General features: G+C 36.4%; 2 protein-coding genes and 1 long non-coding RNA gene across 3 annotated transcripts; all 3 read right to left on the reverse strand.

Annotated features, from left to right (window-relative positions):
- Positions 1-4,807: 4,807 nt before the first annotated feature.
- On the reverse strand, positions 4,808-68,666 carry LOC125649241 (uncharacterized). The gene is made up of 22 exons (XM_056167191.1): positions 68,313-68,666; positions 57,523-57,701; positions 50,552-50,666; positions 50,337-50,450; positions 50,047-50,160; positions 37,371-37,508; positions 20,103-20,225; positions 18,949-19,203; positions 18,706-18,850; positions 17,334-18,483; positions 16,025-17,234; positions 14,569-15,926; positions 13,693-14,404; positions 13,462-13,578; positions 13,070-13,386; positions 11,717-11,821; positions 11,464-11,620; positions 11,183-11,366; positions 9,454-11,030; positions 8,000-9,319; positions 7,392-7,922; positions 4,808-6,600 (listed from the first exon to the last, which is right to left on the reverse strand). The coding sequence occupies exons 1-22, from the start codon at positions 68,629-68,631 to the stop codon at positions 6,332-6,334; spliced, it is 10,509 nt and encodes a 3,502-aa protein (XP_056023166.1). The 5' UTR covers positions 68,632-68,666; the 3' UTR covers positions 4,808-6,331.
- LOC125649245 (uncharacterized) lies at positions 23,658-30,803 on the reverse strand. Its single transcript, XR_008803531.1, has 2 exons — positions 26,125-30,803; positions 23,658-25,245 (listed from the first exon to the last, which is right to left on the reverse strand). It is a non-coding gene; the product is annotated as an uncharacterized LOC125649245 (long non-coding RNA).
- Positions 68,667-97,732: 29,066 nt separating the features above from the next.
- LOC125651344 (uncharacterized) lies at positions 97,733-129,801 on the reverse strand. The gene is made up of 20 exons (XM_056167201.1): positions 129,456-129,801; positions 119,589-119,767; positions 114,821-114,935; positions 114,616-114,729; positions 112,391-112,513; positions 111,945-112,199; positions 111,671-111,815; positions 110,297-111,446; positions 108,988-110,197; positions 107,531-108,888; positions 106,674-107,385; positions 106,443-106,559; positions 106,051-106,367; positions 104,681-104,785; positions 104,428-104,584; positions 104,147-104,330; positions 102,418-103,994; positions 100,960-102,279; positions 100,352-100,882; positions 97,733-99,528 (listed from the first exon to the last, which is right to left on the reverse strand). The coding sequence occupies exons 1-20, from the start codon at positions 129,772-129,774 to the stop codon at positions 99,260-99,262; spliced, it is 10,257 nt and encodes a 3,418-aa protein (XP_056023176.1). The 5' UTR covers positions 129,775-129,801; the 3' UTR covers positions 97,733-99,259.
- Positions 129,802-144,179: the final 14,378 nt, after the last annotated feature.

The raw sequence follows: 144,179 nt of genomic DNA on the forward strand, positions 1-144,179 counted from the left end.
ACATCCATTAAGGTCATATACGAAAAACATGTGACTTTCACTTCTACAAGCTCATGATTTCCTCTCGTCCTGAGATTTATTAAGCCTACATTCAATATGGCTCCAGCGAAAAGAGATTGTGCTTCTGAATACTTGGTACCGCAGCATGTAGAGGTACTTTCGATTATGCTTGTCCAGTAGGCGGTTGATTCCTTGTCGATGACATATTTTTGTTTTCTTATCGTTTGATTGATTGATTGGGGTTTTACGCCGTTTTGGCAATATTTCAGCCATTTTACGGCGGTTAACTAATTCAAATATGTTTGGTTATGAGTGTTTGAGTTTCCCTGACGGCCCCCAGTGAGCCTCTTTTTCGAACATCAGGGAAACGATCTTTTGCGTGCCAAGAGGGTTGTGATCCTTGACACGGGACACCCTTTAACGTCCCACCCGACGGACATAAAAGTTAAAAATAAATGTATATAAACAGGTTAAAAAACAAAAAATAATTCGGGTATATAAACAGTTGTATTATATAAAGTTTTCAAATTTTTCTGTAAAAGTCGCATTCTTGTAAATATTGTATAATATAATGATTGTCGATATTTGTAAACAGTTCTTTTATTGGTTGCACACTATTAAAAAGTCTATTTCGTATGGGCGTCAACTCACTACATTCTAAAAGAATGTGGTGTATAGTTAAAGAACAGTTACAAGATATGCATTCAGGCTGCGGTTCTCTGTTTAGTAGGTAAGAATGGGTCAATTTTGAATGTCCAATGCGTATTCTTGAAATAATCACTTCGTCTTGGCATTTCATTACGATGTTACACGATTTGTTTACTTTGTTTTGAATAGAATAAAGTTTACTTGTATCACAGAAATCCCAATGGATTTGCCAAGCAGAATTTACATATAGTTTTATGAAATATTTAAAATCAGTGTATGGAATTTTGAAGTTTTCTGACCGTAATTTTTGAGTAGTTACTGATCGAATTAATTCATTTTAAAGGCCGGTAACTTCCGTTATACATGTATGTCAGTGGGAGCAACATCAATTTAATTTTGCTATAAAAGAAATATAAATAAATACACAATAGCAAGTTAGTATACTTTTTATTTCATGCGTCGATATGCATAAACACAGAAAATATGTCATCCAAGCGAGGACAGTGTCAAAAGTAGTTCGGACCGGAAGTGCTTTATCAAACGGGTGTGTGATAAAGCTAATGCTTTATCTCACTTTGAATATATACCACACATATGAGATAAATCTTACATATCTAAGGTATTCTACCACTATCATTTTCCACTTTATGTTTATGTATTAGAGTGAATAAGGCGTTAATAATACCAAACCTGAATTTGTGGTGAAAATCTAAATAATGCGTTATACAGGGATTCGGTTTTGGCCTTTTAACCCCATCCACAGTCGCGCTTTTGGCGAAGAAATGCGCCGATCCACGTCCGAGTCTTCTTACCGGTTATGGAAAAGGACGAGCGCGTGATCCGAAATATATATACCATGAGTTAAGGTCATCATCCAGCCTCAGGTAATCATTATTCACCAGGTTGTCATAATGTTGTTGAAACGTAATAGTGCAAAACGGAATCAGCGTGTCTGGTTACAGTCCCTGTAACCAAGACAAAGACTTATGGAGAGAGGAGGTTTGACATGGCGGCAGCGACACTCTGGAACGGTCCGTCATATGGACTTAGAAATATACAGAAACTTGACTGTTTTAAAAGAAATTTAAAGACCCACCTATTTCATTTTGTTTTTAATGTGTGATCTATGTGTATTTAATATTTTCCCCTAGAACATTTATGCTTTAGCTTTTATTTTATTTTTTCACGCTGTTTTAGAAATCTGGTATTTTAAGTGGGTTTATTGTTCGGAGAGTTTGATCTTTGTATTTTTAGCGAACCGTCGTAAAACATTTTAGAGTACTTTGTTTTTTAGATTCTTTGCATAGTGCCAAAAAAAATTAATAATAATAATAAATAAAAAAAACTGTAGCGATCAATCTTAATAATAATGTTTTATTTTGATAATTTTACAGATGTAAGATTTTATGTCATACTGTCATTTAATTGTGTTTTATTGTTGCACTCCTCATATTTACCCTTGTAAAGCGAATTAAAGTAATTTGTTTTATACATGTATGAGGTGCTATATAAATTTCATTATATATTTTTTTGTTAGTTATTAATTTTTTTTATAACTACTTCTTACAATAAAATATATAATGTAATTTACCCTGACTGGAGATTCAGTTATCATGAAAACCTAATCTACTCCTTCATACAACTGTGGAGCAATACCGGGTGCAGGATAAACGTGCACTCCCCAAGTAAGACTGGACATCGCTTTATATACCAACTCGTTATTCCAACCAAATCAACCCTGACCATGAAATGGAGGTACTTCAAAGGATAATAGAAATGAGGGTCAATACGGGTTATTGCATCGAAACAAAATAACCTCAAAAGATTCGACCCCGGCCTTCCGCATGCGGGGCGAACGCTCTAACCTCTAGGCCACCGCGGCGGTTAAGCTGTACGTAAAATTGTAGTAATGAAATATCTTATCTTAGAACATTTATTTTTATAGAACACCTATGATTTTTTATTTATCCCCAATCGAGTTAAGTTTCCTTTTTGCTGAAATTTCAATTGCCACAAGTTTAGATCATTTCAAATACAACCTGTCACTAGTTCAAATGCTGTCTGACATGTTTCATACCAATTGTATACTAATTTTGTCTAAGGATTACTCTGTTTACTTCATCAAGTTATAGGGGTCACGGCGGATGTAGTATGCTTACTCCTCCTAAACACCTGATCCCACCCCAAGTGTTTACTCTACTCTTAATTTGATATTCTTTGCAGGAATTATGAAATTGGGTACTGCTCGTTATCTTGTTTTCATCATTGTAAATATACGTAGATTACCAATATTACGCCCCCCCCCCCCTTCAAAGAAGAGGGACATATTGCTTTGCACCTGTCGGTCGGTCAGTGTGTCGGTCGGTTGACCACAAGTGGTCCGCTCAATATCTTTAGAACCATTCACTTGATCATAATGATGATTATTTCATATGTTGGTTGATTCAATCGGATCACGCGCTCGTCTTTTTCCGTAACAGGTAAGAAGAATCGGACGTGGATCGGCGCAAGAATTGCATCAAATCGATTCATTTATTCGCCTGAATTGCGCCTGTGGATGAGGTTTAAAAAGGAAGAACCGAATCCCTATATATTAGTGTATTGTTTATATTTTCGCCACAGATTCAGTTTTGGTATCATTAACGTCATATTCGCTCTAATACATAAACATGTAAGTGGAAAATGATAGTGGTAGAATACCTTAGATGTGTATGATATCTTAGATGCATTTGAAAGCTCGCGTTTCATATTGTAACGTACGACAGTGACGCCATAGCTGCATTTGTGTACACATGGCAACATACTGATGGCATCGATCAACATACGAGGTTCATTTGCGGTTACGGAAATAGCTGAGTCAAACACCCCCATCGATTTTCAGCTCAAAGGTCGAAGGTCAATCCACTCTGGACACAGGAAGACGCTGTCCGCTCATTAACTTGAGAACCCTTTGCTTGACAAACATCAAAGTAGTACACTGGTACATCCTAAAACGTAGATGACCCCTGTTGATATTGAGGTCAAAGGTCAAGGGTCAAACTGGATATAGGAATATACTGACCGATAAATGTATTGAGAACCATTTGCTTGACAGACATCCAACTTGATGCACTGGTACATCTTCAGGAGAAGATTAACCCTATTGATGTTAAGTTGACATGGTCAAAGGTCACACTGGACACAGGTACGTACTATCCACTAAATATCTTGAGAACCCTTTCCTTGTACATATTCAGGAGAAGATGACCCTATTCATTTTGAAGTCACATGGTCAAGGGTCAAACTAGACATAGGAATATACTGTCCGCTCAATGTCTTGAGAACCATTTGCTTGACAGACATCAAACTTGATGCACTGGTACATCCTTAAAAGTAGATGATCCCTATTTATTTTGAGGTTACATGATCAAGGCCAAACTGGAGATAGGAATAAACTGTCCGCTAAATATCTTGAGAACCCTTTGGTTGACAGACATCAAACATGGTGCACTGGTACATCTTCAGGAGAAGATTAACCCTATTGATGTTAAGTTGACATGGTCAAAGGTCACACTGGTCACAGGTATGTACTCTCCACTAAATATCTTGAGAACCCTTTCCTTGACAGACATCAAACTTGGTACACTGATACATCTTCAGACAATGATGACCCCTATTTATTTTGAGGTCACATGGTCAAAGGTATACCGTCCGCTCAATATCTTGAGAACCCTTTGTTTGACAGACACCAAACTTGGTACATTGGTACATTGTAAGGGGTAGATGACCCTATTGATTTTGAAGTCACCTGCTCAAAGGTCAATGTTTAAACTGGACATAGAAGTATATTGTCTCCTATATTTTAAGAATCAGTTGCTTGATTAACACCAAAAGTGGTACACTGGTACAACATAAGGACTATGTGACCACTATTGATTTTTAGGTCACATTGTAAATCCACTCTGAACATAGGAAGATATTATTTGTTCAATATTTTGAAATGGTTTGGCACTACTAACAATTACATGATGCATGTGTATCACCCTTTTAAATTTTGCACCATGGGGGCATCATGTTTTACAAACATTTCTTGTTAATGTTTTCTTTCTATCAATCATAAACAGTGGTACTATTCATCTACATAATAACTGATATATGATAAAATGATGGAAATCATGTCTTCTTCATCACCAATTTTATTTACAAATAATTAATAAACCAATGAGAGAAATTAATATAAATGGAAATATTGAATACATTCCGAGTACAAATTTGAATATATGAATGAGGATATAGTGTGAATAAAGCTTTGTTATGTGCACAAAAGCAATGCACTTGGGCTACAATGCTCACCCGAGCCGCCTTATGGACTAGCAATGACCCAAGACCTTCCATACAACAGCATTATACATGCCTCGGGAAGTTTTACCAAAACAATAATCATTTTGTTTCTATTGAAAGTATTCTGGAAAAAAAGACGACAGGACATATTTGAATAACAAGACCATTCTGCTCCGACAAGGTCTTACAAACTTCAAAATTGTATGACCATTGACATTTAATGCATATATTGACTTATTTGTGACCCCATTCTTTATCTGGATTCGGAGGATCATCTGCTGAAAGAAACGACTGCATGAGGACAAAAAGTAAACGTTGCATTTTGATCTTAAAAACATTTTTTTCAGAATGGTTCTTGATTTCTGCATAATCTTACCTGGGAGTTTGGTTTACCCATCCAGACGGTCAGTAATTTATACACTGCGATTTTGACAAATGTCGTGATACTCTTTGAACCCTATTGTGGCCCCATCCAACCCCCGAGGGCCATGATTTAAACAAATTGAATCTGCACTATGTCAGGAAGCTTTCATGTAAATTTCAGCTTTTCTGGCCCAGTAATTCTTGAGAAGATTTTTAAATGACCCAACCCTATTTTGCCTTTTGTGATTATCTCCCCTTTGAAAGGGACATGCCCCTTCATGAATAAACGTGAAAGCCCTTCACCCAAGGATGTTGTGTAGCAAGAGTGGTTGAAATTGGCCTAGCGGTTCTTGAGAAGAAGTCGAAAATGTGAAAAGTTTACGACGACGACGACAGACAACGGAGAAATTTTGATCAGAAAAGCTCACTTGAGCCTTTGGCTCAGGTGAGCTAAAACGTGATCCTACATTTCTACAAACTTGAGTTCTGTTTTCAAGGACACTTTTTCGATTAATGAAGTAAACTTTGATTATATGATTCTGGAGTAAAAAGGAAAATGTAGATAAATTAGCAAGGGGTATTTATGTACAAACATGCAGACATTTTGATCAGGAAAGTGCTTTCCACTGCATGACTCAAATGAACTAAATGTAACTTCTAAGTAACAAAGAAAGACTACAAGCTTCAGAACATAAGTAATATAATGGCTTCAAAAACCAAGTAAAAAAGCGTATCTTTTTAAAGTCATTTAGACGCAATCATTTTGCTGGACGGATATTTGAAAGATCACAATTCAATTAAATTTTATTTTATATTATCTACACTTTTTCAGTTATTCAGTAATCAATGTCCATTTGAATATTGAGAAGAGACGTCGCCATCCTTCGTTTCTAAATTTCACATTAGATTTAATATTTACACATTCCCTCACGCCAATTCTGACCTGTAAGTGCATTTTTAATTTTCCTTACACAGTGTGGTAGCAAAAGCAAACTTGTAACTACTTTGTGTTGTACACTCCGTGATATGCACGTGATTCTCCGGTCGGACAAACAGCATTGATATCTATATATATAACCGCGGCATTGTTTATGTCGATGGGGATGGAATGATCAAGTGTGTAGAATGGAGACAGTATGTCCGAATATCCTCTGTTGCTGCCAATGGACACGACAAATGCTGTGGGTCCCTTCATGGTGTCTTGGAACACATTCGACCAGTCAATCATATATTCGCCTGTAGAGGATTTCTTCACTCTCAAGCTATTACCTATGAAAAAGAAGACGAAATATAAAATAGAGTTGGACAAACATCGATCCCTGGATATACAAGAGGTGGGATCAGGTGCCTAGGAGATGTAAGCATCCGCCCTATATCTTGATCAGGTTGAAATGTGAACTTATTATGTAATTGTCTGAGAAAGAGGTTTTAGACAAAATTTCAGGGCAATACCCGTATTAATTACGAATAAAAATCTGGAAAACTGTTTAACCTACTTTTACCGCAAAAGTAGGCCATGATCTCCAATCCAGCTGAAATACAAACTAAACTCATGTATTCCCCAGAGAGAAACCTTATGACTAAATATCGGCAATATATGTATCCATAACGAAAACAAGGGTTATTTTTCCTATTAAGTGATATTATACATGACGTTGACTTTTGACCTTAAGAATCAATAGGCATCAGGTGCATGTGTACCTAACGGCGCGGTCTATATCATGTCTACAAGGTTTTCTTACTCAGTGATACTACTAACTTTTACCACCGTCTTTGAAGGGCAAAAGCGCCCTCCACTTAACATGAGGGATGTGTGTACCAAGTTTGACTGTGATGCCATTAGAGACCGATTGAAATTGAAAATCTTATTTGATGTCCAAAAATGTAATAATTTGTTCAGTAATATCTGTAGAGAAACTTGAGAAAATGTTTCAAAAGTTCTCAAGAATACATCACGAACATTGCATAATGACGGACGAGAATGGAACGCAAAAGATCTGATGAATTTATTCTGCAACAAATCATTTAACACGGTTTGCTAGTTAAAACAGCAAATTTACCTGTTAGTTGTGGACTTCTAGCATCTGTCATTATGCTGCTATTTGTTGGTTCGCTCGAAACTCCGCCATCATTTATTGCTTTTACCTCCACTGTGTAAATATCGCCGTCTGAGCCGTGTATGTCGATAGATGCGTATGTCTTTAGTCCGACTTTTCTCCAAGGTGAAATTACTTTATCTTCCCTCCACAATCGTGTTTCATATTCATGGATACCAGAACTGTCCGTAAACCCATTCCACGAAAAGGTCAAACGTGATTTATTGGACTGGGTTGTAATAATAGGAGAACTATGTTTGACAGAAATTGCATTGCTTGGTAAAAAATCTATTTTTGTTGCCCGAGTTTCTGGAGATTTGAATGATATAGTAATGGGACCGTGCGATTTCGTTCCTCGAAGTTCAACACCATTTGTGCATCGTACAGAGATGTATAATTTTGTTCCGTGCTGGAGATGGGTATTAGAAAAGAAACAGGACGTGGTCGTCATACTCTTTCCCCAAGGGACTAGGGATGTTGAGAGTGGAAAAGGTCCTGAAAGAAAACAGATGATTATCGTAAATGTGAAAAAATGATTTAATCAATAATAAAATTTTACTCGGTAAACTTACCAGCTCCACATTCACATTCGCGTATTCCACTTTCGTTATCCATGATTTTCCATGTTACTGTAAATGTTGTGAGGATTTTATTTCCTGTCACTTCCGATGTGTTATCATGTTGACCACTACTATTCTTGTTTGATATTGAAAGATCTTCATATATAATGTTAACATTCACATTAGAAATATCTGGTTCTGTATTGTCAATTACCATCGCTGAGGAATGATACGTGGATTTCAAACCTGCATTATTTGTAGCAACAACAGTGACGTAAACACTACTGTTATGTGGAACTTCTATATTCATAATCTCCTGGAATCCAGTAGTGAAAGGAAGCAGTGACCTTACTTGGTACCCACTTTTCGTTGTTCCAGCTCCGACGTGTATAGACTTTATTCCACTTTCAATGTCTTGAATGTGCATGCAGACCCTTATAGAACTCGGCGATAGCTGGGAAAGCGTGATAGGTTCCGTTGCTGTTTCATACGTAAGGCATTGATAAAGTTTTATGGTAAACAAATCTGGTAAACCTCTGGACGTGAAAGTTATTGTAATGTTAGCAAAACCAGAATGTTTAGATACAAACATGTGCTCAGTTTGAGCTGATCCATTTGCAAGATGAAACAGATAAAGTGTTGTTTTCATGTTTCCAATATGCACATGAACATCACGTGATGGTATTTGGGCATCTGACATGATAGCCAATCGATAAAACTTTTCAGCTTTTAAATGTGTAGATCCTTGATATTCAACCCGTGTCTTCTTGTGTAAAACAGAATGGGTTTTCTTCACTATGTCTATTGGGGTAACCCCCAGCTGTGTACACCGTAAACCATTAGGTGGTGTGGTATCGATTTGTATATCTTTTGCATATATTGGACCAACCCAATGTCCAGCAGCGTCAAAGGCAACCAGGGCGACTCTGTATGTCCTATCATGTTTTAAAGATAGCCCGTGATATTTGTATGTATTCCTTATCTTCGCATCGATATAGATATCTATGGTATCATTGCTGTCTTTTTCTGTCAGAATTACTTTATAATCCTTAATGAAGGAATGGTGATCGTCAAATCCATGCCATGATAAAGCTACTTCATTTGTTGACGATTGGTATATAGCGTTTCTGTGGAATTCAGTATTGTAAACGACCCCTCCAACTGGATTATCTAAGTCAAGAAGAATTCCATCAGAAGCAAAAGACGACTTCATTCCCATAGTGTTTGTAGCTGTAATTGTGAAGTAAAATCTGACACCTGGTGCTATTATATTGCCTTCCACGGGAAACGAGGTTGAGAGTCCAACGTTGAGAGAATCAAACAGGTCGTTTCCTGAAGAAGAAGAAGAAGAAGAAGAAGAAGAAGAAAATATAAATCAGATACATTTACACCCTCACAAAGAATAATATAGATTCAAAAGAACGTTTATTTGAAATGGTAAAACTTATGAAAATCATTTGGCATACCAAACGGAGACGAGCCTGCAGATATTGCATATTTCTCAATTTGTCCTCCACTTTCTGAAAACACGCCATCCCAACACACAAGAAAATCGGATGTTGAATTAAGAATATCAATATCATTTTCACTGCATTTGAAAGCTGTCTCTTTAATAGATTTTCCTCTTCGAATAGTTGGCGCTGTTGTGTCGATAAGTAGGGGACTTGATTGTTTGTCTATATACGTATTTACTGATAGCCAACCTCGTACATAAAATACGTAGGATTCCCCATGCAAAAATTGTTTCCCATTTTTCGTGCAAAATGTTGTGTTTGTTAGATGTCCGTTTTCTTTCCAAACATTTTCTGTCTTTCTGTCAAACACACCGGCTCCTGGATATTCATGATAAACACCGATGCTCCATTCAAAACGTTGAATCTTCGTCATATCCCTCACCGTCCACTGAGCAAACACGCATGCTGATGATAAGCTCACGCTTCCTGGAGATTTCGCATATCCAAAGCTAACAGAAGTTATTTCGGTTTCATTTTCTCTTTTTGTACACGCATTAGACCTCAAAGCAGAATTACATTTGTGTCCTATTACAGAACATGTGCAATCGTTATTACATGTATGTGTTCGACATAAATATCGTTGAATCTTTAGAAACCCCCTATCATGCGTGATATCATCCGCAACTATTGAAACAGTAGTTTTCGAAATTTTACTTCTTAAGCCCGCTTTGTTCAGCGCAAAGACCGACAGAATTATTTCTTCTGTTTCTGATAATTTACGAGTTAGATTTAAAGATAATGTTTGGGTTTCGCTGTCAACATGGTCTGTGTATACTATTCCATCGGATAATTCCGAACCAGTATAAGAATTGCTGACAGAAATTCCATACTTCTCTATTCCAGTATGGATATCCGTAAACCCATACCAAAGCAGCGCAAGTTCTGTAGTCTTATCAAATGTTCTCCATTTCATCGTGTTTTTGAAACCGCCAAGCTGTGGAGGAGAAGAGTCAATGAGGACTGAATTCGATATTCCATGTGTACATAACCCAGCTGCATTGCAACTCGATACATGCACCGAATACGAGTCACCACTTTTGAAAACATCTTTATCTTCAAGTTTAATTGTTATATTATTTTCATTCCCCTGGGTGTAAATATCTTTTATAGTTTTTCCATTATTGTGCGACTTCAGAATAACTTCATTGGATATGATGAAGCTTTGCTTTTCTGTAAATTTCCATCTCGCAATCAATACGGAATTGTCATATTGTGTGCCTAGTCGATGTGAAAACTGAGAAGAATCAATGAATGGTACAATCTCTTCTGCTGGTGGTGTTGTATCTACCCGGAATTTTTCCGATGATCGTTGACTGTATAGTCCTACTTGGTTGTACGCCCTCACTATAACGTATAAATTTCTATTTTCTGGCAAATTTACTGCTGTTTTAGTCATTCGCTCCGTAAGAAGAACATTTTCAAAGACGGTGATATCACATATGCCATTGCTCGTGCTTATACACCATTCAAAATGGTCGAGGTCCGAATGAGGATCTTGAAATCCTATCCACTGTGCCGTCAGGGAATTTCTGTTTTAACAAGAAAGTATTTAAGGTTACAGAAAAATAAACTTTCTATCATTTATTTTAAAAATCATCTCTTTTCAATTGTTTTCCATTTGATACGGAAACAATTACCAATTGCGTAAATGCGTGTGATAGCCGGATCGGTGTATACGTACTTGTGACTGATGTAATGTTGATGACGATCACTCATTCCAACATGAACAAGTCCAGCTATTGGTGGAGAGTTATCCAGTATAATACCATCAGAGGATTTGGAGGTACACAATCTCGCTTGGTTGCAAGCCTTTACATTGGTGTAGTACTTCGTTCCAGGAATAAACTCGCTTGTCCAGCAGTACTCTGTTCATAGACAAAGAGGGAAAGTACCACTATAGTATTATCAACCGTTTTAATCTTTTTAACTATTTAACAACATTATGTGGGAAATTCCCTTCACCTTTGATTAATCCAGCAGGCGTAGCTGGGAATACGTCAGAGGCCTCCCTCATTGTGCCGATGCCTATTTCATAATATGCTAACTCTGTATGTGGATCATGGAATCCATACCATCTTGAACATATGTGGGTTATATTGCGCTGGAAATCCACCTCAATCTAACAAATATTGTAATGTGTTACGTATTTTTGAACTATTTGAAGGAATAACATGTTTAAGAAACTCCCACATTAAAAATATACATGATGTTATACCCCATTTTCATTTCCGTCCAAGACGAAACCTGTAATCGGCGGACTGCTGTCAATGATAAAGGGTTCAGAGTTTTCCAAGATCGTTAAACCAGCGTTGTTAATGACCTGAAATCAATTAAACAGAAATGTTTGTTTTCCTGCACAAACCGTTACATCATCAAAACGTACACATCTCGCCTCTACTACTATTATGTGCATGTGGGACAAAATACTACAGCACGATTAATTTGCTATTTTTCGGCTTATCATATATATTAGATAGTGAAAAGCCAGCATTAAAACATATAAATAATGATAATTTCAAATTCTTCATGTAAAAACTTATACGGTACCAATGATGCGCATTTCGACAAATAATATCCGAAAACCAGATGCCACATGTAATATCCCAAATATCATTGAACACATAACCCCGTAATTCATCATTTTGGTAAAGTTGCTTCAAAGATGTACTTGATTCAACTAAAATTCCTCTTTCGATTTAGGTAGATATCATTCAGATATTGATTGGGTCCGAAGACAAGTGCTGTGTTTGACCCGAGAACGCATGCCCGAAGCTGTAAGCAGAGTGTAACACATCCTTTCGAGGCTCAAACAAAACAGCTGTTGTCCGACGACACATTCTACAACTCTTTTGTTATACACCTTCATTTTTAGGTTGTTTTTACTAAATGCCCATTACTTGTCGACTATGAAACTTTAACAGGGCATTGTGATTGCGCATATTTATCAACGTATCTACTAGTTTTTAAAAAAGTACCAAATATCCTATCAATAATTACATGTTTCGTGTTCCTGTTCTGCGTTTCGTCTAATAATAGTATGTATTCATCATCATTCAAATCAGTAAACCTCGCCACTACGTAAACAAGCAGCCAACAGTATGTGTGGCGGCTCAACAGGGGATGCTTACTCCTCCTACACACCTGATGTCATTTCTGGTATATCCAAGGGTCCGTGTTTGCCTAACTCTTAATTTTGTATTCTAAAATATGAGTTACGAGATTGATCACTGTTCGCTATATTCACCTTTCCATACAAGTTATTCAAACATTATGATTTGATAGAGAACTATTTATTGAAATTATCAATTTGGAATATTTTTTCAAATCTTCAAGTATTTTCAATATCCGGGAAATTACATAATCAGCACATGTACATGTAACACTGCCGATAAAATGTGGTTACTAGATTCTTTTACATTTTTTAATCAGGAAATGCACATTCGTATACGGGATCTATGCTGAGACGACGACATGCAATGACAGAACGAATATGAAATAATATTATGCGTATTTATATGAGGTGAAAAAAGGTGTTTATAAAATAGAAAAAGCTGACACTTCTGCTTACCAGTAATAATACATAATATTCGTAACCATCAACGAATTTTCCATTAGCGTCTTCCAGTTTCCATGAAGTTCCTTCGACTTCAGTCATTGGAAATACATCAGCAGAGACAGCGGATGAACCAATTCCGATTTCGAATGACTTTATCCCACTTTCTGGGTCGTTAAAATCGTACCAATTGACAAAAATGTCTTTGTAACTTGATACGTATTTATCGAATCCTGTTCCGCCAAATACTATACTGCCAGGTAGTGGTGGAGTATTGTCGAACATGACTCCATCTGATGATACTTCAGTGAATAGTCCAACTCGGTCAATAGCTTAAATAATACAAAGACATTTTAAACACACGTGACTACATTTTATAGTTGGGTGAAACGGAAATTTCAACATACCTCTAACTGTTGCATAGTACACTATGTCGGGTTTTAACAATACATTGCTGATAGTTGCATATGTTAATTTTCCTGCGTCAGTAAATGACGCCACGTCCTCTCCTCCAGGGTATGTTCCTGGTAGAAAGAAATGTGAATACTTAGACTAAATCAGTTACATGCATGTACACACAGTACAGTATATACGTAAGAGGTATATGAATTGATTAAACGATTAGAATAAGTGATTACCAATGCTGTAGGAATATTTTTCTATTCCAGATGGGTATTCTATCACCATTTCCTTTTCTATATCCGTAAAGTCTTCCCATGCAAGTGATAATGATCTGTTGCTGTTCACAAAATATCCAAAGTCAGCTGTAATCTGTACTCTCCCGGGAAAAGGTGGTGTATCATCAACAACAAATCCATTACCACATAAAGCAATCTGACTTTTCTCTTCAAAAGTTTTTTCATACTTGATTATTGTTTCATTGGCAAAAGCACAAACATAATATTTTTGGTTTTTTGTAAACCGTATTCGTTTGAAATATCCAATCCCTCCTTCTGAGAAAGTATCTTGTATACAGGCAGAATCATCAGCGCATGTCTTTTGTGGAAGACGTTTCTCTTTCATGATGTACCAATTGATCTTACGACCAAATGTGTCCAATACGACGCCATTTATTTTCCAATCTGGTCTGATAAAATTGATCTCATAATTATGTAACACATTTATTTTCTCTCCCAGGTAACGACTGTGAACAAAAGCTTTTATTCCTGTAATATCTAGAGTATTGGCGTTAACTTCATAGACGATGTTTAATTCAGAGTTACCCGTACTTTCCTTTTCGTTAATCAGTTGACACGATATTGTCGATTTTCCTGACAAGCAAAATCCTCTTACACATACCGACAGTTTGTGTTGAGAATACTCAGGCAGGGATATATTTCGTTGATGAATCTGAAGGAAGAAATATGAATTTCTTGCAATTGATACCAGACCATTTAGTCTACATGTGTAAAAAAAAACAAAAACAAAACAAAAAACAACCTAATTTCATTTCATAAACTGTTACATAAAAATTATAATATAAGCACTAATGTGTTCAACATTCAAATACTTACTGAAACAATAGAGGTGTTCACGGTAATGAAATTGGCCGTCATCCACTCAGTTATTTCAGCTGCATTTTTGTCATGCATTGCTAGTGTGTACCTAACCGCGTTGGATGAGTCGCTGCATTCAAATCCCTTGAAGTTTAACCATAGATCAAAACAGTCGGATGTGGACTTCTTTAGTAAAGACTGGACTTTGTTTGGTGAAGGTACTTTGTATTCTATTCTAGATCCAATTGATTTCAATGACTTTGTACATATTTTTTCAAAGCATGGTTGTACAACAGCCTTATAGTGTAAACCATCTAATAAATGTATATCTATGAAAGTTATGTTTTCACGGTTATGCACTATTCTTAGTGGAACTATTTGGTTTTCTGTCATTCCTCTTTGCAGAAGTAACCCAGCTCTATAATGTGTTACCAAATGTTTGTAGGGACTTCTAATTGTCCAGTACGCCATGTAGGATTTGGGATCAGTTTGGTAATGCAAGTTTTCATCGCAAGCGATAATTTCAAAACTAAAACTTGTGTTAAACAACTTCATAGTATTGATGTAAAACTTTGGATTTTCTATTATAGGTAGGAAGGATTTTCTCATAACATTCCCCAATATTGATGGGCGCCCTGTCCAAATAATATCTTCAGATGTGATAGAGTACAAATCTGGTCCTATTCCAGAAATCTGAAGAGTGAAGGACTTCTCAGTTGTTAAGCTTTTATTTGTTACCATGATCTCTACATTTTGACTGGTTAGCACGACCGTACTCCGGAATTTGGGACTAAGAGAGTCACATGGTATTCCATCGTATACATTAACTGAGTCCGCTGCTTTTGATTTGTCAATAACAAAGAACCCATCAGAAGTTGATAAACTACTTCCTCCTGAAGAAGTTGCTCTAATCAGAGTGTATATTCTGGTATTCTCGGGTAAACTAATGTTATTAAAGCATTTATTGCTTGGAAGAGAACGAAAGTTCATCAAATCATCCGTGTTATTTGAACCGAATGCAACTTCAAAAGTAACAGTTTCATGGTGCTTAAATCCAGATATAGCCACACAGACAGTGTCATCGCTTGCAATATAATCCAAATCCTCTGACTGGGAGAACTGCTTGCTAATGTCAAGAACCGTTCCAGTTGTCGGAGGATATCTAGAAGGTACGCTAAACTCCTCCGTCCGAACAGTTGTGGCATGACCGACAATATTGTAGAAATACAATTCGAAATAAAATGGCGTACCGTCTTCGTTTAAGTTCTGCACTCTGTCTACGGGATACTTAAGGCAAGTATGTTTTCTATCAAACATGGGGCAGTAGTTGGATGGGTAACCTTGTAGTATTGGGGTTGTAAAGGTAGATCCATGACCTGTCACAAAAAATGAATAATTAATGATTAACTATTAGCGACACATTACAAAACCTAACTGCAAACTTAAAGGCATCAAAATCGAATGTGCAACTTACCTATTTTGAATAAAACCGTGGACACCGGCTGACTTTGTTCTTCATCAACAAATGTATCATTATTCCATACAATGAATACGAGCTTTTGGTCAACAATAACCTTGATACTGCCTTTATACAGAGGAGGTGTGTCGTCAATTACCACGGGTCCAATCATAACAGATGTTTCTAAGCCCGCTTTACTTGTTGCTTTTATCATTATGAAGAAAGGGATTCCTGAGTCAAGGGTAGAATGGAATCGTTTATCGCTCTGCATCCGTTTTGTTGGTCTATACGGCAAAATATCTGGGGCTATAAATTGAGATTTAGTCGATGCTAATCCGATCTGCAAATCATGAATTTGCGATTCTGGGTCTGTCACATTCCAAGAGAGAGAAATTGTGTCAGACGGAATATACGTAACTTCATTTTTATGATACGCCTCCACTTTTTGACAAATCGAATCTGCATAAGATGAATCGTTAAATTTCTCTTCATTCAGGTGAAAGAGATTACCCACAAGTGTAAATTCATTGTCAGTACTGTTGCATATATGCGCACAAGCCTTGGTCCAATGCAAGTTAATCGCTGACAAATTTTGAAGTATAAGCCATGCGGAATTATTGTAGCAGCCAACGAATTCTCTTGTTTTGGCTTGTTCTAATACTACGTTGTGTAATTTTGGCGGAGAAACGTCGTATACGATACCATTAGAACACGCTACGTCTGAGGGTTGGAGAGCATAATTGTAAGCAATCACGCTGGTAAAATAGAGGCCTGGGGATGGAATTTTTACTCTGGTATACTCATCAACTGTTTCGTAAATATAGCCTGGCAGCGCATTATGATTTGTATGCAATAACTCTTCTTTTGACAAGCATTTTTCACTGAACCCGATGCGATATTTTTTAATCCCACTCTCGTGATCGATGAAACCGTTCCACCTCAAAAACGTTTCGTTTGTGGATGTATAGTCAACTTCAGAGGACCCTATCTCTCCTTCCATCGCAAACCCAGTTTCAGGAGGAGAATCATCTGCTAGTATTTCCGTCCTAGAAATGCTTACCAGCTTGGCATTGTTCATTACTTTCACCGTGAAGAAATATTCCCTGTTGTGGTGTCCATTCTGTGTATTATTTTTAATCAAGCTATTAAACTTAACTTCATACAAAGAGTTTTCACAAACGCCGACTTTTGGACAGTAACATTGATCTGTATGATTGCACGATTCCTAGGGAAGAATAAATGAAATTAATTGAAAATATAAACAAAATAATATTAAAATTATATTTTTCTTCTACATTTGTATGTACATAAATGTCATACTTACTCCAACCTGAAGACGATTCACAGCAAGGTTACCTATACCTAACTTTTGTCCACCTAAGGATGTACCAAGCATCCATTCAATGGAATAGAGACCGCTGTGTTCATCTAAAGCTTCAAATGAAATCGTCATTTTTGATAGATCAGTAGAGTTATGAACGAACAGCTGACGAACCCCGTCTTTAATCAGATACATGCCATTGATGTCCGGAACACTTGCATCTATATGTATTGCTATTGTTTCTTTCATGGTATTGTTCATTATATCTTCAGGAATAATGGAAACCATATATGTTTCTCCGTCCCTTATATTGTAACGTCTGCAAATCGATTGGTTCATAAAATTTGGAACCGGTTTATTTTCTAATTCAATATCGTTCAACGTCACTGCGTATCGAAAGTCAACGATACCATCCACATTCAGAGTTCCGCTGACAGGAAGTTGACCAGTGTGTTGTTCATAAACTCCGTTGTAAAGATTGTGATAATCAGCCTGGATTTTCCTCAACAAATTGTAGTTAACATTGAAAGAATTATAGTATCGTTTTATCCAGTTAACACAAATGTTCCCATGATTTGTCTGCCACGTGTAGTTAGTAGCTGGATTTCCTGTACTAACTTTAAGTTTTTTTGTAGGATTGATCAGGATTTCTGACGAATTATCGAACAAAACGAACCGTCTTGCTTGTTTGAAATTACCAGCATTGTCAAGAATGCCCAGCGAAACTCCATACAATGCTGGTTGCTTCTCAGGTAATTTGATTGACTGGGTGTCACTAGTAACGTTCAGAGTTAACAAGGAGCTTTCATCCATCGTTAGTGTCGATGCGTCTTTCTCTTTCGTATCATGAATGGTTATTGTATAACTTTTTATTCCAGATGCCTGATCAGGGTTGTGAGGATAGGGGTCAATCCAACCTCGTAGTGTTACACCAATATCGACTGTTTTTGTTAATCGATTTTCAAACAGAATATGTTCATTGTTTCTGCATGAATTGTCTTCTAGACAATGTTTTGGTGCAGAGGAGTCTCGTTTCATACATACTTCATGAGACGATTTTGTAGAACGGTAAATATGTGGGAATGATAATTGTCTTTTGAAATCTGAAGTTTTTAAGTATCCTCCTGCATACGCTATGAACTCCAAACAAAGGCTATCAAATGAATATTAGAAAAAGTGAACTACATTTAGTAGCACTACTGATATGCGGATATGAAAGTTATTTTGAAACCCAACTTCTACGATAAATCATTTTCAAACGATTTCAAGTAAAGTATCAGAAATTTTACAAATGTTGTGAACTGAGTGGTTGTATAACTACTCTGAGTACACAAATGCGTTATGTAATGTACATTTAATTGTATTCTACACTTACTGTTCGCCATCTTGTAAACTCCAGTTGGCCCCTATTGACATTTTGCACGTAATTAAGGTGGAAATAGGGCTTAGGTCTGTATAGTTGTTTAATGTACAACTTTGTGACTGTTTAGGATCCAATGACTCCAGATTTTCTTGATACCCTTGACACAATGACAAATGTATTATTTACAGGATCATCAGATTTCATCCCGATACTTATATATACAGAACAATTATTTTAACATGCAACAATAGTTACCTAAAACATTTCTCTTTGATAGACGTATGGATGAATTGACAATTCCAAATCGATATTCTGCAATGTGCCCTTGCTGAGGAGTTGAAACGTTTACTGTGCTTGAAAATGTAAACTCAAAAGATAATTCAGCTGGCTGAAACTTCATATAATTCGACTTTTCTTGAAAACAATGCCCGATGGTAGTTGAATTTCGGACTTCACCACCGCTGTTTTGCACTCCAAGTCGACATGTATCTAAATCTGGTACAGCTTTTACTATAATGAAATATTGAATGTTAAATTGTAAATAAACAAGCATTCTGAGAGTATTGAATGGTAATAGAGTCCCCTACCGCTCGCAAAAAATACTGGACCACAACAATATTCAAAGTTCATTATGTAGGTTATGGTAAAGGGGGAAATTGGGGAACCAGGATAGGAATGGTTGGAAATCAAGTACTATTCAGGTACAAAGACCAGACCAGGAAAAAAACCAAATTTATAATTAAGTTTAAATCTTTAGCCCAGTAAATGAACTGCGAAATGTAGGTGATCCTGCGAAATGTAGCTATATTGTTGTATTACTATGCTATACGTTTTAATGAGTGTAGTACTCTTATCTACAGACGAAGAAACTTGGATGTAGACTAATAATTCGTGCTATTTTTCTAAGTCCAGGGGCCATAACTAAGTGAAAAATCAACGGACTGAAACCAAATTCGAACTTGATTTGTAACCTGTTATGGCAAAGTAAAATATCTGCAAGCATTACCAAAACAAAACAAAGTCTGGAAAACTGATAATTTATGCTATTTTTCTAAGTCCAAGGGCCATAAATAAGTGAAAAATCAACGCACTGAAACCAAATTCAAACTTGATCTGTAACTTGCTATGGCAAAGCAATGTACCAAATATGAAAAAAAAAATATCTGCAAGAACAGACAAAAAAAGTGCGAATAACTGATCTGACAGACAGACGGACGGAGTGCAAACCTAATGTCCCCTTCGACTTCGTCGGTAGAGACTAATTATGCTTTAATTGTTACGAACAAATTAGTACATGTACTGAAATATTGCCCGATGATGAGTCAACAAAAAGTATTTTGTATTACTTCTTAAATATATGTATCTTGTATATACATTTAAGGAAACATTACACAGTACAAAATACATACAATTACAAACTGTGTGGGAGTCGCTGGATGAACGAGTGAATTCACCACTGCAGACACAGTTCTTGGCGAGATGACCACCACACGTACCCGGCCAACACCAGTTTTGTTTCCATGAACACGTCGCTATTTTAAAAAGACAATTAAAATAGACATCACATCATCTTTTGAGAACAACTGTGCATGATGCCATAACTTTGTATGTACTGATTCAATATTTATCCAATTGGTCCAAATTAACCGTATCCAGTTGAAGAAAAAACATGTCTCAATTCAAATATTGAAAGAGTTTGGCAGGGATTACATTTTTTGGCGGAAGCATTACTTAATCAAAAAGTTATAAATCTGCATGATTGTACAGTTTCTGTTTATCCAACACATCGTCAATTTTTACTTGTATTGCAGTTTTATGATACATTGATTGGTTGATTTGATATTTGTTTGCCGTCCCTCTCGAGAATTTTTCATTCATATGGAGACGTCACCATTGCCGGTGAAGGGCTGCAAAATTTAGGCCCTTTGAGCTGGGAGGAATCTTTATCGTGCCACACATACTGTGGCACGGGGCCTCGATTTTTTTGCGGTCTCATCCGAAGGACCGCCCAATTTAGTCGCCTCTTACAATAAGAAAGTGGTACCGAGGACCTAACCCGGACCTCGACGGGAATTTATGATACAAGTAGTAGAGGAATTAATTAAAATGTTATACTTCATGAATTTGTTTGATATTTTTTTTTCCAAAACAGAACACCGATTCCTTAAAAAGTCTAAATTAATTTACCCAAAATTCTGTATAAAATTGAGTATTTTGGCCATTAATTAAAAAATTTGATTGATAGCTCTCACTTTTTTAGGTCCATTTTAAATGTTAAGTCAAGACTTTGTAATTTATGGGCAAATTTATTATAATGATAAGAAGAAGAAATCTTGAGTAAATTTTACGTTGAAAAGATCAAATACAAGCACTATGTTACCAATTTTTCTTTTTAATTTCATAAGTCTCCTTCAATGTAGAAATAACAAATACACTTCCAAAACAACATTGACACAACAAAAGTCATGTTGGTTTATTGTATATTGTCTAACGTCCCACTTGAAAAAAATTTCATTGATATGGATACGTCACCATTGCCGGTGAAGAGCTGTCAAATCTAGGCCTATGCTCGGCGCTTACGGTCTTTGAGCAGGAAGGGATCTTTATCGTGCCACACCTGCTGTTACACGTGGCCTTGGTTTTGACCGAAGGACCCTTGAAAATCTCTAGAACCGTTTGCTTTTAAAATCCAACGAAATCTGAATAATGTTATGTCAATGAAATGATATATTTTACAATTACCTTTTGCAGGTATATCGTATATACTTTTTATTCCTTATATCTTATATGCATAGAATTACCTTTAATATGTGATTATCTATAATACATATTTCAAAATCTTATTTCTCTATGCATAATCAAATAAGGACCAAAATATGTTTAAATAATCTGCCTGATAGTATTCATAAAAGAGTGTTATTGTATATGTACAGTGGCATGTCTCGTGGGGTAAGGGGTTACAGCGTTTTTTAACAAATATATATCATGCAAATATAAACGCAGCAAAATAGCACAGATCTCATCAACTGCACGTATTTCCAACTGGTTCGAAACTTTCGAATACTATTATTCAAGTATTGATATAGTTCTGGCGCTCCTTAAACACGTTCAAAATTAACAATAAAGTTTAAAGTTTGGTTTTCCTCAAGCACATCGTGTTGAATTCGCTGCTCCAATGAACGCAGATCGCCGTCACAAATTTATAAAACCACAACCTAACTCCAACCCCCACAATTTCTCAGCAAAAGTATTATTAATTTGCTATTTCTATAAAAGCGTGGCATGTAAATTAAAACATATCGATTAAACTTTGCTTTGCTTCATAATGTCTCATCAGATTAAAGACGAAAAGAACAAATATAGTTTATGGAAATCTAAATAGACTCGAACCCACTTTATCCCTCCTCCCTAATGTCGAATACTTTCCGAAGTCCCTGGTAGGCACTGCCGGAGACACCATAGGATAAATTCGTATGAAAATTGAATTACACAATAGGTTTGTATATTCATGTTGCAATATAGAGAATAATAATTACTGTAATGTGTATACATATACTAGGTTTTCACGACATTCTGTTGGCTGTTATTATAACGAGAAGCAGTTCCGTTGTAAGTTCACTTAAATACAACATCCGTTTTTAGACATTTTGTTGAAGCTCTAGCACATTCAAAGCCTAAAACTTTGATATGATCTTATTTTTCTTCCACTTAGAAGGTCCTTGTGATAAACGGAAAATCCATAAAGCTATCAAAAGCAGAGGCGTGCAGATGCAGAACTTCGTTTTTAAAGTAAGGGGGATGGGCAGCCGAAAAAGAAATTGAAACCTACCTTTCTTAATGACCCTGTCACACGACCATCACGACCTCACTACGTTCTAACATTTTTTTAGAACGTGGTGAGATCGTAGTGCGAACGGCATGGATTTGTAATTTTGTCTGTCTTCACGATGTTACTGTGTTCTCACTACGCTCTTATCACGACTCCACTACGATTAAACTACGGTCTTGTTACGATTTCACCACGTTCTCACAACGTTCATTAAGTTCTTACTACGCTCCCACTACGTCCATCACGTTCTAACTACGCTCTCACCACGACTCCCACGACTGCAACACGAGTTTTCTACGCTTCTGCCACGATTGTACCACGATCTTACTACGATTCTACCACGATCTTACTACGGTTATACCACGTTTCCGCGCCGCTGTCGCCACGCTTTGCAGCAGCTGAATCAGATCCAGATTCAGTATAAAAACAGCTCAGAACCTTGTCATCCATTTGTACCAATATTTCCATTGTAAAAGCATGCCGCCAAGGTCGTACCCAGCAAGATCTACGCTGCCTTACGATTCTCCTCCTCCTCCTTCGCCTAAGTAACAATATAGCAGCTTGGTCGTTAAGTGTCATATACTGAATATGCATCAACATCTCCATCAATATTTCTTGATCTGGCCTTTCCATGATTCCAAAGAAGCAATGGTCATATGCAACCTTTGTTCAGTTTTATACCAGTGTATGGGGGAGAATAGCTGCAATAATGTAGCCCTCTCTGATTTTTTTTTTTTTTTTTTTTTTTTTTTTTTTTTTTTAGGGAGAGGGCTACAACTCCTTAGGATCTCCGTAATGGTGCAAATGCGGGAGTGATTCACTCCCGCAACATTTGCGCTCATTCTAAACATTTCCTGACTTTCTTTACGTAAATAAAATGATATTCTATGTTTCTTAGTCAATATATAAATTTACAACCTGCAACTTAAGGTAGCTATTGATAGCTAGCCCAAAAAAAACCGCTCATTGAATTTTTTTCAATTTTATTTATTATAACATTTTGACTTTATCCTAAAACATATCAAAAAATCAACAAAAGTAATCAGGTTAATTTTCGAGGAAAGCGAGATTGAAATCCCCTCTTTTGCAGCCCCAAAAGGCAAAAAATGCCAAAATTGAGCAAATTAACACAAAAGCCAATAAAAATTTTATTGACACCAGAAATATTGTTTGTCATATATAGTTATGTAAATTAAACACAAACAGATAAAAAATCAACATGGATTAGAAATTCAAAATGCATCTAAGGAAAACATTGGCATGATTCGACTTGGCAATTGGCCAAATTTGCCCTAAATATGGCGTTTCTCAAATACTATCAGGCATACATTTTCTGACAACAACAAAATTCTGCTCATAAAATTTCTGATTTTATTTCATTTTTACAATAAGTCAAGTAGTATCTAAAATATTGAATAGAAAAAAATATACCAAATGAGGTTTAATCTGAAACTATGTCAGATTTTGTAACCCTACCCCCTCCCTTCTAGAAATGAATTTTAAGAGATACAGTCAGCAGAGATAAACTATTGACCTTAAGTGATTAAGCATTCCCAAATTACCATATTGAGCATTCAAACTCACAATACTAGAAGTTTCTATGAGCCATTTAAGAATGATATATAGTGTGTGCTATTGCAGTTGACCTTTTCGCACTCACAATGATTGCCTAAATATTTAGTTATTTTTTATACAATTTCTTGTAATAACTGGACCAAATCTATTACCTATACATATTTTTTGATAGAAATTTATAACACTATACAGTATAATACACCAAATATGTTTAAATAACCATTTCATATTTCAATAAATAATTAATATCAATGGAAAGAGACCCATGGACTGCCCATGGATCACTACATGTAAGTCCATCTGAGTCATCTTACCCTCACAGATAGGTGTGTCTTTCATAAGTTTAAGATTTCTAATTGTAGTTTCACATGGAACCAAAAACTCACTATTGGATAACTGAGAATGCATGTACATGTATATTGCATTAACTAACTGAAGTTTTCCCCAGGTGAAGGTCTATGTTCACTGTATGTATAAGGGGGGGGGGGGGTGGTGAATTAGTTCCATTATGAAACTTTTCTAAAAATTTGATATACATTAATGTATCTATGATGTATGTTTCAACTAAATTTTGAATTACAAGGAAAATTCAAACACATTGATTGAAGTTATAAAATTGATATTCTATCATGTGCACATTTTTTACTAATATATCTAAGAAAGAATAATCAACATTGAAATTTCCTTTACATCTATGCAATATTATTGTCTTTCAAAAGGCATGTACTTGTAATATACGAGTACATGATCTTGTTTTCCCTTAAATTCACAATTTAGTTTAAAGTATGTTGTATAACATCCACTGCTCTGAGCTCAAATAAGTGAATTAATGTTTTTCATCCAGTCCCAAATTTTGCAGTAGTTCTTTAATCTTCGGAACTTGATCAAACATTTTTAAGTTTGTGGAGTTGTGGGGGTCCAGGGGATATGTCATCATCACTGTAAATGGAGTACCTGTTCAAAATATAGATAAATATATTTAAATATAGCAAAAAGGATGAATATCTGATATACTCAGAATTGTCTTTACAAATGTTTATCAAAAAAAAAAAAAAATAGTACCTCTCTTGCTGTTATACTTGTTGGCTCGAAATCCACTTCAACCTGCACTGGTCCTATCTAACCTCCCTCGGTCTTCAGGCTGATGCCTAGAAAAAAGATCATCATAATTGATATTTGCACAGTTAGGTCTATATTATACCATTGAGTAATTAGATTGCGTCAGACAATGTGAATTTTAAAACTGTGTCTCAACACATATTCAGTTAAAATTTAAATACTGATGTTTCAAAATTATAAATTGCAATGAGATGACATGTATATATGTTTTCATAAACTGCCATAGACTTATCATATCTGTTTTATTTACAAAATGTGGGTCAAGAGAAGGGCATACGTGTAGTATACATATCTTACTTATACATACAGTGCATACATTTGCCTATGAGAGGGCATATGCAGACTTGTGATTAATTTACATTATTTAAAAAGGTTTTGCCAACCTACATGTTTGTGTGAAACACGAAACTTCAGGTTTGATATATTTCTTAGGTCAATGAAATTTCAAAGTAATAGTATATGTATACTATAGTCTAGGGAATTATAATTCAACACATGCCCCCCCCCCCCCCCTTTCCACTTTTTATCCGGTTCCCTCATACCCCTAGATAGTAGGTCTATACAGATATTTGTTTTTCATTACTTTTATACATGTAGTTCAAGGTATGTTATTTTCGTAACGGTTATTTTCATAACGATATTATTATTTTCTTAATAAAAGAGTTGTGAGAGCCCATGTTTACAAATGTGGTATACATTTACATGACATCCGTTCGTTTACAATCACATGCACAGGTGGGAGTTATATTTTATGCACATATGGAATACATATATACATACAAAATAATACATCTACTGTATGTCGTGTGTTTAAACTTACAGATGTTATTATAAATCGCGTTGTGAAATAGCAGAGGAAATGTGAGTTGAACTTTTGAATACAAATTTATGGCATTTTTTTCACTCACCAAACGAAACTATGATTTCGTTGTCCAAGTTGAATGCATCCACCAACTTCCTCTTCTTGCAAGAAACTTTGTTTAGCCTCTCAATGACTGTATAAACAGTATTTAATCTCTCAGCATGCAGCACTCGGACATTACGATGCATCAATCAACAACTTTGTTTACGTAGCGCATCTATGTACATGGATTGGTGGTTGGTTTAACATTTCGATTAGCAAAAAGTTTCACACAGATGAAACATTTGATCTACCATTATTACAGACATTGACGTATACTTATGTGGTATGTGCATATTTTCTGTAGGCGAGTCAGTCACAGCAACAAAACACTTTCGGAACCCCTTTTTGTTTTTCGACTATTCTATGACGGAGTAAGGAATTCCGGAAAATGAATTCACGTGAAAATACACAATTTTTACTGATCACGTGGTTGCTATCCGTCGCTACCTTAAGATTTGCGAGGCTCTATTCTACCGTTTTCAACAATTTCGATAAATTCCAATTTCTCGATTCATATTTGTGCGCCATGTTTGATGTACTGAAGTTTCAACTTCCGATTGTCAAGTCATTTGCATATGCCATATAAGGTAGTATTTACATCAATGGACAAGTATGGAGGCGAAAGCTATTTCGTCGGTATTGAAAAGGTTTGAATTTAATATCAAGTTAAAAACCGAACAGCAGAGTGTAAATTCTTTTTGCAACAATATGATTTTCCTTTCTTTGTCGAAGTGGCTCGAGTAACTACATTTTCGCGCTGATTGTCAATGTTTAGGTTTTTCATTAGATCCACCTACGAGATCTCGCGATAACAAGCATGGCGAAGCAGACGAAGGATTTTGCATGTTGTACATTGTATTTAATAAAAAACACCTTTATTAGACATGTCCGAGCACAAAGTTGGTACTCCTTTTGGTGTAAACAACATTTGGGACTAATACACAGAGTTTATTATCGGTTATTCATAAAATTATTTTGCACCATTACGGAGATCCTATGGAATTGTAGCCCTATCCCGAAAACGTCAGAATTAAAAAAAAAATTGAATAGGGCTACATTATTGCAGCTAGGGGGAGAACAGAACGTGATTCGGTCGTGGCTTGCGCGCAGTGAAATCGCAGTGAGGACGTATTAAAGACGGGATTAGCTTGTTAGAAACGTACTACAGTCTTCAACAACATAGTATGGACGTGCCGTGATCGTAGCGGAAGCGTGAAGAAAACGTAGTGCAAACGGGATGATCGTAATGAGAACGTAGTGAAAACGGGATGGTCGTATAGAGAGCGTAGTGGAATCGCAGTGGTGTCGTTTTCTTCTGCATCACGATCCCATTACGATGCTACTACGACCATGCCTATCTAAATACGACCTTAGTACGTCCTTGCTACGCTTCCACTACGATCAAATTTGACCACGACCTTACTACGTTTGTTTTGAGCATGTTCAAAGTTGCTCCACGACCATAAAGACCTTACTACGTTCTTACTACGACCTTACTACGACGTACCCGATCGCACTACGATGATCAATTTTTACATGGTCGTAGTGCGAACGTGGCCTAGTATGATGGGGGTATAAAGAATGATGACAAGGAAAAAATTAATTTGTTATTTTTATAAGGTTTCCCCGATCTTCAAACTCCTAAATCGGGGGGTGGTAGTTTTGCGGGTTGGAATTCGAGTTTCTACTTGTCTGTCTCAAAAATCGTTTCTCCTTGAAATGCATTTTTTTGTATCAAGGGGCATTGGGGGTTTGGGCTCATTCTACAGTGAATGGTTTCATTTCAAACTTCTAACCTTACATTCATCTCATTCACTACTACTATCAGAAATAGTGGAAAGCCAGGCAACCAATGTATTTTTATTTGCAAATAAAAATAAGTATTTATCATTGTGAAAACGTTGAGGACACCCCATCCCACCCCTACAGGTTCTACGTACCTGGCGTGTATAAAATTCGGTTAAAACGATTTCCCGGCAGTGATTTAAAGTTGTGCTATTTTTGGTACCTCACTTAGAGGTGATGATATGACGTCTCAATATGAGTGAATAATTCTCAACATGACGTAAAAGGAACACATTGCAGAAGTTTCTTCTAAGAAATGTATATTTGATTTGCCGATTATATTTTATTTACATAATGTTAATTACATGAAATCATTACGCTACATCTGGGTTTGCAGAAAATAACATGATTTTATAGAGTACAGAATGTACCATTGCAAATGTTACATGTACATATTGCGCTCAAAATTATCAACAAAACTTATGCATTACACACATTGAAAGTCAGCTGTGAACGATATTGGGAAAGAAATACATGTACTTATAAACATATGTGTAATGAAGTTTTTTTGGATTTTGTGCAGGCAACAAAAGTAATGATAAATCACAGAATAAACAAAAACATTTATTTAACAAAATCAATAAAGAAAAACACAAAGTAATCAAACTTTATCATGACATAATAAACCACGCAATATTAAGAATGAATTAAGAAATAACTTTCGAATTTAAATACAATTCTTTAGTTAATATATAACAAATGATATTAACCCAAGCTGAACATGTAACTGTTAATACCATATTACAAAATTATTTTTGTTGACAACAGGAAAGGTTCAAACAGTAGTAAATAACTTTTACAATGACAATTTTAATTTTATTTAACAGTTAATAAAAGCCACATCACACTTGGCACAACTGGGCCTCCATACATGTACATAATATACAGCGCTGACAGCTTCGCCTACTGGACAACTACACTGTATCACGCCAAATTCAAAACATATACGTACAGTGGGCCCCAAAAAGTCGCTGAATCCACCACGCTGAACGCCCATGTATACCGCGATCTCACACGTGCTATGACTTGACGGACTATTAAAAACATGCTGAACAGCTCCCTAATGGTGGGAGTACTACATGATATGACCCAGGTATTTAGGACATAGGAGACGGTTTTAAACAATACGTATTCTCTCTATAATTATCAACTTTGTTTCATAGGCTCCTCATAAAAATACTCTTAAAAAGATTAACAACGATATTAGCTCGAAGAAATTGAAGTGCAAAGGTAGTCGAAATAGAAAATCGTTACCCGATTATCGTTCCTGATTTCCTGAATTTGTGACGTCATAAGATACCACACTCAAATTTGCGAATCAAAACAAAAGCACACCCATAGACGATGTATTCGCAACTGGAGGGGTTTTTGAATGGGGAACCATAGTTTGTTATACAAGGATATCACTTTGAACTCATAATTAATGCAAATGCCAGCCACATCTACGATTTTTCATCGGAGGACGAACAATAAGATCGATCAAGATCCTATATATTCCGAATCGGTTGAAACATACCGACTGGTTAATGATAAATGTATGATAATTGCAGAGTACATTCTCTGATGACAATAAGAGAAATATAGTTATTACTTGCGCTATTGCTAACGCCATGCAGACACAGTGACGCAGCATCGTTTTTTCCCCAAGGGGTGGTGGTGGTCAAATTGAAGGTTGACTGACAAAAAATGTGGGCACCCCCTCATCCCCCTTTGGTTTTATGTGCCCAAGTCCCACCCTGACTTGGATATATTTTATAGCCAGATCGAAATTTCTTTTACACACATCGTGAGCGCCGTATTTTCATAGGACAACATTAACAATAACATTTGCGACATTAGGGCCTATATGAAGAATAATGTACCATCACATTAGCCGCTATAAGGGCTCTTTCTTGCGTATAATGGTTGGAACTGGAAGCCAGAGGAAGAACGAATTTTTCGTCTGGACCAGTTATAGACGGAACTGTCAAAAAATCCGAATGTCCTGGCTGTTGTTGTAGGCCATGCGTTATGGACGAGTCACACAGGCAACTTTAGGTAGCCAAAGAATTATGGTGTGCAGTCCAGAAAAACTAATTCAAAGAGAATAAAACTTTCTAAACAATTTTGGAATATGTTGAGTCATCGTGGGGTGTGGGACGATGATCGGTTCATAAGCTGTACATAGCCAGAAAATCTGCACAGTACGCAGGAACTCCCGTCGGAAATTGTATGTTTGGCTGTCATACATCGTCGGATACAAGAAAACTTAGAAAAAAGAATAATCTGCCTAATTTATCAATGGCTAACGTTCTCATTTATACAAAATAAATTTATCGAGCTTTAATCATACCACAGGCACCTGAAGTATGGACATTACTACCCCCCCCCCCCTTTTTGGTGGCAATAATTTCTCTGAAATGTATGAATTCCCAGTCTATCTCACCCCTCTTTCGATTCATGTAATCGTTTCACGCTTTTTGTAAGCTTTAGAGATTGGCCTTCTACCGGTATAATAAAATACACAAGGTAAGAAACAAAAATTTGTAAACAAACAGGGGGTCCTCGTTTCGGGGCACATTTTCCAAGTAATTACAGCGTTACCTAAGGAATTTTGGGGAGTGGCAGGTCGGGGAGATGTCATACTACAAGTCTCTTAAACTCAAAACCCATCTCATCTCTTTTATTTGACACAATCTTGCGTGCATTGATCGGACAGGGCTTCATCTCCTCCAATGGCAGCCAAAAAGGAGGTCACAGAGTACGAATTTGCTGTACGCGCCGTGTGATTGGTTCGCAAAGACATTGCTTAGTCTCGGGATCATCCGAAAGGTATCGGGATTATACGCGGACCAATCACACGAAACGTTATAAATTCGTACTCTGTGACCTCCTTTTGCTTTGAACATTCTTTTTCAAACAGAAAAGAGGGGGGGGGGTCTGATAATGCAACTTTCAACACATAAAGTTAGACCTATTCATCTTCAATTTACTTACTTATGTATTCAGAGAAAATAATTCTGACCAGAAGAGCTTCATATAACTATTTCATAGTCAAATTTCATTTCTTAACAAATCAGATCATGTTTATACTAAATTATGAATATATGTACTGCATGCACCGTCATTATATACAGTCAACGTTTTGCAGGATTTTCTCGTCTTCGCCGTGCTTGCCGTTGGTCTGTAGTCGAAAATAGTTAGAACTGCATCTGATCGAAGATTTAATTTCATAACCCCATTAGTTTTTGCCAAAGTAGAGCACAGGTGCTTGAGGACAGGACCCCCCACCCCACCCCCACCCCCCGATATAGACCCCCGGGCCTTTTCGACTTTTTTTTTCATAAATCATCTTTTTATAACATATTTGTAATCTAACCTATACCATCGATCCGAAAAATTACCTAAAATAAACGTTTTATAAAAATTCGTAACCCACTCTATATATAAAAACAACAAGGTTGCCAACTTCGTCTGTCAACTGAGAGGCACTACCAAGGAATTCTTTTTGAAATGCCCTATAATACTGTACCTACCAGTAAAAACTGTGACATCACGCCGTAGCCCGAATATTTCCCTCACTAAAAATATGTATGTCATTCTAATATAAGTTCGTTCATTGGGTAAAATTATACGATTTTCACCGACAAGTTATCGTTTTTTGAACTGATCAAAGCTTGGTCAACGGAAGTGGAGGCTTTACGTCACCTATCGCAAGAAGGATAACTCCGCTGGTAAACCGAGAAGTTCCGAGTGCCAATGGAAACTATGTAAAGGTAAGAGAATTACGAAATTGCTTATTTTGGCGCATATTTACAAAATCGAAAAACGTCAAATTAAAGAAATGATAATTAAAGCTGACATGAATTAATAAATACGTACACCTTTCTCATCTTATCCGCCATATTTCTTTCAGGTAGCCTAATTTACTCTACCCGTATATACCCCAAATGTGATTGTCACACCTGAGTGATTTTTCTAGGTGGACTCGACCAGTGCACATCTCCGATAGTAATATATAGGGAATGAGAAACAAATAAAATAACATTTTAAAACATTATGCTTTGCTCAAAATTACAAAATATTGATTGTATACTAATGCAACGTTCTGTTAGATAAGTTAGACAAAAATGCAAAAAAAAAAAAAAAAAAAAAAAAAAAAAAGAAGCTTTTCTTGCATACTTGTAAGTGCATGCAAGTATTTGCATTTTCTAATAAAATAAATGCGGATAAATCATTTGCCAATTACATGCTGATAGAATGGAATAGGCGAAGAGCATAAAACATATTTATATCAATTCTTGCAAAATAAAGGTGCATGCCATATGCATAATATGCAATGCACAAGGTATAATCGCCAAAAAAAGTATCAAATACGGGCGTCTATTCAACAGGTATCGGAGATGTGCACTTACCGAAAATATTAGATTCTCTTTATTCTGATAAATCCACGAAACAAAATGATAAACTCCATTTGTATCTCGTTAAAACTTTACAACACGTTCTCATTCCATTATACAGACTGCGACACACTTCACCCGTGCCAAACAGTGTGTCTTCCATCAGGGGATATGTCAGAGTCGAAAATTTTTCCTGTATTGAATGCTTGTCTGGTCGAGGTTTTGCAGTTCATAGAAATGGGGAATCTAATATCTGGTTGGATATATTGCGTGCACAATTCAAAATTTCTCGATGATCATATACAAACTTGGATATACAAATAAGGGAATAATGATCGAAAATATACATCTGTGTGCAAATGCGTGTATTACATTTGCAATCCACAATAAACAGTTCATTACACAAAGACACATATGAAAGGAAATTTATAAACGAAAATATAGTTTTGTTGTCTCTTTTGGAACCACATAATTATTTACGTTCTCTGTATGTCCATATTCATTGAGAGAGAGAGAGAGAGAGAGAGAGAGAGAGAGAGAGAGAGAGAGCGACCGTCCTACTTCGATTTATTATATACCATTTCACACAGAAGGAAAGAAAATTGATCACTTATATAAATGTAAGCTTTCAAGCATTAAAAATTTCCAGCTATTTAAAAATTTGTGATTGACAATATATTGGAAACTTACAGGAGTTGATGCAAATAATTGAATTCATTACAAATTTTTAAAAAAAATATTAGTTTGAACTGTGCATGTAGAAAATACTGACTTTGTATGTTAGAATAACGGGAAAAAAGAAAATTGTCAAAAAAAGTGGGGAAAGCAGACCAGCCTTCCTGCCCACCCCAATCCCCTGTTTTCGTGCCTGAAACAACATATCAATTCGTGTTGAAAGAAAGGTGCATATCTACATTTCATTCAATTCCAAAGGAGCTCGAATTTATGTGTTCCCCTATTAATTATTTTGTATGCAAGATTCGTTCCCAAATTTAGAATCATGCTTTCAGTCAGAGCAGAAATGAATTAATGTTGAAGCATATCTAGTTTGAATGCAAATGTTGGGTTCCTTCTTTTAATTTCATCAGACTCATTAGAAACCCCTCTCCCAAACTATGCAGCTTTGTTTCTATTGATATCTAAATCGGTATATGAATCCGGATATGAATTATATAATGTTTTTTCGTGATCATATAGCTATTGATACTGATAATGTTTATACTCTTGCCTTCTGCATATCCTACTAATGCATTACAGTATATTGACATTGTATCATATCAAATAAAAGTTCAACACGAATTTTACTGATTTATGCATACTAACATCTTATCGAATACATTTGAATTTGAAATTTCTACGTACAGCGGTATGGCCATTGCGCCAGATCTACGAAATGAAAATATTTATGAATAAATTACACTCAAGCCTCAAAGTAATCATTATGGCATGTTACAGAAACGTTAAAACACACAAATGCTATAGTCCTGCAATGCATGCATGCGATTTTTCTGAATGCAAGGTAAAGATAACGAACAGTGATCAATCTCATAACTCCTACAAGCAATACAAAATAGATAGTTGGGCAAACACGTATTTATGTATTCATGTATTTATGTATTCATGAATGAAGTTCCTACGCTTGAAAATATCTTGGTCTTTATGCATTTTGTTTTGTGATTTTGGTTTACCATTCCTTACACTGTGTAAATGAAGGAAAACTTGGTAAGGGTGCAATTCTACATGCACCATACAATTAGTATACATGCATGTGTTGCAAAACAAAATGTACATGTAATAATCAGACATGTATCGTCATTTTTCGGGGGGGGGGGGGGGGGTACAACAGGGGGAAAAATGGAAAATTGGATTCTTCAAAATTTCTTGCCATTCAAAATAATTATTAAAAAAGATGAACGAAAACAGCAATAAAATAAAACAAAACACCCAAACAAACCAAGATGTTTTGTCCGATGTTCAAAGTCCTAATATGGGGTGAAGGGTTAAAGAGTCTTTTACTTTGACTACCTCAATAATTTCCCCCTACACTTCATTTTCTTCAATCGTTGGGGGTCGGATGGGGTGGTTAGAGTCCTCTACTATGGGTGTCTCATATCTTCAGTTTCTTAATTGGTGGTGTGTGTCTTCTACTATTATATCAGAACTTTCAAGCTGGGGTAAGTAGGGGTTGGGGTTGGGTTGTCACTCAATGTATCTTTTATTTGCATTACAAACTAACAAAAAATGGTTATTGTTATTAAAGGTGGGTGACAGACACTCTTGCCCTCTCCCCTTGATGTTTGATAACGACGCATAATATGATAAACTCGATTATTACATTTTGCATTAGTACAATTTGCGTCGAGTTCGACGCAGAATGTAATAACGCAAAATGGCATAGATATATAAGATCTATTGAGCGCCAAATTAGCATAAAATGAAGTAATTGAAAATAGCATTATCTAAAAATATGTTTAATTTTTAATTAATGCGTGCTTTAAATGAATCAAATAAATCTGTATTATCAATTAATGAGAGCAATATTGAGTTACTGTTACTGTTCTCTTTTCATTGAATTAACGATATCATTTGTCTTAATAAGAGCACGATTATTACAAGATCATCGGTTCTCCCTCTCTCTCTCTCTCTCTCTCTCTCTCTCTCTCTCTCTCTCTCATATCCCATACACTTGTACAGTGTTGTATATGCAAATTTATGTACCTAAATGATTTCCTGATTTATAAATCTGCAATACTCTGACCAGTAAATCATATGGTATAAGGATTCATGCAAAATACAGGGTAAATATTATACTCTGATACTTCCCCTGATTGAAGATAGCTGATCGGCACGGGCTAAGTGTGTCGCAGTCTGTACAATGGACAATGTTGTTTACTGTTGGAATGCAAATGGAGTTTATCGTTTTGTTTCATGGATTATGCAAATAAAGGGAGTTTTACTACTACTTAGAGTATTTTCGACAAGTGTACACGTACATCTGTGGTCCTTTACAAATATTACGAGTAGGCCCAGGTAAATAGTCGTCCGCATTCGATGCGTTTTCATGGCGAGCATACATGCCATTTTATAAGTACAGTAGTATTTATGTCTTTGCCTTTTACTTGAAGTAATTGTGAATGGTATAGATTGTATACCCTTTGCTTATTCCATTTTATCAGATAAAAGATGAAATATTTCTCCGCATTTTTGTATAGTTTTGACATATTTACTGCAAATGTACGCACGTTCACGTAAAGAAAAGGCATTCTATATATATTTATCCAAATATATATATTTAGAATGATTTACTACTGTACGATATGTTTATTATAATTTTGAGCACTGCGTGGTGTTCCAAAACGTGATTTCATTTCTTCTTGATGTCCTATAAATTAGTAGTGGAGATGTACGTGTTACCTGTCGAAGCTACCCGCACAGGTAAATCGAAGACACTGATGAGAAGTGAAGCGTAGCAAAGCTCGTCCCCTTATATACCATGCGAACCCCGATACATATACCAATAGAAATTCCAACTAATATGGCGGATTAGCAGAGAAATATGGCGGACATGTAGAATTATACTATATTTATTAATTCATGTCAGCTTTAAAATCGAGCAGCGATGAATTGCAACCAATCTATATCATCTTGGGTGCTGGAAAATTTGGCAGAAGGCAGTCAAAGCGAATATATTGACATTGAGGACATCAAAAACAAATATGAATCAGCGGAGTTATCCTTCTTGCGATAGGTGACGTAAAGCCTCCACTTCCGTTGACCAAGCTTTGATCAGTTCAAAAAACGATAACTTGTCGGTGAAAATCGTATAATTTTACCCAATGAACGAACTTATATTAGAGTGACATACAGATTTTTAGTGAGGGAAATATTCGGGCTACGGCGTGATGTCACCGTTTTTACTGGTAGGTACAGTTTTATAGGGCATTTCAAAAAGAATTCCTTAGTAGTGCCTCTCAGTTGACAGACGAAGTTGGCAACCTTGTTGTTTTTATATATAGAGTGGGTTACGAATTTTTATAAAACGTTTATTTTAGGTAATTTTTCGGATCGGTGGTATAGGTTAGATTACAAATATGTTATAAAAAGATGATTTATGAAAAAAAAGTCGAAAAGGCCCGGGGGTCTATATCGGGGGGGGGGGGGGAGGGGAGGGGGGGGGGTCCTGTCCTCAAGCACCTGTGAAGTAGAGTGTATACAATAACGAAACTGATCCTCATCAACCCCCGTAATCGCGTAAAATGATTGTCAAACAACTTTGAGTTCTGTGTTCTCGGTGTAGATCTTTCTGAACGTTGGATCATTTAGACAAAAGTATATAGAAATACCTGACTTGCTACATTACAGTTGAATGTAAACACATTGAACATTTTGACGACTAAAACCCGCAGTTGTTAACTATAAACAAATACACATTTGCGTCAGGCTGGTATCTTTTGACGTCACCAAGCAAGGGAGAGAAGTCATCTTACTATTTTGATACTTCACACCACAGCAACATTTGACGGTCTGTGGCGTCTGTTACCTTACGATTTTTTCTGAATTACTTCTTTACATATATTAAGTAATTAATTAAAGAAGAACACATTTTCGTGCAAAACATTTTTTTTTTTGAAAATCGTCTCCTATGACCATTAAACCCCTCGCACGGCTGGAGCAATTCAATGCCCACCCAGTGAAATACTAGAGTCCCTGTTTACTCCTTTACCAGGTTAACTTCTGGAATTTGTTATTGAGCTCGCCTGCTGGACAACATGAAAACATGACCGCAGGTTTGACAAACAGCCATGACTCTGTCTGACGAAACCGATTATACTTGAAAAATCGGTTTATTATTTAAACATTTATACAGTTCACCAGTATCACCACTTTTACATAATTTTGAATATTAATGACAATTACGTATATGAATGATAATGAGTGACTATTGACTACTATAGGCTGATATTGGGTGTACATATGTTGTCCAAAATGATTACTGGGATACCTTTTGTTTACTGATAAACCATACCTTCACATTGCTTTTTATTTGGAGACGCATAATATATGGAAGTTTTGGGGTCAGACCCTTCGTCGTTGCACTCGGTACACACATAATTATCTCGAGTGGTACATCGCTGATGATGACAATTAGCTGGCTTTGTACATGCTGAAATTTAGAATTGTGTTGGAATTATCAGTTCTATTGCCTTAACATCAATAAAAACATGTTTGTAAAACAAATATGCCCCCAATTGTGCAAAATTGAAAAGGGTTATACACATGCAGAGAGTTCTCAAAATACTGAACAGACAATATCTTCCTAGGTCCAGACTGGATTGGCCATGTGACCTAAAAATCAATAGGGGTTATCTACTCCTTATGCTATACCAGTGTACCAAGTTTGATGTTAATCAAGCAAATAATTCTTAAACTATAGGAGACAATATATTACTATGTCCAGTTTAACCCTTGACCTTTGGCCAGGTGACTTCAAAATCAATAGGGGACATCTATTCCTTAAGATGTACCAGAGCACCAAGTTTGATGTCTGTCAAGCAAATGGTTTTCCAGAACAGACACTAAATTCCAATGTCCAGTTTGACCCTCGACCATTGAGCAGGTGATCTCAAAATCAAAAGGGGCCATCTTCTCCTGAAGATGTACCAGTGTACCAAGTTTGATGTCTGTCAAGCAAGGGTTCTTAAGATATCGAGTGGACAGTATATTCCAATGTCCAGTTTGAGCCCTGACCTTTGATCATGTGACCTCAAATTCAGTAGGGGTCATCTTCTGAAGATGTACCAGTGTACCAAGTTTGATGTCTGTCAAGCAAAAGGTTCTCTAAACATTGAGCGGACAGTATATTCGTATGTCCAGTTTGACCCTTGACCATGTGACCTCAAAATCAGTAGGGTCACCTGTGTACCAAGTTTGATATCTATTAAGCAAAGGGTTCTCAAGATATTGAGTAGACAGTGCCTTTCTATGTCCAGAGTAGATTGGCCCTTGCCCTTTTGACCTGAAAAACAATCGGGGTCCTCTTCTACTCAACAAACCCACATATGAAATATCATTACGATGAAGTGAATGGTTCTCAAGATATTGAGCAGACAACATTTGGTCTACAGACCGACAGGTGCAAAGCAATATGCCCCTCCTTCTTTAAGGGTGGGGGGGGGGGGGGGCTTAATAAAATCATTATTGTTATCATTAACAAATATTCAAATCTTACCAATTAGAATACAGTAAAATATCTGTATCTCGAATATGGTTTATCTCGAATACCCCGCTTGGGTCGAAGTCGACTAAGTTTACTAATGTCTAGGCTCGATTGGGGTGTAGCTATTGCGTTCTAGTGAAAGAACCTATCACGTAAGAAACAAAAAAGACGGATTTAAAAAATAATAATTTTTAAATGCTAATTAAATAAAATTTCGTGTTTTTTTTCTGTCCTAGTTTTAATGACGAAGCGTGTATTATTAAATGCAATATCGGTATTATAAACATTACCTTCAAGTACACTTCGACAATTTTGTGCGTTTATCTAATCCACATGTTAATGATATAGAGTGTGTCCTTCAAAACACCCTCCCTGGAATCGGGCGTGTTAGTTCATAATTGGCGGTGGATTTAATCCGTAATGTTGGAAGGCTTCACTAATCACCCAAGCTGTTGAACTATTTATGGTGACCTGGGTCTACTCGGAAAAGGCGAACATGGATTAGCGATCATTAATTATAATTGGTGTAGCCGCAGGTGTGAATTTGTGACTTACGACGCCAGGTATGGTAAGCAGAGCGGAAAATTGACTGCACGTCGAGATAAACCAGGTGAATTTAGGGAATTTCAAGGGACCTTGAAAATACTTCGACATAAGCGGGGTATTCGAGATTACCGTGTTCGAAATATCAGAAGTTTTTTAAATCATTTATATAGGGAAAACGACCGGGACCGGCGGTCGACTTCGACTCAAGCGGGGTATTCGAGATAAACCATATTCGAGATACAGATATTTTACTGTATTTTGTGACCAATCAAGTACACCGGTCCTGAATGAAAGGTGAAGATAATAAACAGTGATCAACCTGACAACTCCTATAAGCAATACAAAATAGAGAGTTGGGCAAACACGGATCTTTGGACACACCGGAGGTGGGATCAGGTGCCTTGGAGGAGTAAGCATCCCCTGTCGACCGGTCACACCCCCCGTGAGCCCTATATCTTGATCAGGTAAACGGAGTTATACGTAATCAAAATCAGAGTGCCAAGAACGGCCTAACAATCGGTATTTGACCCAATGATAGGTTGTATTGGCAAACTAGACCGTTATATCGACTATAAAATTTGCGAAATGCAAAAATCTAATGATGAAAAACATTTCAAGCAACTAAATGCTTACAAATGTACTTATGGTTACAAATTTGCAGTTTAATTAATACCTTACATGTAAAATAACTAATATTTTTAATATGTTTTATGACATGATTCACGATGAATATGTATGTCAATGATTTTCAAAGTCACTGTTTCAAAGCATGAAAATTTGTTTTAAATACTAGGACATTTTTATTGATAAAAGGTGAAGATAATGAAGAGTGATCAATCTCATAACTCCGATAAGCAATGCAAAATAGATAGTTGAGCAAACACGGACCCCTGGACACACCAGAGGTGGGATCAGATGTCTAGGAGAAGTAAGCATCCCCTGTTTAGGTAGTACATTTCAACCAGTTCGCTAATTCAAAATATCTAAGGTGTATAAATTAAGAGAAAAACTCTCAAAATTCAAAATGAAATATACTGTACGTTAACAAAAATGTCCAAAAACAACAGTCTTGACACACAAATTCTTCAAATGATGGTAATAAATCAGTGTGGTAAAGATTTTTGTAAGGTTTTCGAGTCAGATGTTTCCCTCTAAAACTTCATTGTTATTTCGGATTTCAAACATTTCGGTTGAGCATCACTGAAGAGACATTATTTGTCGAAATGCGCACCTGGTGCATCAAAATTGGTACCGTATAAGTTTTACATTATGACCCCTGGGTCGAGGCCTCTACTGGTGGACTGTTAGTCCTCGAGGGTCTCTACAGCCCAGTAGCTAAGTACTTCGCTTGGAGTAGAAAGCTACTAATCGAAAGGACGAATGTTTCGTCTTTTATTACTGCTCATTGTTTTTAAACAATGATTCATCTAGTAGAAAATAACATGAACAAGAATGAAATGTTTCGTATTCAATAAAAGAATGACGTAATTTTTCTTCTACATGCTGTAGCCCTGTTTCTGACTCTCTACAACATGTCAGTATCAAATGTTATACATGTATCTGTATGTGTTTGTCTACATTTAAAAATGGAAAACATCTGTTCATTGTTTAGACGATATAATACAATATGTTAAGAATTTGGTTACGTAAGGTTTACGATACAATGTTTGCTACCACTATTTATGTGAAGCTTAGGACCGCAACGAAAAACATCCCCCCCCCCCCATTTCTATGAAAGTGTAGTAACTGCTAAATTATAGGTTGAATCAAGATAACAAGAGGCCCATCGGCCACTTCGCTCACATGAACCACCTTAGCCCTGCCGTTGTAAAAGGTCAACACCAAAGTATAACGAGGTCTTGCCATAAAGAATGTATACACAAAATATGAAAGCTCTACCTTAAATAGTTCATGAGATATGAAATAGGTTAGTTATTTAAAAGTAGGTTATACTCCAAGGTCAAAAGATAAAAGACCAATGTGTCACAATATCCTACTATAAAGAATCTCTACACAAAATATGAAAGCCCAACTTAAGTTCCCGATATACTTACATGTAATAGTTATATTTTCTTTTCTTTTTTTAATTATTTTTCAACATACATTCTGTATATATTTCATAGTATATCTTTATAATATGATGCAGAATTACAGAAGTGTTTAGTTATTTCAGAGAGAGAGAGAGAGAGAGAGAAAGCGAAAGAAAGAGAGAGAGCTATGAAAAAAATTCGTGCCATCTGTTCCAAAGGGCATCAAATTATTCAGTATTATCATTTTTGTAAGAAATAAATTTTTGTGTTTAATAGAAGAATTTTAAAAATAATATTGCAAAACACCCACTCAAATTTTTCTCTGTAAATATGATATTTTAACCAGCGGATGATAATATTTTGTATACCCTTGTTTTTCTCAAGGATGCCTATTATAAAAGACTTTTTGTGAATACGAGTTGACAATTTGTTCTCTGTTGTAAATAAACTTCAAAATCATCTAGAAATGATTGAATGCAATTACATTCCCACAGTATATGTTGTATTGTTTCCTCCTCATTGTGACATTTGTTAGTTCATTTTTTTTATTTTAAATAAAAATGAGTTTGTTGCTAACATTTTATTAAGTATTCGATATTGGAACCATTCAAGGTTAATTGTTTTGTTATTATGAAAGGTATTTTGTGGATTATTTTCCACTCAGTGTTATATATATTTCTAAGAGCTCACTTCATCTTTGTTTTGTCTGTTGTCACAGAGGGGTTTTGTCTAGATGTTCATAAAAGCACTTGGATATGTTTTTTTTTTTTTACATTTCAGGAATGTTTGACATAATGCAAGGTGAAGATAACGAACAGCGATCAATCTCATAACTCATAAAAAAATTTAATCCAAGTCTTTCTTGGATGAATGATGCTTGCATATTCTAAGAAATTGATTTTCACATTTGGACAAGTATCTCAAAAAGTTTCATAACTGAACAAACTACCATCTTCTTCAATAATATGCAAGGTGAAGATAACGAACAGTGATCAATCTCATAACTCCTATAAGCAATACAAAATAGATAGTTGGGCAAACACGGACCCCTGGACACACCAGATGTGGGATCAGGTGCCTAGGAGGAGTAAGCATCCTCTGTTGACCGGTCACACCCGCCGTGAGCCCCATATCCTGATCAAGTAAACGGAGTTATCCGCAGTCATAATCAGTGTGCCAAGAACGTCTTAACAATCGGTATGAAACACGTCCGACAGCATTTGACCCAATGCGAGGTTGTATTGACGAACTAGATCGTTATAACGACCATAGAATTTGCGAAATGCTGACTTCAATCGAGACTGTTGAAATCCCTGTACCATCAACTTGTTTGTCAGTAGCTTACCTCGATTTAAAAACTGATTATCCCCAGAACAAGCTCTTGCATATCGAATCAGTTGAGATATATAAACACCATATACAGGTGATAATGGAATATTGCTACATAAATATGGGAAGTTGACGATGGAGAAGCTGAAATCATCCCGTTTGTCATACAGTTGAGTTGTCAGTTTGTCGTTAATGTCTACTTTCAATAAAATATCTAAGTATGAAGCAGAAGTGGACGACTCTGTGGTGTCCTTTATTTCGAGCTCACAGAGATATATCAAATCGACATATGAATGAAAGCTATCATTGTTAATAGACAAAACGTCATCGATATATCTAAAAGTCGAATTGAAGGTCACAGTGAGAGATTTTTTGTTCTCACGTAGAAGTTTTTGAATAAATTCTGCTTCATATGCTGCTGTCTGACGTGTTTCATACCGATTGTTAAGCCGTTCTTGGCACACTGATTTTGACTGCGGATAACTCCGTTTACCTGATCAGGATATGGGGCTCACGGCGGGTGTGACCGGTCAACAGGGGATGCTTACTCCTCCTAGGCACCTGATCCCACCTCTGGTGTGTCCAAAGGTTAGTGTTTGCCCAACTATCTATTTTGTACTGCTTGTAGGAGTTATGAGATTGATCACTGTTCGTTATCTTCACCTTGCATGAATATCTTTATGTGTCTGATGTTACTGTCAAAGAGGTGTTTACTAAATAAAGTTTTCCCACCCATATGAATCATTTTATTATAAAATAAAGGTGTATCTGCCGTAGCATTTCATTCTGAACAAGCGTTTTGTAGTTCAACCCAGAATTTGAATACATCTATCCAAACGTTACTTTTTAAGGATTTCAAGAGTAACTTGACATAATCAATCCCATAAGATATGAACCTAGTTAGTTCAAAGCCAGCTATTAAGTTATTCAAACCCCTGACTGTAGAAATAAGATGTATCCATAACAAGCATTTTGAGAGTATTGGATGACAATACATAGTCCCCTACCTGATGAAAAAATTACTGTAGCACAACGATATTCAGTTCATTGTGTAGGTTATGGTAAAAGGGAAAATTGGGGAACCAGGATAGGAATGGTTGGAAATCAACTACTATTCGAGTAGAGACTAGATCAAGAAAAAAGACAAATTTATAATTAGGTTTAGGTCCTTAACCAAGTCAATAAACTGTGAAATGTAGGTGATCAAAAATAACTTAGCTACATTATTGTATTACTATGATATAAATTTTAATGAGTGTAGTACTCTTATCTACAGAAATAAGAAAATTGGATTTAAACTAACAAATCATGAAATTTTGCTACGTCAACAGACAATTAGGTCCACATATTCGTACAAAACGTTACTCTGTTCCATTGAGAGTTTTACATACGTTATTTCAAGAAGCCACAGCTAGTCTTGGATTTTTCAACACCTGAATATAGATTGAACTCTATGATTATGGATGTTGCCAATCACAGGCTCTTTAAAACATTACGGGTCATCGATGATATACCTTCCAAATCATGCCGCCAATTCCTTAAGCTCAAATTTACAAACAAAGGAATGGATGCCGTCAACATAAGCAACATTATTCGTCATAAGAGAGTTCAGTTGTGTATTCCAACTTACTTCAAGTTCAAGTCTACACCCTGTATTCCTTCAAATATACTTCTACTATTACACCCTTACTTTTTAATTATAAACAAATTTGCAGAGCCTAGACCATCTTGTACTTAATCCACCTACGTGTTCTTGTTCTTAATCCTCTTTCAACTATAGTCCAGCTGGACATGTCATTACTGGTGATGTTGATATAGTTGAAAATGATGACGTCAAATCACTTATTCTAAAAGGTCCTAAATGCAGAGAACCTCAGTCTTTCAATTGGCTACAGAACTTCATCTCTATTATGAATTCTGTCGAAGATTATGCCAGACGATGGGATAAATATGAAAAAGAACTTGATACATTGTCAGAATGGATTAAAAGTATAAGAGGAATATTAAAATCTCGCATTAGACATATTAAAACAAAAGTACGTACCATATATCCCTCTGTGCTTAGTAAACCAGAAGTGATAAAAGAATTAGATAGGTTACATAAACCAGAAGTGATAAAAGAATTAGATACACGACACGAGTTTTATGTGTTCCACGCAACGCGGTGGAACAAATTTGCCCCAAACACGGTGGACCTTTAAAATTGTCGGCACCTTTGAAGTCCTATTTCATACGCGCGAGCTAGATATTGAAGTCCACGGAGGATCTCCGTGTATGCCACCGCCCATCTCCGTGGATGTCACCTGTACCTCTGTCGATGCCACCGTGTACCTCCGTGTGATAAAACAAAGAAATAATATCCGAAATGATTCACCCAAAAAATCTTTTCTCTTGGCCAGCATGCATGCCCCCCCCCCTACCCCATTCATTATTTAATAAATCTATAAATCATTCAATTCTTGTAATTGTTGTTTAATGATACGTTGGTATTTTGGGTACATATCCGTATGTAGACTTTTTTGGGTATATATCCGTATGTAGACTTTTTTGGGTACATATCCGTATGTAGACTTCCCTGCAGACGTTCTCACCTTTATAGGAAACGCCCAAATTCTCGACATCCTGTATATAAACACCTGTTATTCCCACCACTTGTCGGTACATTGTTTCACGGCACGTGCAGCACAATTTCACGAAATAAAAGAAGGGTCATGAACAACGACAATCACATGCCAGTAATTTCAATTTGATAAATAGCAGCTCAAAGAAATGTGTACCATAAGCAGTGGTTTATTTTTAACTTAAGGTTTTCATTGTAATTAGGAATGAATTTCATTATGTACTCAACTGTCATGCAATGTGAGCAAAGAATAAAATTTTTATCACCTAAACAAAACAAAAAAATTAAAAATATCTTTACTTTTAAACAAACCTTTAGAAAACTCCGTACTTTCATTAAGAAAATAATAAAATAAAATGTGCTCCCCTACCTACTAGAATCCCCATACTTCACATTAATAATAGCACGTGTTTTTTTTCCTAACTTAATAAATACTTCATTACACGCATGCATTATTTACTAAATGTATATATAACAACTTTTTGTCTTTATAGTTTTGTATACCATTGCATAATGGTGATGAGATCCAATAAATTGAATTGAGTACATGTAGTCTTGAAATATCACAAAGTATACAGTTGACAACGATTGAAATAAAAATGCAGATGTTTTCTCGTTTATTCAGTGACTCACAAACTTACGCGTTTTCTGAATGAAAGTTGTAAAACAAAAGTACTAGGTTTTGGTCAGTTTATAACATCATACGGGGGTGACATTCATCTCATCTCCGCTAGTAATGGGTTTTGGGTCATATGTGCCTTCGTGGACGAATAATCTTGGCTAGCGAAGATGGAAAAAAAATGCCTAGACAGTCCGCTTGCATTAACATGTATTATGAAGGTGAAATCGAAGAATTATATAGTAAATCCAATGATGTTGTAGTATATATATATAGCATGTATTTATTTTATTTTTGATTGAGAGGGAGATAGACAGCTAAGCATGTAACATCGTTTTAGAAGGGGGGTGGGGGGGACTCATTCATTAGTCCTAACCCGGACCAGCCGAAAAAATTAACATGTAAAGAAATAAAAAAAAAAATATATCAGAATGAAAGTGGATGGATAATTAATCAGAAAGAAATTGTACTTTCAAGATTTATACTGAACGTATTAAACTTCCCGTATCTGCATACATTCATGAATATTATAATCAATGATTACCAATGCTCTCTCTCTCTCTCTTTCTCTCTCTCTGTGTCTGTGTGTTGCTTTCATTATATATTGCATCTAAATTTTAATTGATTTCATATAGCAATTAAAGATTTTAATAATCGATAGCGTATATGAATAAAAGCAAATAATCGTTAAGTCATTTCTGTTTATATTGATATTAGTCTTTTTTTCATGAACTAGTTGCATTTGACACCGAGGATTACAAACACGTAGAATCGGAGAGGCACAGGGGCTAAGCCCGTTTTGGGCCCGAACTCTGTGATACCATAAATATCTATATTTATGGTATCACAGAGTTCGGGCCCAAAACGGGCTTAGCCCCTGTGCGGAGAGGGTGTAATTTGAAAACTTGAAAGTTAAGGATTTAGCCTTTAACTTTTTGTTCTGTGACTTTCCGTGCTACATTCGTAACGATCTACCCACTGCACGATTTAAGAAATTGAAGTCGGAAGGGGGAATTGAGACAGTTTCAGACTACTACACCCCCCCCTAAGGTTTTCATAATCGGACAATTTAAGCACCATTTGTTATCTTATTGCGTGTCAAGAATTTTACACAACTTAACGGCAACATACCCCTTCTAATACATTGAAAAATATAAGTAATGCTAGCACGGGGCTCTATAAAGTTCAATCTGCAGTTTGGTCATACTTCATCATTCGATAACTTATCTAAAATTAAAAAAAATGTTTGTCGGTTTAGCGGTACTATGATGTATGACTATAACAATGACCTGTTTATAATTTGTACATCCCATGCAAATTCGAAGGGGTTTTCGCCTTAGTAGAACAATTGGGGGTCAGCTAATCCGTGTATTTGAAATCAATAGAAGTGCTTGTCTTCTTGCGGAAAGTGTGAAATATATTGGGTCGGCGCAAGATACCCGTGATCTTAGACTAGATCTGATAGCTCGCCGATCCAATATATTTCACACTTTTCATAAGAAGTCAAAACCCAAACTAGCTAACCGTAATTTAGTTATACTGGGACAAAGACCCTAGGAATTTGCATGGTATATACTTATTATACAAAAATCATTACATTATCCAGACACTCCCGATGGAATTTTTTTTTAATGAAAACATCTATCAATTTGAAAATACATTGAACATAAGTCTCCGTCAAATGTAATTAACTCGGGATTTTAAAAATAAACAATTCGATGGTTTGTATTTTTGCTTCTATTAATTAAGTAATAAATTAATTCCAATTTGTTAATCATCGACAATGCTCTAATTTCTATATTGGATCAAGTTATATTTGTCAAGATGCATATTAACACAATATGATGAAAGTAATTATGTTAAACAGCGCATTTATCAGAGAGAGAGAGAGAGACAGAGAGAGAGAGAGAGCGCACATCGGTAATTATTAAATATCCCTATTACATATTGTACATGTATGCTTTTCATTTACTGAATATACTAATTCGCATTCAAAACAGAATTGCCTGCAAGTACGCATTATTATAGAATTTAAGAATATTTTAATGAAGAACAAAAGACTAAAAGAAAAAAATTCAAAACCAGGTTTTCTCAAAAACATAATATATAGTGTTTGGTATCGTTGGAATTGGCTCAAAACGCTGAAAAACAATATAAGTATTAGGAGGGAAAATATTGACATTTTTCCTTTTCTTAAAATTTCACCCTTATCATGAGTATTTGGCCTGCGGCACATTTTCACATCTCCCGCAAGGCACCGGTGGCCAGAACAAAGCTCTTAGCAGCTGTGTGTATTCGCAAATAACACACACCGTGGAACACGGAGGACACGGTGTATCTCCGTGCATTTTCCACCGTGGTCTTTCCACGGTGGGGTGTATAAAATTCGTGTCGTGTACTGTAGGTTACATGAGGCATATGTTTTGGTTCCAGTTGACAAAGCTTGTAACAACATTGTCTTTGTTTGTAAGGATCATTATCACAGCTATATTTTAAAAGATCTAGGCATTAATTCCACTTTTGGTAATCGTACTTATACTCCAACTGACCTTTCAAAAGATGAATTTCTTCAAAACCATGTTTCAGTTTTAGACACATTTGATATCCCAATAATGGGTTGAATGAAAATGAGTTACCATACCTATACTGGATTCCTAAACTGCATAAAAACCCTTACAAAAATACATTGCTGGATCCAGCAAATGCTTTACCAAGTTCCTATCTTTGTTCCTCACGAAAATATCAACAGCTATGAAGTAAACACTGCAAACTTACTTTGCAACTACATATGCTAGAAGTGGTGTAAATCAAATGTGGATTTTAAAAAAATTCTAAAGAACTTAGTAAACTTGATATCGCAAAACTTTTCTCAAATCAACAACATCAAAACGTATGACTTTTCAACACTTTACACGACCATTCCTCACGATAAATTAAAGACTAGATTTTTTGACATCATAGACAGTTCCTTCTTCAACAAAAAGGGAAAACGGAAATATTCATATCTAGTGATCAATAATCGGGAAAAAATTCATTTGTTAAACACCACTCTGATTCCACGCACAAGTATTCTATAGTTGAAATGAAAAATATGCTAGAGTTCCTCATTGACAATATGTTCGTGGTCTTTGCTGATGACGTCTTCCAACAGTCTGTCGAAATTCCTATGGGCAAGAATTGTGCTCCTTTGTTAGCTGACCTGTTTTGTGTTCATATGAAGCAGAATTTATTTAGAAATATCTACGTGAGAAGAAAAAACCTTTTGCTGTGGCCTTCAAATCGACATTTAGATATATCGACGAAGTTTTATATATTAACAATAATAACTTTCATTCATGTGGTGATTCGATGTATACCTGTGAGCTCGAGGTGAAAGACAACACAGAGTATTCCACTCCTACTTAATGCTTATATATTTTACTGAAAGTAGATATTAACGGCAAACTAACAACTCGACTTTAGGACAACCGGAGTTATTTCAGCTTTTCCATCGTCAACTTCCCATATTTATGTAGCAATATTCCATTATTACCTGCATATGGTGTTTATATCTCTCAACTGATTCGATACGCAAGAGGTCTGCATGTGGTCGGTTTTTAAATCGAGACAGGCTACTGACAAACAAGTTGATGGTAAAGGTGTTTCAACAGTCTCGTTTAAAGTCAGCATTTCGCAAATTATATGTTCTAATAATTTGCCAATACAACCTATAATTGGGTCAAATGCTGTCTAACGTGTTTCATACCGATTGTTAGGTCGTTCTTGACACACTGATTTTGTTCGCGGATGGTTCCGTTTGCCTGATCAAGATATAGGGCTCACGGCGGGTGTGACAGGTTGACAGGATCCTCCTCCTAAGAACATGATCCCACCTCTGGTATATCAAGGGTCCGTGTTTGCCCAACTCTCTATCTTGTATTGCTTATAGGAGTTAAAAGATTGATCACTGTTCATTTTCTTCACCTTTCATATTTATCTTTCCAATGTATTGCCTTTGATATATTTACAAATTGTAATGATATTAACTTCCTCATGAGCGTGCTGCAAATGTAATCAAGCGCGGATATGGTACATCTATTTTAACAGCTCGGAAATTCCAAAGAAATGAAAAAGAATGCAAATATACGCGTTCCATGAAGGATACCGGTGTAAAGAGTCACAGTTGATACCTTAATGCATTTCTGAAATATATGCACAATGTGTACAACCACAAACACTACATAACGTATCACAACTATTCGTAATTGCTTTAAAAAAGTATTTTACTCGTTTAGTAAATAAATGATCTATAAATATATTAAAACACCCATTTCTGCAATGAAATCAATCACGCATATTTACCGTATTCGCAATGTGTTCCATAATACTCATCCGGGCAAGAACACGTGAACCTATTTACTAAATTGTGGCATGTTCCTCCGTGCATACATGGGTTACTGTTACATTCGTTTATATCTATAACAATGTAATAAATAGTACAGTAAATCATTTTTGTAATGTAATACAAATAAATATCATGAATTATAAAAATTAATATATAAATTAGAATTGTAAACATAAATATTAGATTATATACCCATACAAATATCAAAGCGCAAATCTTTGCAATTAAATCGATCGCGCAGATTTACCATATTCACATTGTCTTCCATTATACCCATCCGGGCAAGAACACGTGAACCTATTCACTAAATTGTGGCATCTTCCTCCGTGCATGCATGGGTTACTGTCACATTCGTTTATATCTACATAAAGGTAGTATAATCTGTATATTGAAATTCTTTTCACTTGTGATTGATATACATGTAACAATGTATGTTGTATCTTATAATCTGTTTGTTCTTACCTGAACACCCCACGTGGTATTGGCTATACCTGGAGCAATCATCATTGGTCGTATAACAGCGGTATCCTGGTCCACATCTTTTTTCCCCGCATCGCCTGTCTTTCATCCACTTGCACTGTTAAGTTTAATGGAGTTTTTAATTATTCCCACACTGTTCATCTGATTAAGCCATTTGTTTTTCCAGAAAGTATTTATAATGGAAGTAAACCAATATAAAACACATTTTAAAAGATGTCGACTTGTTCTTCCAGAGTTAGTACATTATATTTATAGAGCAGTGAGATTTTAATTCTAAAAGATATCAGAGCATATGCAGTTTGGTATTACTTCTTTGACCCTGACCTATGCGATCATTATCTTAACCATCCCAGAGATACCCTGAATGCGTATATGTAACGAAGATCTTTCCCAATACCATCTAATACTTATTGTAACGGGACCGTTACAGAAGTTCCCCAAACATTCCCCCATTTAGCAATTTGTGTCATTTGTTTCAGTACAAGTGCTTTTGACCATATCAATCTGTGAAGTGTCTGAATATATAATTATTTTATAACGTTCATTCCATGTCATGCTAAAACAAATCTGTTTTAGACATGAGAATTATGTGCACGTACGTACATGCACGTGCTGGTGAGTAATTTGACCATGTCGATACATTACAAGTCTAATTATATGACTACAAAAGAAGTTTCACAACAGTTCAATGAAAAACGAGAAATTAACAGCAACTCGAAACTACGACGACCAAAAGCAATTCACGTGCATACACGCGCGAGCGTGAGTACGACACAACATTCTTGTTGCTGCTATGCAATAAACATTTGAACGCTATATTCCCTATGAATTTGATATCGATTGCTTCATTTATAAGAAAGTTATGGTGATTTCAAAATCGTCCAATCAGGTTTAGCGCACGTGCGTAAAAGTGATTTTGACACCATCAATAATTGGAGAAGCCCAAAACATATCTGCAACCTAAATTTCAAAACTATTCACTGCAATCTAAAAAATATTATAGACCAATACCTGAATTTAGACCTTAAAACTTACCATGCACGCGCATTGGATTTTGATAATGGAATGTTTGTTGACACCATTCAAATCATAGATTTACAGGATAAATTTTGAATTCATTTGCGTCTTTAATTAAAAAGTTATGGCAATTTTAGTACCCATAAAATGAAAGAAAAACTATGCACGTGTATACACGTGCACGTGAGTATGACTCAGCATCGATATTGATGTCATTCAATAGACATTTGATAGATATGCTTAGAGTATACATTTGAATTCATAATTATTGTTTTCATCATTTATAAGAAAGTTATGACGATTTCAATCAGAAGTTAGCACACGTGCATGTACGTGCTGGAAATTTATTTTGACTATAGATTTGAGTTAAGAATATCAAGATACATTTATAAACTAAGTTTTAAAACATTCTGTGGAAAAACAAAAAAGTTATGGTCATTTAAAGAATTGAACCTTCAAAAGACAATGCACGTGCGTGCGCATGCACGTTTGCAATTTTTATTACATCGATATCGATCTGTATATATTTGGCATTTATACCTATCCTGTAAATATCATTATATTTCCTTGTTAGTATTATCCAATCAAATTGAAGCACAAATTGTAATTTTGACCATGCTAAACGGTTAAAGGTCTCAAGTTATATCAACGATATAAATATCAAACGATTTCATTGAAAAATAAACTATCAAACGATTTCATTCAAAAATAAACAAGAGGCCCACAAGCATTATGGGTCACCTAGTATCACTACTCCCAAGGGCTATCAAATTTAGAAGAAAAAATCCTGTTCTGAATATCTAAGCCAAATTTTAATGTTCAGCAACAGTATGAAACGAGATGTGTAAAATTACCTTTTTTTCGTACATCCTTTTCTGCTATTCCTATATATGTAAGTATGCATTTGGAATTTATACAGTATCAGCAAACTTACAGATAAATACAATATACTAAGTTTGGTCCCAACCTGGGGTCAAAAACCCTACTCCAGGGATCATCAAATTTACAATTTTGATAAAGGACTACCTGCTCTTTCTAAATATTCATTTAGTTTCAATTTAGTATCAATAACACTAAATTACAAATAAACACTATATAGTAAGTTTGGCCCCGCCCTGGGGTCAGAACCAATACCCCGTGGATCATGAAATTTACTATTTTGGTGGAGGCTGTCCTGCTATACATCACTAGGCATTTAGTTTTTCTTAAACATGTACGGTTGTAGAGACGACGATTTTTGAAAATTGGTCAATTTTGAGCAGTTGTTGCCCCGCCCCTAAGGCCTCAGGGGTGAAGGAATCCTGAAATTCATAATTTATGTCCTCCTTCTCCCAAAAATGCTTCATATCAAATTTGAAAAGAATTGCGATGATAGTTATCAAGAAGTTAAAATGTCTATTGTTCACACATTTAAGAACTGATCAATTTGGCCCCACCGATACCAAAACCCCTACTCCTGGGATCATCAAATTTACTATTTTGGTAAAGGACTACCTGTTTTTTTTCTAAATATCCATTGAGTTTCAATCAATAGCTCTAAAGATTTACACATAAACACTATATACCAAGTTTGGCCCCGCCCTGGGGTCAGAAGCACTACCCCGGTGATCATGAAAGTTACAATTTTGGTAGAGGCCTTCCTGCTCTACATTACTATGCATTTAGCTTTTCTTACACGTGTGCGGTTCTTGAGAAGATTTGTCAATTTGGGGGAGTTTTTGCCACGCCCCTAATGCCCCAGGGGTGATGGGGTCATGAAATTAACAATTTGTGTCCCCCTTGTCCCAAAGATGTTTCATGCCAAATATGAAAAGAATTGGACTGATAGTTATCAAGAAGTTAAAAATGTTCAATTGTTAACGCACATCGAACGACGACGGACGACAGTCAATTGCAATAGGTCACCTGAGTACACTCAGGTGACCGAAAAAGTTAGACGCATTTACAAAGTTTGTAATAAAAAAATTCCAATGCAAGTGCATGTACATGCATGCATTTTCAGACAAAATGCCATTCGTTCCGTACATCTACATATTCTATACTATCATCCTAAACAGGTTTCATCTTGATCCCTTGAGTAGTTTCTGAGAACACTCGTGGACAAAAAAGTCTCAAGAAGGAAGAATATTAATAGTAAGAAACAGAGTAAAACCAATATGTTCCCAAACTCCGTTTGGGGAACATAATAATTGTACCATCATCCCAACTACTGGATATATATGAATATGAATTAACACTATCATTAGGAGGATGCTAACAGTTTAGATGGATCTTTGCAAGAACTTTCAATGATGGTGGACACGTCTTCTGGGAGTAATGCTTTTATATTTTGATATTGAATATGGAAACTATTCTTTATTTAAAGTTGCCAATTAACATATGGACCTTCCTAATGCAAGTATAAAATTGTTGTCTGTGTTAGCAGTGGCGGATTTGAGGGAGGGGCGCAGCCGGCGCCCCTTCCCCCTTCCATTTTCCAAATTTACGGTTAATCGTAGTCTTTTGTTTTACAAAATGTAAACGATAAAAGAAGCAATATTTTTTTCTATCCTCGGAGAAATAAATGGCAAAATCTTTTGATTTATTGAATTACTTTTATTGGGAGATTTTCTTCCCCAAAACTCTTAAAATTTGCGTCATTTAATTAATTTCACTTTGTTAAAAATGACAGAAAATAGTAGAATTGACTACATAGGAGACATATTTCAATCCCTATAAAATCTGTAAACTCTTAAAGGTTCCGGGGACTTCACCCCTTGGGAGGCCTCAAGGCGGACCTCAAACCCCTTGTCTCATAAAGTTGCGCCCCCCCCCCTCCCTCCGCGATTTCTGGATCCGCCCCTGGTTAGGTACTACTATCCCTCTTCACAAAACCCATGTTAATTTTAACTTCATATGACAACTCAAGATCACGAAAACTTTGATTTTCAAAAATCCAGTTTTCCTTTATAAACTTGGTGTCACTTGACCTTGATCCTAGTTTGTGAGATCCCGTGTCTCTATCAGTCCCCGTTCTAAAGTTATATAAGTTTTTATGACCAAGGTCTAGGTCACTGGAGATACTAGTTTGTAGGTCATTACATCCTTTTATCATTTCTGAAGATTCCATGACTCTATCAGTCCAGGTTCTAAAGTTATACCAGAATTATGTTCAAGTTCAGAGGTTAAGGTCACTGGAGTCACTTGACCTTGATACCAATTTGTAGATCATTTATCATTTCTGAAGATCCCATATCTTTATCAGACCTATTCCTTAATACCAAGTCTATGATCTCAGGTCAATGGCTAAGGTCACTTGACCTTGATACTAGTTAGTATTGTATTGCATCTTGCTTAACATTCCTCTTCAGAATTTTCACTCATATGGAGACGTCACCAATACCGGTGAAGGACTTCAAATTTAGGCCTCTACTCGGCGCTGGGTGTCACACCTACTGTGTTTAGGTCATCCCAGAGGACCCGTGACATTCACACATGATGCCGAGCGTTTGGCGATAAAACTATCATTACCTGATTTAACGACTTAGGTCTCTCGCGGCCGGGATTCGAACTCGCGACATGATAAGATTTTATCCTCTTATCATTTTTGAAGATCCAATGTCTCTATTAATTGCGGTTCTAAAATTATATGTTCAAGGTCAGATGTCAAGGTCACTAAAGTTATTTGATCTCGATACTAATTTGTAAATCTCATCATTCTTTCATCATTTTCGAAGATCCCATACCTCCATCAGATTTGCTTCTTAAGTAATACCAATTCTATGTTCTAATGTATTTCACCTTGATACTAACTTGTATATCCCATAATCCTTTTTGACGACCCTATGTCTCTATCAGACTTGGTTTTTAATTAATACAAATTTCATGTTCTAAGGTCAAGGTCAGTGGAGTCACTTGACCTTGACATTAGTTTCTAGATCTTATCATCCTCTTGACTTTTCTGAATGTCCCATGTCTCTATCAATTCCAGTTCTGAAGTTACATGAGTTTATATGTTCAAGATTAGAGGTCAAGGTCAATAATTAAAGTCACTTAACCTCGATACTAATTTGTAGGCCCTGTCATTGTATTTTCACTTCCGAAGACCCCGGGACTCTACCTATCACATCTGTTAACGAAGTTCCACCCTCCTGTGACGTCATAAGATTTCGCAAAGTCATTGATTTAAAACGATTTATGCATGACAGGAACATGAATTTTGTTGGGGTCTTTTACCAAAGTTATTGTAAAAAAAATCTTGTAAACCATAAAATATTTCAAAAGTCTACATAACATATGCATAATCAATTATATGTTTCCCATGGGGATCCAGGTTAGAATAGGTCCTCAGTACCCCGTTGCTTGTCGTAAGAGGCAACTAAATGGGGCGGTCCTTCGGATGAGACCGCCAAAACCGAGGTCCCGTGTCACAGCAGGTGTGGCCCGATAAAGATCCCTCCCTGCTCAATGGCCATAAGCGCCGAGCATAGGCCGAAATTTTGCAGCCCCTCACCGGCAGTGGTGACCACTCTATATGAGTGAAATATTCTCGAGCGGGACGTTAAACAATATTCAATCAATCAATCAAAATATTTAATGTTAAGACAATAACTCTGTTTTCAATAAATTAAAGCTGTATGGTCCGAATTACAATATGTTTTTCCATCTCGTAAAAACGCTATCAAATCATCGCACTTATGTAGTTATGAAGCTGTATGATATATACATTATTTCACCTGTTTTAACTAAAATTATTTGATTTTAGATCGATGTTTACAAATAACCGTGTCACTCTGCCATTTCAAGTGCCAGCCACGTGACCAATTCAAACTTTCAGATCATCGGTGGTCTTATTTGTGTAAAGCTGTGTATTTTGTTACAACAGTACCGTGCCATAAGTTTAATAGAAATAAACATATAAAATACTTCTTAATAATTCGTTATTTTACGCTCTCTCAGCCTTAAAACTAGACAGTTGCGTATGAGTTAATGATTCCCCGGACGCGCGTGGGTCTATTTATAGACGTCTAAAACTGTATAATTTATGGGATGATTTATATATGTACCACACTATATTTACTTTCTAAATAATATTCTCACTGTTTTCTTTTACATGCAGATGTTTTCAAGCATGTAATTAAGGGAAAGTTAATAACTTTATAAAGTAATTAATCTGCTTTAATGTAATTATGTACAAAAATAATACATGAACATCGGGTCATACAGCTTTAATTATCAAGTCCAATATGCGATAGATTTCCTTTATTTTTCACACACATTTTGTATGTTTTTAAAGAAACACTTTCATGAAATTGTTATGAATACTTTTATATAGTTTTAACTAGTTTTTGTGAAATGTTGATAATGCTGTTTTAGGAAAATTGCAATTTTTTGACATTGATAACGGATATATATATATGCTAATGGATGAAAAATTTATTGTTATCGCAGCATACGTATTTTATCATTTTAATTTGTTACTAAGATATATATATTATTTGAAGAATCAACAATCAAATATAAGATTGGATCTATAATTCTAGAGAGGTGGAATTACCTTAAATTTTGGAATTATTTTCCCCATAGAGTTCTATGTTAAACCCCACCCCCATTTGAACACCCACCCACCCCCCCCACCCCCCAATGTACTCAAACCCCTTTCAATCTAAGATTAAAAAAAATACCCACATTTCTGCACATCTAGATACTAGTATATTGGCCTATCATATCCTTGAATATCCATTAATTTCATCGACTGGTTACAGAGAACAGTGTCGGACAGCTTTAGACGCGAGAGAGAAGCGGCAGAAGAAGAACCCAGCAAAAACAAGAAGTTTCCAAACTTCGTTTGGGAGACTTAATAATCAACCCAGCGATGTACGTCCTAACACGGTCAACACCGAATAACTAATAATGATGAGTGCTACAGATTAAGCATATGTCAAATCTCAACGTACCACACTTTTCTGGATGTGACGGTCATGGATCCATTCGTCCACTTCTTCGTGATCACAAGACCCCGATTCACTACATTCCTCGTCAATGTAGTCATCCCTCTTTGATCGACTTCCAATTTCCCTGAGGAATGAAGACGCCCTTTCTTTCGATGTTGTGAGGCTATCCAACGAAGTTAAGTCTTAAATACAAAAGATCATGTCACGATTTACCATTACAGCAGTCAAATCTAATGATCGATGATAACAAAAATGATACCAAGATCCATATTCATTGGTCAAATTGAAAAAAAAAGATTCATAAGTTTGATGAGATGGATCACTGTTTGTTATCATCAAAAGTATAACGGTACAAGGATCAGCGTACAATCATTGTCTGAAGTTTTAAGTCAGAAAGAATGTAATATAGCGATTATATAAAGTGCATGTATAGCACTGTGTTTAAATCTGTCGTGAATGTGTACCCATTTGTTATTTCCTACTATCATCTTTACTGTTAAAATTATGCTTTTTGATGGGATCAGAAAACCATTCAAAATGCGAATCGCTGTCTGACGTTTTTCAGACCAATCGTTGGACCGTTCTTACTATACTAATTTTGACTAAAGATTACTCCGTTTAACTAATCAAGATGTAGAGCTAAATAAGGAATGTTTACTCATCCTTGACACCTGACCCAAAAGTTTCCCTATAAAACAATCTCACATGTACCCTACATAATAATGGTATAATTTCAATCTAAAAATTTGAACTATTGTCACACAGTGGTTCTTGAGAAGATTTTAATATCATATCCATGTTTTGATTTTTTGTGGGATCAAATCCGGGCCTCCCGATTGCAAAGCGATCCCCCAGGCTACCGCAGTCGGTTCATCTATTTCTGTATACAAGTCCCGTAGGGATCCAAGTCAAAATACGTCTTCAATACCCTTTCCTTGTCGTAAAGGGCAATGAAATAGGAGAGATCCTTCGGATTACACCGCAAAAACCGAGGCCCGGAGTCTCATCAGGTGTTGAACGATAAAGATCCATTCCTGCTCAAAGGCCGTAAGCGACGAGCATAGGTCTAACTTTTGTAGCGCTACGACGACAATGGTGACGTCTCCATATCGGTGAAAAATTCTCGAGAGGGACGGTAAACAATATAAACCAACCATCCTACATGTACATTCTATATACAACTTTGGATTATCTTGTGGTTCCATTTTGACTGATGGATTGAATAAATATGAATCTCCGTTATGTATAGTATTTTCCTAATACAGGTATTTCAATTTATACATTTAGGCCCCAATCGTAGCCAAATACAAAATCCACAACTTTGTCAAGGGTGATGGCGTGACGAAATATGAATTTGCTCTACATGAGGTTGCTTGGATATTGATTTGACCAACTGTATCCTTGTGCTTGAGATTTTTTTTTTAAATTGAATTTTCTTCATGTGCTCAAATTTGAAAATAAGAATCCCTATAGAGGCTCTGACACCAAGGGGCATGATGTGAACACATTTCAGATAACACTACTGGAGTCCAATATCTGGCGTGTTTCATTCCAATTGATAGGCCGTACTTTGCATATTGCTTTTGACTACGGATTACTCCGTTTACCAGATGATCCCGTGGTTATCCAGGTTAGAATAGGTCCTCAGTACCCCGTTGCTTGTCGTAAGAGGCGACTAAATGGGGGCGGTCCTTCCGATGAGACCGCAAAATCCGAGGCCCCGTGTCACAAAAGTTGTGGCACGATAAAGATCCCTCTCTGCTCGAAGGCCGTAAGCGCCAAGCATAGGCCTAAATTTTGCAGCCCTTCACTGGCAATGGTGGCGTCTCCATATGACCGAAATATTCTCAAGTGGGACGTTAAAGTAATTCCACCCTCCTGTGATGTCATCAGATTTTGCAAAATCAATGATTTATTTACATTTATGCGTGATAGGAACTTCCATCAATTTGGTTGGAGTCTTTTCCGATAGTTATTGTAAAAAATCTTGTTAAAAATAAACTATTTTAAAAGTCTAAGTTATAGATGAATAATCAATTATACGTTTTAAAATATTGAATCCAAGGGCAATAACTCTGTTTCTATTGATTTTTTTTATCAAGTCTATTATGCGATAGATTTCCTTTAATTTTACGGACATTTTGTATATTTTTGTGAAGATACAGTTTCATGAAATTGTTATGATTGCTACTATATCGTCATAACCATGCAGTTTCTATGAAATTTTGATAACGCTGTTTAAGGAAAATTGCAATTTTCTGACTGTGATATATGATTCTGTTTATGTACGTCTCGTATCTTAAAAGTGTGATGACATATGTATTTTATTTGATAATTTGTTAGTTTTAACTCTAATGAATGGAAATAAATACATTTTTCAAACTTGTATCAGATAAAACTGAGAGTATGGAGTTACCTTAAACAATATAAAACCAACCATCCAACCGTTTACATGATGAAGATAGAGGGCTTGGGGCGGAAGTGACCGGCACCTGATTCTACTACTTGGGGTGTTGCTAAAACGCGGAACGGAAACGGAATGGAATTTAAGAATTAGAATGATTAGTGTAGCTAATACAACACAAAAAATCGGGGGGTGGGGGGGGGAGGGGGGAGTGGATGCTTAAGTTTGATTAAAATAAAAATTCTGGTACACAATTTTATCTTAAAATCCTGCATCATGAAAGGTGAAGATAACGAACAGTGATCAGTCTCCTATAAGCAATACAAAATAGAGAGTTGGGCAAATGACAAAGCCAGGAAAAACGATGGTACCCACAAGCCCTTGCTTAATATTTTCCTTGGTAAGTTAATGGTTTTAAAATACTGACGCATTAGTATGAAGTATATTAAACGGAGGATTCTGTGGATTACTTCGCGTTCTCTCTGTAATTTCTGCTTTCCTTGTTCGTAATAAGCCTTTTGATTTTACAAAATGCTGACCTCCTCATAACATAATTGCATAAAATATTTTCCGTTCCGTTCCGCGTTTTAGTAACGCCCCACTTCTGGTGTGTCTAGCGGTCCGTGTTTGCCCTAATCAATTTTATATTCTTTATAGGTTTTATGAGATTGATTATTTTTTCATGAGGATGATTGCATATAAATTCAATGTGTTGTACCATTGCGATTCTTGATATGTATAAAAAATGTATCTAGGTTTTAATTCTCTTAAAGCACTAAAGGCGGTCTGAACACATAGAGCTGTGGACCTCACAAACTTAATATGTGTCCAATCCTGACTCTAGGGATCATGAATTAAACTGAAATTATCGTCATATAGTAAAGCTTCTATGTTCATAGACTATTGGTTCTTGTAAAGATTTTTAAATCATTACACTTATATTTTTTTTTCAAATCATGTCCCTTTCGAATGAAACATCGTCCTTCATTTAAACAAACTAAGAATTCCCTTTACATATACATGCTTTGCACCAGTTTTGTTGAAATTAGTTCAGTAGTTCCTGAGAAGAAATAGAAAATGTGAAATGTTTATAGACGCCAGACAGACGGACGACAAACACATTTTGAATTTAAAAGCTCACTCAAGTTTTCAGCCGAGGAGAAAAAAAAAACTGTTTCAATCTGAATTTAAAAAAAAAAAAACTTTCGTATCGGTTATCTTGTTTATTTATCCTGAGTCATTATATAATTCCGTTTTGATCCTGTGAGAATTCTAAATTATTTAGACATTCGGTTGTCATTGCATAAGAAAAAGATAACGAACAGTGATCAATCTCAAATGCAAAACTGGGAGCAGAGTAAACACGGACCCCTGGCAATTTTAACGGTGAGATCAGGAAGAGCTTAAAGAAATTAGATAATCATTACGATTTATTTGATTTGATCGAATAACGTATTCTGCAGCAAAACATAGTTTTCCTTGTCAACAGCAATATGATGCGTGTTGCTAAAACGCGGAACGGAAAACGGAACAGAAAATATTGTATGCAATAATGTTATGAGGATGTCAGCATTTGGTAAATTCAAAAAGGCTTGTCCTGAACAAGGTAATGGCGGATCCAGGATTTCGGCTTACATGTGATTTGAATGTTTTCAACCTTATCATCTATATATACCATCATTTATTCTCAGAATACACTGTTTAATATACTACATATTAATGCATAGGAATTTTAACGATTATAAATATTATGCAAGGGCCTGTGGGTACACCTCCTTTCCCTGCTTTGTCATTTTCTTACACCCCCCCCCCCCCCATTGTGACAGTATGTGGATTCACCAATAAAATAAATATACTGAAGAAATATTTGAATTATAATTTAACCCCTTTAAAATGTTTTTACTTTATTATGGCTGCCACCTTAAAGGGAACGGTTCACGATTTAAAAAAAAAATCATTTTTAAGCCAAATATTAAAAATATAACTCACTTAATATTGATATCCAAAATTTTGACCTTCATAATGCAAAAATAAAAGCAATATGTTAGCTTTAAATCTGTGTTATATGTAAACAAAGACTCGAGTCTTTTTATGTTAACAAATAAACCAGTGAGTTGTTAATTTTGTACGGTCACAAATTTAACTGCTAGATGACACATTTTACCTAAAGAATACTTGAAATGTGATAGATATAATGCACTTAAATCGAAATCCATTTCTTTTAAAAACTCCATAAACAATAACACACCTCAAACTTTGTTTTCACAACAAATAACAAACTCTCTAAAATGAGCTTCTGTGATTATTTATAACCTTAATTTTTATGTGAAATCTTTCAAACACATTAGACAGTAGATTTTGATCATTAATATTGCAAACAAAATTTTAGGGAAAATTGTGAGTCAGTCCCTTTAAGAAAGGATTTTATGAGTCTATCCAATGATAAGAAAAAATCGTGTAGTTTTGCCTTCTCATAGCTAAGTAATGTTAACCTCAGTTTTAATATTTTTTTGTGGTTTTTTTCTATGTATGTATTGTTTTTTGAGTTTGCTTTTATTGTTTTACACGTAAAACGCTTTAGGGCGGTTGTCTTGATTAGATAAAGCGCTATATACATGTAAATGTACAACAATAATAATGAAAAAAGAGGTTTTTACCAACCCACCCACCCCAAAACAACATTGAAAAAGATGAATATTGTTTTCAACAATTTCCCCCCAAATTAGCCTTTTTAAATCGAAATTGTTTTAATTGAACTAGATATTTTAAAGATAATTGAGCTTGAATTTGATATCATTTCTACACCTCGAATAATCGAGATTATGTGAGTTTATATCAAGTAGTCCGTATTAATTGTGATACACCCTGTAGGTCGGGTCTACGTGACTTTACCGGCTAGATGGTACAAGTTAATTTGTATGCACTACGTCACACTCGGTACTCCCTGTGATCGAACCCATTCATTACACTTTTTCCAACCGAAGCAGCAACGTGGTTCTTGTATTTGAGGCGGAAACCAAGCACGTGGCCGAGTTCCCCCCCCCCCCCTTTTTTTTGATTTATTCCCTACACGTAGCTTCTTGACAATTTTTCCTGCATTAGGAATGCCACCTAAAATCGAGCAGCGACCCAGAGATCCCCGGCCAGGGGGGTCGGGATGAAACGTAATCGTCGGACAACAGCTCAACTCCGGGAACGAAGTCCAAAGCACACGGCCACACCTTGGACGGATCGACTAGCCCCTGCAGAGGGGCAGCCACAGCCCCCTGAGGAGGTCCCTCGATTCCCAATCGAAAATACACCGGATAACCCGGGTGAGTTTTTCAATTTTTTGTTGGACCAAGCGGCCTATTTACCCTTATCTTGTCAAATTACATCTACATGCGATGATATCGACAGTCATGTCCCGCTTGAACTCAAGCAAAAAATATGGGAGGGGGATTTATTGATCTGTCTGTCCTACTCCAATCGGCTCCGGAATTGGAGCAATTTGAGTCCCACGGGGATGTACAACTTGTCAATGGCAAGCTATGCGTAGTCAAGCGCCAACTTAACTCCTTTTTGAGCATAGAAAAGTGGACATCAGCCTTCATGATGTACACGAGCATCGTACTTCAACATAGTCAAACGGCCCAAGCAATGCTTAAGTACATGCGAGATATAAATAAGGCTTGCAGCTAATCGTTCACAAAATTGGCAAACGTATGACGAGCAATTCCGACTCCGTAAGGCCTCCAACCCTGCTATGTCTTGGGGCAAAATTCACAGCGAATTCTGGTTGATGTACATAAACAACCAATCAAATTTCTCCCATCCCTAGAAGGTGTCAAGCGGTCTATAGGCGTCTCAATATATCAGACTTCCTATATCGTACCAATTATTTGTTGAAATCTTTCATGCTTCAACATCAGTATGTCGCTCGCCTTTTTTTTTTTTTAAATCATGTCTTATTTTTTCAGCAGCCTTTTCATTGGCATTTTTACGGTTTGCTCAGTCAGTAATTTTTTGTCATTGTCAACTCCACAAGTTTCTCAAAACCAACTAGGTCAAGTTTTAGTATTTACACATTTAGGTCCAAGACCAACCAAACCGGCAAACCCCTAGTTTGTCAAATTATCCGCCCAACACTACCAATTAAGGCATAGTTATACCCCCCCCCCCCCATTACTTATATATTGCTCTTTTCATGCGGATGGCACTCCTACGACACGTTTTCAGTACCTAGAAGATATTGGCATTTTGCCCATAGTTGCATGATAAAAATTCATGGCTAACCAGGTTAGAGGTTTGTACATTGGACACGACCATGTCATCAAGGCTACTGAGATTGAGTTGTTCCGAACAGATGGCTTTCAGCTGTATGTCGGTCCTGGGAAATCAATTATTTCTCAACAATATTCAAGCGGCCTTGGAATATTTTCTTTTTTTCTTTTCTTCAAACGTCAAGGTTTTTCTTACCCGCCGCACAAGTAATTTAACATTTCGTACTTGCTGCTGTTTGTCAATTGTGCGTTTACTGTAATTTTTGTGCAACTCCAGGTTCAAGTACTGTGGTTTAGTCAAATGACTTATTCTTATCCATGTAAATCTTTATTGTATTTTGAGTTTCACTCATTTTTAATCCTTCAAGTTTTTTGTGGGGGACATTGTTCCAATGTCTGTGGCCGAACTGGGGAGTCGGTAATGGTATGTGATGACTGTTTCTGCTCCAAAACCTGATTGTTTCCCCCACCTGCTTCTAAAGCAGGGGGCAATTTACAGTACTAAAAGTCGTACAAGTTAAAACAAGTAAACTAATAGTGGGGCCACCACCGGGGACGGTTGGGGCCATGTCCATATCACTTCAGTGAGGGGATGCTACAGTCTGATGCATGTTCGGGGCTTATGTCCATGATAATGTACATACCAGGTAGCACTGCAGGAGACAAGGTGAGAAGGGCGGGTCTCGCTTACCTCCTTAGAATGCTGGTGTCCGTTCAGGTCTGGGCACTGAATGTTTTACTCGGGGCCCCCCAGTGTACCCCTTACAAGTTAAGTTAAACTGGCTCACTGGGCGACTCCCCAGTTACCCTACAAAATTTTCACATGCGTCCGATATTGTCCATTTCAGTATATCCCGAATGTGTCATTGCTGTTATATGAATAAATTGGTAATCGTTGCTAGTGTCAGTTATTCACTGCAATGAGTCATGGAGTGTTATTACAGCCAGTTTTTTGTTTTTGTTTTTATATATCAGGCGGATTCTTTAATTAATATACATTTATGAACATCAAATTTTAAATCGAACGAGTCCAATGTATATAAAAGGTTTGCCTCATTTGGAATCAATTTATGTAAAGTGAAAGTTCGTAGATATACCGGTATTCCGATTGCGGATTAGTGTTGAACACGAAGAGATACATCGGTAAAAAAGATTGAAACAAAACCATTGTTTTGTTTTTGTTTGTTTTGAACATATTTTATTGATGAAATCAAAAGGATTGGGAACAAGTTCTAACAACTTACAAGTCCCTCTCCTACAAAACCATTGAAAACGAAGGTGATGTCTATGACCCTAGTAAGAGGAATTTACTGCCAGAAGTCCTAATAATTCAAACACATAATGTAAAAATTCGTTGACTTAATAAAATCACGAATTATCGTTGTTTTATACATGTACATCACTTCCTGTTGGAAGTACACACATGCATCTATACACTGTATTATGCGTTAAATACGTTTCGTTAAGAGTGGGGATATAAACTCTGTGCGTTCTTCCCATTCGTTCGCTTATCGCTAACACTTCTGTCAATGCCGAAATTTCAAGATTCTCGTAAAACGCTTTAAACATAACCTAACTTAATCAATGTATGGTGCAGAATTTTAAGATAAAATTGTTTTACGGCTTGTAAACAAATTCCTAAAATGTTGATTTTTATAAAGATAAAGCATATTTTCCCGAGTTTTGGTGTTATCCGAATAATTTTGTAATCATTCGATGCAGGGAAATTAAAAGTTAAATTTCAATGGAAATGGGACGTCTCCATATGAATGAAAAATTCTGGAGCGGAACGTTAAACAATATTCAATCAACCAACCATCAATGGAAATGGTAGAGCGTTCGCTTCATAACCGGGAGATTGCAAGTTCTAGTCCCGCTCGTGCCATGCAAATAGCTGCGTTGAACCTAAGACATAAACAGAGGTAGTGATTGCTCCTTCACCAAACGATCGGCATTTAGAAGTGAGAAGCACTGGTCCTTCGGATATGACCTAAAAAATGGAGAAGCCATGTCGCGGTGGGCGGTGTCACGACAAAGAACCCTCACTGCTACGGCCGTAAGCGCTAATCATATATGTACATGTATGTCTAAATTTGTGGTACCTCACCTACATTTGGTGACGTCTCAATATAGGCGAAAATATTTCGACGGGACATAACACAAATGAAACCAACCATCATTAGAAATGGGGAGTTTGCACGTGATATTTTCCTGCAAGGAAGAACTGTGCACATTAACTCTGGATTCCCGCCTACATTTTCAACTCGTATATCTTAAAAGCTTTGCAATTTTGCTAATGATTTTTTTAAAATGCAAAGTAGAATCCATTAGTTATTGATTAGTAACATTAATATCAGTGTTAATTAATCAATCGCTTTTAATTTCAGCTCCTTTTGATTAGGGGTAGAAAAATGTTCTTCGAAACCGGGCTTTAAAACGTCTTCAATTTCAAAATGCTTATTGATATCAATGAATAACCATATAATTTGCCAAATTACTATTACATTTATATATGGAGTAAAAATGCTTAATCTTCATTTTTCACACTTTAGCCCTATTTGAAATTGATCAAAGAGTGAATACTTTCACTGTGTTTTGTTCAAGAACCATATCCCCCTCCCGGAAACAATAAAAGTGTTGGTATTAATTTGCTAAATGACAATTCATAACACCTTTAAAAAGGAATCTGTGTTTCACCGGGGGGGGGATATGTTTTAAAAAATAATTTTCCGTTTTCCATTGATTCCTCTAGTAAACTACTGATTTTAACCCAAATTATAGTTATCTCTCTGAAGTTTGTTTTGTCAAATATATCAATTTTTATGAAAATTCATATAGATACGTGTATTTACATAAAAATCATTTAATACTATAACTTTTAAAAATTAACTAGAAGGTAGGCGGCGAAATAGTTCTTTCCTCGTGTGTATTTTAAATGTTATAGGCGTTGCACGGACTATCATTTTCGCATACCTCAGTTTCGGTTAAAGTTTTCTCTTCGCCAATCTCCTTATGCAAGGTGAAGATAACGAACAGTGATCAATCTCATAACTCCTATAAGCAATGCAAAATAGGTAGTTGGGCAAACACGGACCCCTGGACACACCAGAGGTGGGATCAGGTACCTATGAGGAGTAAGCATCCCCTGTTGACCGGTCACACCCGCCGTGAGCCCCATATCCGGATCAGGTAAACGGAGTTATGCATTGGCCAATATTCTAGCACAACAAATTTACTTGTGGTGGTTTTCAAGCACTAATTAGTGTCTCGTGTTCATTTACGAAACGTTTTAGAGTCTAATATTAATTTTCATGCAATGACGACTTGGCAGAGTAGTGTAATGGTGCATGTCTTTATACTATATGTTATTACACGTATTGGTATGCACACACTAAATTCTGATCTAAAATAGTTGCAGATTGACGTTCTTTTAGTTGTCTTGCTTTGTTTTTTCTATGTACATGTACAAATGTATGTGTTTTTCTGTAAATATTATTCAGACATAACTTTCCTCAAAGAATCCCATATACAATGACGTTTGTTTCTTCGTCCAATACGCCCTTTCCGAAATCTTGCACTCTAAAACCTATGCAACTGCGACATATTTGCGAAAATAAAGTACACCAACAAATACATCCACATTAAAAAAAGAACTTAAAGAAATTCTACAACAAGGTTTTTTTTATAAGCACACCTAGGGTCGCTAACAAATGAAGAAACTTTATTTATAACTGTAACATTTGTAAAGACTGATCGTTGAAATATACATGTAAATTCTAATTTTTTCTGCAATCTTAATCAAAACTTGAGTCCAATATTCAAAAAAGCAAACAAAATATTTTTGATTTCTTACTAAATATAGGAATACTAGTATACATCTCTGAAACGAAACATTTTTTGGCCATTATATTTTATGTTAAATGATTTAGTTCACAATCGTTGAATAATCGAAATTGACGTCAGTTGTGCTTGTTGTGGTTAGAGCATTCGTTTCAGAACCAGATGTATGTTGTGAAGTGAGTGCCCTAACCATAAGACCACCGCGACCAAACGTACGCAGGAGTCTTTTTTCTACATTTGTAAAAATTCTTTTAATGTTTTTGGAAAAGTTTTGCTTTTATGCTTACCGTGTTCACAGCATATACCGGTCTTTCCAGGTTTACAAATGCAAATATCATCAACAAACATTCCGTCGTTTAGACACTCCGCATTGCAAACTCTGTGTTCTATCCGCAGTGGTTTCCCGCAATGTTCCTCTACTTCCTCCTCATTCCATTCTGGTAAACCACATATCTCTCGCTTCCTGATTTGAGAACCACCGCCACAGGACTGGCTGCATGTAGTCCAGTCTGACCACGGCAACTGACCACATATTGTAACATTTCTGCAGCCTTCGGGTAAAAGGACTGCACCGGTAACAGCTATAAAAATCAAAATCACCCACATCACATATCTGGAATGCACTGTCTTCCTATCAGTTTCAACTTGGATATTTATACGTTTTCAGGATAGCCTCTGCTCTCTAATTGTTTTCATGGTTGCTGTCAAGGGAATTTTATCTACACATACCTGAGAAACGAATCAAAATTTGGCGGATGATAAGAGTATTGATTGTATGGATATGGAGCTTAAAAAGCAGTTATCTTTATTTTCCTATAGACTTTCAGTTACAAAACAATTTATTTTTTGTTGTTGTTTTTTTAATTCCTTTTTTTTACCACCTGAGTCCTAAACGACCTGATATTTCAATATTGATGTTGGGTTATATTGTTTATGATTGATTGTTTAACGTCCCACTCGAGAATTTTCCACTCATATGGAGACGTCTGATATATTGTTTAAATACTAACTTTAACCAAGTTTGATACACATGTGCAAATGAGTAGTAATCCTGTGGGGATCCAGGTTAGAATGGGTCCTCAGTGCCCCTTGTTTATCGCAAGAGGCAACTATATGGGACGGTCCTTTGGATAGACCGCTAAAACCAAGGCTCCGTGTCACAGCAGGTGTGGCACGATAAAAATTCCTCCTTGCTTAATGACGTAAGGGTAGAGGATAGACTTACATTTGCAGCCCCTCACCAACAAAGATGACGTCTCCATATGAGTGAAAAAATTCCCGAGCGGGACGTTAAACTATATACCATTACCATTACAAACATGTAGTTAAAAAACTTTGGTAACTCACTTATCACGTGACAGACTGATTTATTGATTTTTTTTACGCCATTTTGGCAATATTTCAGCCATTTTACGGCGGTTAACTAATTGAATTATGTTTGGTTGTGAGTGTTGAAAACTTTTTATAATACAACTGTTTATATACACAAATTAATTTTTTTTAACCTGTTTATGTATTTTTAACTTTTATGTCCGTCGGGTGGGACGTTAAAGGGTGTCCCGTGTCAAGGATCACAATCCCCTTGGCATGCACACAAAAGATCGTTTCCCTGATGTTCGATAAAGAGTAGGCCCACTGGGGGTCGTCAGGGAAACTCAAACAAAACAATCACGTGACTGTATAACACGTGTAATTGTATTTTAATATTCATTCCTTCAGTTTTGATATTTCTGAACATTCTCTCAAAGAAAGATAAAATCCGTCTATTAGACACGGAAGTTGTTGGCTCGGGTTATTTGGGCAATGTTTGGTCGTCATGAAGATCATGCTCTTAATGGTGTCAAAGCTTGTCATGTTTATTTAAAAAAAAAAAACTTTGTTAAGTAAACATTAAGCTCCCACAAGCTTTTTCTATCTGAAATTAGCCACCAATTTCACTTGTGAACAAGGCCAGTAATATGGATTTATTAATCTGCTATCAACTTTGCTGACGAGATTGTCAATTTTCTCTTTGTGTGTCCATTCGTCTGTCACCACTTCCTTTTCCGGACTTCTCACGTGCGTAAACGAATTGTAAACTTAAGATGTAATTCAAAAGTTAGACGGACCGACATCTTCGGTTTCCCCGTTAGTGGAAAGGCAACCATAATAATGTGCGAAGTTGCCGATGAAATACAACAAACCATTTGGTATGCATTCTACTCTGTATTCTGATACAAGAGGTCCACAGGCTTTATCGGTCACATGAGTATTAGTTATATGTATATCTAGTCCCAAGGGCAATGGAATCTAGAAAAAAAAAATCCTGTTTTGAATACTTCTATTTAAAAAAGCACATATATAAGTTCTGAGAACACATCTTTCTTTTAAACACCCTTAAAAGTGTCTATAGTGATAAAAGGCTCGGTTATACAATCTTATGTCATATATGTGACATTGCATTAAACACAATATGACTAATTTGAACCCATCCTATAGTCAATACCCTGGGGTTGTGAAATTCACACGTTTGGTACATCCTTTTCTGCTTTTCCTAAATACGCATTTAGTTGTTTTTTTTTTTTTTACCATATCAGCAAATTTCAATAAACAATGAAAAGAAAATATAATCACTATAATAATTTGGCTCCACCCTGGAACCAAACCCTTACCCCTACTAGGATCATGAAATTCACAATTTTTAAAATGGACTATCTTCTCCTTCTAAATATCTGTTTAGTATCAATAACATTAAAAAGGTATTATCTAAATGTTTTATACATTATATATACCAAATTTGGCCCCTCCCTGGAGTCAAAACCTCTACCCCTGGAATCATGAAGTTCAAAAATTTGGTAGAGGTCATCCTGATCTACGTGATACCACTATGCATTTAGTTTTTCCTACACATGTGCGGTTGTAGAGGTGAAATATTTGGAAAAAAATGATCATTTTTTTGCCGCCAGCACGGCCCCAGAAATCCTGAAATTTACAATTTAGGTGCCTTTTGTCCCAAAGATGCTCCATACAAAATTTGAAAAGAATTGGAATGGTAGTTACATGCATCAAGAAGTTCAAATTGTTCTATTTTTCACACACTTAATAACTGACAATTTTGGCCCCACCCCGATACCAAACCCCTACTCCTGGGATCATAAAATTTATAATGTTAGTTTTACGTCCCATCGATGTTTCACTCATGTTAAGATGTCACCAGCTATAGAGGAAACAACGTCATATTTAGATATATGTTTAGTACTCAGGGCCGAAGGGTTCTTTAACTGCAAACACCTGACGCGATATGGGACAATGTTTTTTTTTTTTTTTTTTTTTTTTTTTTTTTTTTTAGAATTCATTCAGGTGACCTATTGCTATCTGTTTTTGTCCGTCGTCGTGCGTCGTGCGTTAACATTTGAACATTTTCAGCTTCTTCTCTGAAACCCCTGAACCAATTTCAACCAATTTTGGCATATAGCATCTGTGGGTGGAGGGGAACAAAAATTGTGAAATTCGTGGTCCTTGCCCCCCTGGGGCCTGAGGGGTGGGGCAAAAACCATCAAAATGAGTGTAATTTTAAAAAATCTTCTTCTTTACTCCTGGACACCAAGAAGCCAAACTGTGGACATAATTATAATGAGCGTTGAGCCCTCTACCAAAATTGTGAAATTCATGGCCCCTGGGGCAGGGGTTCTTGTGTTAAGGTGGGGCTCTATTGGTCATATAGTGAAAGTGTAGAAATTCTTTGAAAATCTTCTTCTCTGTCTCTGGGTATTAAGTAGACAAACTAATAGCATGGTAATGATGAGCAAGGATGCCTCTTTATACCCCCTGCAACAAGTTGTGGGGTGGGGTATACTGGAATCGGGTTGTCCGTCTGTCCGTCCGTCCGTCTGTAGACGCAATGGTTTCCGGGCTCTAAAGCATTATCCTTTCCACCTACCGTCACCATATCATATATATGGACTACCCATGGGATGAAGATGTTCCCTATCGATTTTGGGGTGAAAAGGTCAAAGGTCAAGCGCACTGGACATTGAAGTAGCAATATGGTTTCCGGGCTCTAAAGCGTTATCCTTTCCACCTACAGTCACCATATCAAACATATGGCCTACCCATGGGATGAAGATGTTCCCTATTGATTTTGGGGTCAAAAGGTCAAAGGTCAAGCGCACTGGACATTGAAGTAGCAATATGGTTTCCGGGCTCTAAAGCGTTATCCTTTCCACCTACAGTCACCATATCATATATATGGACTACCCATGGGATGAAGATATGTTCCCTATCAATTTTGGGGTCAAAAGGTCAAAGGTCACGTGCACTGGACATTGAAGTAGCAATATGGTTTCCGGGCTCTAAAGCGTTATCCTTTCCACCTACAGTCACCATATCATATATATGGACTACCCATGGGATGAAGATATGTTCCCTATCAATTTTGGGGTCAAAAGGTCAAAGGTCACGTGCACTGGACATTGAAGTAGCAATATGGTTTCCGGGCTCTAAAGCGTTATCCTTTCCACCTACAGTCACCATATCTTATATATGGACTACCCATGGGATGAAGATGTTCCCTATTGATTTTGGGGTCAAAAGGTCAAAGGTCATGCGCACTGGACATCGAAGTAGCAACACTCAGAAAAGAGGTAGTTTATACCTATTACCAACACCCTTTGGGAGATTGGGGTAAGCGGGGAGTATTCTTAGTGAGCATTGCTCACAGTACCTCTTGTTAAAAATTGTGAAATTCATGGCCCCTAGAGCAGGGGTTCTGTTGCTAGGGTGGGGCTCTATAAGTCATATAGTGAAAATGCATTATTTCTTTGAAAATCTTCTTCTCTGTCCTTGGGTATTAAGTAGACAAACCAATAGCATGGTTATGATGAGCAAGGATGCCTCTTTCAAAATTGTGAAATTCATGGCCCCTGGGTCAGGGGTTCTGGTATTAGGGTGGGGCCCTATTGATCATATAGTGAAAATGCATTTTATTTCTTTGAAAATCTTCTCCTCTCCTGCTGGGTATTAAGTAGACAAACTAATAGTATGATAATGATGATCAAGGATGCTTCTTTCAAAACTGAAATTTATGGCCCCTGGGTCAGGGGTTCTGGTGCAAAGGCGGGGCTGACCACATAGCTATTCAATGTTTCTTCCATCCAAAAGTAAAATTCTTATATTTAAACATAAACCTAATTCAAACATTGGAAGGTTGTTACATGATACTCAGGTGACCTATAAGGCCCCTGGGCCTCTTGTTTTTTTTTTTTTTTAAGATCTCATCCAAAAGACCCGTGACTCGCTTTGAAATGCCGAGTGTAATCACTACCCATATTTTACGTCTTAGGTATGACACGAGCGGGGCTCGGACCCACGATCTCCCGATTACGAAAATAACGCTCTACCACCGAGTTCCCGCGACCGGTAAAGATCAGTATAGGCACAGATTCTAATGCGTACTACTACACCATTTGAACCGTAACGTTACCATTCCCGATAAGAACCGTTTCGTTCCCACATCAGTGTTCCGTTCAAACTATTCAACGTTCTGTTCTTAGCCCAAAGCGTTCTGTTCTCATCTAAAACCGTTCGTTCTCTCAAAACGTTCGTTCCCGCATGGTCATTCGGAACTAGCGCGTCAGTATGTTATTGTAGGTCAATATGGCGCTTGGTCGAGATGGAAGAAAACTATTTCTCTTGATTCAACACAATATTTGAAATAGTACAAGGTTGGAAAGTTCTAAATTTCAAATCTGTAAAAGTTTACATACAAATAAGGATTCTGAGAGTATTGCATGGCAATACATAGTCCCCTACCGGTTACAAAAATTACTGTACCACAACAATATTAAAAGTTCAATATGTAGGTTATGGTAAAAGGGGAAATTGGGGAACCAGGATAGGAATGGTTGGAAATCAACTACTATTCGAGTAGAGACTAGACCAGGAAAAAGGACAAATTCATAATTAGGTTTAGGTCTTTAACTAAGTTAATAAACTGTCACATGTAGGTGATCATGAATAATTCAGCTATATTGTTGTATTACTATGCTAGAAGTTTTAATGAGTGTAGTACTCTTATCTACAGAGATAAGAAACTTGGATGTACACTAACAATTCATGCTATTTTTCTATGTCCAAGGGCAATAACTTAATTTTAAAACAGATAACGGACCGAGACAAAATTCGAACTTGATCTGTAACTTATTATGGCAAAGCAATGTACCAAATATCGAATGAATATCTGCAAGCACAAACAAAACAAGAGACACACAGGCCTTTTCGGTCACCTGAGTACTAGTGAAAAATTATCACTACTCCCAAGGGATATGAAATCTAAAAAAAAAATTCCTGTATAAAACAAGATGTGTTCTTACAACTTCAATGCCCTCATAAGTGAATACACTGATGAAAGGCTTCACATAATATAATCGGTGTATTAACATTAAAAGATATGACTAATTTGGACCCATCCTAGAGTCAAAACCATAGGTTGTGAAATTCACCTTTTTTGTACATCTTTTTCTGCTATTCCTTAGTATGCATTTAGATTTTATACAGTATCAGCAAACTTACACATAAACACTGTATAGTAAGTTTGGAACCAGCCTGGGACCAGAACCCCTACCACGGGGATCATGAAATGTACAATTTTGATAGAGACCTTCCCGCTCTACATCACCATGCATTTATTTTTTCTTATACATGTGCGGTTCTTGAGAAGATTTTTGAAAATTGGTCAATTTTGGCAGTTTTTGCTCCGCTTCCAAGGCCCCAGGGGTGCTGGAGTCCTGAAGTTTACATTTTATGTCCCCCTTGTCCCAAAGATGTGAAAAGAATTGTATTAGTAGTTATCAAGACGAAGTTAACAAGAGTACCGCAAACGGTACAATATTCGCCTGTCAGACAGTGAAATTCAACCTGGAAGCATATTGTGCACTCTGAATTGATACAAAACACATTCTGAATAGAAAAGCCTTAAAGTGGGTCATGGTGCACCAATCCATCTGACATGTAAACTGATTATGTATTAATTTTCACTGAGATTGAGGTTTTGACAAAATGTTGGTGCAATATCTATTTATGATGATAAAAAGTCCAGGAAACCATTTGATCTACTATAAGCCCTAAAGTAGGTCATGGTACACCAATTAAGTTGAAATGTGAACTGATTATGTATTTCTCTGAAAGGGAGGTTGTGACTAAATTTCAGAGCAATGCCTGTGACCATACCAAAAAAAAATCTGGAAAACTGTTTGACCTACTTCTACCCCTAAGGTACTGTAGGTCGTAGTGCACAAACCAACTGAAATGTTAACTGCACTTGTCTTCCTCCGAGAGGAAGCTTTTGATTAAATATCAGAGCAGTATCTGTATCTGTAATGAAAAAAGCTCATAAAACTGTCTGACCTATTTCTAGTCCAAAAGTAGGTCAAGGATGGACCAATCCTGCTGAAATGCAAACTGAACTTGTATTCCTATGCGAGGAAGCCTTTGACTAACTATCAGGGCAGTATCTGTATCCGTAATGGGGAAAAAGCCCGGAAAACTGTTTGTCCTATTTTTTCTCCAAAAAGTAGGTCAAGGATGAACCAATCCAGCTGAAATGCAAACTGAACTTGTATTCCTCTGAGACTAAGCCTTTGACAAAATATCAGGGCAATATTTGTATCCGTAATGAACAAAAGCCCGGAAAACTGTTTGACATATATTTTCCAAAAAGTAGGTCAAGGATGGAATAATCCAGATGAAATGCATACTCACTCTTACAATTCTTGAGGGAGATATTGTGACCAAATTTCAAAGTTGTACATGTATCCGTTACGGAAAAAAGTCCGGAAAACCTGACCCGGGACGGACGGACGATCAGCTAGCCAGCTAGCCGGACAGACGCACGGACAGCGCCATAACATAATACGTCCTGTCTAATGACGGGCGTATAAAAATGTTCAATTGTTAACGCACGACGCACGCCGCACCATGACGGACGACAACCAATTGCAAAAGTCTGGAAAACTGATAATTCATCCTATTTTTCTAAGTCCAAGGGCCATAACTAAATGAAAAATCAACGGACCAAGACGAAATTCAAATTTGATCTGTAAGTTGTTATGACAAAGCAATGTACCAAATATCAAATAAATATCTGTAAGAATAGAGAAAAAAAAAGTGCAGAAAATTGGACTGACCGACAGACGGACGGACGGAGTGAAACCTAAAGTCCCCTTCGACTTCGTCGGTAGGGGACTAATTACATGTACCAGTTCATCACGACACAACGACGACAGAGCATATTTTTATTTTGGGGTAAAAGGCAATTTTATTTTCATCAAGATTTTGAACGGATATCAACTTGCTGAAGACGAAAATATTTGAAAATGGATTATACATCATGAAACCAATCAATCAATAAATAAGTAACGATAATGCTACCGTTGAAGTAAAGAAAAAGTACGTGCAGTGGGCCTTTTTTGGTCGATAGGAGATTTCGAAACAAACAAAATGTCAAAAGACTTTAAGTACGAATAACTCTTAGGCTATTATGCATTTGACATGTTTCAAAATGTTAAAAATTGTGGGAAATTAAAATGAATTACGCGTTAGAATTTCAACTGGTGTGGTGTCACATGCAAAAGAAAGTATGAAGTGATCGAGACAATAAGAGTTGCTAGAGTAACGGTGTGCATGTACTAGTCTACGAGAGAGTGGTATAGTTGCTAATTTAACCCGATTTTGTCGGGTTACACCCTATTTTTCGACTTGTAGCCCGATTGTTTTTTATGACCCGGCGGGTTATATTTTTCACCCGATTTCCGGGTTTGGTTTTGTAAATTAGTTCGCACATGCAATATCCAGTTTGCAACACAAGCTTGGATCTTCGTAAACAATGCCGATGGTCCTGTACATTATAGATAACCTATCAAAGCAGTTGTTAATAATTATCTGCAAGTTGGTTTGACAAATTGGGGATTGAAGTCATTATGTAAAATGGCTTCCAACAAGAAGTGATCCCTATCAGGGTCCGCAGACACGCAAACAAAAAGAAAACGATACTTATGTTACCTACCAACAAATCTGGGAACATTTCTTTCCATGGATAAAGAAAGTTATTGATTGAGGACAGCATGAAGCTTATTGTCCATTGTGTAACTCGCACTTGTCTATTTGGTCTGGATCTAAATATAATCTGACAACACGTGTCAAACGCAAAATCATGTAAAAAATACTTAAACACAAAAGTCATCTAATTACTGTCGTAATTCTTGCCATCATCTTCGAATGTTAATATTGTAAAGAAAATACACACTGAATTCGGATCTGAACCAAACAATGAAACTTATCATGTAAATTTGATAAATCTATGTCCTGTTTTGTATATGTCTTAAAAAAATTAAAATGTGCCACTATCAGTTACAATGCTTCTCTTCAATAAAATACTACACATTACACACATTTTTGATGCAAATATTTTTGAAATATAAACTGTTATAACGCATATAATCCTAATAAATGTCATGAACGCCGTTACGCATCATTACCAGAATCTTTGCCTTCCAAAGAGGGTTACAACCCTCTTTTTGCATGTTAGAGATTGGCAACGATGGAGAGTGGACACAGAGTTCACACTATACATTGTAAGTCCCCGTCTCAGGTGACTGGCTTCCTTTCTATCCCTGTTCATATTTTGGCAGGTGTCTTCAACGCGATTGTATGTTCGTTCGCCCTAAAACGCGTTTGCCCAAGGTCTGTTCGCACTATTTTCATGATGAATATATAAAGGGTACTACTAAACAAAGTACCTTAGAGTACTCTGCTAAAATTTCATAATTTAATGCAATTAAATTGTTTATCCATATGCTTATCGCTTAAAAATATAAACACTTTAATAAAATAATATTGCAATATTTGTCAACAGTTTTTGTTTTTAGCGATATTTGGATCAAATATTAAAGATTTATGCCACTCCGATTCCGATTATCATGGTTTTGTTGTGAGAAAGTATTGAGCGACATATTACATCAGTAATTAATTTCATCAGAATATAAAATTTTCTTTAATTTTCTTGTTATCTCTCCTTATAATATGTTTGATTTTTTTAATCATTTCTTTATATATATATATATATTTTTTGTTATTTATTCATTTATGTTTTATTTAACATTTGGATTTTAAAAATAAAATCATGATCTTGGAATTTTATATATAATGCGCTAGTATTTTTTATCTATGGTCTATGGTCCTAATGGCTCGCCTGTAGAGTCGATTTTTTGTCAATATCGGTCGATCTCAATAACTTTTTACAGGTAAATATTTTGTAAAGACATATAGAACTAAAGTTGTTGAGTCTATAGAGGGCTAACAAATGACATCAAGAAATAGGCCCGCGGGCCTTATGGCTCGCCTGGAGAGTCGAATTTCAAACGAATTTCACCGCAACTTTGCTTCAGAAGCTGATGATATGAAAAATTGATTATATCTAAAGTGTCTTAAAGTCGGAAACTAAATTGGGACTCATTTGTCTTTTTTCTTTTTTTTTTTTTAACTCCGAGTGCATCAACAAATCGGACGGAAGACCTACTCGTTGCTCGCAACGAGATCGTGTCTAGTTATTATTATTATTCTTTTTCTCCGGTACTTTTTTGTCCGGTAGTGTTCTCAGAAACTACAAAAGGGATCAATATGAAACTTTCCAGGATGATAGTATAGCGTTTGTAGATGTGCATAGTGATAGTCATTTTGTCTGCACGTGCATGCACGCGCGCGCACGTGCATGCACGCGCGCGCACGTGCATTCCAATTTTGGTACAAAAAATGGAAAATCAGAATATTGAAGGAAGCGATATAAAACCTAAATAGGATGATAGCATATCATTTGTACATATGAAAAATAATAGTTATTTTGTCAGCACGCGCACGCATGCGCGTGCACGTGCATTACAAAATTTGTACTCTAACTTTGGAATCAGTCTAACTTTTTTTTTCTTCATTGAAATGGCTTGATATTCATATCATAAGTAGATATTGAGACCCTTGACTGATTTGCATGGTCAAAATTACCAATTTGCACGTGCATGCACGTTCGCTTCATTTTGATTGGATAGTACTAAAACGTCTGTAACTATCTTATTTATGAAGCGAATGAGATGATATTTACAGCATACGTAGACAATATGTGTATCTATATTTTGGTATAACAAAAAATGCCCACGCGCATGCGCGTGCAACGTTTTTCAAGTGTTCAATATTTAAAGAACGATAACGTTTTTGTTTTTCATCAAATTCTATTGATATTAGGGGTTTAGATGTGTTTTGGTACTCCTTACAAATTGCTGTGGTTAGAATTACTGCTCAGCACCTGCATGCACGTGTGCTGAATTCTGATTGGACGATTTTGAAATCGCTATAACTTCCTTATATGTGGTGGAAAGGTTATGAAATTCATACTGTGGGTATATGATACAAATGCCTGTTGAACGACATAAACAAAAATTCGGAATCGTACACCCGCGCGCGTGTATGCACGTGCAACGCTTTCTTTCATTTCTTGGTACTGAAATGACCATATTGAACGTACTACATGTAATTAAAGGCTAAAATAAAATGATTTTTTCCTATAGATTCACAAGGACATCACTTTTTAATTGGGGGGGGGTTTGGGGAACATCTGTAACGGTCCCCGTTACAATTAGAACTATTTAAGGTCTTCCGTTTCCAACGGAAGACCTTCTAGTGATTCTACTGTTTATTATTATTATTATTATTATTTTTCCCTTTCGTCTCCTAGACCGTTGGATGGATTTTCCTGAAACTTTCACAAGTTATAGGGAACGATGGTACCTCGAGGCATTTTTTTCATTTTTGCAAAATTCACTTCCGTTCGTCAGATACGTCCGATTTTCCGGTTTTTGAAAGAAACTTTGTCCGGGGGTAAACTTGAAAACCACTAAAGATAATCGAATGAAACTTTCAGGGATGATAGATCTATATTCTCTATGGTGCATGCACGTAATATTTTTTGTCGCCGTCACTTCCGGTCGTCACCGGAAGTGATTAAATAAATCATCAATTTCAAACTTTTTTCTTTTAAATTGAAACCTACTTTGGTTTACTATATCTCGTTCTAAATCTCAAAAAATGTTGACCCCACCGGAAATTGAATCTCCAACTTCCGGTTATATCAAAGAAAGACTATTCATTCTGTCATTTTTCAGTGCCATAAATCTCGCTCATGAAACTAGTTAATGAGTTGAGTTTTACATATATTATAGTCACTATAAATGTCTAAAGTAACGTCAAATATTTTTGTAAAATTTACTTCCGGTCGGCAAATACGGCTTATGAGCTGTTTTCGTTGTCAAGCGTTTTTCTCAGAAACGGTAAAAGATAGAGTCACCAAATTTTCAGATTTAATAGATCTCACTTTGTAGGCGTGTAGTAGGGGGGTAAGAATGTCGGCCGTCACTTCCGGTCGTCACCGGAAGTGATTAATAAATCATCAATTTCAAACTTTTTTCTTTGAAAATGAAACCTATATCGGTTTATTAGGTCTCGTTCTAATTCTCAAAAACTATTGACCCCACCGGAAGTTGAATCTCCAACTTCCGGTTATATCAAAGAAAGCCTGTTCATTCTCTCATTTTTCAGTGCCATAAATCTCGGTCATAAAACAAGTTAATGATTTGAATTTTACATATGTTATAGACACTATAAATGTGTACAGCAAATTTAAATATTTTTGTAAAATTCACTTCCGGTCGTGAGATATGGGGTGGACATATTCAAACCTTGTTTTTTCAGTTTCTCAATAATGAATATAGATACACGTTTGAAACTTGTAGAGTTGATCAACTAACATTAGTCCATTGTACACATACATTCAATTTTTTTGTCCGTCACTTCCGGTCTATACCGGAAGTATTTGAAAAATGTCGATTATCCGATTTCTTCCAGTGATTTCTGAGAGATGGTGGATAGATTTTCTTGAAATTTTCAGGAATAATGTCGTATGAAAGGACCTTGCTATAACTATTTTTCTTTTTACAAAATTCACTTCCGGTCAGAAAATATGGCCGATTTTCTGTTTCTCAAAAGGAATTTTGTCCAGCAATTTTCTTGGAAAAGGTAAAATATACCTTCATCAATTATTCAGAAATTATAAATCTCCGTTTGCAGTCGTGCAGTAGAGGGTTGAACATGTCGACCGTCACTTCCTGTCGTCACCGGAAGTGATTGAAAGAATCGCAAATTTCAAATTTTTTCTTTTAAATTGAAACCTATACTAGTTTATTAAGTCTCTTTGAAAGTGTCAAAAGAATATTGACTCCGTTGGTAGTCAAAACAACTACTTCCGGTTTCTTGATAAAATACCTTTTTACTTTTTATCTCTTTGTCCCCATAAATCTCGCTTATATTTGAAGTCTTTCATATGATTTTCACATGTCATAATAAAAGTATCAACTTCTAAAGTTTTGATAATTTTATTTTTCAAAATTGACTTCCGGTAGGTAGTAACCTACTACTTTTTCTTTCTTTAGTCTACTTCTTTTTGTTGAGAACTCTTTGAGATAGAGACGTGAAATTTTCAGGGAATATAGACAGTAAAGAGTCGCTGTCATTTATGGGAAAACGCATCATAAAAGTACTTCCGGTCATCACCGGAAGTTACGAGAAATAAGTAAAAGGTTCGATAATACATTTCTCATTCATTGTTAAGGCTTATTTTCTGATATATTTAAATGGTTTTCGTAGGAACAGAAAGCTCTTTACCGGAAGTGGTCTAACGGAAGACCTACTCATTATTAGTAATGAGTTTCTAGTTATTATTATTTTTTTTTTCTCCGGTACTTTTTTGTCCGGTAGTGTTCTCAGAAACTACAAAAGGGATCGATATAAAACTTCCCAGGATGATAGTATAGCGTTTGTAGATGTGCATAGGGATAGTCATTTTGTCTGCACGTGCATGCACGCGCGCTCACGTGCACTGCAATTTTGGTACAAAAAATGGAAAATCAGAATATTAAAGGGATCGATATGAAAGCTAAATAGGATGGTAGTATATCATTTGTAGATATGAAAAATAATAGTTATTTTGTCTGCACGCGCACGCATGCGCGTGCACGTGCATTAAAACATTTGTACACTAACTTTGGAATCAGTCTAACTTTTTTGTTGTTCATTGAAATGGCTTGATATTCATATCATAGGTAGATATTGAGACCCTTAACTAATTTGCATGGTCAAAATTACCAATTTGCACGCGCATGCACGTTCGCTTCATTTTGATTGGATAATACTAAAACGTTTGTAACTATCTTATTTATGAAGCGAATGAAATGATATTCACAGCATACGTAGACAGTATGTGTATCTATATATTGGTGTAACAAAAAATGCAAACACACATGCGCATGCGCGTGCATCGTTTTTCAAATGTTCAGTTTTTAAAGGACGATAACGTTTTTGTTTTTCATCAAATTCTATTGATATTAGGGGTTTAGATGTGTCTTGGTACTCCTTACAAATTGCTGTGGTTAGAATTACTGCTCAGCACGTGCATGCACGTGTGCTGAATTCTGATTGGACGATTTTAAAATCGCTATAACTTCCTTATATTTGGTAGAAACGTTATGAAATTCATACTGTGGATATATGATACAAATGCATGTTGAACAACATCAACAAAAATTTGGAATTATACACGCGTGCGCGTGTATGCACGTGCAACGCTTTCTTTCATTTCTTGGTACTGAAATGACCATATTAAACGTACTACATGTAATTAAAGGCTAAAATAAAATGATTTTTTGCTATAAATTCACAAGGACATCACCTTTCAATTGGGAGAGGTTTGGGGAACATATGTAACGGTCCCCGTTACAATTAGAACTAGTTATGCATGTATTTGAGTGTAGCGATTAGAGCAACCATCTCCGTCGAGTAGACAGAGATGTTTTCCGTGCATCCATACCCTTCTATGGGATCGCTGAGGTCATAGATGGCTACACCCGTTTTGCTTGTGGTGGGTTCTTTGCTTCCATCAGTGTAGATTTTGTGGAACCCTTGGTAGTGTATGTCTATGTGTTGCAGTGCAATTGCTTTGATTTGTAATGGGTTACTTTTGATCGGGATTGTTTTTTGTGTTTTTTTTTGGTGATTGCACTGCCGCTATTGGTGCAAATTATAGGAGGAGAAGTCCATGGAGCCATTGGTAGCAATTGTTTCGTTGGTGACTCGGCAAGCCCATACGTGTTTGTATACTTCCATATTTGGTAGCCAAATGATCCATTTCTCCTATCCTCTCCCACCTTTCGCTGGATATGGTGTCAGTGTATGCGTATGTGTGTGGTATTTGCAGGATTTGTTTTGTCAGAGGAGACCCTAATCCAGTACCTTAGAGAAAGTTGGAGTCTATATAGGTTAAGTGGTAGTTCTCCCGATTCCAGTAGGACTGTGTTTTTTTCTCTGTGATGTGGTGAGTTCGAAGTGCAATTCGGAGTGCCGACGCTTGGATCCTGTCCATACTTTGAAAAATAGGTCTTGCAACCTGAGTTGCAGGCCCGGCAGCCGTAGTCAAGTGTAGATCTAAGAAGAGATTTGTATAGCATTAGAAGAGTTTGTTTGTCAGCACCGAATTTTGTGCCTGAAACAGAACGCATAAGATTGAGTATTTTGCAGCATTTAATTTTGAGTTTTTCGACTTGAGCTTTGAATGTCATATGTTCGTCGAAAATGACTCCCAGAAATGTTACCTGTGATTCTACTTTGATGGATTGATTTCTTAGGTAGGGTTTTAGCTGGGATTTGTAGTTAGTGTGCCTTGGATTAGTTTTGCCAAACAAGATTACGACAGTTTGTGGTTGAGATAGTTTGAAACCCCAATGGATGGACCAGTTTGAAATTGAGTCCAGAGTGCTTTGCAACCTAATGTTGATGATTTTAATAGAGCGACTTGTGTGGTGAATTTGCGTGTCATCTGCAAATTGGGAGAGATCAGCCACTTGGTGAGGTTGTTTTGGTGTTGTATTGTGGATGATAAGTCATTGATCATGTGATTGAAAAGTGTAGGACTGATAACAGAACCCTGTGGTGTACCATTGTCCAAGGTTTGCGGATCCGAATTGGACTGGTTTACAGTGACTTGTATTTTCATGTCTGTGAGGAAAGACCTGATGAAGCAGAGTGTGTTGCCAGTGATGTGGAACTGATGACGAAGCTTGTATATCAGTCCATCATGCCAGACCAGATCGAAGGCTTTAGAGATGTCGATGAAGACCGCTCCTGTGTATTGGCTGTTTGCCATTCCTGTTAATGTAAAACTTATACGGTACCAATTTTGATGCACCAGATGAGCATTTCGACAAATAATGTCTCTTCAGTGATGCTCAACCGAAATGTTTGAAATCCGAAATAACTATGAAGTTTTAGAGCTAAATATAGCCAAAAAACAGCGTGCCAAAAAAGTGAAGCCAAATTCGTCCAAGGATAAGAGCTATGCATGAGGGAGATAATCCTTAATTTTGAAATGAATTTCTAAATTTTGTAACAGCAATTAAATATACATCCGTATTTTCAAGCTAGTAACGAAGTACTTAGCTACTGCGCTGAAGAGACCCTCGAGGACTAACAGTCCACCAGCAGAGGCCTCGACCCAAGGGTCATAATGTAAAACTTATACGGTACCAATTCTGATGCACCAGATGCGCATTTCGACAAATAATGTCTCTTCAGTGATGCTCAACCGAAATGTTTGAAATCCGAAATAACTATGAAGTTTTAGAGCTAAATATAGCCAAAAACAGCTTGCCAAAAAAGTGGAGCCAAATTCGTCCAAGGATAAGAGCTATGCATGAGGGAGATAATCCTTAATTTTGAAATGAATTTCTAAATTTTGTAACAGCAATTAAATATACATCCGTATTTTCAAGCTAGTAACGAAGTACTTAGCTACTGGGCTGTAGAGACCCTCGGGGACTAACAGACCACCAGCAGAGGCCTCGACCCAGGGGTCATAATGTAAAACTTATACGGTACCAATTCTGATGCACCAGATGCGCATTTCGACAAATAATGTCTCTTCAGTGATGCTCAACCGAAATGTTTGAAATCCGAAATAACAATGCTTTGGTTTCCAGCTGGACAAAATTGTCTATTGTACTGCGACCTGGGCCGAATCCACTCTGTGCAGGATCGAGTTTGCCTTGTTTATCTAGAAACCACCTCAACCTGGTGTTGAGCATTTTTTCGAAGGTTTTGCACAAGTGTGATGTTAGTGTTAGTCTGTAGGAGTCAGGAACATGGTGATCCTTGCCTAGTTTAGGTATTGGAATGACTATGGCATTTCTCCAACATGTTGGAAATTGGTTTTTTTTTTTTTTTTTTTTTTTTGTAAATAGTTGATTGTAGAAATGAAGTATAATGTTCGTGAAATTTGGAGGGAGGTGTTCTAGCATGAGGTATGTAATTTTGTCCCCTCCTGGTGCAGTATTTTTGCTATGTGTGAGAGCTTGCTTGAGTTCGTGCAATGTAAATGGTAGATTGGGTGTTCCAATGTTGGGACCTGTGTCTTTGACGTGGAGTTTGTGTTTGAATCGGTCCCTGACTAGTGCATGTGCTGTATCAAGCTTGGTGTTTGAACTAGCTTGTTGTAATGTCTTGTATTGTGAGCTGTATGCATTTTGTATTGTTGGAAGAGTTGTCCTAGTGTTTTTACCTAGAAGTTCTTTGACCTTCTTCAGACTTGTTGTGTTTGTACGCGAGTGTAGTGTTGAAATAACGTTTTGCCAGTGAGTTTGCTGTTCTTGGAAGATGACATGTTTTGTGTGTTTACTCGCTCTGTTGTATTCTGCCTTGGACATGTGTCTCTGCTGGAATTCCTTAAAGGCTTTCCTGGCTTGGGTGCAGTTGTCTGTCCAAGCAGGGTTAATTGGCCTGGTGACTTTTTTTACCTGAAGTGCTGGGTATGGAATGTTCAGCTCCTTGAAGAATAGCTTTGTTGATATTGTCTAGATATTGATTTATGTTGTTATCTGCATTTTGATCAACTAGAATTGCACTAAGTAAATGGGAAAATTTGGCCCAGGTGGCTTTGGCGTAGACTCAATGTTTTGGTAATGTTGTGGTTTCCATGTATGGAGTAAGGGAAAAGTTGGATATGATAGGGAGATGATCTGATCCACAGGGATCTTGTACAATTATCCAATCGGACATGGCCGATATGGTGTGTGGTACGATGGTTACATCCAATGCTGTGGTGTTACCAGTATTTGGATCAATCCTAGTAGGGGATCCATCATTAAGTATGACTAAGTTTTGATCATCTACCCACTGGATGGCATCCTCTCCTGCTTTGATGAAAGGTGAAGATAACGAACAGTGATCAATATCATAACTCCTACAAGCAATACAAAATAGGGAAACACGGACCCCTGGACACAGCAGAGGTGAGATCAGGTGCCTAGGAGGGGTAAGCATCCCATGTCGACCGGTCACACCCGCCGTGAACCCTATATCCTGTTCAGGTAAACGGAGTTATCCGCAGTCAAAATCAGTGTGCCAAGAACGGCTTAACAATTGGTATGAAACACGTCAAACAGCATTTGACTCAATGATATGTCTGATAAACATGCACCAGCAAGTACATGTATGAAAGTTAGAGGCAAGCTCAAATCTACAGTATATAATGAAAAAGAGACCTTGACCTTTGACCTCAAAATAAATAGGAACCTTCCTCTTTTGAATGTGATCAAAATATGCAAGTCTGACAAAGACACACCAAGTAGTATGAAAGTGAGAAACCGGACAAGCTCAAATCTATGGCATTTAGTGACAAAGAGACCTTCACCTTGTCCTTTTGACTTCAAAATAGATATGAACCTTCCTCTTTTGGATGTGATCATGATATGTAAGTTTCACAAAGATGCCCCTACTAGTATGAAAGTTACAGACCGGACAAGCTCAAATCTATGGCATTTAGAGACAAAGTGACCTTGACCTTAAAATAAATAGGAACCTTCCTCTTGGATGTGATCATGGTATGTAAGTATCACAAAGATGTACAAAAAAGCATGAAAGTTAGAGACCGGATAAGCTAATTGTGGACGCCGCCCGACCACCTACGCAACTCGGCTAAAAAAACAAACCTCTTCCGTCGAGACAAACACAATCTTAAATCAAGTGATAAACTGTTTATCACGTGTTCGCATTCAATATCGGGCGAGAGAAAGGGAGAGAGAGAGCTGACTAAAAGAACATTTTAAAAAATCAAATCTACAGCCAAACTGGGAAAGCCCATCTCGCGAAATTTCACATGGTAATCCTGTGAAAATAGACAGTGATGGGAGACTGCTTAATTGATAATACATCAGTCACATGTGACGAGATTTCATTGATTTTAATTGCTTTTTTTAAACATACGTTTTAAAGGATATTAAATTGGGATAGTATACAATTACAGTAATACGTACATGTATTCATAATTTAGTTAATGACTTGAATTGCTGTTGACATCTACAATTTATGAGATGATGGTGTACAAACATTTTCAGTGAACAAATTGACATGTTTGCCAACGTATATTCGACATGTTTAGGCCCATGAGACGGGAGTTGTCCAAAAGACCTTGAGACGTAAGTGTTTTATCATTTGAGCACCATTCCTTGTGTTTTCGATCAGACTGTACGTGAAACACCTGACAAAATCGATACATGAATTGATACAGAAAGAGTTATAATAGTTGACAAATAAAATGCTAATCAAACTCCGAAGACTAGATAATGCACGTTCATTGGATTTGCATCTGACAATCGCATTTTTCAATTCATATCAAATAAAAATCGCACTTCGGTTAGTACTAACAAACTGCTTTGATGTGTCTTATTGACTCGCCTTTTAGGGAACCAGGGTTAATCAGGTGATCTTCTTTTCTATCCGCTGTCGTCTGTCAAAATTTGGATATTATCAACTTATTTTACTGGACCAATATTTACCAATCTGCAATCTACAAAAAAACAAGGATTTCTACGCCCCACACTTTGTATGCATACAATATACATATTTACTACTCTTAGGTACCTTATCAAGATATAGGACTCACGGCGGGCGTGACCGGTTGATAGGGGATCCTTATTCCTCCTGGTCACCTGATACCACCTCTGGTGTGTCCAGGGGTCCGTGTTTGCCCAACCCTCTATTTTGTATTGTTTATAGTAGTTATGAGATTGATCACTGTTCGTTATCGTCACCTTTCAAACAGGTTAAAGAATTATGTAATATATATAATAAGTGATTTTTAAATATGCAAAGGCAACGGGAACCTAAATTCAAACCTGTACATCTTTAAAACTATTTCCTTTTAAAATTAGAACACATACAATGTAGCTAAGGTAAATATTGAAACAAAAATTGCACGAAACAGGTCGATCAAGTAACATTTACATAATACTGTGAATATGTGTACCTACAACAGGAAGTGTGGTATGTACATATATAAAACAACAATAATTCATGATCTTAGTAAGTCAACACGTTAAACATGTTGTTTTTGATTTATTATTTTGACTTGGTGACCGCAGCACTCCAATCCTGAATAAGGAGGACTTCTGGCAGTTTATTACTAAACTAAATACAAACTACATGTATATACATGTACTTGTATCTTAACATTTAGATTAATAATGAGGTGACCTTTTAATTCCATTCAATCATAAATTCTCTGTTAGCCTTTTAGCTATTTCATATATAGCCTTTTAGCTATTTCATATATTATATGAAATAAATCTGTTAATTCCTTACTATGGATCGTAAATTTCAACTTTTCATTGGTTGTTTCAATCTTTCTTTCCAGCTGTATCTATTTGGGTTCAACACTAATCCGAAGGTACGAACTTTCACTTAAATTCATCCCAAATGAGGCAACCTTTTACACACACCGGACTATTTCACTTTTTTTGATGTGATACATAAATGTATATTATACCAGGTGTAGAACTAAATTCAAATTCATTTATCTTAAAATATTATTTAGTTCGAATAAAAGCAAGGTCGATTTAAGAAGGCTGTGTTTGAGGAAAATTGTTGATTTTTTTTATCTTTTACAATGTTGATTTCGAGGGGGGGGGGAGGCTTTTTATTCATTGGGTATAAAATTTGGAAGTTAAATCTGTATGACCCGATGTTCATGTATTATTTTTGTACATAATTACTTTAAAGCAGATTAATTACTTTATAAAGTTATTAACTTTCCCTTAATTACATGCTTGAAAACATCTGCATGTAAAAGAAAACAGTGCGAATATTATTTAGAAAGTAAATATAGTGGCTACATATATAAATCATCCCATAATAGACGTCTATAAATAGACCCACGCGCGTCAGGGGAATGCCAACATGATGTATTAACTCATACGCAACTGTCTAGTTTTAAGCCTGAAAGAGCGTAAAACAACGAATTACTAAGAGGTATTTGATATTTTTATTTCTATTAAACTTATGGTACGGTACTTTTATAACAAAATACACAGCTTTACACAGATAAGACCACCAATGATTTGAAAGTTTGAACTGGTCACGTGACTGTCACTTAAAATGGCAGAGTGACGCGGTTATTTGTAAACATCGATTTAAAATCAAATTATTTGGATTAAAACAGGTGAAATAATTTATGATATGTCGTACAGTCTCATAACTACATACGTGCGATGATTTAATAGCGTTTTTACGAGATGGGAAAAAAATTTGTAATTCGGACCATACAGCTTTAAATTATAATTCAAGTCTTTTTCTGTATGTTCACTTTCTTTATTTTTTTCTCTACCACTGGCGCTTCCTTAAAAAGTTTTTACCACTATTATTGCGTGTAAATATATCTGAAAATGTGGTGTTTTAAATCGTGGAGGTATTAATTTTTTTATACAAGGCGTGCTTTAGTGGTTATTTTGTATCGGAATTCCAAAAAGCCAGACATGCATATTCTCGTTGGGATTTTCGCTCCATTAGTATGTGACGTCCTACGTGTCAATCGCAGTGAAGTGAGTAAGCATGAAAACATTCTAAACAAGTACAGCAGGCTATTGATAACAAGAGCAACGCCAACGTGGCATAATACGCCCGTAGATTTTGCTCAAGGAAAACATATTTTAGTGGGATTCATATTTTAGTGAAGTTAGCACTGTCCTCTGTGAGCTAATTCATTATTACGCTTGTAGAAATGGATATCAAGATATAAAGAGGGATAGCCTTAGAATGCGCTACTTCATAAATATGCTAACGGTTCGGTTTGTATCCTGCCCACAAGGTTTTCGTAATGAGAGATACTACGACCTTGACCTTTGACCTTGAAAAACAATAGGCACCTTCCTCTCATCATGATGATCAAATATACCAAGTTATAATATCCTGGAGCTTACGGTTTGGTTTGTATCCTGCCCACAAAGTTTTCCTAATAAAAGATACTACGACCTTGACCTTTGACCTTGAAAAACAATAGGCATCTTCCTCTCACCATGATGATCAAATATACCAAGTTATAATACCTTGGCGCTTACAGTTCGGTATGTATCCTGCCCACAAGGTTTTCCTAATAAGTGATACTATGACCTTGACCTTTGACCTTGAAAAACAGTAGGCATCTTTCTCTCATCATGGTGATCAAATATACCAAGTTATAATATCCTGGAGCTTACGGTTCGGTTTGTATCCTGCCCACAAGGTTTTCCTAAAAAGTGATACTACGACCTTGACCTTGAAAAACAATAGGCAACTTCCTCTCATCATGATGATCAAATATACCAAGTTACAATATCCTGGAGCTTACAGTTCGGTTTGTATCCTGCCCACAAGGTTTTCCTAAAAAGTGATACTACGACCTTGACCTTTGACCTTGAAAAACAATAGGCATCTTCCTCTCATCATGGTGATCAAATGTACCAAGTTGTAAAGTCCTAGGGCTTATGGTTCAGTCTGTATCCTGCCCACAAGGTCCGGACAGACGGACGACGCCATACTTCGACGGGCGTATAAAAATTGGAGAAATTCAACAGTTACAAGTCTTATTATATTGTGCTATATGCAAGGTGAAGATAACGGACAGTGATCAATCTCATAACTCCTACTAGCAATACAAAATAGATAGTTGGGCAAACACGGACCCCTGGACACACCAGAGGTGGAACCAGGTGCCTAGGAGGAGTAAGCATCCCCTGTTGACCGGTCACACCCGCCGTGAGCCCCATATCCTGATCAGGTAAACGGAGTTATCCGCAGTCAAAATCAGTGTGCCAAGAACGGCTTAACAATCGGTATGAAACACGTCAGACAGCATTTAACCCAATGCGAGGTTGTATTGACGAACTAGATCGTCATAATGACCATAGAATTTGCGAAATGCTCACTTCAATCGAGACTGTTGAAATCCCTGTACCATCAACTTGTTTGTCAGTAGCTTACCTCGATTTAAAAACTGACCATACCCAGAACAAGCTCTTGCATATCGAATCAGTTGAGATATATAAACACCATATGCAGGTGATGATGGAATATTGCTACATAAATGTGGGAAGTTGACGATGGAGAAGCTAAAATCATCCCGTTTGTCATATAGTTGAGTATATATATATATATATATATATATATATATATATATATATATAAGTAATAATCAGCACCCCCAAAACAGTTTCTTTACTTTTACGAACGAGACAAGTCGGAGAAATTTTGTTAACTTTGAACTATACTAGCGGAAAACAGAAAATGTGCATTATAAAATTTAGTATAATTTTTCTATATTTATTGTTTATATTTATAAAATTTAAACAATCGATAAAGATGATGTTTTTTAACAATATCGGATAGTACCCGACTCAGATGCACGGACTTTTTCATGGTTAGTGAACACATGTTGTTTATTGAAGTGTTCGTACGCACGAGTTTTGGAGTAAGAAGTGTAAAAGGTTTGTTTGGACACTATTCGTTAAGGAAAGCACTTTAGTTTTGACAAAATTTACCCTTCTGTCATGCCACGACTCAGCGTAAACTAACGTAATCGTGCTGTTGGGATGCTTCAAGCTGGAATGACACAAAATATCGTAGCAAAACACTGGAGTTCATCGGAACACCATCCAGTCATTATGGAGACGTTTCAAACAATCTGGTAACACTCGGGATCGACCACGTTCTGGGCGTCCTCGTGTGAAATCAGCGGTTGAATTACATATGTTTAAAACAATAAGATGCGGACCTACCAACCCCTCTCGAGAATGAATATCGATAATTTAGAATCTATCTATATCTTGTAAAAAAACCAAACAACAACGTTAAGCTGTAAAATGTGTAGTAAGGGTGATGTATAACATCTCTTTATAAATACACTGTAGAGAACGTAAACATATTGCAGGTTACTTCACATCTAACCAGTTAATTAACACTTTATTGGCCTGTGGTATTTTGTACCACTTTCGTGGTTGAATTGCTAATTTTAAGATGGCTTCACCCCTTAGGCGATATTGTAAGAAAGTTAAGCCATGGCATTTTGATTTCAGACTGGAAGCATATGATCGCAATTCTGATTTTGGTGGTGGTGAGAGAGTAGAAAGAGAGTACAGCATGAAAGTTCCCAATTATGAGAAATACAAGGACATCAACAAGGACACAGTCATAACAAGAATAAGAGAAGAAGCAGTGAGTGCATATGTGGGGGAAATTAATAAAGTGATTCATTATGCTTTGTGCAACCTTGGTTGAATTCTAGAGAAGGAAGTGAAAAATGTGAAAAGTTTACATACATACAGACAAATAGACGACAGACAACGGTGATCAGGAATAGCTCAATTAGACGTTTGGTTCAGGTGAACTAAAAACAGAAGTATACTATCATCAAAATAATAAAACAAAGGCACTATGGCTATTTGGCAAGGTCAGACTTGACTAAATGCTAGATAAAGGGGGATTGATGATTTAGATAATGAAATGGAGAAATATTGATTAGAAAAATGAGTACTTATTAACACATGGGGAAAATATTAAATTAAGTTTTTATGTCATTTCCCAAACCCAAGAATTTATATTGAATGTATAACCATAGATAACAACTTTTTAAATGTTGAACATATATACATTGTAAATTGATAAATCAAATGTCGAGGACACTGCAATCAAATGTTCAATCATTTTTTATTGACTTTCCGAACAGGTCAAGAAATCTGTCAAATCTGTCTAATTTTTGCCTCTGGTGTTCGCGAATTTCCTGTTCGAATTCTTCATTTTTTTTAAGGCTGACTCCTTCATCATTTCTACTAATTTGCCTCTTGGTGATTTGTTTTCTGCAGTTTTCAATCGTTTCAGTGGGGGTGGCTTCAGAGTTTCCTTTGCATCTTGTAGATTCACATCAGCATTACAGGTTTCTGCTTTATCCGTATCAATAACACACAGTGGTCTGGTGGATGGCTTGGTTCCATAGAGGTTGCTGAATGTGTCCTGAAATTTGCAAGTCTGTTTCTCTCGACCTTATCTGTTGTTGTTGTCTTCTACTTCCTTATATTTCTTCTTCAGGTTTTTCCATTTGTCCTGAGCTTGTTTACTGGTGACATGGACATTATTTTCTGATAAACTATTTTTCACTTTCTGCCACAATGTCGTGTGACTTTTTGAGGAACAGAACTCCTCTTCCATGGACAATCGTGTGTCCACCAATAGTTTTTCCTCCTTGTCTGTCCTATAATGAAACTGAATGTCCTTTGCCTGCTCTGCTTCCTTCGCTTTCTGATCTTTCTTCCCAGATTCTTTACTCTTACAAGGCTCAAGCTCTTTGCACTGGACTTCCCTCAATACCCAGTTCATAGCGATTTGTTTCACTGAGGGATCTGAAAAATTCATATGAATCATAAACTCATCTGTTTAACTCTACAGTATTTATACTTAGTGCATGGTTATCATTCTGTATTAAAATACTAGGTTATGTGTTGAAATTCATACAAAACACAGAGAATGAACACTGAACGACACACAGAAAAGGATAAATAATTTCTCACAATTGATGCTTGAAACACCAGAATTATAAATAATTTCCTATATAACATTTCATATTCATTTAATTACTCTAAGATTAAGTCATTTTTATTTAAGAACAAGATGCTGTACATGGCGTTGGCAATGTAAGAAAATGCTAGTATAGCAAAATGTTTGAAGAATTGTAGGTCAAAAGTCACGTAGAAGGTTGTTAGGTCAGAATTGTTAGCAGCAGTGGAAACGTTTCATCTCAAGAAATGCACAAGTGAAATATGCAAAACCTATCTGTCACAGTTCAAATGTTATGGTGAAAGTTTGATTTGTATTTTTTTGTTTTTGTTTCACGGACATACAGACAGACAGATAAGACACACAAAAAATTAGATACCCTCAAATTCCATTCCGGAGGTAAAGGGAGACTCGTTCATTAGTGTGTGCGACTGCAAGCACCCCTGAGCATTCAGTCAAAATATGCACAAAAGTTGTGAAGTTGAAAGTTGTGAATCTAATATGTTCGTCTAATTGATAAACCTACCCGTGGAATTCAACATCTCCACAATTCCTGGAGTGACCAGACAAGTGTACTTCGTACCATCCACTTCAATATCCACTTGAAACCTGAAAGAAATGTTGCTTTGTTCATAGATGTATGATTAATTCAATTTTAAGCACACTTTCACGTGAGAGGCCTTTGTAGAAAAATAAAGTTTATGTAGCAAATACTTATTTTAAAACAGCAGTTGTACAGGTCAGTAGGCCTAGCTTTAAAGTTAAACAATGCACATCAATACAACATAATAAATCACAAATCTTCATAAACATATATATACTTTCAGTGATCATACTGAACAAAAAAGATAATATTACATCCAATTCTATAAGCCTTCAGCATTTGATTAATCCCACCCCACCCCAAAATATAATTCTAAAAAATAATCTAAAATTGTGTTTTAAAGAATGATTAATAAAATCTACAATTCAAGTATTTAATTACTTATAATATCCAACTCTAGCATGTCAGGCCTATGCAAAAGAACTTAGAAGATCTGATATATATACTTATGCAGCCAAGTTACACAGGCACCGGAATGATGGACACTACCCCCTCCCCATTTATTTTTTTAATAATTATTTTAGCAGTAACAATTCCTCCAAAATGTGTGGATTCTCTGTCTATCCCATCCCAATTTCGATTTATGTAATCGTTTTGCATTTTTGTATCGCTTTACAGAGTGCCTCTGCCTATATACTGTATAACTATAAATATTGGTAGAGGAAATCTGTAAAGCTTATGAAAAATGCAAAACTGTTATATAAATCATAATTGAAATGAGATAGACAAAAAATCCACACATTTTGGAGGAATTAATGTTGCTAAAAATTGTTTTAAAAGCGGGGGGAGGGGGGGGTAGTAGTTTCCATGCTTCAGGTGCCTGTGCCAAGTTAGGCCAACAACGTATAAATTATTTAATGCTAGAGCCCCATACTTGCCAACATTCGGGAGTTCCTTTTGGGTTGTACTCCCCATTCAGGATGTTGGGAGGGGGTGTTAGTTATAGCAAGCCAACTTTTCAGTGTACATGTATACTTTTGTGTGTATTTTGAAATGAAGCATATGAGTCCGATTCATAATGAAAACATGACATTAAATAACATTAGAAATATCTTTATTCAACAAAATTTTCTTAGGTGGTGCATTTTTACTGCAACTTATGCATCGATGCGACTTGAAAAAGTTTGTTTGCAGGTCTCTCAGGGGTGATGGTATACTTGACGTGTTACTGCGCTTGATTTCAGTGTGAGAGTTGAGTTGGCAAGTATGTATATATTAAGAAAAAGACATGGTTCTGCAGTGGAAAATTCAGCATACACGCTCACGTCATCTTAACCCTTACTCCACCGTTTTATATGATGTAAAGTGAAATATAAAATGCGTTAGCTGTTCTGTTGTAATTTGTGCCTCTATAAAACCTCTCTTTCTATTACCAAGTATTGTAAAAAGCTTAAAAATTAGGTAAAACAAGTTCACACTTACCGTGTTTCGCTATTTGCCGCCATCGTTGTGACGTAAAATACCCGATTAAATGTGGGTAGTACCTAGGATGTCTCGGGTTAGGTTAAAAGGTCATTTTCGTGACGTTTTAGAGTTACTCGGTACGTTCTATTCATCCTCGAGTTAACTCGGGTTTCCCAATCGAAGTAGGCCTTTAAGTTCCACGCAGCGTCTTGCGCTAGAAACACCAGTCTTCAGCTCAGTCCGACTTCACAGATATCAGATGACGACTTTGTTGCATAAAGTATTTACGGTGGGTTAAACATTTGCTCTGTAGATCGTAATATTCTGCATTAATGTTTTATGCTGAAATGTTATCTATCCTTAGTGATGCAGTCATCAATGATCTTATAATTATATGACACCCCCCCTCCCCCTATAGACTAGATCTAATCGAACAGGGGAAATTTGAGTCATCAATATATAAACGAAGTATGGTACAATAATGTATTTAATATGTCATTTAAAAATCAATTTTAGAGTTAACCAAGGTCGTCAAAATATGAATGAACGCGATTGCTAACAGCAGTCCATCCCCCCTTCTCCGCCGTCACTCGGTACGACAACGCGACTGTAATGAAAGGGCGGGCTATGATCAGACTTTAATTGTAAGGTAGTGAATATTCCTAAGTCTTGTTTTCGTTTTTGATGACTGAATTGTAAATTAATTTCAACACTTTACTTTCATTGTTAATTTTGTTATAATTCAAAAAGTGTTGTAAAATAGTGTTTGAATTTCAGGAAAAACGAGTCTGATTCTTCAATACATATGATATTAATCAAAATATTCGATGAAATTGTCAAACTTTCATAACTTATCAAAGTTTGCATTATCATGGTTATTTTGTTATGTCATGTTGATCAACTGACCCACGGAAGTACAGTCCAATACGTCAAAAAAATGAATAGCATTCCTATCCTAGTTTAACTGTTGACGCAAACGAGAAGAAAAATGCATCTCAAGAGATTAAAATATTTCTGAAATTTTTAGAACTAAAGTCTGAATCATATCTACTTTTATCAAAATTAAATGCAAATTCATAAAGCTATAGATTTATCCAAGTGAAGTAAATACAAATTTCACTGGCATGATATACAATGTTGTGTTTATAATAAAAGCCATACATAGGCCTATTGTTCATTGAGGTTTTATTTTTAAAAATCATTGCATTACATTTTTCAATATTCACTTGTAACTTTCAATCTGAAGTATGAACATTCAAATTGACCTTCGAATTGAAAAGTGTACTACATTTGTTAAGTGATGTATTTTAGTATTAAATCATTCATATCATGAACTCTCATGGTACATATAAACATGATAAATCTTTATACGTGAAAGTAAACACGGGTCAAATTATGTAGGCCTACATCAGTTTCCTGCAACACCGTGGCCAAACTGGTACAACATAAGGAGTAGATGACCACTATTGATTTTTAGGTCCTATGGTAAATCCACTCTGAACATAGGAAGATATTATTTGTTCAATATTTTGAAATGGTTTGGCACTACTAACAATTACATGATGCATTTGTATAACCCTTTTAAATTGTGCATCATGGGGGCATCATGTTTTACAAACATTTCTTGTTAATGTTTTCTTTCTATCCATCATAGACAGTGGTACTATTCATCTACATAATAACTGATATATGATAAAATGATGGAAAAAGAACAAAATCATGTCTTCATCACCAATTTTATTTACAAATAATTAATAAACCAATGAGAGAAATTAATATAAATGGAAATATTGAATACATTCCGAGTACAAATTTCAATATATGAATGAGGATATAGTATGAATAAAGCTTTGTTATGTGCACAAAGACAATGCACTTGGGCTACAATGCTCACCCGAGCCGCCTTATGGACTAACAATGACCCAAGACCTTCCATACAACAACATTGTACATGCCTCGGGAAGTTTTACCAAAACAATAATAATTTTGTTTCTATTGAAAGTATTCTGGAAAAAAATAAGACAGGTCATATTTGAATAATAAGACCATTCTGCTCCGACAAGGTATTATTGTCTTACAGACTTCAAAATTGTATGAGCATTGAAATTTAAAGCATATATTGACTTAATTGTGATCCCATTCTTTATCTAGATTCGGAGGATCATCTGCTGAAAGAAACATGAGGACAAAAAGTAAACGTTGCATTTTGATCTTAAAAACATTTTTTCAGAATGGTTCTTGATTTCTGCATAATCTTTCCTGAGAGTTTGGTTTACCCATCCAGACGGTCAGTAATTTATACACTGCGATTTTGACAAATGTCGTGATACTCTTTGAACCCTATTGTGGCCCCATCCAACCCCCGGGGGCCATGATTTGCACAAATTGAATCTGCACCATGTCAGGAAGCCTTCATGTAATTTTCAGATTTTCTGGCCCAGTAATTCTTGAGAAGATTTTTAAATGACCCTACCCTATTTTGCTTTTTGTGATTATCTCCCCTTTGAAAGGGACATGATCCTTCATGAATAAACTTGAAAGCCCTTCACCCAAGGATGTTGTGTGGCAAGTTTGGTTGAAATTGGCCCAGTAGTTCTTGAGAAGAAGTCGAAAATGTGAAAAGTTTACGATGATGCCGACGACAGACAACGGAGAATTTTTGATCAGAAAAGCTCACTTGAGCCTTTGGTTCAGGTGAGCTAAAACGTGATCCTACATTTCTACAAACTTGAGTTCTGTTTTCCAGGACACTTTTCAATCAATGAAGTAAACTTTGATGATGTGATTCTGGAGTAAAAAGGAAAATGTGTATAAATTAGCAAGGGGTATTTATGTACAAACATGCAGACATTTTGATCAGGAAAGTGCCTTCCACTGCATGACTCAAATGAACTAAATGTAACTTCTAAGTAACAAAGAAATACTACAAGCTTCAGAACATAAGTAATCTAATGGCTTCAAAAACCAAGTAAAAAAGTGTATCTTTTTAAAGTCATTTAGACGCAATCATTTTGCTGGACGGATATTTGAAATATCACACTTCAATTTCAAAAATAAATTTTGATATTATCTACACTTTTTCAGCAAATAATGTCCATTTGAATATTGAGAAGAGACATCAGCATACTTCGTTTCTAAATTTCACATTAGATTTAAAATTTACACATTGCCTCACGCCAATTCTGAACTGTAAGTGCATTTTTAATTATCCTTACGCAGTGTATGGCAGCAAAAGCTAACTTGTGACTACTGTGTGTTGTACACTCCGTGATATGCACGCGATTCTCCTGTCGGACAAACAGCATTGATATCTATATATATAACCGCGGCATTATTGATGTCGATGGGGATGGAATGATCAAGTGTGTAGAATGGAGACAGTATGTCCGAATATCCTCTGTTGCTGCCAATGGACACGACAAATGCTGTGGGTCCCTTCATGGTGTCTTGGAACACATTCGACCAGTCAATCATATATTCGCCTGTTGATGATTTCTTCACTCTCAAGCTATTACCTATGAAAAAGAAGACGGAATACAAAATAGAGTTGGACAAACATCGATTCCTGGATATACAAGAGGTGGGATCAGGTGCCTAGGAGATGTAAGCATCCACCCTATATCTTGATCAGGTTGAAATGTGAACTTATTATGTAATTGTCTGAGAAAGAGGTTTTAGACAAAATTTCAGGGCAATACCCGTGTCAATTCCGAATAAAAATCTGGAAAACTGTTTGACCTACTTTTACCCAAAAAGTATGCCATGATCTCCAATCCAGCTGAAATACAAACTAAACTCATGTATTCCCCAGAGAGGGACCTTATGACAATCTCGGCAATATATGTATCCATAACGAAAACAAGGGCTGTTTTCCTATTAATGTTTTTCCTATTAAGTGATACTATATATGACATTGACTTTTGACCTTAAGAATCAATATGCATCAGGTGCACGTGTACCAAGTTTGACGGTCCTAGACCTAACGGTGCGGTTTACATCCTGTCTACAAGGTTTTCTTACTCAGTGACACTTCTAACTTTTACCACCGACTTTGATGGACAAAAGCGCCCTCCACTTAACATGAGGGATGTGTGTACCAAGTTTGACTGTGATGCCATTAGAGACCGATTGAAATTGAAAATCCTATTTCACGTCCAAAAATGTAATAATTTGTTCAGTAATATTTGTAGAGAAACTTTTGAAAATGTTTTAAAAGTTCTCAAGAATACATCACGAACATTGCATAATGACGGACGAAAATGGAACGCAAGAGATCTGATGAAATTATTCTGCAACAAATCATTTAACACGGTCTGCTAGTTAAAACAGCAATTTTACCTGTTAGTTGTGGACGTCTAGCATCTGTCATTATGCTGCTATTTGTTGGTTCGCTCGAAACTCCGCCATCATTTATTGCTTTCACCTCCACTGTGTAAATATCGCCGTCTGAGCCGTGTATGTCGTTAGATGCGTATGTTTTTAATCCGACTTTTCTCCAAGGTGAAATTACTTTATCTTCCCTCCACAATCGTGTTTCATATTCATGGATACCAGAACTGTCCGTAAACCCATTCCACGAAAAGGTCAAACGTGATTTATTGGACTGGGTTGTAATAATAGGAGAACTATGTTTGACAGAAATTGCATTGCTTGGTAAAAAATCTATTTTTGTTGCCCGAGTTTCTGGAGATTTGAATGATATAGTAATGGGACCGTGCGATTTCGTTCCTCGAAGTTCAACACCATTTGTGCATCGTATAGCGATGTATAATTTTGTTCCGTGCTGGAGATGGATATTAGAGAAGACACAGGACGTGGTCGTAATACTCTTTCCCCAAGGGATTAGGGATGTTGAGAGTGGAAAAGGTCCTGAAAGAAAACGGATGGTTATCGTAAATGTGAAAAAATGATTTAATCAATAATAAAATTTTACTCGGTAAACTTACCAGCTCCACATTCACATTCGCGTATTCCACTTTCGTTATCCATGATTTTCCATGTGACTGTAAATGTTGTGAGGATTTTATTTCCTGTCACTTCCGATGTGTTATCATGTTGACCACTACTATTCTTGTTTGATATTGAAAGATCTTCATATATAATGTTAACGTTCACATGAGAAATATCTGGTTCTGTATGGTCAATTACCATGGCTGAGGAATGATACGTGGATTTCAAACCTGCATTATTTGTAGCAACAACAGTGACGTAAACACTACTGTTATGTGGAACTTCTATATTCATTATCTCCTGGAATCCAGTAGTGAAAGGAAGCAGTGACCTTACTTGGTACCCACTTTTCGTTGTTCCAGCTCCGACGTGTATAGACTTTATTCCACTTTCAATGTCTTGAATGTGCATGCAGACCCTTATAGAACTCGACGATAGCTGGGAAAGCGTGATGGGTTCCGTTGCTGTTTCATACGTAAGGCATTGATAAAGTTTTATGGTAAACAAATCTGGTAAACCCCTGGACGTGAAAGTTATTGTAATGTTAGCAAAACCAGAATGTTTAGATACAAACATGTGCTCAGTTTGCGCTGATCCATTTGCAAGATGAAACAGATAAAGTGTTGTTTTCATGTTTCCAATATGCACATGAACATCACGTGATGGTATTTGGGCATCTGACATGATAGTCAATCGATAAAACTTTTCAGCTTTTAAATGTGTAGATCCTTGATATTCAACCCGTGTCTTCTTGTGTAAAACAGAATGGGTTTTCTTCACTATGTCTATTGTGGTAGCCCCCAGCTGTGTACACCGTAAACCATTAGGTGGTGTGGTATCGATTTGTATATCTTTTGCATAAATTGGACCAATCCAATGTCCAGCAGCGTCAAAGGCAACCAGGGCGACTCTGTATGTCCTATCATGTTTTAAAGATAACCCGTGATATTTGTATGTATTCCTTATCTTCGCATCGATATAGATATCTATGGTATCATTGCTGTCTTTTTCTGTCAGAATTACTTTATAATCCTTAATGAAGGAATGGTGATCGTCAAATCCATGCCATGATAAAGCTACTTCATTTGTTGACGATTGGTATATAGCGTTTCTGTGGAATTCAGTATTGTAAACGACCCCTCCAACTGGATTATCTAAGTCAAGAAGAATTCCATCAGAAGCAAAAGACGACTTCATTCCAATAGTGTTTGTAACTGTAATTGTGAAGTAAAATCGGACACCTGGTGCTATTATATTGCCTTCCACGGGAAACGAGGTTGAGAGTCCAACGTTGAGAGAATCAAACAGGTCGTTTCCTGAAGAAGAAGAAGAAGAAGAAGAAGAAGAAGAAAAAAAATATAAATCAGATACATTTACACCCTCACAAAGAATGATATCGATTCAAAAGAACGTTTATTTGAAATGGTAAAACTTATGAAAATCATTTGGCATACCAAACGGAGACGAGCCTGCAGATATTGCATATTTCTCAATTTGTCCTCCACTTTCTGAAAACACGCCATCCCAACACACAAGAAAATCGGATGTTGAATTAAGAATATCAATATCATTTTCACTGCATTTGAAAGCTGTCTCTTTAATAGATTTTCCTCTTCGAATAGTTGGCGCTGTTGTGTCGATAAGTAGGGGACTTGATTGCCTGTCTATATACGTATTTACTGATAGCCAACCTCGTACATAAAATACGTAGGATTCCCCATGCAAAAATTGTTTCCCTTTTTTTGTGCAAAATGTTGTGTTTGTTAGATGTCCGTTTTCTTTCCAAACATTTTCTGTCTTTCTGTCAAACACACCGGCTCCTGGATATTCATGATAAACACCGATGCTCCATTCAAAACGTTGAATCTTCGTCATATCCTTCACTGTCCACTGAGCAAACACGCATGCTGATGATAAGCTCACGCTTCCCGGAGATTTCGCATATCCAAAGCTAACAGAAGTTATTTCGGTTTCATTTTCTCTTTTTGTACACGCATTAGACCTCAAAGCAGAATTACATTTGTGTCCTATTACAGAACATGTGCAATCGTTATTACATGTATGTGTTCGACATAAATATCGTTGAATCTTTAGAAACCCCCTACCATGCGTGATATCATCCGCAACTATTGAAACAGTAGTTTTCGAAATTTTACTTCTTAAGCCCGCTTTGTTCAGCGCAAAGACCGACAGAATTATTTCTTCTGTTTCTGATAATTTACGAGTTAAATTTAAAGATAATGTTTGGGTTTCGCTGTCAACATGGTCTGTGTATACTATTCCATCGGATAATTCCGAACCAGTATAAGAATTGCTGACAGAAATTCCATACTTCTCTATTCCAGTATGGATATCCGTAAACCCATACCAAAGCAGCGCAAGTTCTGTAGTCTTATCAAATGTTCTCCATTTCATCGTTTTTTTGAAACCGCCAAGCTGTGGAGGAGACGAGTCAATGAGGACTGAATTCGATACCCCATGTGTGCATAACCCAGCTGCATTGCAACTTGATACATGCACTGAATACGAGTCACCACTTTTGAAAACATCTTTATCTTCAAGTTTAATTGTTATATTATTTTCATTCCCCTGGGTGTAAATATTTTTTATAGTTTTTCCATTATTGTGCGACTTCAGAATAACTTCATTGGATATGATGAAGCTTTGCTTTTCTGTAAACTTCCATCTCGCAATCAATACGGAATTGTCATATTGTGTGCCTAGTCGATGTGAAAACTGAGAAGAATCAATGAATGGTACAATCTCTTCTGCTGGTGGTGTTGTATCTACCCGGAATTTTTCCGATGATCGTTGACTGTATAGTCCTACTTGGTTGTACGCCCTCACTATAACGTATAAATCTCTATTTTCTGGCAAATTTACTGCTGTTTTAGTCATGCGCTCGCTAAGGAGAACGTTTTCAAAGACGGTGATATCACATATGTCATTGCTCGTGCTTATACACCATTCAAAATGGTCGAGGTCCGAATGAGGATCTTGAAATCCTATCCACTGTGCCGTCAGGGAATTTCTGTTTTAAAAAGAAAGTATTTAAGGTTACACAAAAATGAACGTTCTATCATTTATTTTAAAAATCATCTCTTTTCAATTGTTTTCCATTTGATACGGAAACAATTACCAATTGCGTAAATGCGTGTGATAGCCGGATCGGTGTATACGTACTTGTGACTGATGTAATGTTGATGACGATCACTCATTCCAACATGAACAAGTCCAGCTATTGGTGGAGAGTTATCCAGTATAATACCATCAGAGGATTTGGAGGTACACAATCTCGCTTGGTTGCAAGCCTTTACGTTGGTGTAGTACTTCGTTCCAGGAATAAACTCGCTTGTCCAGCAGTACTCTGTTCATAGACAAAGAGGGAAAGTACCACTATAGTATTATCAACCGTTTTAATCTTTTTAACTATTTAACAACATTATGTGGGAAATTCCCTTCACCTTTGATTAATCCAGCAGGCGTAGCTGGGAATACGTCAGAGGCCCCCCTCATTGTGCCGATGCCTATTTCATAATATGCTAACTCTGTATGTGGATCATGGAATCCATACCATTTTGAACATATGTGGGTTATATTGCGCTGGAAATCCACCTCAATCTAACAAATATTGTAATGTGTTACGTAGTTTTAAACTATTTGAAGGAATAACGTGTTTAAGAAACTCCCACATTAAAAATATTCATGATGTTATACCCCATTTTCATTTCCGTCCAAGACGAAACCTGTAATCGGCGGACTACTGTCGATGATAAAGGGTTCAGAGTTTTCCAAGATCGTTAAACCAGCGTTGTTAATGACCTGAAATCAATTAAACAGAAATGTTTGTTTTCCTGCACAAACCGTTACAACATCAAAACGTACACATCTCGCCTCTACTACTATTATGTGCATGTGGGACAAAATACTACAGCACGATTAACTTGTTATTCTTCGGCTTATCAAATATATTAGATAGTGTAAAGCCAGCATTAAAACATATAAATAATTACAATTTCAAATTCTTCATGTAAAACTTATACGGTACCAATTTTGATGCACCAGATGCGCATTTCGACAAATAATATCCGAAAATCAGATGCCACATGTAATAACCCAAATATCATTGAACACCTACACCCCGTAATTCATCATTGTGGTAAAGTTGCTTCAATGATGTACTTGATTCAACTAAAATTCCTCTTTCGATTTAGGTAGATATCATTCAGATATTGATTGGGTCCGAAGACAGCAAGTGCTGTGTTTGACCCGAGAACACATGCCCGAAGCTGCAGGCAGAGTGCAACACATCATTTCGAGGCTCAAACAAAACAGCTGTTGTCCGACGACACATTCTACAACTCTTTTGTTATACACCTTCATTTTTAGGTTGTTTTTATTAAATGCGCATTGTTTGTCGACTATGAAACTTTAACAGGGCAGTGTGATTGCGCATATTTATCAACGTATCTACTAGTTTTAAAACTTAAGTACCAAATATCCTAATCAAAAATTACATTTTACGTGTGTCTGTTCTGCGTTTCGTCTAATAATATTATGTATTCATCATCATTCAAATCAGTAAACCTCGCCACTACGTAAACAAGCAGCCAACAGTATGTGTGGCGGCTCAACAGGGGATGCTTACTCCTTCTACACACCTGATGCCATTTCTGGTATATCCAAGGGTCCGTGTTTGCCTAACTCTTAATTTTGTATTCTAAAATATGAGTTACGAGATTGATCACTGTTCGCCATCTTCACCTTTCCATGCAAGTTATTCAAACATTATGATTTGACAGAGCACTATTTATTGAAATTATCAATTTTGAATATTTTTTCAAATCTTGAAGTATTTCCAATATCCGGGAAATTACATAATCAGCACATGTACATGTAATACTGCCGATGAAATGTGGTTACTAGATTCTTTTACATTTTTAAATCAGGAAATGCACATTCGTATACGGGATCTATGCTGAGACGACGACATGGAATGACAGAACGAATATGAAATAATATTATGCGTAATTATATGAGGTGAAAAAGGTGTTTATAAAATAGAAAAAGCTGACACTTCTGCTTACCAGTAATAATACATAATATTCGTAACAATCAACGAATTTTCCATCAGCGTCTTTCAGTTTCCATGAAGTTCCTTCGACTTCAGTCATTGGAAATACATCAGCAGAGACAGCTGATGAACCAATTCCGATTTCGAATGACTTTATCCCACTTTCTGGGTCGTTAAAATCGTACCAATTGACAAAAATGTCTTTGTAACTTGATACGTATTTATCGAATCCTGTTCCGCCAAATACTATACTGCCAGGTAGTGGTGGAGTATTATCGAACATGACTCCATCTGATGATACTTCAGTGAAGAGTCCAACTCGGTCAATAGCTTAAATAATACAAAGACATTTTAAACACACGTGACTACATTTTATAGTTGGGTGAAACGGAAAGTTCAACATACCTCTAACTGTTGCATAGTACACTATGTGGGGTTTTAACAATACATTGCTGATAGTTGCATATGTTAATTTTCCTGCGTCAGTAAATGACGCCACGTCCTCTCCTCCAGGGTATGTTCCTGATAGAAAGAAATGTGAATACTTAGATTTAATCAGTTACATACATGTACACACAGTACAGTATATACGTAAGGGGTATATGAATTGATTAAACGATTAGAATAAGTGATTACCAATGCTGTAGGAATATTTTTCTATTCCAGATGGGTACTCTATCACCATTTCCTTTTCTATATCCGTAAAGTCTTCCCATGCAAGTGATAATGATCTGTTGCTGTTCACAAAATATCCAAAGTCAGCTGTAATCTGTACTCTCCCGGGAAAAGGTGGTGTATCGTCAACAACAAATCCATTACCACATAAAGCAATCTGACTTTTCTCTTCAAAAGTTTTTTCATACTTGATTATTGTTTCATTGGCAAAAGCACAAACATAATATTTTTGGTTTTTTGTAAACCCTATTCGTTTGAAATATCCAATCCCTCCTTCTGAGAAAGTATCTTGTATACAGGCAGAATCATCAGCGCATGTCTTTTGTGGAAGACGTTTCTCTTTCATGATGTACCAATTGATCTTACGACCAAATGTGTCCAATACGACGCCATTTATTTTCCAATCTGGTTTGATAAAATTGATCTCATAATTATGTAACACATTTATTTTCTCTCCCAGGTAACGACTGTGAACAAAAGCTTTTATTCCTGTAATATCTAGAGTATTGGCGTTAACTTCATAGACGATGTTTAATTCAGAGTTACCCGTACTTTCTTTTTCGTTAATCAGTTGACACGATATTGTCGATTTTCCTGACAAGCAAAATCCTCTTACACATACCGACAGTTTGTGTTGAGAATACTCAGGCAGGGATATATTTCGTTGATGAATCTGAAGGAAGAAATATGAATTTCTTGCAATTGATACCAGACCATTTAGTCTACATGTGTAAAAAAAACAACCTAATTTCATTTCATAAACTGTTACATAAAAATTATAATATAAGCACTAATGTGTTCAACATTCAAATACTTACTGAAACAATAGAGGTGTTCACGGTAATGAAACTGGCCGTCATCCACTCAGTTATTTCAGCTGCATTTTTGTCTTGCATTGCTAGTGTGTACCTAACCGCGTTGGATGAGTCGCTGCATTCAAATCCCTTGAAGTTTAACCATAGATCAAAACAGTCGGATGTGGACTTCTTTAGTAAAGACTGGACTTTGTTCGGTGAAGGTACTTTGTATTCTATTCTAGATCCAATTGATTTCAATGACTTTGTACATATTTTTTCAAAGCATGGTTGTACAACAGCCTTATAGTGTAAACCATCTAATAAATGTATATCTATGAAAGTTATGTTTTCACGGTTATGCACTATTCTTAGTGGAACTATTTGGTTTTCTGTCATTCCTATTTGCAGAAGTAACCCAGCTCTATAATGTGTTACCAAATGTTTGTAGGGACTTCTAATTGTCCAGTACGCCATGTAGGATTTGGGATCAGTTTGGTAATGCAAGTTTTCATCGCAAGCGATAATTTCAAAACTAAAACTTGTGTTAAACAACTTCATAGTATTGATGTAAAACTTTGGATTTTCTATTATAGGTAGGAAGGATTTTCTCATAACATTCCCCAATATTGATGGGCGCCCTGTCCAAATAATATCTTCAGATGTGATAGAGTACAAATCTGGTCCAATTCCAGAAATCTGAAGAGTGAAGGACTTCTCAGTTGTTAAGCTTTTATTTGTTACCATGATCTCTACATTTTGACTGGTTAGCATGACCGTACTCCGGAATTTGGGACTAAGAGAGTCACATGGTATTCCATCGTATACATTAACTGAGTCCGCTGCTTTTGATTTGTCAATAACAAAGAACCCATCAGAAGTTGATAAACTACTTCCTCCTGAAGAAGTTGCTCTAATTAGAGTGTATATTCTGGTATTCTCGGGTAAACTAATGTTATTAAAGCATTTATTGCTTGGAAGAGAACGAAAGTTCATCAAATCATCCGTGTTATTTGAACCGAATGCAACTTCAAAAGTAACAGTTTCATGGTGCTTAAATCCAGATATAGCCACACAGACAGTGTCATCGCTTGCAATATAATCCAAATCCTCTGACTGGGAGAACTGCTTGCTAATGTCAAGAACCGTTCCAGTTGTCGGAGGATATCTAGAAGGTACGCTAAACTCCTCCGTCCGAACAGTTGTGGCATGACCGACAATATTGTAGAAATACAATTCGAAATAAAATGGCGTACCGTCTTCGTTTAAGTTCTGCACTCTGTCTACGGGATACTTAAGGCAAGTATGTTTTCTATCAAACATGGGGCAGTAGTTGGATGGGTAGCCTTGTAGTATTGGGGTTGTAAAGGTAGATCCGTGACCTGTCACAAAAAAATGAATAATTAATGATTAACTATTAGCGACACATTACAAAACCTAACTGCAAACTTAAAGGCATCAAAATCGAATGTGCAATTTACCTATTTTGAATAAAACCGTGGACACCGGCTGACTTTGTTCTTCATCAACAAATGTATCATTATTCCATACAATGAATACGAGCTTTTGGTCAACAATAACCTTGATACTGCCTTTATACAGAGGAGGTGTGTCGTCAATTACCACGGGTCCAATCATAACAGATGTTTCTAAGCCCGCTTTACTTGTTGCTTTTATCATTATGAAGAAAGGGATTCCTGAGTCAAGGGTAGAATGGAATCGTTTATCGCTCTGCATCCGTTTTGTTGGTCTATACGGCAAAATATCTGGGGCTATAAATTGAGATTTAGTCGATGCTAATCCGATCTGTAAATCATGAATTTGCGATTCTGGGTCTGTCACATTCCAAGAGAGAGAAATTGTGTCAGACGGAATATACGTAACTTCATTTTTATGATACGCCTTCACTTTTTGACAAATCGAATCTGCATAAGATGAATCGTTAAATTTCTCTTCATTCAGGTGAAAGAGATTACCCACAAGTGTAAATTCATTGTCAGTACTGTTGCATATATGCGCACAAGCCTTGGTCCAATGTAAGTTAATCGCTGACAAATTTTGAAGTATAAGCCATGCGGAATTATTATAGCAGCCAATAAATTCTCTTGTTTTGGCTTGTTCTAATACTACGTTGTGTAATTTTGGCGGAGAAACGTCGTATATGATACCATTAGAACACGCTACGTCTGAGGGTTGGAGAGCATAATTGTAAGCAATCACGCTGGTAAAATAGAGGCCTGGGGATGGAATTATTACTCTGGTATACTCATCAACTGTTTCGTAAATATAGCCTGGCAGCGCATTATGATTTGTATGCAGTAACTCTTCTTTTGACAAGCATTTTTCACTGAACCCGATGCGATATTTTTTAATCCCACTCTCGTGATCGATGAAACCGCTCCACCTCAAAAACGTTTCGTTTGTGGATGTATAGTCAACTTCAGGGGACCCTATCTCTCCTTCCATGGCAAACCCAGTTTCAGGAGGAGAATCATCTGCTAGTATTTCCGTCCTAGAAATACTTACCAGCTTGGCATTGTTCATTACTTTCACCGTGAAGAAATATTCCCTGTTGTGGTGTCCATTCTGTGTATTGTTTTTAATCAAGCTATTAAACTTAACTTCATACAAAGAGTTTTCACAAACGCCGACTTTTGGACAGTAACATTGATCTGTATGATTGCACGATTCCTAGGGAAGAATAAATGAAATTAATTGAAAATATAAACAAAATAATATTAAAATCATATTTTCCTTCTACATTTCTATGTACATAAATGTCATACTTACTCCAAACTGAAAGCGATTCACCGCAAGGCTACCTATACCTAACTCTTGTCCACCTAAGGATGTACCAAGCATCCATTCAATGGAATAGAGACCGCTGTGTTCATCTAAAGCTTCAAATGAAATCGTCATTTTTGATAGATCAGTAGAGTTATGAACGAACAGCTGATGAACCCCGTCTTTAATCAGATACATGTCATTGATGTCCGGAACACTTGCATCTATATGTATTGCTATTGTTTCTTTTATGGTGTTGTTCATTATATCTTCAGGAATAATGGAAGCCTTATATGTTTCTCCGTCCCTTACATTGTAATGTCTGCAAATCGATTGCTTCATAAAATTTGGAACCGGTATATTTTCTAGTTCAATATCGTTCAACGTAACCGCATATCGAAAGTCAACGATACCATCCACATTCAGAGTTCCGCTGACAGGAAGTTGACCAGTGTGTTGTTCATAAACTCCGTTGTAAAGACTGTGATAATCAGCCTGGATTTTCCTCAACAAATTGTAGTTAACATTGAAAGAATTATAGTATCGTTTTATCCAGTTAACACAAATTTTCCCATGATTTGTCTGCCATGAGTAGTTAGTAGCTGGATTTCCTGTACTAACTTTAAGTTTTTTTGTAGGATTGATCAAGATTTCTGACGAATTATCGAACAAAACGAACCGTCTTGCTTGTTTGAAATTACCAGCATTGTCAATAATGCCCAGCGAAACTCCATACAATGCTGGTTGCTTGTCAGGTAATTTGATTGACTGGGTGTCACTAGTAATGTTCAGAGTTAACAAGGAGCTTTCATCCATCGTTAGTGTCATGTTGTCTTTCTCTTTCGTATCATGAATGGTTATTGTATAAGTTTTTATTCCAGATGCCTGATCAGGGTTGTGAAGATAGGGGTCAAACCAACCTCGTAGTGTTACACCAATATCGACAGTTTTTGTTAATCGATTTTCAAACAGAATATGTTCATTGTTTCTGCATGAATTGCCTTCTAGACAATGTTTGGGCGCAGTGGAGTCTCGTATCATACATACTTCATGAGACGATTTTGTAGAACGATAGATATGTGGGGATGATGAGTGATTATTGAAATCTAACGTTTTTAGGTATCCTCCTGCATACGCTATGAACTCCAAACAAAGGCTATCAAATGAATAATAGAAAAATGAACTACAGTTAGAAACACTACTGATTTGCGAATATGAAAGTTGTTATTTCAAAACCCAACCTCTACGATAAATCATTTTTAAACGATTTCAAATAAAGTATCAGAAATTTTACAAGTGTTGTGAACTAAATGGTTGTTTGACTATTCCGAGTACACAAATGCGTTATATAATGTACATGTAATTTTATTCTACACTTACTGTTCGCCATCTTGTAAACTCCATTTCGCCCCTATTGACATTTTGCACGTAATTAAGGTGGAAAGAGGTTTTATGTCTGTATAGATGTTTAATGTACAACTGTTTGACTGTTTAGGATCCAATGACTCCAGATTTTCTCGGTATCCTTAACAAAATGATAAATGTCTTAGTTACAGCATCATCAGAACTCATCCCAATACTTAAGTTATATCACTGCATTCTTTCTCACTTGACATTTGAAAAAAAAATTATTTTAACATGCAACAGTAGGTACCTAAGGCATTTCTCTTTGAAAGATGTATGGATGAATTGACAATTCCAAATTGAAATTCTGCAATGTGACTTGGCTGAGGAGTTGAAACGTTCACTTTGCTTGAAAATGTAAACTCAAAAGATAATTCAGCTGGCTGAAACTTCATATAATTCGCTTTCTCTTGAAGACATGGTCCAATGGAAGTTGAATTTCGGGCTTCACCACCACTGTTTTGTACTCCAAGTCGACATGTTAGTAAATTTGGTGCAACTTTTACTGAAATGAAATAATGGATGTTGAATTGTAAATAATTATACTGTAGTTGTTACAATCACGATTAGTAGACTGAAATATTGCTAGATGCAATTGCTAGATGTAAGTACAAGAAAGGTATTTTGTATCATTTTTATATACCATGCATATATTTGCGATTCAGCAAAAAACATTTAAGAGTACAAAATACATACAGTTACAAATTTTGTGGGAGTCACTGGATGAAAGTGAGAATCCATCACTGCAGACACAGTTCTTGGCGAGGTGATCACTACACGTACCCGGCCAACACCAGTTTTGTTTCCAGGAGCAAGTCGCTATCAAAGACAATTTGAAAGTTTGACTTTAAGAAAGTTAGCTGATCAGCTTTTATGCACAACTGTACAGGATGCTATAACTTTGTATGTACTGGTTCAATATTGATCGCATTGGTCCAAACATATTATACATGTACTACTTATCCCTATCGAGTTGAATATTTAAAATTTGTGTCGTTTCAAATACTAAAAGGGTTTGGCAGGGACTACTTTTTGTGGCGGAAGGATTATTTAATCAAACAAGTCGTAAATTTGCACGATTTTACAGTTTCTGTTGTATCCAACATATCGTAAATTCTACTTATATTTCAGTTGTATGATATAAGCAGTTGAGACTTGGAACAAATTTAAACGTTGTAGTCAATTAATTTGTTCGATATATTTTTCCAAACCGAACGCCGATTCTTAAAGAACGTCTAAATTAATTTACCGGAAATTTTGTATAAATATTCAGTATTTTGACCAATAATACAAAACTATCATTTATAACACCCCCGCCCGCAACTTTTAATGGGGGCATAGACACGATTTGAACTGAAAATTTTTAAATCTTATTTTCCATAGTTTTAATGTTTGTCATGGTTAACTAAGGTATTTCTAATGATCAGCAAAAATGTTAATGTCAAAACAATGTTGAGTAAATTTTAAGACAATACTTTGTTTGTAATTTACATGCAATTTCAGAAATTGACATTACTCTCCTTGTATCCCTTTTTAAAGTCTCGAATTCTACATCATGAATTGTTTAAATATCAAGTGCAAAAAGGTCATCATTTATTTTCAATCTACTAGCATTAACATTTTTACATCAAAGATTGTTACAAGACATGATTATGTATCTGTTTTATGTAATGATTAATTTGTGTTGTTTATGTTGTGTTGACACCAACAGACAAGTCTAAACGAGTAAAGTTTGAGTATTTAGGTCATGTTTAAATAATTGTAGTAATGTACACACTTCTAAAGTAGCAACCCTTCTGCTCTTATCTTTTGTCGTTGTAAAATCATCAACTTTCGTCATAATACGTTGCTTTAAAACTTATGTTTACCAATACCATGATTTTTATGCAAATTTGAATAACAATGACAATCAAGTACATGCACATGAATAATAAGGAGTGAGTAACATTTTCCTTATATACTAGTTGATAACAACGAAAAATGTATACACAATACGATTCATAAAGACTCTGTAGTGTGTTTTACTACGAGTTCACAGGGATCCGGATGCAAGGTGAAGATAACGAACAGTGATCAATCTCATAACTCCTATAAGCAATACAAATAAATAGTTGGGCAAACACGGACCCCTGGACACACCAGAGGTGGGATCAGGTGCCTAGGAGGAGTAAGCATCCCCTGTTGACCGGTCACACCCGCCGTGAGCCCTATATATATATCGACATATGAATGAAAATTATTGTTGTAAAATTTATATATATATATATATATATATATATATATATATAAGGTGGGAGCATGTGCATAGGAGGAATGTATCCCCTGTCGACCGGTCACACCCGCCGTGAGCTCTATATCTTGAACAAGTAAACGGAGTTATCCGTAGTGAAATTCAGTGTGCAAAGAACGACCGTTGAAGCATGCATGGGTAACTGTCACATTCGTTTATATCTATAAAACATGTAATATTTAGTATCTTATAAAACTTCCAGTTGTAATCGCTAGAACAATATATTATTCCTATATATATATATATATATATATATATATATATATATATATTTGCATGTTCAATGTTTTTGTCGTTGATTTCTTTACAAATTCTAATGATAGCTATTTCCTCATGAATGTGCTGTAATTGTCAATAATGTGCGTATGAAAAAATCGTTAAAAGTACGTCCATTTTAACGGATAGGAATTTCGATCAAAATAAAAATGGGCAGAAAATACGCACTTTACGAAGAATGACGGTGTGCATACTCGAAGTTCATGCATTTTCAAAATTAAAATTTATTCCTGAAATATAATAATCTACTATGTATACATGAACCAACACTACGTATTGTATTAAAACTATTCGCATTTGCTTGACAAATATCAAAACGCCAATTTCTGCAATTAAATCGATCATGCATATTTACCGTATTCGCAACGTCTTCCATAATACTCATCCGGGCAAGAACACGTAAATCTATTCACTAAATCGTGGCATCTTCCTCCGTGCATGCATGGGTTACTGTTACATTCGTTTATATCTATAAAACATGTAATATTTAAAATATCTTATAGAAATTCCAGTTGCAATCGCTAGAACAATGCACCACATATTAACTCGTTTGTTCTTACCTGAACACCCCACGTGGTAACTACTTAACTTCGAGCAATCATTGTGGGTCGTATAACAGCGGTATCCTGGTCCACAACTTCTTTCCCCGCATCGTCTGTCCTTCATCCATTGACACTGTTAGGTTCAATGAAGTTTTAAATTAATATTCTAATTATGTCATTCATTTTCCAGAGTGTTCATCATAAATAAATTTAAGTTTACTTAAAATATTTTATAGTAATCAATAAGTATCCTCTTTGAATGTTAAAGTCTGATATATTGTTAGGTGATGCATGATAATGGTAATTTTATTTCATGTCTTAGGAGCGGCAGAGATTGACCAATCAGAATCTAACAATAAAATTTCGGCCGTGCAGCGCGTCACTCTGCCTCTTCTCCCACCTACAGCCTTGGGAGACGGACATTTTGTCAAGTTTCTGAGTTAAATGTTAGCAAGTATTCGGTGAGTAAATTATATTATCATGTCTTCAACGGGTAAAACTTCAGTTATTTTGGGTCACTCAACTGTTTGTTGTTTTCACGAATTTTTTAAACAAGGTGGTGATATTAGATATTCTTCAAATCTTAGGTCTTGAAAGAAAGCATTCCGTTTTGTACAGGGGTGTAGGTGGAAGGAAAGTTCATGACATAGAATCTGAGGATATGGAGAGAGTAGTTGTTTTAGGTCCTGAGATAGTCGTTTTAATGATTGGGGAGAACGATATTGTTTCTAGTATAGATCCTGCATTGTTGGCTGATAAAATTGAAGTTGTAGTATCGGATGCAGTATAATATTGCGAAGATAATTGTTTGCAAGTTATTGCCGAGAGTTAAGGTTAATTTTGGATACAATGAAATAGCAGACAAAGTGAATGCAATATTGAGATGCGCATTGCCATCACTGGGTTATTTTGGGTTTTGGGAACACGGGAATTATTTTGTGTCTCCCCGTGAAGGAGATTGCAGTCGGAAATTCGTTTGCGACGGAGTTTACTTGAATAAACAAGGAAATGTATATTTATATCGGAGTGTAAGGGGAGCGTTAATATCAGAGAGAAAATAGATTTTCTAGAAAATGGAAAAACATTTTCAGTTTATTCATTTGTTGCATAGATCATTTACGTATTGTTGGTAACACCTTTACATGTATATGCTAATTTGCGGTTCTGGTCAATCTTTAAAACTAGTAAATGTGTTAAATGTGTTTGTAATTACTGACATTTTGTGATTTTTACAGTACTATAGGCATGACCTAAGTACTTGTTTCAGGCAATCGGTGTACTTGTCATTTGTATATACCCTTTTGGGTATTCTCATTTTAGTTTCAACTTTTACCCTGGCGATTTTTCCATCGGATTTTGTGATTTATCTTGGAATGAACAAATTTACATTCCAGGTTTATCTCTTGTTGTGAAGATTAATCGACTGGAAAAATGTCTGCCAATTTATTTGTTACGGTTTTAGTAGTTGTTTGATGAAAATCAATTTCAAACACATTGTAAAACATGCACACAACTCTCGTAGGTATAATGCTCACCGCGTTGCCTTGCTCTACCTGACCGTTCTAAAATACATCAGAACGCATGCAGTTCGATAGCATTTCTTTGACCCCGACCTCTTAACAATCCCAAATAATATCCGCTGAATGCGTACATGAAACGAAGATTTTTTCCCCATTCAAATATCAATTATCGATTCATTAACTAAACTACTGAATACAGATGGATATGAATCAACACTAGCTACTAGTTTAACTTGGAATTCTGGTCTTGTTCTTCCCAAAATGTTTGATTAATTGATTGAATATTGTTTAACATCCCTCTCGAGAATATTTCACTCATATGGAGACGATACCACTGCCGGTGAAGGGCTGCAAAATTTAGGCCTATGCTAGGCGCTTATGGCCTTTGAACAGGGAGGGATCTTTATTGTGGCACACCTGCTGTGACACGGAACCTCGGTTTTTGCGGTGTCATCAGAAGGACCGCCCCATTTAGTCGCCTTCTACGACAAGCAAGCGGTACTGATGATCTATTCTAACCTGGATCCCTACGTGACAATTTTTTCTTCAACATTTTTTATGATTGATTGATGTTTTCCCGCCACATTCAACAATTTTTCAGTTATCTGGTGGCGCCCAGTTTTTTATTGGTGGAAGAGAGAACCCAGATACAATATACCTGGGAAGAGACCACCGACCTTCCGAAAGTAAACTGGGAAATTTCCTCACTTACCGGCGCGAGCGGGATTCGAACCCGCGCCGATAGAGGGGGTGTTGCTAAAATGCGGAACGGGAGACGGAATTTAAAAATTAGAATGATTAATGTAGATAAGATAACGCCAAAAATTGGGGGGAAATCATTCATTTTGATTAAAAATCAACAATTTGGGAATTTTTCACAAGCGATAAAACAACTTTATCTTTAAATGTTTGCATCATAAATTGATTAAGCGAAGTGTGTTAATCCTTGTATCAGAATTTACAAAGCATTTTACAAGAATTTTGAAATTTCAGCATTGACAGAGGTGTTAGCTAGCAGTGACACCTATGGGTAAAGAATGAAAAGAAAATGCATGATTTACACCCCCCCCGTTCCGTGGCAAAACGTCATTAACGCACATGTACTGTATGCATTTACACATTTACCATGTATGTGTGTGCTTACAACAGGGAGTGTGATATGTATAAAACAACGATAACTCAATCTTATTAAGTCAACAAGTTAAACATATCGTGTTTGATTTATTATTATTTTTAACTAACAGACTTAGTGACCGCAGCACTCCAATGCTAAATAGGGATGACTTCTGGCAGTTCATTACTAAACTAAATATTTGTATATCATAACATTTAGATTGAAAATGAGATGTCTTTTAATTCCATTCAAGCACAAATTCTGTGTTAGCCTTTAAGCCATTTTATATATTATGAAATAAAACTGAACATGATTCCTCTTACTATGGGTCGTAAACTTCACCCTTGTTTACATTGATTCTGTTTCAATCTTTGTTTCCCGCTGTATCTTTTCAGTTTCACTACTAATCCGCAGGATATCGGTAAATGTACGAACTTTCACATAGATTCATCCAAAATGAGGCAAACCTTTTTTTCCACAACGGACTTGTTCGCTTTGAAATTTGATGTGATATATAAATGTATATTGTACCAGGTGTAAAACTAAATTCAAATTCATTTATCTTAAACATATCTAGTTCGATTAAAAGCACGTTCGATTTAAAAAGGCTACGTTTGGGGAAAATTGTTCAAAACATTATTTCATCTTTTAAAATGTTGTTTTCGGGGAGGGGACTTTTATTCATTGGGTAGGCTCATAATTTTTTTTCTTAGGGTAGCAGCCAGAATAAAGTAATATAATTTGAAAGGGGTTAAATTATAATCAAGTCTTTTTCAGTATATTTATCTTATTTTTTAAAATTCAATTGTGAAACAACATACTGTCACAATCGAAGGATGGGGGTGGGGTGTGTGTTACAAAGCCGGGAAAATGGATGGTACCAAAAGGCGCTTGCTTAATATTATTATTAAAACTTACTATGCCAAATATTAAGTAAGAACCTGTACGTTAGTACATTCATCCACAAAATCCACCGTTTTTAAATACACAATAATGCATTAGTATGAGGTATTGATATGAAATGGTGGATTCTGAGGGTGACTTCCTGTTTTCTCTGTAATTTCTGCTTCCCTAGTTCATAATAAGCCATTTGATTTTATAAAATGCTGAACTCCTCATAACATTAGTGCATAAAATATTTTTCGTTTTCTGTTCCGCTCCGTCTTCCGTTCCGCGTTTTAGCAAAACCCCGAAAGAGGTAAGAGGCCGTGTGATTTTGAGCGCGATGCTCTAACTACTCGGCCACGGAGGCCCCATTTTTGAAATAATTTATTGCAATCGTATAATAATACCGTGGGGGTCCAGGTTAGAATAGGTCCCCAGTACCCCTTGCTTGTCGTAAGAGGCGATGAAATGGGGCGGTCTTTGTAAGACCGCGGCCCGGTGTTACAACAGGTTTGGCACGGTAAAGATCCCTCCCTACTCATAGACCGTAAGTGCGGAGCATAGGCCTAAATTTTGCAGCCCATCACCGGCGTGACGTTTCCATATGAAGGAAATATTCTGAAGCAGGGCGTTAACAGTATACAATCAATCAATGGTATAATGCACAGCCATGGTCCTGGGGTGATTTTTGTATGTTAATTTGACATAAAACTGTATTAAAGAAATTTATAACACTCCCCCTTTATTGTATTTAATTTGTATATCGGGGTGGTCACTACGCAATGGCTACGCATCAGATTTGGAATTTCGTGTGCATCTATCACACACTACCATGCATTATAATAATTATAACCATTGTTAGCTATATCAAAAGAATCATTGCCAGAAGTTTTGTACGAAAATCAATTATTACCGCAAAGGTAAAATTTAATACGTTTAAGTATTTCAATTTATTTCGTACTAGAATGGCGTTCTTTTATTCATTTAGGATAAAATGCGTCGTGTGATTGCCGGCCATAATTCTACATACTGTAAATAGCAGAAGTATATACACCAATATTACAGACGATGTCGAAATTTACGACAGATTTGTAGAAATTATACTTATGTAAATTATTTGTTGTGGTGCAATCCCCAGCTTTGTTTTGCTTCGTCGTATATGGAAATAATCAACACCGCGATGTACGTCCTAACACCGTCAATAACACACATAATAACGAATAATAATGGGTGCTACAGATTAAGCATATGTCAAATCTCAACGTACCACACTTTTGTGGATGCGACGGTAATGGATCCATTCTTCCACTTCTTCGTGATCACAAGACCCCGATTCACGACATTCCTCGTCAATGTGGTCATCCCTCTTTGATCGACTTCCACTTTCCCTGAGGAAAGAAGACGCCCTTTCCTTCGATGTTGTAAGGCTATCCAACGAAGTTAAGTCTTAAATACAAAAGATCATGTCACGTTTTACCGTTACAGCAGTCAAATCTAATGATCGATGATAACAAAAATGATACCAAGATCCATATTCACTGGTCAAATTGAAAAAAAAAGATTCATTAGATTGATGAGATGGATCACTGTTTGTTATCATCAAAAGTATACCGGTACAAGGATCAGCGTACAATCATTGTCTGAAGTTTTAAGTCAGAAAGAATGTAATATAGTGATTATATAAAGTGCATATATAGCCCTGTGTTTAAATTTGTCGTGAATGTACCCATTTGTTATTTCCTACTATAATCTTTACTGTTAAAATTATGCTTTTTGATGGGATCAGAAAATTATTCAAAATGCAAATCGGAAATTCCAACGCTGTCTGACGTTTTTCAGACCAATCGTTGGACCGTTCTTACTATACTAAAACACGGAAAGGAAACGGAAAAGAATTTTAGAATTAGAATGATTAGTGTAGCTAATACAACACAAAAAATCGGGGGTGGGTGGGGTGCTTCAGTTTGATTAAAATCAAAATTCTGGTACACAATTTTATCTTAAAATTCTGCATCATGAAAGGTGAAGATAACGAACAGTGATCAATCTCCTATAAGCAATACAAAATAGAGAGTTGGGCAAATGACAAAGCCGGGAAAAACTATGGTAGTACCCCCAAGCCCTTGCTTAATATTTTCCTTGGTAAGTTCATGATTTTAAAAGACATGCGTATTAGTATGAAGTATATTAAACGGTGGATTCTGTGGATTACTTCGCGTTCTCTCTGTAATTTCTGCTTTCCTTGTTCATAATAAGCCTTTTTATTTTACAAAATGCTGACCTCCTCATAACATAATTGCATACAATATTTTCCGTTCCGTTCCGCGTTTTAGTAACACCCCACTTCTGGTGTGTCTAGCAGTCCGTGTTTGCCCTAATCAATTTTATATTCTTTATAGGTTTTATGAGATTGATTATTTTTTCACGAGGATGATTGCATATAAATTCAATGTGTTGTACCATTGTGATTCTTGATATGTTTAAAAAATGTATCTAGGTTTTAATTCTCTTAAAGCACTTCAGGCGGTCCGAACACATAGAGCTGTGGACCACACAAACTTAATATGTGTCCAATCCTGACTCTAGGGATCATGAATTAAACTGAAATTATCGTCATATAGTAAAGCTTCTATGTTAATAGACTATTGGTTCTTGTAAAGATTTTTAAATCATTACACTTATATTTTTTTTCAAATCATGTCCCTTTCGAATGAAACATCGTCCTTCATTTAAACAAACTAAGAATTCCGTTTACATATACATGTTTTGCACCAGTTTTGTTGAAATTAGTTCAGTAGTTCCTGAGAAGAAATAGAAAATGTGAAATGTTTATAGACGCCAGACAGACGGACGACAAACACATTTTGAATTTAAAAGCTCACTCGAGTTTTCAGCCGAGGAGGAAAAAAAAAACTGTTTCAATCTGAATTTAAAAAAACCAAACTTTCGTATCGGTTATCTTGTTTATTTATCCTGAGTCATTATATAATTCCGTTTTGATCCTGTGCGAATTCTAAATTATTTAGACATTCGGTTGTCATTGCATAAGAAAAAGATAACGAACAGTGATCAATCTCAAATACAAAACTGGGAGCAGAGTAAACACGGACCCCTGACAATTTTAACGGTGAGATCAAGAAGAGCTTAAAGAAATTAGATAATCATTACGATTTATTTAATTTGATCGAATAACGCATTCTGCAGCAAAACATAGTTTTCCTTGTCAACAAAAAATAACTGGCAATATGATGCGTGTTGCTAAAACGCGGAACGGAAAACGGAACAGAAAATATTGTATGCAATAATGTTATGAGGATGTCAGCATTTGGTAAATTCAAAAAGGCTTGTCCTGAACAAGGCAATGGCGGATCCAGGATTTCGGTTTACATGTGATTTGAATGTTTTCAACCTTATCATCTATATATACCATCATTTATTATCCTCAGAATACACTGTTTAATATACTACATGTTAATGCATAGGTATTTTAACGATTATAAATATTATGCAAGGGCCTGTGGGTACACCTCCTTTCCCTGCTTTGTCATTTTCTTACACCCCCCACCCCCTTGTGACAGTATGTGGATTCACCAATAAAATAAATATACTGAAGAAATATTTGAATTATAATTTAACCCCTTTAATATGTTTTTACTTTATTCTGGCTGCCACCTTAAAGGCAACGGTTCACGATTTTAAAAAAAATCATTTTTAAGCCAAATATTAAAAAATATAACTCACTTAATATTGATATCCAAAATTTTGACCTTCATAATGCAAAAATAAAAGCAATATTTTAGCTTTAAATCTGTGTTATATGTAAACAAAGACTCGAGTCTTTTTATGTTAACAAATAAACCAGTGAGTTGTTAATTTTGTACGGTCACAAATTTAACTGCTAGATGACACATTTTACCTAAAGAATACTTGAAATGTGATAGATATAATGTACTTAAGGTAGGTCCCTAGTCCTGGACCTACTTGTGATTTCTCAAAAATTTGAGTTTAAATACTTAGATTGTTCATTTGAGGGTATGATAAAAACAAAAAAATGGGGGGTTGTCAGTATAATGAGTAAATTATGGTATTTTTATTACGTGCACCCCCATTTGTCAAACGGCAATATCAAAATTCATTGAAGAAGTCCTAGAATATGTCCATAAAATTTTGTTGGAGGGTATGATGCTGCAATTTTTTTCCTCAAATATGAAATAAATATGTTTAACTAAATAATTAAAAGTGAAATTTTAACACAATTTCATGTTTTTTAATAATGGTGGTACAAAATTGAACTCAATACAGGCCCTCGGCAGTCAAAAATACGACACTGCAACACCACTAATATGAATATTTAAAAAATTTGACTTGTGATTTTTCATTCAAACTCACATATTATGTTCATATATGAATGCTTGTTAAAATACATCTTAAAAATCTGCCCTTTCTCAGCATAATATTTTCACAGCATCTCAATTTATATTTACATTTTTTGGCCAAAATAGTCATTTTGAAGATGATTTTCACATAATAGAAGAAAACAAATATATAACAAGATAACAAATATATAACAAGTGCAGAATTGTTTTATTTAATTCCACAAGTGCATTATCGCATATCATGAATTTTTTTTAATTTACAGATAATTTTAACATGTAATACCCCTGTATATCAATTAAACAAATATGTACCTCTGGTTTTATGTGTGAATTAGATGACAAAAAATGGAAAGAAGATTGGAGCCATAGTCTACTCAAATATAAGTGATTGAGTGTTATTGTATTCATTTTACTAAATTAAAAAACATACAGGTAAATGTAAAAATATGTTTGATAATAATAGTACGTGAACCAATACCAGAGTTCGATCCGGACATGACGTCACGCTACTAGACCCCTACTTTAAATCGAAATCCATTTCTTTTAAAAACTTCATAAACAATAACACACCTCAAACTTTATTTTCACAACAAATAACAAACTCTCTAAAATGAGCTTCTGTGATTATTTATAACCTTAATTTTTATGTGAAATCTTTCAAACACATTAGACAGTAGATTTTGATCATTAATATTGCAAACAAAATTTTAGGGAAAATTGTGAATCAGTCCCTTTAAGAAAGGATTTAATGAGTCTATCCAATGATAAGAAAAAATCGTGTAGTTTTGCCTTCTCATATCTAAGTTAACCTCAGTTTTAATATTTTTTTATGGTTTTTTTTCTATGTATGTATTGTTTTTTGAGTTTGCTTTTATTGTTTTACACGTAAAATGCTTTAGGGCGGTTGTCTTGATTAGATAAAGCACTATATACATGTAAATGTACAACAATAATAATGAAAAAAAGAGGTTTTTACCAACCCACCCACCCCAAAACAACATTGAAAAAGATAAATATTGTTTTCAACAATTTCCCCCCAAACTAGCCTTTTTAAATCGAAATTGTTTTAATTGAACTAGATATTTTAAAGATAATTGAGCTTGAATTTGATATCATTTCTACACCTCGAATAATCGAGATTATGTGAGTTTATATCAAATAGTCCATATTAATTTTGATACACCCTGTAGGTCGGGTCTACGTGACTTTACTGGCTAGATGGTACAAGTTAATTTGTATGCACTACGTCACACTCGGTACTCCCTGTGATCGAACCCATTCATTACACTTTTTCCAACCGAAGCAGCAACGTGGTTCTTGTATTTGAGGCGGAAACCAAGCACGTGGCCGAGTTTTTTCTCCCCCCCCCTTTTTTTTTTTTTTTTTTGATTTATTCCCTACACGTAGCTTCTTGACAATTTTTCCTGCATTAGGAATGCCACCTAAAATCGAGCAGCGACCCAGAGATCCCCGGCCAGGGGGGTCGGGATGAAACGTAATCGTCGGACAACAGCTCAGCTCCGGGAACGAAGTCCAAAGCACACGGCCACACCTTGGACGGATCGACTAGCCCCTGCAGAGGGGCAGCCACAGCCCCCTGAGGAGGTCCCTCGATTCCCAATCGAAAATACACCGGATAACCCGGGTGAGTTTTTCAATTTTTTGTTGGACCAAGCGGCCTATTTACCCTTATCTTGTCAAATTACATCTACATGCGATGATATCGGCAGTCATGTCCCGCTTGAACTCAAGCAAAAAATATGGGAGGGGGATTTATTGATCTGTCTGTCCTACTCCAATCGGCTCCGGAAATGGAGCAATTTGAGTTCCACGGGGATGTACAACTTGTCAATGGCAAGCTATGCGTAGTCAAGCGCCAACTTAACTCCTTTTTGAGCATAGAAAAGTGGACATCAGCCTTCATGATTTACACGAGCATCGTACTTCAACATAGTCAAACGGCCCAAGCAATGCTTAAGTACATGCGAGATATAAATAAGGCTTGCAGCTAATCGTTCACAAAATTGGCAAAAGTATGACGAGCAATTCCGACTCCGTAAGGCCTCCAACCCTGCTATGTCTTGGGGCAAAATTCACAGCGAATTCTGGTTGATGTACATAAACAACCAATTAAATTTCTCTCATCCCTAGAAGGTGTCAAGCGGTCTATAGGCGTCTCAATATATCAGACTTCCTATATTGTACCAATTATTTGTTAAAATCTTTCATGCTTCAACATCAGTATGTCGCTCGTCTTTTTTTTTTTAAATCATGTCTTATTTTTTCAGCAGCCTTTTCATTGGCATTTTTACGGTTTGCTCAGTCAGTAATTTTTTGTCATTGTCAACTCCACAAGTTTCTCAAAACCAACTAGGTCAAGTTTTAGTATTTACACATTTAGGTCCAAGACCAACCAAACCGACAAACCCCTAGTTTGTCAAATTATCCGCCCAACACTACCAATTAAGGCATAGTTATACCCCCCCCCCCTCATTACTTATATATTGCTCTTTTCATGCGGATGGCACTCCTACGACACGTTTTCAGTACCTAGAAGATATTGGCATTTTGCCCATAGTTGCATGATAAAAATTCATGGCTAACCAGGTTAGAGGTTTGTACATTGGAGACGACCATGTCATCAAGGCTACTGAGATTGAGTTGTTCCGAACAGATGGCTTTCAGCTGTATGTCGGTCCTGGGAAATCAATTATTTCTCAACAATATTCAAGCGGCCTTGGAATATTTTTATTTTTTTCTGTTCTTCAAACGTCAAGGTTTTTCTTACCCGCCGCACAAGTAATTCAACATTTCGTACTTGCTGCTGTTTGTCAATTGTGCGTTTACTGTAATTTTTGTGCAACTCCAGGTTCAAGTACTGTGGTTTTGTCAAATGACTTATTCTTATCCATGTAACTCTTTATTGTATTTTGAGTTTCACTCGTTTTTAATCCTCCAAGTTTTTTGTGGGGGACATTGTTCCAATGTCTGTGGCCGAACTGGGAAGTCGGTAATGGTATGTGATGACTGTTTCTGCTCCAAAACCTGATTGTTTCCCCCACCTGCTTCTAAAGCAGGGGGCAATTTACAGTACTAAAAGTCGTACAAGTTAAAACAAGTAAACTAATAGTGGGGCCACCACCGGGGACGGTTGGGGCCATGTCCATCTCACTTCAGTGAGGGGATGCTACAGTCTGATGCATGTTCGGGGCTTATGTCCATGATAATGTACATACCAGGTAGCACTGCAGGAGACAAGGTGAGAAGGGTGGGTCTCGCTTACCTCCTTAGAATGCTGGCGTCCGTTCAGGTCTGGGCACTGAATGTTTTACTCGGGGCCCCCAGTGTACCCCTTACAAGTTAAGTTAAACTGGCTCACTGGGCGACTCCCCAGTTACCCCACAAAATTTTCACATGCGGCCGATATTGTCCATTTCAGTATATCCCGAATGTGTCATTGCTTTTATATGAATAAATTGGTAATCGTTGCTAGTGTCTGTTATTCACTGCAATGAGTCATGGACTGTTATTACAGCCAGTTTTTTTTTTGGTTTTTATCTATCAGGCGGATTCTTTAATTAATATACATTTATGTACATCAAATTTTAAAGCGAACGAGTCCAATGTATATAAAGGGTTTGCCTCATTTGGAATCAATTTATGTAAAGTGAAAGTTGAAAGTTCGTAGATATACCAGTATTCCGATTGCGGATTAGTGTTGAACACGAAAAGATACAGCGGGAAAAAAGATTGAAACAAAACCATTGAAAACGAAGGTGATGTCTATGACCCTAGTAAGAGGAATTTACAGATTTACTTCATAATAATTTTGACATAGCGAAAGACTAACAGAGAATTTATGGAAATAAAAGGTCATCTCATCATTAATCTAGATAATAAGATACATGTATTTGAATTAGAAATAAACTGCCAGAAGTCCTAATAATTCAAACACATAATGTAAAAATTCGTTGACTTAATAAAATCATGAATTATCGTTGTTTTATACATGTACATCACTTCCTGTTGCAAGTACACACATGCATCTATACACTGTATTATGCGTTGAATACGTTTCGTTAAGAGGGAGGATATAAACTCTGTGCGTTCTTCCCATTCGTTCACTTATCGCTAACACTACTGTCAATGCCGAAATTTCAAGATTCTCGTAAAACGCTTTAAACATAACTTAGCTTAATCAATGTATGGTGCAGAATTTTAAGATAAAATTGTTTTACCGCTTGTAAACAAATTCCTAAAATGTTGATTTTTATAAAGATAAAGCATATTTTCCCGAGTTTTGGTGTTATCCGAATAATTTTGTAATCATTCGATGCAGGGAAATTAAGAATTAAATTTCAATGGAAATGGGACGTCTCCATATGAATGAAAAATTCTGGAGCGGAACGTTAAACAATATTCAACCAACCAACCATCAATGGAAATGGTAGAGCGTTCGCTTCATAACCGAGAGATTGCAAGTTCTAGTCCCGGTCGTGCCATGCAAATAGCTGCGTTGAACCTAAGACATAAACAGAGGTAGTGATTGCTCCTTCACCAAACGATCGGCATTTAGAAGTGAGAAGCACTGGTCCTTCGGATATGACCTAAAAAATGGAGAATCCATGTCGCGGTGGGCGGTGTCAGGACAAAGAACCCTCACTGCTACGGCCGTAAGCGCTAATCATATATGTACATGTATGTCTAAATTTGTGGTACCTCACCTACATTTGGTGACGTCTCAATATAGGCGAAAATATTTCGACGGGACATAACACAAATGAAACCAACCATCATTAGAAATGGGGAGTTTGCACGTGATATTTTCCTGCATGGAAGAACTGTGCACATTAACTCTGGATTCCCGCCTACATTTTCGACTCGTATATCTTAAAAGCTTTGCAATTTTGCTAATGATTTTTTTTAAATGCAAAGTAGAATCCATTAGTTATTGATTAGTAACATTAATATCAGTGTTAATTAATCAATCGCTCTTAATTTCAGCTCCTTTTGATTCGGGGTAGAAAAATGTTCTTCGAAACCGGGCTTTAAAACGTCTTCAATTTCAAAATGCTTATTGATATCAATGAATAACCATATAATTTGCCAAATTACTATTACATTTATATGTGGAGTAAAAATGCTTAATCTTCATTTTTCACACTTTAGCCTTATTTGAAATTGATCAAAGAGTGAATACTTTCACTGTGTTTTGGTCAAGAACCATATCCCCCTCCCGGAAACAATAAAAGTGTTGGTATTAATTTGCTAAATGACAATTCATAACACCTTTAAAAAGGAATCTGTGTTTCACCGGGGGGGGGGAGATGTTTTAAAAAATAATTTTCCGTTTTCCATTGATTCCTCTAGTAAACTACTGATTTTAACCCAAATTATAGTTATCTCTCTGAAGTTTGTTTTGTCAAATAAATCAATTTTTATGAAAATCCATATAGATACGTGTATTTACATAAAAATCATTTAATACTATAACTTTTAAAAATTAACTAGAAGGTAGGCGGCGAAATAGTTCTTTCCTCGTGTGTATTTTAAATATTATAGGCGTTGCACGGACTATCATTTTCGCATACCTCAGTTTCGGTTAAAGTTTTCTCTTCGCCAATCTCCTTATGCAAGGTGAAGATAACGAACAGTGATCAATCTCATAACTCCTATAAGCAATGCAAAATAGGTAGTTGGGCAAACACGGACCCCTGGACACACCAGAGGTGGGATCAGGTGCCTAGGAGAAGTAAGCATCCCCTGTTGAACGGTCACACCCGCCGTGAGCCCCATATCCGGATCGGGTAAACGGAGTTGTGCACTGGCCAATATTCTGGCACAACAAATTTACTTGTGGTAGTTTTCAAGCACTAATTAGTGTCTCGTGTTCATTTAGGAAACGTTTTAGAGTCTAAAATTAATTTTCATGCAATGACGACTTGGCAGAGTAGTGCAATGGTGCATGTCTTTATACTATATGTATATTCGGTGGTTATTACACGTATTGGTATGCACACACTAAATTCTGATCTAAAATAGTTGCAGATTGACGTTCTTTTAGTTGTCTTGCTTTGTTTTTTCTATGTACATGTACAAATGTATGTGTTTTTCTGTAAATATTATTCAGACATAACTTTCCTCAAAGAATCCCATATATAATGACATTTGTTTCTTCGTCCAATACGCCCTTTCCGAAATCTTGCACTCTAAAACCCATACAACTGCGACATATTTGCGGAAATAAAGTACACCAACAAATACATCCACATTAAAAAAGTAAACTTAAAGAAATTCTACAATAAGGTTTTTTTTATAAGCACACCTAGGGTCGCTAACAAATGAAGAAACTTTATTTATAACTGTTACATTCGTAAAGACTGATCGTTGAAATATACATGTAAATTCTAATTTTTTCTGCAATCTTAATCAAAACTTGAGTCCAACATTCAAAAAAGCAAACAAAATATTTTTGATTTCTTACTAAATATAGGAATACTAGTATACATCTCTGAAACGAAACATTTTTTGGCCATTATATTTTATGTTAAATGATTTAGTTCACAATCGTTGAATAATCGAAATTGACGTCAGTTGTGCTTGTTGTGGTTAGAAAATTCGTCTCAGAACCAGATGTCTGTTGTGAAATGAGTGCCCTAACCACAAGACCACCGCGACCAAACGTACGCAGGGGTCTTTTTTCTACATTTGTAAAAATTCCTTTAATGTTTTTGGAAAAGTTTTGCTTTTATGCTTACCGTGTTCACAGCATATACCGGTCTTTCCAGGTTTACAAATGCAAATATCATCAACAAACATTCCGTCGTTTAGACACTCGGCATTGCAAACTCTGTGTTCTATCCGCAGTGGTTTCCCGCAACGTTCCTCTACTTCCTCCTCATTCCATTCTGGTAAACCACATATCTCTCGCTTCCTGATTTGAGAACCACCGCCACAGGACTGGCTGCATGTAGTCCAGTCTGACCACGGCAACTGACCACATACTGTAACATTTTTGCAGCCTTCGGGTAAAAGGACTGCACCGGTGACAGCTATAAAAATCAAAATCAGCCACATCACATTTCTGGAACAGACTGGCTTCCTATCAGTTTCAACTTGGATATTTATACGTTTTCAAGATAGCCTCTGCTCTCTAATTGTTTTCATGGTTGCTGTCAAGGGGATTTTATCTACACGTACCTGAGAAACGAATCAAAATTTGGCGGATGATAAGAGTATTGATTGTATGGATATGGAGCTAAAAAAGCAGTTATCTTTATTTTCCTATAGACTTTCAGTTACAAAACAATTTATTTTTTGTTGTTGTTTTTTTAATTCCCTTTTTTTACCACCTGAGTCCTAAACGACCTAATATTTCAATATTGATGTTGGGTTATATTGTTTATGATTGATTGTTTTTACTTAAGTCACTCGAGAATTTTCCACTCATATGGAGACGTCTGATATATTGTTTAAATACTAACTTTAACCAAGTTTGATACATATGTACAAATGAGTAGTAATCCTGTGGGGATCCAGGTTAGAATGGGTCCTCAGTGCCCCTTGTTTATCGCAAGAGGCAACTATATGGGACGGTCCTTTGGATAGACCGCTAAAACCAAGGCTCCGTGTCACAGCAGGTGTGGCACAATAAAAATTCCTCCTTGCTTAATGACGTAAGGGTGGAGGATATACTTACATTTGCAGCCCCTCACCAACAAAGATGACGTCTCCATATGAGTGAAAAAATTCCCGAGCGGGACGTTAAACTATACACCATTACCATTACAAACATGTAGTTAAAAACTTTGGTAACTCACTTATCACGTGACAGACTGATTTATTGATTTTTTACGCCATTTTGGCAATATTTCAGCCATTTTACGGCGGTTAACTAATTGAATTATGTTTGGTTGTGAGTGTTGAAAACTTTTTATAATACAACTGTTTATATACACAAATTAATTTTTTTAACCTGTTTATGTATTTTTAACTTTTATGTCCGTCGGGTGGGACGTTAAAGGGTGTCCCGTGTCAAGGATCACAATCCCCTTGGCACGCAAAAGATCGTTTCCCTGATGTTCGAAAAAGAGTAGGCTCACTGGGGGTCGTCAGGGAAACTCAAACAAAACAATCACGTGACTGTATAACACGTGTAATTGTATTTTAATATTCATTCCTTCAGTTTTGATATTTCTGAACATTCTCTCAAAGAAAGATAAAATCCGTCTATTAGACATGGAAGTTGTTGGCTCGGGTTATTTGGGCAATATTTGGTCGTCATGAAGATCATGCTCTTAATGGTGTCAAAGCTTGTCATGTTTATTTTTTTAAAAAAACTTTGTTAAGTAAACATTAAGCTCCCACAAGCTTTTTCTATCTGAAATTAGCCACCAATTTCACTTGTGAACAAGGCCAGGGATATGGATTTATTAATCTGCTATCAACTTTGCTGAAGAGATTGTCAATTTCTCTTTGTGTGTCCATTCGTCTGTCACCACTTGCTTTTCCGGACTTCTCACGTGCGTAAACGAATTGTAAACTTAAGATGTAATTCAAAAGTTAGACGGACCGACATCTTCGGTTTCCCCGTTAGTGGAAAGGCAACCATAATAATGTGCGAAGTTGCCGATGAAATAGAACAAACCATTTGGTATGCATTCTACTCTGTATTCTGATACAAGAGGTCCACAGGCTTTATCGGTCACATGAGTATTAGTTATATGTATATCTAGTCCCAAGGGCAATGGAATCTAGAAAAAAAATCCTGTTTTGAATACTTCTATTTAAAAAAGCATATATATAAGTTCTAGAACACATCTTTCTTTTAAACACCCTTAAAAGTGTCTATAGTGATAAAAGGCTCGGTTATACAATCTTATGTCATATATGTGTCATTGCATTAAACACAATATGACTAATTTGAACCCATCCTAGAGTCAATACCCTGGGGTTGTGAAATTCACACGTTTGGTACATCCTTTTCTGCTTTTCCTAAATATGCTTTTAGTTGGGTTTTTTTTTTTTTACCATATCAGCAAATTTCAATAAACAATGAAAAGAAAATATAATCACTATAATAATTTGGCTCCACCCTGGAACCAAACCCTTACCCCTACTAGGATCATGAAATTCACAATTTTTAAAATGGACTATCTGTTTAGTATCAATAACATTAAAAAGGTATTATCTAAATGTTTTATACATTATATATACCAAATTTGGCCCCTCCCTGGAGTCAGAACCTCTACCCCTGGGATCATGAAGTTCAAATATTTGGTAGAGGTCATCCTGATCTACGTGATACCACTATGCATTTAGTTTTTCCTACACATGTGCGGTTGTAGAGGTGAAATATTTGGAAAAAAATGATCATTTTTTTGCCGCCAGCACGGCCCCAGAAATGCTGAAATTTACAATTTAGGTGACTTTTGTGCCAAAGATGCTCCATACAAAATTTGAAAAGAATTGGAATGGTAGTTACATGCATCAAGAAGTTCAAATTGTTCTATTTTTCACACACTTAATAACTGACAATTTTGGTCCCACCCCGATACCAAACCCCTACCCCTGGGATCATAAAATTTATAATGTTAGTTTTACGTCCCATCGATGTTTCACTCATGTTAAGATGTCACCAGCTATAGAGGAAACAACGTCAATTTAGATCTATGTTTAGTACTCAGGGCCGAAGGGTTCTTTAACTGCAAACACCTGACGCGATATGGGACAATGTTTTTTGTTTTTTTTTTTGGTTTTTGTTTTTCTTTTTTTAGATCTCATCCAAAAGACCCGTGACTCGCTTTGAAATGCCGAGTGTAATCACTACCCATATTTTACGTCGTAGGTATGACACGAGCGGGGCTCGGACCCACGATCTCCCGGTTACGAAAATAACGCTCTACCACCGAGTTCCCGCGACCGGTAAAGATCAGTATAGACACAGATTCTAATGCGTACTACTACACCATTTGAACCGTAACGTTACCATTCCCGATAAGAACCGTTTCGTTCCCACATCAGAGTGTTCCGTTCAAACTATTCAACGTTCTGTTCTTAGCCCAAAGCGTTCTGTTCTCATCTAAAACCGTTCGTTCTCTCAAAACGTTCGTTCCCGCATGGTCATTCGGAACTAGCGCGTCAGTATGTTATTGTAGGTCAATATGGCGCTTGGTCGAGATGGAAGAAAACTATTTCTCTTGATTCAACACAATATTTGAAATAGTACAAGGTTGGAAAGTTCTAAATTTCAAATCTGTAAACGTTTACATACAAATAAGGATTCTGAGAGTATTGCATGGCAATACATAGTCCCCTACCGGTTACAAAAATGACTGTACCACAACAATATTAAAAGTTCAATATGTAGGTTATGGTAAAAGGGAAAATTGGGGAACCAGGATAGGAATGTTTGGAAATCAACTACTATTCGAGTAGAGACTAGACCAGGAAAAAGGACAAATTCATAATTAGGTTTAGGTCTTTAACTAAATTAATAAACTGTGACATGTAGGTGATCATGAATAATTCAGCTATATCGTTGTATTACTATGCTAGAAGTTTTAATGAGTGTAGTACTCTTATCTACAGAGATAAGAAACTTGGATGTACACTAACAATTCATGCTATTTTTCTATGTCCAAGGGCCATAACTTAATTTTTAAAAAAATAACGGACCGAGACAAAATTCGAACTTGATCTGTAACTTATTATGGCAAAGCAATGTACCAAATATCGAATGAATATCTGCAAGCACAACCAAAACAAGAGACACACAGGCCTTTTCGGTCACCTGAGTACTAGTGAAAAATTATCACTACTCCCAAGGGATATGAAATCTAAAAAAAAAATTCCTGTATAAAACAAGATGTGTTCTTACAACTTCAATGCCCTCATAAGTGAATACACTGATGAAAGGCTTCACATAATATAATCGGTTAAATTAACATTAAAAGATATGACTAATTTGGACCCATCCTAGAGTCAAAACCATAGGTTGTGAAAGTCACCTTTTTTGTACATCTTTTTCTGCTATTCCTTAGTATGCATTTAGATTTTATACAGTATCAGCAAACTTACACATAAACACTGTATAGTAAGTTTGGAACCAGCCTGGGACCAGAACCCCTACCACGGGGATCATGAAATTTACAATTTTGATAGAGACCTTCCCGCTCTACATCACCATGCATTTATTTTTTCTTATACATGTGCGGTTCTTGAGAAGATTTTTGAAAATTGGTCAATTTTGGCAGTTTTTGCCCCGCTTCCAAGGCCCCAGGGGTGCTGGAGTCCTGAAGTTTACATTTTATGTCCCCCTTGTCCCAAAGATGTGAAAAGAATTGTACTAGTAGTTATCAAGACGAAGTTAACAAGAGTACCGCAAACAGTACAATATTCGCCTGTCAGACAGTGAAATTCAACCTGGAAGCATATTGTGCACTCTGAATTGATACAAAACACATTCTGAATAGAAACGCCTTAAAGTGGGTCATGGTGCACCAATCCATCTGACATGTAAACTGATTATGTATTAAGTTTCACTGAGATTGAGGTTGTGACAAAATGTTGGTGCAATATCTATTTATGATGATAAAAAGTCCAGGAAACCATTTGATCTACTATAAGCCCTAAAGTAGGTCATGGTATACCAATTAAGTTGAAATGTGAATTGATTATGTATTTCTCTGAAAGGGAGGTTGTGACTAAATTTCAGAGCAATGCCTGTGACCATACCAAAAAAAATCTGGAAAACTGTTTGACCTACTTCTACCCCTAAGGTACTGTAGGTCGTAGTGCACAAACCAACTGAAATGTTAACTGCACTTGTCTTCCTCCGAGAGGAAGCTTTTGATTAAATATCAGAGCAGTATCTGTATCTGTAATGAAAAAAAGCTCATAAAACTGTCTGACCTATTTCTAGTCCAAAAGTAGGTCAAGGATGGACCAATCCTGCTGAAATGCAAACTGAACTTGTATTCCTATGAGAGGAAGCCTTTGACTAACTATCAGGGCAGTATCTGTATCCGTAATGGGGGAAAAGCTCGGAAAACTGTTTGTCCTATTATTTTCCAAAACGTAGGTCAAGGATGGACCAATCCAGCTGAAATGCAAACTGAACTTGTATTCCTCTGAGACTAAGCCTTTGACAAAATATCAGGGCAATATTTGTATCCGTAATGAACAAAAGCCCGGAAAACTGTTTGACATATATTTTCCAAAAAGTAGGTCAAGGATGGAATAATCCAGTTGAAATGCATACTTACTCTTACAATTCTTGAGGGAGATATTGTGACCAAATTTCAAAGTTGTACATGTATCCGTTACGGAAAAAAGTCCGGAAAACCTGACCCGGGACGGACGGACGATCAGCTAGCCAGCCAGCCGGACAGACGCACGGACAGCGCCATAACATAATACGTCCTGTCTAATGACGGGCGTATAAAAATGTTCAATTGTTAACGCACGTCGCACCATGACGGACGACAACCAATTGCAAAAGTCTGGAAAACTGATAATTCATCCTATTTTTCTAAGTCCAAGGGCCATAACTAAATGAAAAATTAACGGACCAAGACGAAATTCAAATTTGATCTCTAAGTTGTTATGGCAAAGCAATGTACCAAATGTAAAATAAATATCTGTAAGAATAGAGAAAAAAAAGTGCAGAAAATTGGACTGACCGACAGACGAACGGACGGAGTGAAACCTAAAGTCCCCTTCGACTTCGTCGGTAGGGGACTAATTACATGTACCAGTTCATCACGACACAACGACGACAGAGCATATTTTTATTTTGGGGTAAAAGGCAATTTTATTTTCATCAAGATTTTGAACGGATATCAACTTGCTGAAGACGAAAATATGTGAAAATGGATTATACATTATGAAACCAATCAATCGATAAATAAGTAACGATAATGCTACCGTTGAAGTAAAGAAAAAGTACGTGCAGTGGGCCTTTTATGGTCGATAGGAGATTTCGAAACAAACAAAATGTCAAAAGACTTTAAGTACGAATAACTATTAGGCTATTATGGATTTGACATGTTTCAAAATGTTAAAATTGTGGGAAATTAAAATGAATTACGCGTTAGAATTTCAACTGGTGTGGTGTCACATTCAAAAGAAAGTATGAAGTGATCGAGACAATAAGAGTTGCTAGAGTAACGGTGTGCATGTACTAGTCTACGAGAGAGTGGTATAGTTGCTAATTTAACCCGATTTTGTCGGGTTACACCCTATTTTTCGACTTGTAGCCCGATTGTTTTTTATGACCCGGCGGGTTATATTTTTCACCCGATTTCCGGGTTTGGTTTTGTAAATTAGTTCGCACATGCAATATCCAGTTTGCAACACAAGCTTGGATCTTCGTAAACAATGCCGATGGTCCTGTACATTATAGATAACCTATCAAAGCATTTGTTAATAATTATCTGCAAGTTGGTTTGACAAATTGGGGATTGAAGTCATTATGTAAAATGGCTTCCAACAAGAAGTGATCCCTATCAGGGTCCACAGACACGCAAACAAAAAGAAAACGATACTTATGTTACCTACCAACAAATCTGGGAACATTTCTTTCCATGGATAAAGAAAGTTATTGATTGAGGACAGCATGAAGCTTATTGTCCATTGTGTAACTCGCACTTGTCTATTTGGTCTGGATCTAAATATAATCTGACAACACGTGCCAAACGCAAAATCATGTAAAAAATACTTAAAACACAAAAGTCATCTAATTACTGTCGTAATTCTTGCCATCATCTTCGAATGTTAATATTGTAAAGAAAATACACACTGAATTCGGATCTGAACCAAACAATGAAACTTATCATGTAAATTTGATAAATCTATGTCCTGTTTTGTATATGTCTTAAAAAAATTTAAAATGTGCCACTATCAGTTACAATGCTTCTCTTCAATAAAATACTACACATTACACACATTTTTGTTGCAAATATTTTTGAAATATAAACTGTTATAACGCATATAATCCTAATAAATGTCATGAACGCCGTTACGCATCATTACCAGAATCTTTGCCTTCCAAAGAGGGTTACGACCCTCTTTTTGCATGTTAGAGGTTGGCAACTATGGAGAGTGGACACAGAGTTCACACTATACATTGTAGGTCCCCGTCTCAGGTGACTGGCTTCCTTTCTATCCCTGTTCATATTTTGGCAGGTGTCTTCAACGCGATTGTATGTTCGTTCGCCCTAAAACGCGTTCGCCCAAGGTCTGTTCGCACTGTTTTCATGATGAATATATAAAGGGTACTACTAAACAAAGTACCTTAGAGTACTCTGCTAAAATTTCATAATTTAATGCAATTAAATTGTTTATCCATATGGTTATCGCTTAAAAATATAAACACTTTAATAAAATAATATTGCAATATTTGTCAACAGTTTTTGTTTTTACCGATATTTGGATCAAATATTAAAGATTTATGCCACTCCGATTCCGATTATCATGGTTTTGTTGTGAGAAAGTATTGAGCGACATATTACACCAGTAATTAATTTCATCAGAATATAATTTTTTTTTTAATTTTCTTGTTATCTCTCCTTATAATATGTTTGATTTTTTTAATCATTTATATATATATATATATATATATATATATATATATATATATATATATATATATATATATATATATTGTTATTTATTCATTTATGTTTTATTTAACATTTGGATTTTAAAAATAAAATCATGATCTTGGAATTTTATATACAATGCGCTAGTATTTTTTATACAAACATATATGTAGTTAAATTTGATCGGGATTGCGGTCAAACAGTAAACTGTAACCTTATACGATTTATGAAATAATTCCAAAAATATTTCAATCAACCACATTGTATTCCAGATATATATTTATTAGATTAAACTAAAGTAACAACACCTACAAAAAGCTATTTAATTGCATTGAATTATGAAATCTTACCAGCGTACTCTAACATACTCTAGCGTACTCTGTTTAGTAGGACCGATATATAAAGCAGACTTTTTTCACGAATTTGTCTTGGTCGTACTTCTCTGTCACATGGAATGCACGGTGGCTTGACCTTGGCCATTGTGGATAGTACTTTGATACAGTTGATGATGGTGTAGATTTATAGTGCAGACTGCCCAGTTCGGACCCTGCTACACTAGGTTTGTTGCGGCGAGGCGACGATGGTGGTCGACCCTCGGATCCCCTGGAAACGGGGACGGGTCTTCTTTAAGATCCAGGAATGGTTAGGTCCTCCAGAGGGTGGTGGATGGGTCCATCTCCTCTTCCTCCAGTCGATCCCCCACGGATCCCCTCAGTATAGTCGGTAGATGGGCTTCTTGAAGATAGCTTGTTATTATTCATCTGTGGTCGATCGACCCTCGGATCTCCCTCAGTAACATCGGTGAGACGGTCTTCTTGAAGACCGTGTTGAGGACGCAGCAAAGAAAGTACGGAGGGAGCACCCCATCGGATCCATTACAGATACCCGACAGCTACCCACCAGCTCTGTGCTTGTAATTTGTCTAAATAATTTAGATAGTCGCCTAAATTTCCTTAGTTACTGGCTGAAAGCAGAAGGATAGGTGTGTGTGTGTGTGTGTGTGCAAATGTATTTATAGCCGAAAGTGTTTAACGTGGAGTTGACCAAGCTCGCACGTCCTTGACTTTATGAGAAACCCATAAAAGACGCGTTAGACCACTGTCTTTAATAGATAGTTGGCCTCTAGCACCGATGCGTTATTGTTTAAAGAATTACTTGGTAAATTTAAGTGTATGTGTGTCTAATTTAAACTATAATACAAAGAGCTCTATACCCTATTAAGGAGCAAACGCTTATTAATAATACAGGGAATAGGATTCTGAATCCTATAATCAATCCAGGATATGCCTGGATATATCAAAATAAATTAATAATAGACCTAACCTAAATGGGAAGTTTGATATTAAGGACGTGGAGATGTAGTGTTGGCTGTAATTTGTGTTATTTTAAGGAAAGACATGCATGTTAGTATTATTTGTTTTCATTATTATTATTGTTTTTTGGTGTTTTTTTTAAAACTCTATTGTAATGAGTTCTTTTTGGATTGTGTCAGATTGAGCAAAGACTAACGATAAGTTGTAAAATAAACAATAACAAATTTATTAATTTAATAAACAAATGATAAAAAAATATCCACACTCACTCCTTTCACTCTCAACACAAATTCACATGAATAAGCAATTGACAATATATATATCTGATACGTTGTAAACACAGTTATCTTTTTAAAAGTTCGATAGTACGTATCAGATGTAAAGCAAATGTACAGGTTCTAACTTTTCCAAGTTAAAACAATATTCAAAAGTAGTATAATTTAGAAAAAAGTTCCAAATATTCCAATTCTCCTTTTCTCTAATATAATATTCTTTGTTTTTGTTTCTAAATTTCGAGTCACTTTAAATTTATAATGTAACTAATCTGCACTCTGAAGACACTGTTCCAGTTTCCCGCCAACTTGCAATAAGCACACCCAGAACGAAAAAAGACTCCACCACCATGCAAGCCTTCCACGAGCTATCGTCAACTTCTGACAATACACCAGGATTCCGATGCCTCCCAAGTCTCGGGTTATCCTCTACGGAGCTACACCACGCCCTTCCATATTGTAGCACAATATCCGCATGGATCTCCGTATATCCGAATCCCGCAACTCTCTGCCTGCCTTCGAGCTGAAAGTGGTTTTTCTAAACACCTATGTATGCATTGAAATTAATTTCATAAAAACTACCAACTTGCAACCAAACAAGAAACCGAGAACTCACAAATAATAAGACCGTGCTAGACTAATTATTAATACTCACGAACTATCAAAATACAAACAAAACACGCTTACCGGCTAGGAAAAAGATGTGCCCTCCGAACAAACTCCTATTTCAGTAGTTATATTTCTCCAAATGTCCTACATAAAATCTGACAGAGAAATAAATATCCCCTGAACTTCTAGGACCTGTCAACGTGGCGCCCAGCTGATGTCGTTACCGTGCCCTATCTAATTTACAGCCAGCCAAACCGGTCTCTTTTATACTAGCAACTAAAAATAACTCACACCCGACTCACTCTTACGATAACCCATTCGCATCAAAATCAAAACAAGCGAAAAATACAAAACGCCAAATTAGCAAAACTGAATCAACTTCATTTCGGACTTTTCAAACGAGAATAAAAGGAATTAGTTGAGGAGGCTTAGGGTATGTTTTATGGGTAAGGTATAAGCGTAAACTGCCAAGGGTAAGTGATATGTTTATGGTATGTTTGGGTGTTTTGGTGCATAAATTTTAATGGCGGTGGGCATGTGTTATAGCTGGGAAACTACATTAACAGAAGTGACTGATAACTGCAGCAGCCCTTAAAGGTTAAAATGTATACCTTGTCGGCCACGCCTGTCACCAGAGGTGTAAGTAAATGATGTAGGGATGGGCGTGTATTGAGTATGAATGAATACAAGGTGAAGATAACGAACAGTGATGAATCTCGTAACTCCTATCAGCAATACAAAATAGATAGTTTGGCAAACACGAACCCCTGGACACACCAGAGATGGGATGTGACGCAGCGTATTTATGAGACATTTGACACCGGCCCAGGGTCAAGCCCCGGATCACTGCCAGCAGACAAATTCTGACCTGACATAGTGCCAACACCACACAAACCGCTGGGATGATAGAGGATGATTAGAGTAAGAGAAGATGCAACCAAAAGCAAATGGTCGAATTCTACCCCAACTGGGGCATCTCTACAATAAGATACGGAGTTCGAGCCAAGAGCAATTAGTCACACTTAGATAAAGTTAGTATATCCTGTGGATGTGATAAAGTTTAATATTGCTGGTACGATGGTGTTAATATGGCAGGTGGATATGGTTAGCAGGGTATGAAGGTTAAAGGGAGTGACTCCTGCTGCGTGAAGTGTTTGCATGAGGTTTGTTCTGTAGTGGACAGTGTAAAAGGTAATGGGCGATTGTTTCTGGGACCAGGCAGTGTACATTTGTTGTTTGTGTGCCTGGTGTACTGACCTAAATATCCCAATATATTGGTTTTTCCCACTCTCAAGCGTGTGATGATTTTGTCGTAGTGTATGTTAAAGTGATATTTAAGAGGTTTTGAGCATGGGTTGGATTTGATTTTAGCTATGAGTTTGGTGTTTGAGTTTAGCTGTTGTTTGTAGATGCCGATTATAGTGCGATGCATGGAGCTGTTAATGTCTCTGACCCCTAGCGATATGTCATATGTACATGTAACCTTATTATGACCTAGTGCTTGTTTTGAAGTGTTGTCGACAGTCTCGTTTCCTTGAATGCCGACACGTGAAGGTATCCACTGGAAGTGGATGTGTTGATTGTATTGTGTGGAATGATGCAAGAGGGTGAGGATGGTGTTGAGAAGATCTGGCCTACTAGTTTGAAATGTTTGTAGTGCACTAAGGGAGTCACTGAGAATTGCCGTTCTCCGATATCTCTTATTATGCATGTATTTGAGTGTAGCGATTAGAGCAACCATCTCCGTCGAGTAGACAGAGATGTTTTCCGTGCATCTATACCCTTCTATGGGATCACTGAGGTCATAGATGGCTACACCCGTTTTGCTTGTGGTGGGTTCTTTGCTTCCATCAGTGTAGATTTTGTGGAACCCTTGGTAGTGTATGTCTATGTGTTGCAGTGCAATTGCTTTGATTTGTAATGGGTTACTTTTGATCGGGATTGTTTTTTGTGTTTTTTTGGTGATTGCACTGCCGCTATTGGTGCAAATTGTAGGAGGAGAAGTCCATGGAGCCATTGGTAGCAATTGTTTCGTTGGTGACTCGGGAAGCCCATAAGTCTTTGTATACTTCCATATTTGGTAGCCAAATGACCCATTTCTCCTATCCTCCCCCACCTTTCGCTGGATATGGTGTCAGTGTATGCGTATGTGTGTGGTGCTTGCAATAACGTATTTGCAGGATTTGTTTTGTCAGAGGAGACCCTAATCCAGTACCTTAGAGAAAGTTGGAGTCTATATAGGTTAAGTGGTAGTTCTCCCGATTCCAGTAGGACTGTGTTTTTTTTCTGTGATGTGGTGAGTTCGAAGTGCAATTCGGAGTGCCGACGCTTGGATTCCGTCCAGACTTTGAAAAATAGGTCTTGCAACCTGAGTTGCAGGCCCGGCAGCCGTAGTCAAGTGTACATCTAAGAAGAGATTTGTATAGCATTAGAAGAGTTTGTTTGTCAGCACCGAATTTTGTGCCTGAAACAGAACGCATACGATTGAGTATTTTGCAGCATTTAATTTTGAGTTTTTCGACTTGAGCTTTGAATGTCATATGTTCGTCGAAAATGACTCCCAGAAATGTTACCTGTGATTCTACTTTGATGGATTGATTTCTTAGGTAGAGTTTTAGCTGGGATTTGTAGTTAGTGTGCCTTGGATTAGTTTTGCCAAACAAGATTACGACAGTTTGTGGTTGAGATAGTTTGAAACCCCACTTGATGGACCAGTTTGAAATTGAGTCCAGAGTGCTTTGCAACCTAATGTTGATGATTTTAATAGATCGACTTGTGTGGTGAATTTGCGTGTCATCTGCAAACTGGGAGAGATCAGCCACTTGGTGCGGTTGTTTTGGTGTTGTATTGTGGATGATAAGTCATTGATCATGTGATTGAAAAGTGTAGGACTGATAACAGAACCCTGTGGTGTACCATTGTCCAAGGTTTGCGGATCCGAATTGGACTGGTTTACAGTGACTTGTATTTTCATGTCTGTGAGGAAAGACCTGATGAAGCAGAGTGTGTTGCCAGTGATGTGGAACTGATGACGAAGCTTGTATATCAGTCCATCATGCCAAACCAGATCGAAGGCTTTAGAGATGTCGATGAAGACCGCTCCTGTGTATTGACTGTTTGCCATTCCTGTTAATGTAAAACTTATACGGTACCAATTTTGATGCACCAGATGCGCATTTCGACAAATAATGTCTCTTCAGTGATGCTCAACCGAAATGTTTGAAATCCGAAATAACTATGAAGTTTTAGAGCTAAATATAGCCAAAAAACAGCGTGCCAAAAAAGTGAAGCCAAATTCGTCCAAGGATAAGAGCTATGCATGAGGGAGATAATCCTTAATTTTGAAATGAATTTCTAAATTTTGTAACAGCAATTAAATATACATCCGTATTTTCAAGCTAGTAACGAAGTACTTAGCTACTGGGCTGTAGAGACCCTCGGGGACTAACAGTCCACCAGCAGAGACCTCGACCCAGGGGTCATAATGTAAAAACTTATACGGTACCAATTCTGATGCACCAGATGCGCATTTCGACAAATAATGTCTCTTCAGTGATGCTCAACCGAAATGTTTGAAATCCCAAATAGCTATGAAGTTTTAGAGCTAAATATAGCCAAAAACAGCTTGCCAAAAAAGTGGAGCCAAATTCGTCCAAGGATAAGAGCTATGCATGAGGGAGATAATCCTTAATTTTGAAATGAATTTCTAAATTTTGTAACAGCAATTAAATATACATCCGTATTTTCAAGCTAGTAACGAAGTACTTAGCTACTGGACTGTAGAGACCCTCGGGGACTAACAGTCCACCAGCAGAGGCCTCGACCCAGGGGTCATAATGTAAAACTTATACGGTACCGATTTTGATGCACTAGATGCGTATTTCGACAAATAATGTCTCTTCAGTGATGCTCAACCGAAATGTTTGAAATCCGAAATAACAATGCTTTGGTTTCCAGCTGGACAAGATTGTCTATTGTACTGCGACCTGGGCCGAATCCACTCTGTGCAGGATCGAGTTTGCCTTGTTTATCTAGAAACCACCTCAACCTGGTGTTGAGCATTTTTTCGAAGGTTTTGCACAAGTGTGATGTTAGTGTTAGTCTGTAGGAGTCAGGAACATGGTGATCCTTGCCTAGTTTAGGTATTGGAATGACTATGGCATTTCTCCAACATGTTGGAAATTGTTTTTTTTTTTGTTTTTTTTGTAAATAGTTGATTGTAGAAATGAAGTATAATATTCGTGAAATTTGGAGGGAGGTGTTTTAGCATGAGGTATGTAATTTTGTCCCCTCCTGGTGCAGTATTTTTGCTATGTGTGAGAGCTTGCTTAGTTCGTGCAATGTAAATGGTAGATTGGGTGTTCCAATGTTGGGACCTGTGTCTTTGACGTGGAGTTTGTGTTTGAATCGGTCCCTGACTAGTGCATGTGCTGTATCAAGCTTGGTGTTTGAACTAGCTTGTTGTAATGTCTTGTATTGTGAGCTGTATGCATTTTGTATTGTTCGAAGAGTTGTCCTAGTGTTTTTACGTAGAAGTTCTTTGACCTTCTCCAGACTTGTTGTGTTTGTACGCGAGTGTAGTGTTGAAATAACGTTTTGCCAGTGAGTTGGCTGTTCTTGGAAGATGACATGTTTTGTGTGTTTACTCGCTCTGTTGTATTCTGCCTTGGAGATGTGTCCCTGCT

The sequence above is a fragment of the Ostrea edulis genome, chromosome 5 (genome assembly GCF_947568905.1).
Source record: "Ostrea edulis chromosome 5, xbOstEdul1.1, whole genome shotgun sequence".
Taxonomy (NCBI): domain Eukaryota; kingdom Metazoa; phylum Mollusca; class Bivalvia; order Ostreida; family Ostreidae; genus Ostrea; species Ostrea edulis.

Bases quoted from the DNA above. Each gene is read 5' to 3' on its own strand.
- LOC125651344 (XM_056167201.1), bottom strand. From the start codon at position 129,774: ATGTGGCTGATTTTGATTTTTATAGCTGTCACCGGTGCAGTCCTTTTA. The intron at 111,447-111,670 runs GTAAGTGTAGAA...TTCATTTGATAG, and splicing joins AGTTTACAAGATGGCGAACA to CCTTTGTTTGGAGTTCATAG. The intron at 106,368-106,442 runs GTATGTTGAACT...GTATTATTTAAG, and splicing joins GTACTATGCAACAGTTAGAG to CTATTGACCGAGTTGGACTC.
- LOC125649241 (XM_056167191.1), bottom strand. From the start codon at position 68,631: ATGTGGGTGATTTTGATTTTTATAGCTGTTACCGGTGCAGTCCTTTTA. The intron at 19,204-20,102 runs GTATGTATTTTG...ATTTCATTATAG, and splicing joins CTCCCACACAGTTTGTAATT to TAAAAGCTGTACCAGATTTA. The intron at 7,923-7,999 runs GTAAGTTTACCG...GTTTTCTTTCAG, and splicing joins CGAATGTGAATGTGGAGCTG to GACCTTTTCCACTCTCAACA.